Raw genomic sequence first — 116,775 nt, 5'->3', positions numbered from 1 at the left:
GATCGCACCACTGCTGTCCAGCCTGGGCAACAGAGCGAGACTCTATCTCAGAAAAAACAAGAAACAAACAAACAAATTTTTATTTTTCATTTCGGTTTTATCCAAGTATTTGTGTGCATAGTTTGAAAAGTCATGGCTGGGCACTATGGCTTATGCTTGTAATTACAGCACTTTGGAAGGCTGAGGCAAGTGGATCACTTAAGGTCAGGAGTTCGAGACCAGCCTGGCTAACACAGTGAAACTCATCTCTACTAAAAATACAAAAATTAGCTGGGCATGGTGGTGGACTCCCGAGACTGAAGCGCAAAAATCGCTTGAACCCAGGAGGCAGAGGTTGCAGGGAGCCAAGATGGTGCCATTGCACTCCAGCCTGGGGGACAGGGTGAGACTCTGTCTCAAAAAAAAAAAAAGTCAAATAGTTCTTAAAATTTGTTAGGAAAACTCCTCCCACCATTTCCCCTCCTCAGGGAAAGCCAGTTTCACCTCTCCCAGCGTATTATATTGATATTTACCTCCCTGTCTCTAAATAATGTGCTTATATCACCCCTTCTTGCTTTTTCATTTTAGGCGTTTTATGAGGACTTCACTCTTCCTTCCCCCACCCCCGTCTCCCCACCCCCATCCTTCCCCGCAATGACTTAGCTCTTCCTTCCCCTCCCCGCCCTCCTTTCCCCTCTTTCTCCCACAGTACTTAATTACAGCTGATTAGTTACAGTATTATTTAGCATTTACAGTATTATGAACATGGAAATATCACAGGCAAGACATTACACTTATTTTCTAGCACCACTTACTGTTTTCCTAGAGCCAGTTCTGGGTTTTTCATTTATTTAGTTTGTTGTGGTTGTGTGTGTGTGTGTGTGTGTGTGTGTGTTTTGTTGTTTTTGTTTTTTCTTTGAGATGGAGTTTTACTGTGTCTCCCAGGCTGGAGCCCATGGCTCGATCTGGGCTCACTGTAACCTCTGCCTTCCAGATTGAAGCGATTCTCCCACCTCAGCCTCCCGAGTAGCTGGGACTACAGGCACCCGCCATCATGCCTGGCCCTGTTGTGTTCTCATCACTAACCACCCTCGCTGGTGCGGTGGCTCACGCTCGTAATCCCAGCAGTTGTGAGGCCTAGATAGGCAGAGCGCTGGAGCTGAGGAGTTGGATATCAGCCTAGGCAATATGGTGAGACCCTGTCTCCACCAAAAATACAAAAACTGTTAACTGGGCATGGTGGTGGGCGCGCCTGTAGTCCCAGCTACTTGGGAGGCTGAGGCGAGAGAATCGCTTGAACCTGGGAGGTTGCAGTGAGCCTAGACTGTGCCATTGCACTCCAGCTGTAAGGCTAGTTGCCTTGCCAGGAGCTGGGACACCCTCCTCCCTCACTGGGAGTTCGGACACCCCCCTCCCTCCCCGGGAGCTCAGACACATCCCTCCCTATCTGGGAGCTCGGACACGCCCACCCCCCCTCACACAGCCTAGCCCTCCCTTAAAGAACCCCACCAAAATGCAAAAGAAGTCTTGTAAATCTACCCAATAGCATTCAAACCCTGCCTACCTGCCAATAGCAAGCTTGCCTGCTCCCTATAAAACCCCACGTCTGAGAGGTGTCCGTGCGACTTCTCCGGTCCCTCCTGTCTTACCGCAGAACCTCACCCGGGAGCTGAACAAATTTGCATTGGATCTTCTTGTGCTGGCCTCAGTTTCTTCATTTTAAACTCGGCAAGAACCCAAGGACCCTTACACCAGCCCTGGGCGACAAAGCTCCGTCTCAAAACAAACGAAACCAACCAACCAACCAACCAAACCAAACCACTCACCCTCTCTGGCAATTGGGATCTCTCTGCTGCTGCAGCAGGTATGGTAACATTTTACTTCCCGAGGGTCTGGGCAGACGGTGCTGCACTGGGTCCTGAGACCTCCCTCTCCAGCCGCCTGGGATCTCTTCAGGTCTGTTTTGTGTTCTCTGGGTCCCATGTCTTCCTCTTTCTTGGTTTATTTCCTCATTGAAATAAAGAAGAAAGGGCTCACCAGAGGCAGCTTTCTTGAGAGCCTTACCTGTGCTTCAGCGAAGTACAGAAATATCAGTTGGAAATAGTTTTTCTCTAGAATTTTGGCGGTCTGAAGATGTTCTGATTCCTGATCTTTTTTCAGCCCTCCAGCCCCCAACACTCTCTCTTTGCTTCTAGCATTGTTTCAATCTGTTGTGCTGCCGTTGGGTCCTGGTTTGTGAACTCAACGTCTTTCATTCTGGAGGATTCTCTTGGGTTATTTCATTTTGCCTCTTCCCTCTTTTGGTCTTTGTGTTATTCAGATATTCAGTCACCTGAACTTATCCTCTCATTTTCTCTTTTTGCCTCCCGTTTTTCAATTCTTTGTTTTCTTGCTACACTTTCTGGAAATTTCCCTCATCTTAACTTCCAAACCTGATATTGTTTTATTTATTTACTTATTTGTTTTTATTGTTATCTTTGAGATGAAGTCTCACTTATCGCCCAGGCTGGAGTGCAGTGGCGTGATTTGAGCTCACTGCAACCTCTGCTCCCAGGCTCAAGTGATTCTCCTGTCTCAGCCTCCGGAGTTGCTGGGATTACAGGCACGCCTGGCTAATTTTTGTGTTTCTAGTAGAGAGAAGGTTTCACCATGTTGGCCAGGCTGGTCTTGAACTCATGACTTCAAGTATCCACCTGCCTCGGCCTCCCAAACTGCTGGGATTACAGGTGTGAGCCACTGCCTCTGGCCTGATATTGAGTTTTAAATTTCTGTTTTCTTATTTTTGATACTGGAGACCTATTTTCTGAGTGTTGGCTCTTTGTTCTTATTTTACAGGTATGATATCTTCCCTCTCTAAGAATGGGAGTGATTTTTGTTAATATTTTTTTTCTTCCTGAATAGTGTCTCCTCCAAGTTGCTTTTTCCTGTTAATTACCTCTCCTTCATGACTGAGGCTTTCCTTGGGCTGTTGGTTGTTGGTTCTTATTAAGAAACTTGGACTGGGCTGGGTGAGGTGGCTCACGCCTGTAATCCCAGCACTTTGGGAGGCCGAGGCGGGCGGATTATAAGGTCAGGAGTTCAAGATCAGACTGGTCAACATGGTAAAACCCCGTCTCTACTAAAAAATACAAAAATTAGCTGGGCATGGTGGCTCATGCCTGTAATCCCAGTTACTTGGGAGGCTAAGGTAGGAGAATTGCATGAACTGGGACCCAGGAGGCGGAGGTTGCAGTGAGCCGAGATCACACCACTGCACTCCAGCCTGGGTTACAGAACAGGACTCCATCTCTGAACAAACAAACAAAAACTCGGACTAGGGGTTCTGAGCGTGTGAGCAGCTGGCGATGATTCTCACTGGAGGGTAGGCCGGCTGGCTGTTACACAGACCTTCAGCTGGTTCTTATTCTATCCCTTCTCTTCACCTCACGTGGTGCCTTGCTTATCCTGAGCCATTTGGGCATTCCACTGGGTAAACCGGATTGGTTCTTAACTGTCCCCACTACTGGCTAGGAATTCAGTTTTTTCTTTCCTTTAAGCCATTTGCCATTTTCACCATCTACTTTCCAGCTTCCAAAAATGATTCCCATTTCTTTCCTTTCTCCTTGATGGTATGGGGTTTGCCTTTCACTTCGCCTTCTTTGCTGTCAAGTGTGGTTTCAGGAGGTAACCCCTGGCATCTTTACCTAGGTCCTCACTTTTTTTAATTCACTGACTTCGTTGAGATATAATCAAAGTACAGTAAGCTGCACAGACTTAAAATGCACAACCTAATACATTTTATTTAAATTCACTAAGCAAATTTAAATGCACAACCTAAGAAATTCTGACCTGTGATATACCTGTGACAATAATCGCAATGAAGATAATGAACATTTCATCACCCACAAAAGTTCCCTTGTGCCCTTTGCAGTTATGCCCCTGCCCCTGCCTGAGCATACCACCATAGAATATTCTTCATTTTATAGAATTTTATACAAATGGAATCTTACAGTATGTGCTATAGTGTGGTTCTTGAATTCAGCATAATGATTCTGTGATCGTTCACATTGTGTTTATCAGTTCACCCCTCATCATTGCTGAGTATTCCACTGAATGGATGGACTACAATTTATTTCCTCATGCACGTGTGGAGGGACATTTGAGTTGTTACCAGTATGGGGTGACTATACGCAGAGCTGCTATAAATATTTGTGTACAAGTCTTTGTGTAAATATGTGTTTTAGGTTTTTTTTTTTTTAAGGTAAATACTGAGGAATGAAATGGCTGGGTCATGGTAAAAGTATGTTCAAATATTTTTTCTTTCTTTCTTTCTTTCTTTTTTTGAGACAAAGTCTTGCTCTGTCGATCAGGCTGGGAGTGCAATGGCATGATCTTGGCTCACTGCAATCTCCACCTCCTGGGTTCAAGTGATTCTCCTGCCTCAACCTCCCAAGTAGCTGGGATTACAGGCGTGTACCAACATGCCCCACTAATGTTTGGTTTTTTTTTAGTAGAGACAGGTTTCGCCATGTTGGCCAGGCTGGTCTTGAACTCTTGACCTCAAGTGATCCACCTGCCTTGACCTCCCAAAGTGCTGGGATTACAGGCATGAGCCACCCGTGCCCAGCCTCAAATATTTTTAAGTGACTGCCAAACTGTTTTCCAAAGTGATTGCTCCATTTTATATTCCCAAGAGCAGTGTATGAGAGTTTCAGTTGCCCCATCTCCTTGCCAAAATGTTTTGTGATCTATCTTCTCATTATGACTTTAATTTGCATCTCCCCAGTGACTAATGATATTTAGCATCTTTTTATGTGCTTTTTGGTGGTCATAAATCTTCTTCCTGTAAAGTGTCATTTGAAATCTTTTGCTCATTTTGTATTGGGTTGTTTGTCTTGACACAAGAGTATTTCTATTTTTCTCATTTTAAAAATGAAGATATATACAATTAAGTGGTTTTAAAGCACATTTATGGTTATAAAACCATCACCATGACCTAATTTCAAAACATTTTCATTATCCCTTCAGAAAAATTCCAGATTCATTAGCAACCACTCCCTTTACTCTTCGCTCCCCAGCCCCTGGCAACCACTAATCTACTGTCTGTCTCTATGAATTTGCCTGTTCTGGACATTTCATATGAAAGAGTCATATACTTGTGACTGGATTCTTTCATTTAGTGTCAGATTTTCAGGGTTCATCCATATTGTAGCATGTATCAGTACTTCATTCCCTTTTATGGCTGAATAATTTTTTTTCGAGAGAGTCTCACTCTGTCATCCAGGCTGGAGTACAGTGGCATGGTCTCGGCTCACTCAACCTCCGCCTCCCAGGTTCAAGCGATTCTCATCCCTCAGCCTCCTGGGTAGCTGGGATTGGCATGCACCACCATACCTGGCTAAGTTTTGTGTTTTTAGTAGAGACGGGTTTTCACCATATTGGTCAGGCTAGTCTTGAATTCCTGGCCTCAAGTAATCTGCCTGCTTTAGCCTCCCAAATATTGGAATTATAGGTGTGACCCACTGCGCCAAATAATACTTTACCGTGCAGTTGTACCACATTTGTCTATCCATTCATTCACTGCTAGGCATTTGTGTTTTTTCCACTTTTTGGCTATTATGAGTAATACCGTTATGAACGCTCATGTATACACTTTTGTATAGACATATGCTTATAATTCTTTTGGGTATAAGTAGGAGTGGATTGCTGGGTCATATGATTATTACTAGTGGAAGGTATCTGAGTTGCTGGCGAATCCCTATGGGTCTGCAGCAACCTCAATTCTTGCCTCCTCAGAAGAAATAATTCAACTGAGAGCAGAAAAAGACATCAAGGCAAGTTTTCAGAGCAGGAGTGGAAGTTTACTTGAAAAGGCTTTAGAACAGGAAAGGAAGGAAAGTACACTTGGAAGAGGCCCAAGCTGACAACTGGAACAAGTGTGATGTTTTACCTTGATCCTAAGACTTTATAGGCTGGCTCACTGATGGCGTCTTGTGCCCGTTTCCCATGATTCTTCCCTGAGGGTGGGCTTCCTGCATGTGCAGTGCTCTCCTTAGCCTTGGGAGGTGAGCGTGTGCAGTGCGTTTAGGAAGTTGAGCTCATGCCCGTCTGAGGCTTTTTTCCCTTTTCTTGTGGGGTGTCCCCAGAAGGTCCACTGTTTTGTCTCTTAATGCATATACCTGGGAAATTGCTTCTCCCTAGCATCTGGATTTAATTAATACTTTAGTGCAATAGGTGTGGACCATCAGGAAATGCCCTCTCCCTGGCACCAGCTGCCAATTTATCACTGTTATAGAGGCAATATGATAACTGCCAAACCACCCCCGGCATTCCTAGTGGGTTGAGGGAGAGCCCTCTCTTCCTCGCTCACACCTGTCTAACTACCTGTAACATGGTTACTGGATGTTTAACTTTTTGAGGGATCAGCAAACTGTTTTCCAAAGCAGTTGGACCATTTTACATTCACACCAGCAATTTATGAGGGTTTCACTTTCTCCACATCTTCAACACTTGTTATTGTTCTTTATTCTAGCCATCCCTGTGTGTGTGAAATGTTATCTCATTGTGGATTTGAATTACATTTATTGAATGATTAATGATGTTGAGCATCTTTTCATGGCTTGTTGGCCATTTGAATATCTTCTCTGAGGGAATGGTTATTCAAAACCTTCACTCAGTTAAAATTAGATTATTTGTGATTTTATAGTTGAGTCGTGTATTTATATATTTTAGATGTGTAGATGTGTGTCCTTTGTATACGTGTTGGTAATATTTTCTTCCCTGTCTGTAGCTTGCCTTTTGTTCTTTTTTATGGTTCCCTTCCTCCTTTTTCTTTTCTTTTCTCTTTTCTTTTCTTTTTTCTCTTTCCTTCTTCATGGAGTCTCGCTCTGTCACCCAGGCTGGAGTGCAGTGGTGCGATCTCGGCTCACTGTGTGAGATCGCACCACTGCAACCTCCGCCTCCTGAGTTCAAGTGATTCTCCTACCTCAGCTTCCTGAGTAGCTGGCATTACAGGTGCATGCCACCACGCCCAGCTAATTTTTTGTATTTTTAGTAGAGATGGGGTTTCACCGTGTTAGCTAGCATGGTCTTAATCTTCTGACCTTGTGATCTGCCTGCCTCAGTCTCCCAAAGTGTCGGGATTACAAGCGTGAGCCACTGCATCTGGCCTATGGTATCTTTCAAAGAGCAAAAGGTTTTAATTTTGATAGAGTTCAACTTAACAATTTTTTATGTTTTTTTTTTTTTTTTCAGGCGGAGTCCTGCTCTGTCGCCAGGCTGGAGTGCAGTGGTGCAATCTTGGCTCGCTGCAACCTCCACCTCCTAGGTTCAAGTGATTCCCTCAGCCTCCTGAGTAGCTGAGATTACATGCACGAGCCACCACACCCAGCTAATAATTTTTGTATTTTTAGTAGAAATGGGGTTTCATCATATTGGCCAGGATCATCTCAATCTCCTGAACTCGTGATCTGCCCACCTTGGCCTCCCAAAGTGCTGAGATTACAGGCATGAGTCACTGCACCTGGCGTGTGCTTTTTTGTGTTATAAGAAAACTTTGTCCAGTTATCGTTTCCAGAAAATATATAAATATTTTCTCCTATGTTTTTCTTCTATACATTGTATAATTTTAGACTTTACATTTATGTCTTTGATCTGTTCCAGTTAATTTTTATATATGGTATGAGGTAAGGGTCTTAGATGACATTTAGGATGTTTCCAACATTATTTCTTATTTTGTATGAGGCAGAATAGGAGTCTCACTCCCCTATTTTTTTTCTCCCTTGCCTTATCTCATATACCTTGTAGGAAATGTGTTTTTGTTTTTTTTCACCTTTTTGTTTTTTTGAGACAGAGTCTCGCTCCTTTGCCAGGTGCCAGGCTGGAGTGCAGTGGCGCAATCTTGGCTCACTGCAACCTCCGCCTCCCGGCTTCAAGCAATTCTCCTGCCTCAGCCTCCTGAGTAGCTGGGACTACAGGTGTGTGCCACCATGCCCAGCTAATTTTTGCATTTTTAGTAGAGACGGGATTTCACCATGTTGGCCAAGATGGTCTCAATCTCTTGACCTCGTGATCTGGCCCACCTTGACCTCCTAATCACCTTTTTTTTAAAAGAATAAAGTGACAGAAAGATTTGCTAACATGGGGGTAGCCAGTATACTCCCTTTTTATTCAATACTGTCATGTTGCTTTCCCTACATGACTTTTTAAAATTTATTTTTTAGATAGAGTCTTGTTCTGTCACCCAGGCTGGAGTGCAGTGGCATGATCTTGTCTCACTGCAATCTCCGCCTCCCAGGCTCAAGCATTTCTCCTGTGTCAGTCTCCCAAGTAGTGGGATTAAAGGCATGTGCCACCACTCTCAGCTAGTTTTTGTATTTTTAGTAGAGATGGGGTTTTGCCATGTTGGCCAGGCTAGTCTCGAACTCCTGGCCTCAAGTGATCTACCTGCCTTGGCCTTCTTAAAGTGCTGGGAATACAGGAGTGAGCCACCATGCCTCGTCAATATTATCTGACTTTTATTTTTTATTTTTATTTGGTTTTTCCAATCTGGATGGTATAAAAGGGATATCTCATAATTTTGATTAATTACTAGGGAGTTTATTTCTTGTCATACTTGTTAACCATTGGGATTTCCCTTATATGAATTATCTATTATAATCCTTTTTTTTTCCTTAGAGACAGTCTCGCTCTGTCACCCAGGCTGGAGTACAGTGGCCCCATCTCAGCTCACTGCAATCTCCACCTCCTGAGTTCAAGCAGTTCTCCTGCCTCAGCCTCCTAAGTAGCTGGGAGGGGACTACAGGCACCCGCCACCATGACTGGCTAATTTTTTTTTTTTTTTGAGACGGAGTTTCGCTCTTGTTACCCAGGCTGGAGTGCAATGGCGCGATCTCGGCTCACCGCAACCTCCGCCTCCTGGGTTCAGGCAATTCTCCTGCCTCAGCCTCCTGAGTAGCTGGGATTACAGGCACGTGCCACCATGCCCAGCTAATTTTTTTGTATTTTTAGTAGAGACGGGGTTTCACCATGTTGACCAGGGTGGTCTCGATCTCTTGACCTCATGATCCACCCACCTCGGCCTCCCAAAGTGCTGGGATTACAGGCGTGAGCCACTGTGCTCAGTTGACTATATCCATTTTTATGTTGATATTTTTCCTTTAATTCCCCTGGTTTTCTTCTTGATTTGTAAAAATTCCTTGTGTATGCCAAAATATAATTTCGTAAGAGTTAATTTTATTTATGAAATTGTAAATAGGATCCACAGGAATAGAGTGAACAACCTACATGTCACTGTCTGAAGGTTGAGGAGAAGCTCAGGACCTAGGTGATGGTGGGGTGGCCACCACCATTTAATAGACTGAAAATTAGGATGGAAGTTGGGGGTGTGGTGGAATAGGGCCACAGGGAGTGGGTTTTCACCAGTGGAAAAGTTCGTAGAGCCCTTCAGGTGAAGCCGACTGGCTATCATGCAGCTGCGGTGCCTGGAATACACAAGGTCTTCTCCATCAACATGGCGGAGGATGGGCAAGCGGGAACATCGCACAGGGCTTTTTATTGACTGAGTCTGGAGGTAGTGTTTCATTGTCTGGAGTAAATCACGTGGCTCTGCCAGGTGTGAGAGGGCCGAGGAGGGCAGGTCCCTGCGTCTGGTAGGGAGGAGGTTGGGACCAGCAGCTACCAGTCATATTCACCGCAGCATATGTGCTGTTGTTCCCTGGGGGGCAGGCCTGGCCTTACAGCCCACCCCTGGACCCGCCTTGGGAGGGGAAAGACTGCAGGACTCTGGGAGTCCTACTGCCAGGGAGGGGCTGCTGGGATCAGCTGGGAAAGAGTGAGGGAAGTGGGAGAGGGGCTCCGGTCCCTCCATGTTGCCTGAGGAGCTCCCTCGCAGGCCCTGTTGGGCAACAGGAGGCTTTTGTTTTCAGTTAGGGACCTCCCCTCCTACCTTTGGTTCTGAGTGCATTGCAAAGGGCTCAGGGAAGGGCAACTCCAAATAGGAACTGTGATGGGTTATGGGCAATGCATTACTACTGTCTTCTCCCTTCTTTTCTGTGTGTTCCAGGTTTCCTAATGTGGAGGGATTTCTGGGATAATGAGGGAAAATAACAAATGTGTGCAGGGTGATGTGGTGGATGAGGCTTCTGTCCAGGTGAGGGCTCCTTCCCCTGACATGGATGTCTCCAGGGCCTCCCTGCCTGTCCCATGGGCATCATTATTCCTGGCTCACACCAGTGGGGTTCCCACTTGGTAGCTGAGGAAAGTGGGGCGCAGCTGACTTGTGGGCCCTGCCCGAGGCCACACCATGTGCCAGTGGTGAAACGGGCTTGGAGCCTCCGGATGCTGGGCCAGCCGTCTCACTCCTTCCCCTCTGCCTTAGCACTGGCCTAGGCTGAGGCTGCCTGGGAGACCACATTAGACACATTTGAGACCGTCTATCCCTTCAAGAGAGCAGACTCAGATGTAAATTCTGTCAGTGCCCAAGGAGCTAAAAATAAGAGGCCTGTACCCCTAGAGCAACCCAGGAAAGGCCATGTGAAAACCCAGCAGCTGGGGGCGGAGGCCCGGGGCACAGGCCCAGCAGTGTCGAAGAAGTGGAAACAGGATGTGAGCAGAGAGGGGGCTGTGAGAAGCAAGGTGACTCCCAGCAGAGGCGGCCACCCGGTACAGCGCGTTCTGAGCCACGGAAAAAGAACCTGGGCTGCGTGGGAGCCTTACATCCTGCTTGAGGACAGGCCTCCCTGGCTTGGCCTGGCTGTTGGCCAGGGCAGAATGTGACCGCTGTGCTGGGGTGGTGGGGAGCAAAGGACAGGATGTTGCCTTTCAGAAAGATGAGGATTAAACCTTAACAAGGGCTCCTGGCTCACCCAGGGAGACCTGGTACCTACCCAAGGCCACCAATGGAGGAACAGGACAACTAGCTCACCAGCTGTCCATCAGCCAATGTTGCCGGTCAGGCCTGAGCCAGGTGCGGGGAAAGCAGACTCTCCGAGGCCCACTCCATGACTTCAGGGAGGCACCAGTATTGGGTGGGTGCCTTGATGAGACCTGTGAAGGGCAGAGTGAGCCAAAGCTCTGGGAGGTTCTGGGAGAGGCCCTTGATTCAATCTGGGGATCTGGGAAGGCTTCCTGGAGGAAGTGAGGCCTGAGGAGTCTCAAGGATGGGCAGAGGAGGGGTGGGTGAAGGCATTCCGGGCAGGTCAGCCGGCACAGGGTGCAGAGGGAACTCCCAGCCTGAGTGGTGTGGTCAATGTCACTGGGACCTTTGTGCCCACCTAACCTGAGCCCACCCTCCTTGGCCTGCTAAGGGCCTTTCCTGAGATCCCTCCTCTCTGGCTTCTGCAGCCTCCCCTCTGGCCTGTCAGAAGCCAACAGATTCAGCCAGCCTCGGGGTCCTCCTTCACAGTCCAGACCACAGTCCAGTCCCACTTAGTGGAAGGCTTGTCCCTCCCTTCCCCAGCAGCCCCAACTGAGGGTTGCCCCGAGGCTCAGTGCAATGGTGTGACCTCTGCCTCCTGGGTTCAAGCAATTCTCCTGCCTCAGGCACTGGAGTAGCTAGGATTACAGGTATGTGTCACCGTGGCTAATTTTGTATTTTTAGTAGAGACGGAGTTTCTCCGTGTTGGTCAGGCCGGTCTTGAACTCTGACCTCAGGTGAACCACCTGCCTTGGCCTCCCAAAGTGCTGGGATTACAGGCATGAGCCATCATGCCTGGCCGGTTCAACACTTTTTCCGTGGTTTGTAACCAGACTTTTTCTCCTAGTGCTCTTTATATACATTTATGTTCATGTAGAATGTAGGCTGGGTGCAGTAGCTCACGCCTGTAATACCAGCACTTGGAGAGGTCGTGACAGATTGCTTGAGCCCAGGAGAACCAGCCTGGGAACCTCTACCAAAAATACAAAAAATTAGCCGGGTATAGTGAAGTGCACCTGTAGTCCCAGTTACCCAGGAGGTTGAGGAGGGAGGACGGCTTGTGCTACAGAGGTTGAGGCTGCAGTGAGCTGTGATCACACCACTGCACTCCAGCCAGGGTGACAGAGCTGTCTAAAAAAAAAACCAAAACAAAAAAACCAAGAATGTAGAGTTTCTCTTTTGTTTTTATCAGTATGGTATCATACTACACAACCTTATTTTGCAACTCAGTTTTCTTCACTTTATCTTGGAGCTTGTTCTAGATCAGCATCTGTAGGTTTACCTCATTATTTGTTTTTACAGATTCTTGATAGAAGTGTAAAAACTTTGTATTCCAGTTTTCCTCCCAATACAGATAATGCTGCCTTGGAAGTCTCTGGACAAGTTTCTTAACCCAGAAGAGAGGTTGCATGGTCAAAGAGCATGTGCTTTAACCATCTGGATAGGTTCTGTCAAATTGCTTTCTTTAAAAAAAATATTATCCATTTACACTCCCACCAAAAGGGCACAAGTTCACTCACTCACCACCCTCCCCAGGACTTGAATATCTGCCAACCCGATGGGCGGATCATCGCTTCGCTTTGTTTTAGTGGGTAGAGCATGGCTTTTGTGGATTACTGGATATTTGCATTTCTTGGCCTGTGAAGTCTGTGTTGTTATTCTTTGCCCCTTTTCCTGTTGTGATGTTTGACTTTTTCTTATTTGTTTTTGGAGGCCTCACGTCTTCACTCACTTTGTTCACACTCTCTGTCCTCCTTTCCTGTCGGGTTTTCTCCATAACCACCATCTGATGTACGATGCGTTTGTTTCTTCATTGCTTGTCCTCACCACCACATTAGAATGTAAGACCCAAGAGGGCAGGGACTTTGTCATTTGTCCATGTGAAGGTTTCCAGCACCTGAAACTGCCTGGTGCCTCATAGGCCCCCTCCAATTAACTGCTGGATAGATGAATGGATGAATGAATAATATTTTATCTGTCACTCGTTTTCAAATATTTTCTTTTCTTTTCTTTTTTTCTTTTTTTTTTGAGATGGAGTTTCACTTTTGTTGCCCAGGCTAGAATGTAATGGTGAGATCTCGGCTCACCGCAACCTCCGCCTCCTGGGTTCAAGCATTTCTCCTGCCTCTGCCTCCTGAGTAGCTGGGATTACAGGTGTGCGCCATCACGTCTGGCTAATTTTTTTATTTCTTTCTCTACTAAGAGATGAGGGTTCACTATGTTGGTCAAGCTGGTCTTGAACTCCTGACCTCAGGTGATCCACCTGCCTTGCCCTCCCAAAGTGCTGGGATTACAGGCGTGAACCACCGTGCCCAGGCTGTTTTCAAATATTTTCTCCAGGTTTGTCACTCACCCTTTACTTTTCTTTGTGGTGAGTTAGAGCATACAGAAACTTTAAAAAAAATTTAAGTTTATTTTGTTTCGTTCTCTCCAACTTTTATTTTAGGTTCAGAGGGTAAGTGTGCAAGCTTGTGACATGGGTAAATTGCATGTCATGGGGGTTTGGCCAGGCCGTTCTTCAACCCCTGACCTCAAGTGATTCGCCTGCCTTGGCCTCTAAAAGTGCTGGGATTACAGGCATGAGCCACCACACCCAGCCCTTTGCCCATTTTTTAAACGGGGTTGTTTTTTGCTTGTTAATTTAAGTTCCCTATAGATTCATGTTACTGCACGTGAAATTACTATCTCTATCTTCAGCTCTATTGTGTCCTTTAGTCAGATTTTACTGCTGTCTTTATGTAGGTCTGCACATTCCTTTTAGGCATATTTCTTGGTGTCTTATAGCTTCTGTTGCTATTGTGAATGATACATTTTTTTTTTTTTTTTGAGACTGAGTTTCGCTCTTGTTACCCAGGCTGGAGTGCAATGGCGTGATCTCGGCTCACCGCAACCTCCGCCTCCTGGGTTCAGGCAATTCTCCTGCCTCAGCCTCCTGAGTAGCTGGGATTACAGGCACGCGCCACCACACCCAGCTAATTTTTTGTATTTTTAGTAGAGACGGGGTTTCACCATGTTGACCAGGATGGTCTCGATCTCTTGACCTCGTGATCCACCCGCCTCGGCCTCCCAAAGTGCTGGGATTACAGGCTTGAGCCACTGCGCCCGGCCTACATTTTTTTTTCCTATGATAATTTCTCATTGGTTTTTCTGGTTTGCATGAAAGCAATGATTTTTGTATGATCTGGTATCTGGTTACCTTGCTGACTTTTGCTTATTAGTTCTAATATTAGTGAGATGATTTGCTTAGATTTTTTTTGACAGGCAGTTATATTTTCTGCAAATAATGATGGTTATTTTTTTCTCCTCCCTCCCTTCTTGTTCTGTGAAAGGCCAGCACGCCCAGAACACGGGCAACAACCATCCTCGGGGGCTTGCCAGCCTTACTCCTCCTTCAGGGAGAATGTTCCCGGAGCTTCGTTATTCAGCGGGAAGTTCCCTGGAGTTCAGAAGCTTCTATTTTCCTATTTCTAGTTTCTATTTCTGCTCTTCTACAACCTCGCATGTTAAGTGCCATCAGTTTCCGACAAGCTTGCTTGTTATGGTACAGACTGTGGAATTGTAGCTGGGCACGTGGCTGCCCAGGATAACGGAAGCCTTTCTTGCACATAGGTGTGGCCAGGTGACTGCGTTCTGCCCATTGGGCTATAGCAGAAGTGACAGTGCCACTTCCTGGAAGTGCCCTTAAAGGAAGGAGGGAGCACATCCTTCTTTGCCCTTTCCTCTTTTCTGCTGGCTGGAATGTCAATGTGAAAGCAGGAGCTGGGGCAGCCAACTTGCTCTATAAGGTGACCTTGGAAATGTGGGCAACAGGATAGGAGCATTGGATGCCTGGGAGCGCTGGGGAGGATACCTACATACCAGCGAGCTCCTAGTCCCCACTTAAACCTGGGCCCCTGTCCTGTCAGCCAAATCAAACTGCTACTGACATACTTGGGTGCCACTGGAAGGTTTCCAGCAGAGCCATTTAGAAACTTAGAAAGTTCATTCTGGATTCTACAGGAGGTGGGTGAGGCTGGAACCAGGATGGAGGTGGGGTCTGCCAACCCCCTCCAGCCAAAGACCACGAGGAACACAGCTGCAGTTGAACACATTGGGAGTATTTGCAGAGAGGGCGAACACACAGTACTGGGAACTATGGGCGTCTAGGCAGGAGGTGTGAGAAAGCGCCTGTGCCATGGGCGAGGCTGTCCTGTGGCTTGCCTTGATGTGTTGTGGATAATTGGACTCCACCTCTTGACAGAAGAGCGTCAAAATGTGGTCATTTTTGCACTGTACCACAAGGTCCTTTCTCTTTTTTGGGCTGGGGGAACAAGGAGAGGGAAGATGTTGTCAGAGCCTGGGACAGCTAGGGCCATGCAGAGTGGCCGAGCTATGGGAGCGGGAGTCCCAGAGGGACCCAGCCCGGCCCACACCTTGGTGACAGGGCAGAGGGGGAACAGGGGCAGAAGTCCCCGTCCCCGCTTCACCTCCTGATGCCTTCTGGCTGAGCACTCGGGAAGCAGAGAGCAAGGGAGCCCACGTGACTGTCCACGCCTGGCAGCCTGTGGGCCCAGAGCAGGGAGGAGAACAGGTCTGGGAAGGGGAAGGGGAAGGGGACAGAGAGTAGCCAGCACAGCCATTGCATTTCCAGAGTCCAGAGTGGTGCCTGGCACATAAGAGCTGCTCCACAAATACGTGTTGAATGGCTGAATCTCAGGGAGGTCTTGGTTCTGCGCAGCGCCCCTCTAATGGGTGTGATCCTCCTGGGGAGATTCCAGGGTTGAGGAAGAGAAGTTACCGGAGGTGCAAGAAGGGGCAAAAACAAAGTGAGCAGCCCCCTCTCGTGACCTGGCTCCTGGCTCTCCCGTGGCCTGGCACCTGGCTCTCCCGTGACCTGTCTCCTGGCTCTCCCGTGACCTGTCTCCTGGCTCTCCCGTGGCCTGGCTCCTGGCTCTCCCGTGGCCTGGCTCCTGGCTCTCCCGTGGCTCTTCTTGCCCCTGACATGACTGGGCCGTACTAGTGCAGGCTCTCTGGACCTCACTGCCCAGGGTCTGAGGGCCTCCTGCCAAGCTAGGACAAGAAGGGTCTGTACAGGGGGCCAGGCCCCCTGGATCCATCTTGGACACCTGGATCCCCCGTGCCCTGAGCCGCTCAGCAGCCCTTGCCCGAGCACGTGCTGGGTAGCAGGCCTGAGACAATCCTCTTGGGAGCAGATGGCTGCAGCACACCAGCATGGATTTCTTCCGTCCCAGCACCTGCTGCACGGAGCCTACGGAAAGTGACGCTGATCAGGGAAAGAAAGTTTCTCTCAGCATAAGCCCCTGAGAGAGAAGCACAAGGAAGGGGCCAGCTAGACTGGGAGCACTGTCTGTAACGCTCCCCCGAATGGACAACCACAGGGCCTCTGCTCTCCCTGACTGCCTCCTCCTGCCCCACAGGGTCCAAAGTTGGGGAGTCAAGGGCCAGGAGGCTGTGAGGTACCTGAGGAGGAGGGTCCTGGGGAAAGGTTTATCCTCAGCTGTGAGAGGAGCTTACATGTGGGCAGAGGGGCCAGGAAGAGCTCTATGCCTGGGGAGGGGCTGGGGGACAGAAGAAAGGCTTCTTCTGGGGTCTCCCTATAGGTGAGGGCTGCCCCCTGTCCTGAGAGGCCAACCCACTTGCCTGCACTCATGAGTCTGTTGTTCCTATATTATTTCAATTATTTACATATGGAAGGCCCTTAACAGCTTCCAAAACATCTTCCCGGATGGTGGCTCATTCAGTTCCCACAACAGCAGGGTGAGGTGACGCTGCCTGGGCCCCTTCCCCAGTGAGGCGGCTGAGGCAGGGTGACATGATTCACCACTCCTGCCACCCACACAGAAGGGCCACCCCTCCTCGCACGCCAGGAGGGGAAGGCACCCATGTGCACCCTGCTGCTGGCGGATGAGCAGTTTCTGTTTTCCTTGGCTGACTGGGGCTGTGGAGCCTCCTCCCCGCTGGGGCCTGTCACTGCCCCAACTCAGGACCCAGCAGGGGACTTCCTCCACCCTCTATAGGGTGGGGTGTGGGTGAGCCCTGCCTGGCCTCAGCTCAGGGCTTTCGGGCTGCCCAACACTGCCCGGCCCTGTGGTCCCTGACCCATGTGGCCACCTGCTCACCAACTGTCTACTCCATGCCAAGGCCAAGATGCCTGTAAGTCCCTTCTTCCTCTGCTACTGACCTATGCTCAGGCCCCAAGGTCTCCTTGGGGAGGTGGGACATGGCTGAGGATAAGCCCAGTGGCTCCTCTGTGACCTGTTCCTTCCCTAGGAACCATGGCTGTGCATTGGTCCCGTCCACAGCCCCGCTTGCTTAGTGTGGCTCTGGGAGGGGCCGCCCCTGTGTTCGGGCATGGGGGTGTTCCTGGAGGGATTGTGGCTGACCTGGGGGCAGGCAGGCTCTGCTGAGGGTGGGAGAAGGCAGCACAGCTCTGGGCTGCCTGTACAGGACATGTCTTCTCCCCCTCCAGCCTCTTGCTTAGGATTCACCCAGTGTGACTCACTTTCCCTCTCTGGGCCTCAGTTTCTGTATCTGTAAAGAAGGGCTGATGACAATCCCTGGGGCGAGGACAGAGGGAGACATCCAAGACAGCAGCTCCCATGGGACAGCAAGTCCCTGAGGGCTTCACAGTGCTGTGGGGCACCCAAGAGGGAGACACCACGCTCCGTCAGGGTGATGGGGACGCTTCCTAGAGGAGGCAGCATTGGTGCTGGCCCCAGAGAGGCAGGCATGAGGGCATTCTGAGTCCACGAGAGGGGCACTGCAGACAGAGTGGCTGCCGTGAGCAAGGTGGTGTGGGGGCAGGGCACAGTGTGGTGAGAAGATCTAAGCTGGGCTTTGCCGAAGAACATGAACCAAAAAAGAGGAAGAAAGGATGGGGCCTTGACTCCCTGCTGAAAGGTGTGGCTGCATCGCAGAGGCAACGGCAGGGACCTGGGACTCGGTTAGATTTCCCTCGGGGAAGAAGGACTTGGACTGTGATGGGAGAGAGTGGACAGATGGGGCTGGGAGAGGAGGAGGCAGGTGCCCAGAACCTGGCGGGGTGGCTGTTATCATAGTCAGCTTAGGAGACAACAGGGCCTGGCTGATTCTGAAACCAGCCGGTTGGTTTAGGAAACCTCTCCTGCGACCTCACATTGGCCCCAAACTAGTGTGTCACACTGCTTGAAGTAGCCCCAACATGGAGTAACCCCAACATGGGCTCCGGTGTGGGCACGTGACATGCCGGGTCTCTGATCCTGTCACACCGTGGAGTTAACCACCTCTCTGCTTCTCTGGTTTAAAAAGCAGTTCTTGCCAGGCGCGGTGGCTTGCACCTGTAATCCCAGCACTTTGGGAGGCCGAGGCGGGTGGATCACGAGGTCAAGAGATCAAGACCATCCTGGTCAACATGGTGAATCCCCGTCTCTACTAAAAATATAAAAAAATAGCTGGGCATGGTGGCGTGTGCCTGTAATCCCAGCTACTCAGGAGGCTGAGGCAGGAGAATTGCCTGAACCCAGGAGGCGGAGGTTGCGGTGAGCCGAGATCACGCCATTGCACTCCAGCCTGGGTAACAAGAGGGAAACTCCGTCTCAAAAAAAAAAAAAAAAAAGCAGTGCTTATTTGTTTTTCTCATACTTTATGTCATCATTCCAAACAAATTTTGGAGAATCAGAAAAAGGGGAAAGTGTGTTTGAAGTGGGCTCATCTCTCAGCCAAGGTGGAGGGGGCTCCCCAGCCCCTGGAAGATGGTGAACCCATCTGGGGTTCTAGCTCACCTAATCTGTAGCCCATCTAATATGTAGCCACATGTGAGGCCCCATGCCCTGGGTCCTGGGCAGACACGCATTCCTGTTCTGTTTCCATTGAGTGAGGGTGGGGGGCTGCTGGGCTCCAACCAAGATCAGATGCTGCCAGGGGCATGGGTGGCAGGTGCGGGCATGGGCATGTCAGGCCTCCCCTTCCTTGGAGGACCTTACTGCCATCGGAGAGGTAGGACCAATGTGCAGAGCCCAGGGGAATAGAGCCCTGCGCATTAACGAGGAAAGGATGGGCTGGGGGAATAGCAAGTAATTCCTGTCAAATGAAGTGATGTGAAACTGATGAGAGGTGTGATTTAACGTAGCTAGCTCATGGTAGGTTCACAATAATTGGAAGTTATTGGAAAACATTGCCAAATAGTTCTTATTTTTAGCCAGAAGGAGACAACATCCAGGTGCCTGGTGCTGCTGGAATGGAGCTGAGGAAACCCTCTGGGTCTCAAGCCCCGGGAAGCTGCAGCCAGGCCCCTGGCTACTCTGGTCTCCAGGATCTGGGGAGTACAGACAGCTTCTGGGGGCTCACTGGCTGGGGCCGTTAGCAACTGGACATTCTGGGCTGGGGTCTGAGGCTGGGTAGAGAGACCTGGCGGTCGGAGAAGGGTAGAGGGAGGTGAAATTCTGGTGTATGTGGAAGCCACCAACAATCCTGTTGTACCTGGTGAGCAACTTGTGTCGAGGTGGTGTGGCCATTCCCCTGCCTCAAGGAGGGGCTTCAGTCCCCAGAGGGAGAAGTCTTACGCTCTGGGCGCCTTCCCTGGGGGGCTTGGGAAGCTCCCCTGCATTCTGACCTTGGGCCTTTATCACGTGGGTTTCTCTGGTCCAGCAGGCCTGGCCAGGGCAACGCTGGGCCTGTGCAGGCTCGACTACAGACCTAGTGCTCAGGAGCGGCTGCAGAGCACCTCCTCTGGCCTCCAGGAGTGCATCGCAGGCTGGAGAGCCAGGCTTGCCTGAGCCCAGAATGGAGGAGAAGCAGGGAGGGTTGGGGTGGGACACAGAAGGGTCCACAGGAGAGGCGGCTTCAGCCATCCAGGGGCAGACCACAGCAAGATCGGAGGTGTGGAAGTAGGGATTTCAGGGTGAATGGAGGTCGTGGTGAGTCCTCTAAGCCAAGCTCATGAGTGGGGGATTGGGCTGTCACCACCGCGGTCTCTGAGCAGGGAGAGGCAGGCTGTATACTAGTTTGTCTCGGACTGCCTCAGTCCTTCAAGTCCACACAAGGGGCAGGAGTCCTGGGAGAGGCTTGCTGGGCATCCCCTGAGCCTGGGCAGGGTGGGCCAGGACCAGCGTCCCTGCCTCGGCCATGGCTCAGCTCCCCTTTCTTGGCCTCCTGTGGCTGAAGGGGATATCTACTGAGGGTAGGGAGGTGGCCTGAAGATGGGGGAGCAGTGAGGGGTTGGGGAGGAGGAGAACAAAGTGACAGTGGGTAGAGGGACTGGAGAGAGAAGGGAGGAGGGCAGGTGGCCCTCCAGCTGCAGGCCTTCCCTGCTGCCACACAGGGTGCCTCCCTGGGCACCGCCCTCCTGCCCTTCTCCAGGATCCTCCCACAGGGTCTGGGTAAGGGCAGCACACCCTCCAGGCCATCCTATGTCCCTCGTACCTCTCCCTCACCCTCAGCACCCAGGCCAGCAGAAAGGAGCCTCCTGGCTCGGGGGTTCTAGCCTAGTGACTGCTGTCTTTGGGGCTGTACCCTGGGGCCCTCACTCCGCCCTTCTCCTGGGTGATCTCGCAGCCCCAGCTGGGCAGCCTAATGTTGGCAAAGCACCAGGTGTGTCTGACCCCTGCAAACTCCAGGAAGCTGGACTAGGTCACTACTGCCCCTGCCAGGCCCAGCCTAAGAGGCCATTGGTGGCCACTGGGAGAGGCTCCTCCAGGGCCTTTCCTCTCTCAGACTAAACCTGAGTCCTGCCTCTGCCCCTGGGGAAACTGAGGCAGGCACTCCTTGCCCAGGCCCTGCTGTGGGTGAGTCAAGCTGGGGATAGGGCCACACACCTCTGGCCAGCAGCTACACCCCTGAAGGAAGCAGGGGACATCAGAGGTGACCTCTTCTGGGTTGCAACACTCAAATGCGAGATTCATTCATAGTCACAAATGTGTGTTGTGTGTGTTCTGGGGTGTGCATGTGTGTGGCAGGTGTGTGGTCATCCTGTGTATGTGTGAGAGGAGAGGGCTGAGGTCAGGGCCCCAGAAATGGCCCTGCTTGAATGCCCCCACAGTCCAGGAACCTGCTTCCTTCCAGGTGGTGCTGGCCAGGTAGGGAACAGGCCATTTACCTGCGCTGTCTGAGAAGTGGATGCGGGTCTTGTATCAGGCAGGGCTGTGTCCATGTGAAATGTGGGCAGGGCGCTGGTGGGTGGCTGTTGGTCTCAGGGCTGGTGGTCAGAAGCGCAGGTTCATGGGCTGTGGAGGGGGAGCTGAGGCAGGTGAGCCAGGGGTGGGCTCCCATGGATCTGGGGGCTGGCTCCTGGGGCCACTGGGGCCATGGCAGGACTAATCACGGAGGGCTCTGTGGGCTGTCCTGGGCCTAGGGAGGCCACATCACCATGGGTGTGTCCAGGCGTCCAAGGGTAATGGAGAGGATGTTTAGGCTTGACTGCAGCACCGTGCACATGAGGACAGGTGTGGGAGTGTGGCTATGTAATTGCAGGGTGTGTGGGTATATGAGTCTGTGTGCACATAACACATGTATGCGTGTGTGTGCGCACATGACCCTCTCTGGGTGTCTGGGCGGCTCCATGAGCAGTGACGACCTCAGCTTTTCCAGGCACTTTCATTCTCGAGGAAGCATCATCGGATTTGGGCCCTGATCCTCCCTGATCCTCTGGAGTCTCTTCCTGTCTGGCGTCACCCCAGCCATCTGTGCTCTAAACCTGAGCCTCAGCCCCCCATGCCCCTTGCCCTCCCCCACCTCCTGCAGCTCCCCAGTTCTCTCTGTGGGGCTGTGGAGGGGACAACCTCCCTTCTCTGGCCTTCACCCTATGTCGAGTCAATACTCCTCTTCCAGATGATAGAACTGGGCAGCAGCTGGCATTCCTCAGCTGCTCCCTGTCCCCATCTCAGGGAGGAGGAACCCTGACAGGGCCTAGGGTGACAGGGGAGAGGAGGGAACCTCGTCTTTCCTTAGGAATCTGTGTTCGCCACCTGCTCAGCCCAGACCTGGGAGCTGCCTCTGCTCCTCTTTCTCACTGTCCACCTCATCCCATCTGCCCACAATTCCTGCTAGCCCTGCCCCTGCTGATCCTGGAGCCTCCTTCATTTTCATTGCCACTCAGGGTCCAGTCAGTCCCCTGTCTCCTGAATCACTGCATCAGCTCCTGACCTCTCCCCAGGGCCACTCCTGTTCCCACAGTCCACTCGCCACTCACAGGCTCCCTCCCCCAGCCCACCCCCAGTCAGGACCTTCCAGCAGTTCCCATTATCCTTTTAAGGAACTCCGAACCCGACCAGTGCCCCGGGCCCAACCAGAGCTCCTGCTGCAAGGCCTTTGTCCCTGTGGTTCTGCCTCTTGGCTTCTCTTCCTGGCCCCAGCCCTGGCAGGCTCCTTGCCATCCCTGGAGTTGGAGCGGAAAACTGTCTCCTCCCAGAGCCCTCCCTTGGTACCCCCTCCCCTGCTCCATCTCACCCCCCTCTGCGGTGTCATTCATAGCACCTCCCAGTGTCTGCCGTGGTCTCATTCATTTACTACTCCACTGGTCTCTGACCCTGCATCGGAAGACGAGCCCCAGAAGCCAGGAACCTTGTGTGTCTTGTTCTCAGCTGCATCCCTAACACCCTGAAAACAGCTTGGCACTCAGTAAACACTGGTGAGTGAATGAGTGCTGGGACCCGCAGGAAGGAAGCTCACAGCTGTACGTCACAGAGCTTGCCCTTGAACCCAGGACATCCAGTGGTTTGCAACAGTGGACTTTTTTTTTTTTTGAGACAGAGTCTCGGACTCTCACTCTGCTGCCCAGGCTGGAGTGCAGTAGTGCAATCTCAGCTCACTGCAACCTCCTCTTCCCAGGATCAAGTGATTCTTGTGCTTTGGCCTCCTGAGTAGCTGAGGCTACAGGTACGCGGCACCACTTTGGACTAACTTGTATTTTTAGTGGAGATGGGGTTTTGCCATATTGGCCAAGCTGGTCTGGAATTCCTGGCTTCAAGTGACCCACCTGACTTGGCCTTCCAAAGTGCTAGGATTACAGGCATGAGCTACCATGCCCAGCTTCACAGTGGGCTCTTTTACTGACATGCCTGGGACATCTGCTCTTGGGAATCATCTGCTGCTCTGGGCACCTGAGGACACCTCTTTTTCTCTGGAGCTTGAGGCATGGTGGGGGATGAGGGCCTAGGCTGATGATGACTTCCAACCCACACTGTTGATTTCAGCCTCCTGTGGAATCAGCTTCCTGTCAAGGGCTACCTGGGGGCACAGGGGCAAGTCCTTACGCCTGCAGAGATGCATCAAGCCCCACTCAGGGCTGGGCACTGTGCTTCCCAGTGGACTCAGAGGGGCAGTGCCCTGGGCACTGTGCAGCCTTAAGAAGTTTGCAGCAGAGCTGGGGAGGTGGCACTAATGCCCTGAAGGTCTTCCAAGATGGCAGCCGAGAGAAAGGAGGGCTGTGGGCAAGGGTGGGAGGCAGATGGAAAGGGCCTGGAGGACAGGGACCTGGATTCTGGGGACAGTCATGAGGGGATACAAAACTGAATTTCAGCCTTGGCTCTGAGAGCTTGGGCAAGCTCCTTAATCTCTCTGAGCCATGGCTCCCCCATTTGTATTTGGGGCTCTTCAAGGTTTAAAAGAATTATTTCTGTTAAGGTCTTGGGACAAGTCAGGGCACATGGCAAGCACACAATCAGTGTCAGCTGTGGTTGTTCCAAGAAGCAAGAGACTCAGGCTTGGAAGTGTATGCTGGGGAAAGGGGTGGATGAAGGATACCCTGCAGTCGGACCCATGTGGACCCTGCCCAGGGGCAGGGCAGCCCAGTGGTTAAGCCCAGGTTTCAATCCCAGTCCTTCATTTGCATATGGACTGTGTGGACTTGGTTCTGCCCCCTAACACCTTTGAGCCTCAGTTTCCCTATCTGCAGAGCAGCGTAATGAGGCAGCCCTCCAGGGTGTGAGGCTAGATGCAGTGATGCTCCCAAGGCACCCAGCATAGTGCTGGTCATTACATTTTTAATGAGGAAATAGACCAAGACCACACTGTGGAGAGGCAGCCCAGTTGTGTCTGACCAAGGCAATGTGGCTTCAGAACCCCCACAGCTAACTGATGCCCAGAGCTGCCCCTGCCGCCGCTGCTGCTGTGCTGCTATTGCTGGTCTTTAGAGGTGGCAGAGAGCCTGGCTTAGTCTTTGATGGTAATAAAGGTGTCAGCACTGGTGAGGTGGGAAGGAGGGCCCTTTGTCACCACCACCCCCCACAGTGCACCCAGCTCTGGTCACAGGGGAGCCCCAGGAGGCCTCTTGTCACAGAGCCACTTGCCCAGTGCCCATAGTGCGATCACACTTTTGAGACTCCCTCATTTCTTGCTCAACTCTTACCACCGGCCACAGCTCTTCCTTAGCAACCTCCTCTTCCCTCCTTAGATACCTGGGCCTAAGGCACAACGCCTCTGGCTAGCAGGGTGGGAATCAGTTTCACTACTGGCACCCCAGTGGGTTGGGGGCCACAGGTATGCTGGTGGTGGGTGCCCAGGGAAAAGCCCAGAGGGGGGTCCCCTCCACCCCCAGGCCCAGGCCCATCTGGGAGCACAGCCAAATGCAGTTGCTTTGGTGGATAAGCCCACAGGCAAGTGGGCTCTGGCCTTGGCAATGGAACTGGTTCTCCCACAATCCCTTCCTCAGGCTGTGGCCTCCTCTCTCTATTGGAAATCATGGCAGAAGGGGGAACCAGATTCCACAGCACTGCACCTCCTGAAGTTGGAAGGGGCCATAGGATCCTTTCCTGGACAACAAGGCCTGACTCTGGCATCTCCTGCTGGCACCGCACTTTGTTTTTTCAAGATGCAGTTTTGCTCTGTTGCCCAGGCTGGAGTGCAGTGGCACGATCTCGGCTCACTGCAACCTCCACCTCCCATGTTCAAGTGATTCTCCTGCCTCAGCCTCCTGAGTAGCTGGGATTACAGGCACCTGCCACCACGCCTGGCTAATTTTTTGTATTTTTAGTAGAGATGGGGTTTCATCATGTTGCCCAGGCTGGTCTTGAACTCCTGACCTCAAGCGATCCACCCGCCTTAGCCTCCCAAAGTGCAGGAATTACAGGCGTGAGCCACTGTGCCTGGCCATGCACTGCACTTTTTAAGATGTTCCCAATAGTCTTCCTTAAGTCAACTCAGTTTTTACAAACCTAAAATTTACTTTCAAAGGAAAAGATATCATTACTCTAGGTGGATAATTAGTATCATTTACCATGAACACAACATAAATCACAAAAATAAATATTATCGAAGCAATTAGGTCAGCTCCTTGAGGGCAGTGGTTTGGGATTTACTGCTGTATCCCCAGCACGTAGAACAGTACCTGGCACATAATAAGTTCTTGAAATGTATTTCTGAATGAAGAGTTGAGCAGGCGATAAATGCAAAGGGATGGGTAACCTACACAGGGGCACTTGGGGAGGGCGCTTAGCCTGTTTGTTGAAATGAGGAAAGGCAGGTGTTAGGGGTTAAAGCCATGCCAGCCCCACGTGGAGACTTTCTTCTTGATGTACTCAGAAGGACTGATTGACTTGAGAAAGGCAGAATGTCCACTGAGCATGGCTGGGGACTCCTCAGTGCCAGTCTAGATGCAGCCTCGAGGTGTCTGAGCACCCGAGCATCCTCCTGGGGGGTGCACGCCAGGGGACCCGAAGCTCAGGGTAGCACCTGGGTGAGAGGTAGGGCCAGGGTCGGGGCGTGTCATGGGCCCCCTGAGGAGGCCCCACTGTGCCCAGGAGAGCTTCCCCGGCAGCACTGCTCCCGGGTTCCTGCTCACACACATGCATGAGACATGGCACATGACAAAGTGTGGGAACAGACACCAGGCCTTTCAGCTACAGGCTTCACTTCACCTTGGCCAGGAGGAGGCTTTGCTGAGTGCTGGCTGCCCAGGTGAACCCCCGCCCCCACCCTGCACTGTGTTGGGTGCGCCTTCACCTTGGCCAGGAGGAGGCTTTGCTGAGCGCTGAGTGCCCAGGTGAACCCCCTGCCCCCACCCTGCACTGTGCTGGGTGCGCCTTCCTCACAGAGGGGCTGTCCCTGGAGCCTGGTGCGTGGGGTCTGGGTCTGCACCTGGCAGGAGCCTGTGGGAGTGGCCGCCACATCGCCACATCGGCGTGTTCGTCAGAGGCCTGGCACAGGAAACGCGACGTCATCTCTGACTCACCCCTCGGCGGGGCTTGGGGTGGCCCGTGACTCTCACCTTCATCTATACTCTGGCCCAAGCACTGTAGCCAAGCCACTCATCCCTGGGCCCCTGTGGGGCATCTGCTTGGGGGTGGGGGCTGGAAGGAGGAAGAAAGGCTCTACAGCATCAGTGCGGAGCTGAACGAGGCGGCTGTGGGAGGGAGACCCGCTGTTCAGAGGGCTGGGCGGATGTGCTGCTGGGGCTGGGAAAGACCCGGAATCCCGAAGGCAGGAGCCAGTGACGCTTAAACAGCCGTCAAAATAGATGGTCATAAAAAGAATAACACACAGAATCATCATTTGTTCCCGGTTAGTCTCACAGGTTTTCAATTAAAAAAAAAAATGCTGAGCCCAAACTTACTTGATACTGTCTGCTCTCTAACAGCCAGGCAGAGAAAAACACAAACACAAAGAGAGAGCTCTGAACAGGCACCCCCAGCCTGGGTCAGCCCCTTCCCATCTAGTGGCAAGGACTGCGTCCTGCTTCCAGAGCCTTCAGGCTGCTGAGCATCTGTCTAGCAGAGACCCCTCCTCATCGCATTCTCCACCCCTACACCCAATGCCCTGCCTCCTCTCTGCTGCCATTCCCAAGGCTGGGCTCTGGTGATCTGGGACTGGGGAGACTCTCAGGGGTGACAGAGCAGAGCAGGCGTCCCGCACCATGATAACCAGTGGCAGCACCTAAGGCTTGCGGGGCTTTTGTCAGAGCAAAATTGGGAGAGAGGCATGGGTTTGTGTGTCTCCCCCTTCTTACCCAGCCCCGGGCTTTCACCCAGTAATCGGGGGTGGGGCTTTCCCCAGTTTGGGACTAGGGAAAGAAGGCAAAGGGAATCCCTGCCTTCATAGCTAAGCTGGGCCTCTGTGAGCCCATGTTCCAGAGCTGAAAAGGGGACAGCCCCAAGGCAAATGGCCTCAAGGGGGTGACATATGTGGAGCCACTTTAGGTCCTGAGTCAGGTGGTGGCATATGCCTGTAGTCCCAGCTACTCTGGAGGCTGAGGCAGGAGGATCACTTGAGCTCAGGAGTTTGAGGCCAGTGTGGGCAACATAACAAGATCCTGTCACTTAAAAAGAAGAACAAAAGAAACCACTGGTTGGGGCCAAGAGTGCCAGGCCCCAGGGACCGTGACATCAGTGCAAACCTTCAGCAATGCTCTCCCCCAGTGCAGAACTCCCCGGCAAGGTATACCAGTTTCTCCAGAAGGGAAGCGGCCCAGCCTAGCATGGGATTTGGGGACTGGAGCCCCTTACAAGGCTGAGCTTTCTCCTGAATCAGGGATCACACCTGGCTGGGGTTCTCCCACGGAGCTGGAAGGCTGTGGCTCCCAGCCCAGCAGCAAGACTAGATCTCACTGTCCTTCTGCACACTCTGTAATTTCCCCTAGGAATCAGCATTAAGTCATTTGGAGGCTGATGCCAAAGATAAGAGCTCATATCAGCCTCTGGGATCTCTGGCCCAGACTCCCTGGCTCTGTTGTGGGCTTTGCTGCCTCAGCCTCCAGACTGGCCTGCGAGGGAGGGCGGGGCCTCAGCTGAGTTGCCCAGACAGTGGCACAGCCTTGGAGCCTTGGAGCCTTGAAGCCAGTGTGCATGGGCGCTGCTCCATGATGTGCTCCCCCTTACAGATGGGGACACTGAGAGGGTGACGTGGCCCCAGGGATCTTTGGAGTCCTCGGGGCTTTTCTCCTCTGCATCTGCTCTGACCCCAGCACACACAAGCTCCAGTTCCTTCTCACACGAAGTGGAACTGCACGGGTACCATGCTCCCGTGAACACAACCAGGCATACAGCACACTGCTGTGAGGAGCTCAGAGCTGACAAGTCCAGAAGGGCTGCGGGCTCTACACAGGTCCCAGCTGTCACTCTCCAAGACTGGACATAGAGGTCTGCGGGGGAGCTGGAAGGGTCTTTCAAAGGGCACAGAGGAGGGCCTCAGGAGACTGGGGGCTGGGAGGGTGGGTTCTGAAATCCCACGCAGCTGGGGGCAGGGCAGGGGCAGCTGCAGCTCAGTGACACTGTCCCCACCCACTTGAACTTCTCTGCTTGAGTTTGGGAGTTCATTGCCAACAATTCTTGTGTCTCAGACCCCCCACGCACACCTGGGCCTCACCACATCCGGCAGCAGGGCTGGGGGAGGCCAGGATGGAGAGGATACCCAGGCCCCAGTCCTAGGGCTGCAGTGCTAGTCCTGGACTTTGCTCCCCAGGGGGGCTGGACAGGGAGGGCTAGGGTGGGGGAGGCCAGTTCTATTCTGCTTTTCCCTCTTCCCCTTGCCAAGGTCTTGAAATCCCTGCTAGTCTGGGGAGGGCTCAGAGCGTCAGTGGACTTCCCTCCAGGGCAGGCTTGTGGCAGGGGAAGTGCTTCTCTCCAGGCCCTGGGGGCTTTCCCTGGGCCCAGGAGGAAGAAACTTGGCCCCACTTATAACTGGAAACCGGTCACAGACCCCTGCTTTTCCCCTGAAAGGCCCCAGGACCCGCCTCATTTCCCTTTCGCCCAAGCCCAGGGACCTGGGCCTCCAGGGACTGTGTTCTGGCCTAGCTTGGCCACCGACCTACTGCAAGACTCTGTGTGCTGGTCTCATTTGGGCAATGAGGGCCAGGGAGGGGGAGGAGAGAGTCCCTCTGGTCCAAGGTCTCCAAATAGATGAGAAAAAGGACAGTGTAAAAATCACCCGTGGCAGCAGGCATTTGTCAATATGGTGACAGATTCCTAGGAGGGAAATTCTGGGAGGTAAAGGGAAAAGGCAGAGGGAGAACGGGACTGGGGGGTGGGGGGGTACGCCCGGAGACATCTCTGGCCCTGAGGGAGGACTTGCTTCTGAGAAGCTGGGTTCCCGACGACTGAGTGGCTTGGGACAGGTCAAAAGGTGGGCGCAAAGACACCCTTTGGAGGGGGTGCTGGTCCCTCCAAATACAGACAACACCTTCCCCTCCCTTAGTCGCTGGTCCCTGCCTCCTCCCTGTGTGTTGTCCCACGCCCCGCCTTCCCCCGGAGTCCCCGGGTCCGCCCTGCCAGCGCCCCACGTGAGGGGCGGGGGCGGGCTCCAGCGCCTTCCTGCTCTGCCCTTTTATGGTGCCCCGGAGGCCGGCCCACGGGTACTTAACCCAGGCTGCTGCAGAGGGTGCCTGGAGCTGACCGACCGCTCGGGCAGCGCTACCGCCACGAGAGCTCGGGACGCGGGGAAGAGCAGCAGGAAGAGGAAGAGGCACCGGCGGTCATGGGGCTGGAGGCGGCGCGCGAGCTTGAGTGCGCGGCGCTGGGCGCGCTGCTTCGAGAGCCGCGGGAGGCGGAGCGCACGCTGCTGCTGGACTGCCGCCCCTTCCTGGCCTTCTGCCGGCGCCACGTGCGCGCAGCGCAACCCGTGCCCTGGAATGCGCTGCTGCGGCGCCGCGCCCGCGGCTCTCCTGCCGCTGCCCTCTCCTGCCTGCTGCCCGACCGCGCGCTGCGGGCGCGCCTGGACCGCGGGGAGCTGGCGCGGGCCGTGGTGCTGGACGAGGGCAGCCCCTCGGTGGCGGAGCTCCGGCCCGACGGCCCGGCCCACGTGCTGCTAACCGCGCTGCTGCATGAGACCCGCGCGGGGCCCACTGCCGTGTGCTTCCTGCGAGGTGAGCGCGCCGACCGCCCTTGGCCGCCGCATCCGACCCGGGTCGGGCCTTCCCCGCTGACTGTGCCCTTCCCCTCCCTGCAGGAGGCTTCGACGGCTTCCAGGCCTGCTGTCCGGATCTGTGTTCAGAGGCCCCCGCTCCTGCGCAGCCGCCAGTAGGGGACGAAACCAGCCGCTCAAACCCCAGGGCTCCCTTCTACGACCAAGTGAGTGGAGATAAGAGGTTCTTGTCACTGCCCTCCGCCCTTCCCTCCCTCCCTCCCCACTGCAGGCTGGAAGCCTTTAGGGAAAGAGCCTGCCATTTAGGGATGTGAGCAGTTTGCCCATATACACACCTTTATACGTGTGTGTGTGCGCGTGGGAGTGGGGGGGGCGGATACTGCTGCTCGCGCGTGCCTGTGTGGGTCTATGTATGTCTGCATGTGTATGTTGGGGGCATGAGGGGCCTGTGTGTCCCCGTGTGTCCCCATGTGTCCTCCGCACATTCCTGAGTCCTGTCTCGGGTCAGGAGGACTGGCTGAGGACTCCTCTTGTCTTGGCCAGCCCATGGGGTCTCCACCCGCTGCTGCTCCAGCCTTCTGGGGCTGGGCTGAGAAGGCCTCACCACCCCTCTGCCCCCTCCAGGGTGGCCCTGTGGAGATCTTGCCTTATCTATACCTGGGCAGCTGCAGCCACTCGTCAGACCTGCAGGGGCTGCAGGCCTGTGGCATCACAGCCGTCCTCAACGTGTCCGCCAGCTGCCCCAACCACTTTGAGGGCCTTTTCCGCTACAAGAGTATCCCTGTGGAGGACAACCACATGGTAGAGATCAGCGCCTGGTTCCAGGAGGCCATAGGTTTCATTGGTAAGGGGGCGCCTCTGCCCAGAGATCCCGAGGGGCTCCAGGGGAGAGGGGTGGGGGCACCTATCTCCTGGCACATTTCTGTCTGACATCACTCCCCCGTCTTCCTTGCAGACTGGGTGAAGAACAGCGGAGGCCGGGTGTTGGTGCACTGCCAGGCGGGCATCTCACGCTCCGCCACCATCTGCCTGGCATACCTCATGCAGAGTCGCCGTGTGCGGCTAGATGAGGCCTTTGACTTCGTTAAGCAGCGCCGGGGGGTCATCTCCCCCAACTTTAGTTTCATGGGGCAGCTGCTGCAGTTTGAGACCCAGGTGTTGTGTCACTGAGGTGGCACCCCTCTGCCTGCCTGCCTTGCTGCTCTGGCTCTCCCTGGTTCCTGGGGGAGCTGACTGCGGACTGGTGGGCTCCCCTCTGGGCCAGCACAGACCCCTCACCTCTGGGAAGGCTGCTGCCTCCTCAGAGTTTGAGGAGCCCCCACATGGGGGCTTTAGGAATGCCGGCGTGCTGGCCTTTCCAACCTGGTGCTCTTCTGCTGGGGGAATGAGGCTGGCCCTCATTCGGGGGACCGGAACTGAGGTTGTGTCTGCTCTCTCCCACCCCATCTTCTGGCAGAAAACAACTGAACTCTACGCTGTGGACTCTCCCTAGTCCACCACCATGTTGAAGCCCTTGGCAGCCTGAGAGCTCCAAGGAACAAGCTGTGACAACCAGGAGCCCTGTCTGGGTGGTGGTCCGCCCGGGGCCTGGAGCCTAAGCCCTGTGTTCCTGGGGGAGCTGGGGTCTTGGGAAGTGATGAGTGTGTCATGTTGCATGTGTCCTCTGTGAGCCTTCCACACCTGTGCTGGTGCTGGAAAGTTATTTGTGCTCTGCTAACATTTAACACTCCCTCCCCCGCTTCCTCCTAGCTCTGTGGGCAGGGGTTGGAAACTTAGCACTTTATACAGAACATTGAGGATGTGGCAATAAAATATTGTTTTGTTTAAAAAAACAACAGTCCCCCAAGCGTCTGGTCTCATCTGATGCCCGGGAGCCTTCTTGGACTTCACCTTTCCTTGCGCCTGCGCGGTTTGGGAAGTGGATGGGCAGAAGGGCCAGTGACCGGAAGGGGTAGGTCTGACCCTCCCGCACAGGCTGCCCTGCTGGCCCTGGTTCTTCTACCCTGGGCTGGTGTCCTTTCCCAGACAGGGTCCTCGCTCTGGAGCTGAACAGGGTCATTTCTGAGAGGCTGGCTCCTGTCTGTGACTCAAAGCTGGGCCCAGTGCTGCCCTGATCAGACCCCGCTTCCTTTTCAGAACGTGGAAGGATGTGAATGTGTGCCTGAGGGTGTGGTCCTGTGAGGGTGGGTGGTCTTGGCCTGTGCACTTGTGTGTTGTGCGTGGTGTTCCTGTGGAAGCGTGTGTGCACTCCCACACAAGAGGCACTTCCCAGGCCGTGTGGGCCTCTGCTTCCTCACAGCAGGGCCCCTCGGTCTCCCTATTCTTCTCCCACACCCCGGGCGGCGGGGGGCTCACAGTGGCCCCTGTTCCAGGCATGTCGCCCCATGTCTGGTACAGGACCTGTCACCAGGGATGGGATTCATTGCTCTGCACACCCACTTAACTAGCACATCTTGGTTGAACTTCCAGTTACGGGGCCAGCATAGGACTAAGGTGTCTGTGGAGACCTGAGATGAGGGCTCCACCCATGCCAGAAGCCAAGGGGTGCATGCTGAGGCTGCCGGAAGGGGGTGCTGTGATCTGCCTGACAGCAGGGGTGCTGACGCCTTTGGGGATGGTTGTGCGGGAGCCAGTCCTGCTTCAGGCTCACTGGGACACTCTCGGCCACTCGGGGTGTCATCCAGACAAGGGTTGCCTCTGAACAGTCTACCTCTATGGCAGAGGTCCCCAGGCCATGGGCAGATCCCCGTTAGGAATTGGGCTGCACAGCAGGAGGTGAGCAGCTGCATCAGTATTACAGCTGCTCCCCACGCGCCCTATCGCTTGCATTACTGCCGGAGTTCCACCTCCTGTCAGATCAGCGGCGGCATTAGATTCTCATAGGAGCTCGAACCTGTTGTGAACTGCATTTGAGGGATCTAAGATGCATGCTCCTTATGAAACTAACTGATAATCTGTCACTGTCTCCCATCACTCCCAGAAGGGACCGTCTAGTTGCACGAAAACAAGCTCTGGGCTCCCACTGATTCTACATTATGATGAGTTATATAATTATTTCGTTATAGATTACAATGTAATAATAGAAATGAAGTGCACAATAATGTAATGCACTTGAATTATCTAGAAACCAACCCCCTCACCCCTGGTCCATGGAAAAATTGTCTTCCACAAAACTGGTCCCTGGGCCAGGCACGGTGACTCTTGCCTGTAATCCCAGCACTTTAGGAGGCCTTGGGTGGGTGGATTACCTGAGGTCAGGAGTTCGAGACCAGCCTGGCCAACATGTCGAAACCCTGTCTCTACTAAAAACACAAAAATTAGCCGTGCATGGTGGTGGGCGTCCTGTAATCCCAGCTACTCGGGAGTCTGAGGCAGGAGAATTGCTTGAACCCAGGAGGTGGAGGTTGCAGTGAGCCTAGATCACACCATTGCACTCCAACCTGGGCGCCCTGAGTGAAACTCAGTCTCAAACAAAAGAAAACTGGTTCCTGGTGCCACAAAGGTTGGGAACTGCTGTCTTGATGGCATTCTGTATGCCTGGAAGGGCATACACGTGGGGCAGTGGGCAGCACAGTATGGCGGCTGGTTTTGCTTAACCTTGCTGTATACAGTTTTCTTGTCTGTAAAATGGAGTTTCGTCATTAGCCCCACCTCTCAGCTTGTAGACTTACACAAGTCAATCCGTGTATTGCTTGCACATAGTAGGTGGTCAGAAAATGTTAACTAACTATGGCCCTAGGAGTGAAGTTGATCTGATATGCAGGTGTGCAGGTTTGAGGTGTGCATCTGGACCAGGATGGACACTTACGACGGCTGGGCCTGGGGTCCCCTTAGACCTGTGCCTGGAGCCCGGCACGGGTGGGCACTCACTCTGTGAGGCCGAATGAAGGGTGATCTTTCTTCCCTCTGCTCTCTGAGGGTGGGGTGAGCCACTCCGGTGTAAACTGGGCAGAGCCGGAGCTGCTATCCCGATTTCCTTAGGACCTGAGTGGGTGTCTGTTGGGACCAACTTATACCCCCATGCCCAGCTTGGGGCTCTAAGTCATAGGGGACTTCACACCACACAGCCTCATCTCACCAGCTGGACTGGTGGCCTCTGCTCACCCCACCCTTGGCCCTACCCTATCCCACCCCACCCAATAGCTTGTCATCCAGCAAACTGTCCTCTTTCTTTCTCTTTCCCTCCTTTTTTTCCTATTATTAAATTTTTAAACTTTTAATTGTGGTAAAAAATGCAACATAAAATTGATCATCTTTACCATAATCAAGTGTGTAGCAGTAGAAAGTGTATTCACATCATTGTGCAACAGATATCCAGAGCTTTTTCATCTTGTGAACCCGAAATGTTATACCTATTAAACGATAACTCCCCCTCACCACTCCCCAGTCCCTGGTAAGCTGTGCTCCACTTTCCGACTCTGTGCATTGGGATATTCTAGACACCTCTTGGAGGTAGAATCATGCAGGGTTTGTCTTTTTGTGACTGGTTTGTTTCGCTCAGCAAAATGTCCTCAGACCAACTGCATGTCCTAATAAAGACCCTGTTTCTCTCCCAAAGCAGGGTGATTATTTCTTACCATTATTTTAATTTTTTTTTTTTTTTTTGAGTTGGAGTCTCACTCTGTTGCCCAGGCTGGAGTGTAGTGGCACGATCTCGGCTCACTGCAACCGCTGCCTCCTGGGTTCATGGGATTTCTGACTAATTTTTGTATTTTTAGTAGAGACAGGGTTTCACCATGTTGGACAGGCTGGTCTCAAACTCTAGACCTCAAGTGATCTGCCTGCCTCGGCATCCCAAAGTGCTGGGATTAGAGACAAGAGCCACCACGCCTGGCCTACTTTAATTTTTTTACTGAACACTCATCTTAAGTGGTCAGCCTCATGCACTTCTTGGTTTTTTGAGGGGACCTATTCTTTATTTTACTTATTTTTTCTAGCCTTATTGAGCATAATTGACAAATAAAAGTAGCATATGTTTAAGAGTACAATGTGATGTTTTGACATACACATACCTTGTGAAATGATGACCACAACAGGCTAATTAGCATATCCATCACGTGCATCCTGACATCTGTCAATACCCTGCCCTGGCAGCAGGGTGTCTGCCTCCATCACAGTCTCCCTGTGGTTCCAATTCCTATCTTTTGAGAAGCTCTGGATTGCTGAGAGGTCTTTATGGACAATAGCTGCTGTTCTTGGCTCTGTGGTTTCCCTTCACTGGGTACGGGTGGCTGTGAGGATGTCCCCAAATGCTGCCCAGTGCTGACATGCTCCACCTCTGGGATTTCAGTCCAGGTGGGCCTTGAGTGACCTGGCTCTGAGGCAGGGGTACGGAGGTGGGAGGATATAGGTAAGGAGTTGAAATTTCCAAATCTGTGAAATGGGGATAAATACTGACTGATCATGCCAGCTGCTGTGGGATTAGGGAGGTGGACTTCCTGCGAGGCTCTGAGCATCTGGAGGTTCCACCTTTCCCACGTGGCAGGCTTTTTGGGGTGCAGGTTGCACTGTTCAGTTTGTGAAATTTCCTGGAGCCCTGCGCTTATGATAGTGCGCTTTTCTATGTGTGTACTAAAATAAAAGCTTGTGAAAGTGCAGTGACCTTTCCCTCCTTCCAGAGATACACCGGGAGTGCCTCAGGGGCTCAGGCAGCTTTCCCCGTGTCTAAGCACAGGCAGGGGCAGGAAAGGGTGTCTCCCTAGCTGGAGGGATAGGTCTGTCCCGGGGCTGGGGCCTCAGCTGGGCCTGGAGCAACTTTCTGCGATGTTTCTCTGCCCTCTGGTGGCGGGAAGGAACCTCAGAAGAGCCACACTCCCAAGTGGGCCCCTGTCTTACCCACTGCAGCCAGGAAGGGGACTGGACTGGGGTGGGAACCATAGGTAGGTGTCGCAGGGGCTGCAGGTAGAGGTGTTTGGGGCGGGGCTGCAGGTGGAGGTGGTTGGGGCAGGGCTGCAGGTAGAGGTGTTTGGGGCGGGGCTGCAGGTGGAGGTGGTTGGGGCGGGGCTGCAGGTGGAGGTGGTTGGATCGGGGCTGCAGGTAGAGGTGTTTGGGGCGGGGCTGCAGGTAGAGGTGGTTGGGGCAGGGCTGCAGGTGGAGGTGGTTGGGGCGGGGCTGCAGGTAGAGGTGGTTGGGGCGGGGCTGCAGGTAGAGCTGATTGGGGTGGGGCTGCAGGTGGAGGTGGTTGGTGGGAGCCAGGTGGGAGCTGGAGCAGCTGCTATTTTAGAGGGGGTGGTGGTGCTGGTTCTGTAATTAGGCTTCTGTGTCCTGCTGGGGTTTGGTCTTGCTTGCTGAAGGGGCGGCAGGGCTCTACCATGGAGGGTGTAGGGGGTCTCTGGCCTTGGGTGTTAGGTCTGCTCTCCTTGGCAGGTAAGCTGGCTACCTGGTCCTCCTGCTGCTGGCTTCAGCCTGGAGAAAGCTGGGGAGAGGCCAGAAGGTTGTGGCTGGAGCCTGCATGGATTGTAGCTGAGCTCAGTGGCTCAGAGCACGGAGCTCTCCAGGATTGTTCTAGAAGTCAGCTTCTGGGGGCCAAAGGACAGGCCTCCTGTCCTGGAAGTAGAGGGCCTGCCTGGCAGAAGATGGCAGGTGTTGTACCCCAGACCTACTTGTCTTGTGGTGGGGGTAGACTGAAAGTCCCCATTCCAGCCTGGTCAGGCCAGGAGTCATCCAGGCTGAGCCCATTGTCCAAGAGTCTGGGCTGAGAGTCATGGAGTGGGGTCTGAGGCTGGCCCTGCCTCTGCCATGGGTGTCAGAACCGAGGTCTGTCCTGCCTCTTTCCTTTCTGTCCCTCCTTTACCTCATAGGCGGGACATGTGCCCTTTTGGTCCCACTAAGGGAGCTCCTTCCCTGAGGTCATCTAGACTTTGGCACCAGTTGGGGTTGAGCAAGGAAGCCAGGAAGGCTTCTCGGCTCTGTGCTGGAGCCTACTAGGGGCTGAGTCTTGCAGTCTGATCCCCTACAACCACCCCATATCCTGCTGTCTGGTCTCACCGGTGGGTGCTCCAGGATGTATGTGCCTGTCTGTCTGGACCAGGTATGATCCTAGGAGTGCCCCTGGCCTCCAGCTGCCCAGGAGCCTGTGGTACCAGCTTCCAAGATGGCCTCATCCCTGAGGGAACCCAGGCATCCTGGGACAAGGACATTCCTTCAATTAACCAAGGTGAGGCCACTGCATCTTCTCAGTGCCTGGGGAGGTATGATGTTGTCTATGTAGTGTGAAAACCACACTGAACACTCAGAAATGCAGAACGTGGGAGGAAATGGACCAGCTTACTTTGGGCTCTAAGTGGTTTTTAAGAGATCAGGTAGTCTTGCTATGTTGCCCAGGCTGGTCTTGAACACCTGGCCTTAAGGGATTCTCCTGCCTCAACCTCCCGAGCAGCTGGGACTACAGGTGTGAGTAGGTGGAAATTCTGTGGGCAATAGCTTAAGTCTACTTTTTCTTTTTGTATCTTTCCTAGTGGATTGTTACTTTTATAAGAAAAACTAAGTTCTTAAATGGCCCGATAAAAGTAGAGGTCGTTGGCTCTCTGAGCCTGGGTGTGGAGCTAAGTGGTTAGTTGACATTTGAGAACACCAGCCACCCTGTGCAGGACTGTTTGCAGTTGTGATTAAGAAGTCTGAGGCAGCCGGGGGCAGTGGCTCACACCTGTAATCCCAGCATTTTGGGAGGCCACCTTGGGCGGATCACGAGGTCAGGATCTGCTGGTCAATATGGTGAAACCTTGTCTCTGCTAAAAATACAAAAATTAACCGGGCGCGGTGGTGTACGTCTGTAGTCCCAGTTACTCGGGAGGCTGAGGCTTGAACCCTGGGGGCAGAGGTTGCAGTAAGCTGAGATTGTGCCACTGTACTCCAGCCTGGGTGACAGAGTGAGACTTCATCTTAATAAAAAAATTTGGGGTCTTGCTGTCTGGGAATGTGGGGATGTCAGCTGAGGAATGAGGGTGTATAAATAGCCTGAACAAAGCCAGTCAAAATGGAGACTGGAGTTCAGATGTTACAGCCATGAGGGCTGAAGCATTGGGGAAACAGGGGCAACCCTGCCCTAAGGGTGGGTGAGATCCTACCAGATGTAGCCACTGTAAGATCTGCCTCCCTCTTCCTCCATGAGCTGACACGGCCCCGAACTAGCTAAGCCTTGAGCCCCAGGCACTGCCCCACCCTTAGGTCACCATGAGTGGTCTGGAGGTAACCAGAACCGATGACTCTTCCCTGGCATTGACTGTCAGATGCCATGGAGAAAATTCCCAAATGCTAGTGACTCCAACACCTATCCTATCACCTATGGTGAGGCTCTCATAACAGCTGTCAGTGCCTTGCCAAATGCTCTTGCCTGGGAAGCAACTACCCATCTGTAGCCGCTGTGAATATGGCTAATGCCACACAGCTGTATCTATCCCCCCAAGACTGGCCCTCAGCCAAAGGGTGCTGCCTCAGCCAGAGATGCCTGGGGGCTTCTCCTTCACCTGCCCCGGGTGGCCCACTGTGACTCCTCAGGGACAGGAGTCTGGCCCCTGCCTCAAGGTGGTACAAGTCAGAGGTGCCATTTGTGGTCCGGAGCACCCACGGGATCTGGCTGAGGCTGCGCCTGGGTTCTTCCCTGCCTTCTCTTCTCTCTTGCTTCCCTCACTCCCTCTGAGTCGCTTGTGGGAGACCCAGCTCAGGGAGATGAGAAGCAGATGCAGGCTAAGAGTGGACAGGAGCTTGCAAGAGTCAGTACTTGCCTGCCTCTGATGGTGCAACAAATTTGAATTTGCCACCTCAAGGGGCCTGAATATAACAGATGGGTGGGGAGCAGATGGGGGATGAGGTGAATGGAGAGCCCAGCGCCTGTTCTGAGGAATGTGGCTCAGGCTGGAAGAGGCTGCTGCTTCCTGACAGCAGGGACTGGATTGCATAGGTTGTGGGAGCCATGGGCTGTGTTTGAGCAGGGGAAGGATGCAGCCTGGCTGAGAAGCCTCGCACACTCAGGCTGTGCCACTTCCCTGAGGCCACACGGGCTCAGTGCTCAGGGAACCTCTAGCTCCACAGTCAGGGGAAGGACAGACTCCAGCCTCAGATGCCTTTGTCTCCCGGCCCCCACACACCTGCAGACAGCCCTGCACAGGCTGACATTCTCAAACATCCAGGCTCGGAGAGCCAACGACGTATAATTTCATCAGGCCATTTAAGAACTTACAAAAGTGGCCGGGCGTGGTGGCTCAAGCCTGTAATCCCAGCACTTTGGGAGGCCGAAGTGGGTGGATCACGAGGTCAAGAGATCAAGACCATCCTGGTCAACACGGTGAAACCCCGTCTCTACTAAAAATACAAAAAATTAGCTGGGCATGGTGGTGCGTGCCTGTAGTCCCAGCTACTTGGGAGGCTGAGACAGGAGAATTGCCTGAACCCAGGAGGCGGAGGTTGCGGTGAGCCGAGATCGCACCATTGCACTCCAGCCTGGGTAACAAGAGCGAAACTCCGTCTGAAAGAAAAAACTTACAAAAGTAACAATCCACCAGGAAAGACACAAGAATAGACTTAAGTAGGGACTTGCTTGGCCTGTCCCTTGAGTCAGTGTTCTGGAAGACATGGACCAACAAATGTCCTTCCTTCCCTTTCCCTTCCCAGGGCTCATCCCGGAAGAAACCCCAGAGAGCAGCTTTCTCATCGAGGGGGACATTGTCCGGCCAGTGAGTGCACACGCGGACACGTGTGGGTGCGGATGAGCCCACGGCTGGCCACAGAGGCCCTCTGTGCCCACCTCAGGTGTCATGGGGCCTGATGTGTAAGGGGCATACATAGCTTGATGAAGACCCCTTTTTGTCAAAGTCAGCGACTCTTCTGTTAGGAATAAACTAGCCTGAATGCTAAGGGAGACTGGTATCTGAAGTGCTGGCACAGTTGGCCTGAGAGGGCTTCCTGAAGGAGGAGGTTCGAACAGTTGACCCAGCTTGGTACCCTGCCTGGGGGAGGTGCTTGGACCAAGGAGGAGATGAGCAAGGGTTGGCAGAGTGGCTGGTGGGGGATGAAGGGCCTGGTGGCAGTTGTGACCTGGGGACGGTGGAACAAGGAGGGGTGTGGAATCTGACCGTCTTGGCTGGGGTCGAGGGCCCATGTCTGAAGAGAGAAGGCTGCTGGGGATTGGATTGAGGTGCCTTGCTGGTGGAAAAGGGAACACTGTGCCCAGGGCAGCAGTGCCATATTTTAGGTGACTGGGAATGGTAGAAGGTTCCCGAGTAGGACAGTGACCCAGAGGAAGGCAAGACTGTCCTGTTGGAGGCTGCCACTGATGGCACAGAAACTGGCCCAAGCCTGCCCGGGAACTCCGGGGACAGGGCAGGCCCCTCTGTGGGTTATCCAGCGAGTGCACGGGGAGGTGGTGTGGGACCACCTGGAGAAGAATCAAAAAACTCCTCCAGCTGATGGTGCAGGCACACCGGGGTGCTCTGGAGCCTGGGCTCTGGTTGCTGGAGAGCAGAGAAGAGCGGGCCCGGGTGCTGCCTTGCCTTCACTCCAAATAGGATCTGTCCCTATCATCATCCCATATTCAGGGAAGCTTGCTGGCTGTTCCCCTCTGGAAGGGGCACTGCTCACATGCTGGGGTGGGGCTGCCAGCCCAAGCCCTTCTGATCCAGGCCACCCTGGGCTGCTGGGCCTCCTAGCCAACATCCTCAGGTACTAATCTCTTTGCTTGAGATTGAAATTCTTCCATCATAGGCCAAGGGACTGTCTTGTGCATCAAGGTTCACATAGCTGGCCCCCTTGCCTTTCACACCTCTGTCCCAACTCGAATGGTCCCCCATCCCCATGCACACAGGTCCTGACTCCCACATCTTTGGGTTCTGGTGCCCTGGGGTGTGGTACCCTTGGGGCACAAAGCTTGTGTGGCCTCTGTTCCCAGAGGTTGAGCTGCTGCTCTCTCCTCAGAGTCCCTTCCAACTGCTGTCAGCAACCAGCAACAAGTGGCCCAAGGGTGGTGGCGGTGTCGTGGAGGTCCCCTTCCTGCTCTCCAGCAAGTACAGTGAGTGAGCGCGGCGGGCTCCCTCCTCGCTGCAGCCCCTTCTTCCTAATGCAGCTGTGGCTCTTCTCTTCCCTTTTCTGCTTACACCACCACATCCCCTCCACCTCCACGGAAGCCCTTTTGTTCCCAAAGGTCTCCTGAGTCGGGAGGGCTAAAATCCTGGAAAAGCTGATGGGACAGTATATCTAGGGGGATCTGGTTCTCCTTCAGACCATGCTGTGCAGAGGACAGTGACCCACCCAAGGCCGCACAGCCAGGGTCTGTCTGGGGCCCAGCTTCTTCCCAGCACGACTAGGCTGCCCTTTATTTTTTATTTTATTTTTTTTTGGGACGGAGTCTCGCCCTGTTGCCCAGGCTGGAGTGCAATGGCGTGATCTAGGCTGACTACAGCCTCTGCCTCCCAGGTTCAAGCGATTCTCCTCCCTCAGCCTCCCAAGTAGCTGGGATTACAGGCTCGTGCCACCATGCCTGGTTAAGTTTTTGTATCTTTAGTGGAGATGGAGTTTTACCATGTAGGCCAGGCTGGTCTCGAACTCCTGACCTTGTGATCTGCCCGCCTCACCTCCTAAAGTGCTGGGATTACAGATGTGAGCCGCTGTGCCGTGCCGGCTGCCCTTTCTTGATGCTATTTTGGGAGAGTTCAGAGCTCTGCTTCCAGACCCCCATGTAGAGCTCAAAGAACACCAGGGCTCTGGGGGTTCAGCCAGGCGGTGTCTTTCAGATGAGCCCAGCCGCCAGGTCATCCTGGAGGCGCTTGCGGAGTTCGAACGTTCCACGTGCATCAGGTTTGTTACCTACCAGGGCCAGAGAGACTTCATTTCCATCATCCCCATGTATGGGTAAGTGCTGGGGCCGGGACACGTATCTCAGCTTGCTTCTGTGTTACAGCCCGGAATTAACTTGTCCATTGCCTAAAATCTACTTCTGGGCCATCCTCCAGGGCTCACAGTCCCCCTGCCCACCCTGAGGGGTCTGCCCAATGCAAGCTGGACCTCTAGGGCGGAAAGTGGGAAAGGGATGGGAATGGTGCCAGACCCTCATTTACAAAGCCCTCCTCTCCCAGGGGACTCCATGGGTGGTGAGGAAGGCAGGTTTTGTGGGACAGACAGTGCGTGAGTCATTGAGTCCTGGCAAGTCCCCTAATTTCTGAGCCTTTTCTGACCTCTCTGGGAATGGGAGTGGTAGCAATATCTGTTTCCTAGCTTGTCAGGGGCCTGAGGCAATGTGTGTGAAAGCCTTGGCTCAGGGCTGACCAGGAGGGTGTGCTCACATAGTGAGCTGTTCCAAGTTTATATCAGTTCCTGCCACCTTCCTGCAGCCAGGCTGGTGAATGGGGTCCAGTATGCCCGTTTCACAGAAGTCCAGGCAGTAAAGGGGCTTGGAGGATGCTGGACCTGAGACTAGAGCACAGAGTGGGGCCTGCCTGTTGGGTGTTTGTCTACCTTGTGGTGTTGGGGGATGGAGAGCCCAGGTCTGTGTGTCTGGGGGGATCTGGGCTGGCACTCACCCCTTGCTCTCATTGCCCTGCAGGTGTTTCTCAAGTGTGGGGCGCAGTGGAGGGATGCAGGTGGTCTCTCTGGCACCTGCCTGTCTCCAGAAGGGCCGGGGCATTGTCCTTCATGAGATCATGCATGTGCTGGGCTTCTGGCATGAGCATGCGAGGGCTGACCGGGACCACTATATCCATGTCAACTGGAATGAGATCCTCCCAGGTAAGCCAGGCCATGTGCAGGACAGGCTGGTGCCGGGGAGGGGACAGCTCCTGTGGATGAGGCCATCCATCCTCCCCACCACCTGCCTGCTTCCTGTGGGGAAGGTGGAGGTCCCGCTTCCGTCTGGGATCTGGAGGTGGTCCGGTTGCTGCTCTGGGCCCCAGGCCTTCCTCCACCCACCTGTAGTTATGCCTGAGCTGGGGCGTCACCACCTACTTTGTCTTGATTTTCATCCCTGAACCTGTCCTCTCCCTAGGGATAGGGCAGGCAGTGCCCGTGATACCTGCTTGTTGAGTACTCTAGCAGCGGTCTCATGTGCCAGATGCCACCACCATGGGCCAGGGCTGTGTGACAGCTGGGGGAAGTTGAGCCAAGGCTACACAGGCCAGGTGCTGGGCCACGGGCTGAGGGCAGCACTGTGGGGCTGGGACATGAGCCAGTGGTGCCAGTGTGCAGGAAGAGGAAACACAGACTGTGGCCATGGGACAGTGGAGGCTGGAGGGAGGCAGGTGGACTGTGGTCTGTGCTGGGAGCAGCAGCTGTGTGGCACTGGGGATCAGATCCTGGTGATGGTGGGGTCCCTCCCACTGTGGGCTAGATGGCCTGGTTCAGGAGACAGGAAGAACCCCATGAGGGAGGGGCAGAGGAGGTGTGGGCAGGAGTCTGGCTTGGGGGTTAGAGCCGGAAGCCCTTCTGCAGGTGGAGGGCATCCAGCAAGAGACTTTTCACTGCTGTTAGCCAGGTGAGGCGGCCAGGGAAGCTGCCTGGGCCCAGGGAACTTCCTGGCCCCAAACACTGCTTTCTCAGTGGCTCCCAGCACACACACAGCCACAGAGAAAGGGGTATCTGGGGCACATGGGTAGCACCTCACCAAGGGAAGGGGATGGATACTGAATCATACCAGACTGGGGAGGTAGTAGCAGGGGTGGTGACAAGTGACTCTGCCCCCCAGACTGTGATCTTTCTCAGTGCTCGTGGAACAGTCGTGAAAGTTTACCCTGATAATTTCATGATATGTCATGAAATACCATGAAAAACTCCAACTCTGAAAGTAGACTAATGTAAACACTCTGATCATGATGTAAAGTAGAAACCAGCACATCAAAATCAAAAGCTGTTCCTACTTAGAAATTAAAAAAAAAAAAACAACAAACCTTTCTTTCAGCTCTGGAGTTAAAGAAATTACAGCAATTCTAAAACAAAAATCATGAAAGACTATAGAAAAACCAATGATTTGCAGCTAAAGCAATGCTCAGGGAAAATGTGGAGACTTACGTATCAGTAAAAAGAACAAATTAAGCATTAAGTCAACCCAAGTTCAATGAAAGCAGGAGGGAATTAAAGGTAAAAGGAGAACCTGAGTTGGAAAACAGCACTAATAATTATTCCCAATGATAAAACAGGCTAAAACACCCGGTTCCCCTCATGGGAAAAATAACATATATTTGTATATTAGGTTAATATGTACAGAAACTCTGCTAGGACAGACACATTAATAACAGTAATTAACTGTTGTGGGGTGGGGAGGTGGGAACTGTGGGGGATGGAGTAGGAAACTTCTATTACATCTCAATGTTTGAATTTTGAGCCAAATGAATATATTACTTATTTAAAATTATTTTTAATGAGTTTTTAAAAGGAAGAAATAAGAGCTCGAGAGGCAGCTATGCCAGGCAGGTGGTGGGGTATGCAGGTGCTGGAGCGCTGATCTCCGTGGAGAGAGAGAGCTGCTGTGACGAGGTGGGGTGTACGGGTGGCTGGCTGGGTTTGGGGGAATTGGGGGAGCAAAGACGGAGGGTGAAGCTTCTTTCAGGGTCTCCCTCTGAAGGCAGGAGAGAACCCTGCCCTTCCCAGGCCTGGGGGACCGGAGCAAGGGGGGATGGGCTCCAAATCTGGCGAAGTGTTGTGGCCTGAGGCAGGAAGAACAGCGGACCTGAGGCTGCGGACTAGGGTGTCACCACTGCAGTTGACAGTGTGGCGGATTTTTAAAGCTAGGTCAAGGAACAGACACTTCATCTGGGGCGGGAGGGGCATCTGAGACCCGGAGCAGTGTGTGACCCGTGGTAGCTGTGCGTTACGCGCAGACCAGCCCCGTACAGGGTGAATATGCAAGGAGGAAGGATGGGGGACAGAACTGCTGGGAGGTCATGGTTGGCCAGCCACGGGGTCTCTGTGCCTCCACCTCACCACTGGTACAGGTGGGGGCTCCTCCGAGGACTGGGGAGAGCCGGGCCAAGCCGGGCCGGTACCAGAAGCAGCATGGTAGCTGAGGGCTCACACCCTTAGCTTGGTGAGTTATGAACTCCCAGAAGACACTCTCAGCCCTTGCCTGCCCTTTCTTGCTCGTTATCTTTATATGCCACTAAATCATTTTTGTGTTATGAGGCTTTGAAATCAACTTCATCAAGTCTCGGAGCAGCAACATGCTGACGCCTTATGACTACTCCTCTGTGATGCACTACGGGAGGTGAGGACCCTGCCCTCCTCTCCCTCTGCTTCCCCCAGCCTCTGTCGTGGTCTGGACTCAGGGGTCTCCTGCTGGGTTCCAGGCTCGCCTTTAGCCGGCGTGGGCTGCCCACCATCACACCGCTTTGGGCCCCCAGCGTCCAGATCGGCCAGCGATGGAACCTGAGTGCCTCGGACATCACACGGATCCTCAAGCTCTATGGCTGCAGCCCGAGTGGCCCTGGCCCCCATGGGAGAGGTGAGTGGGGTGGCAGGAGGGTGACTTGAACCTGGAGAAGGCTCCTGTGCTCTAAGGCTGTCAGAGAGGGTGACATGGAGGGAGATGAGGTTGCAGGGGGAGCAGAATGAGATGACGGGGGCTCGCCACGATGACGCAGAACAAGCACTTGAGGAAAGTTAATGCTCACGACTCAACTCTAACCAAAGAGGAATAGGGCTCGCTTGCTTAACCCAGATCAGATAAGAATTAGAAAAGTTAGATACAATTAATTAAAAGTTAGATACAATTAAAAAATCTGTACACCCAGTTAGAAAACACAATTGTTAAGAAGCATACCATTATAATAGCAATAATAAAGGTCCCGAGGAATAAATCTGATAGCTATATCAAACATCTGTGAGGAAAAATAAACCTTTATTAAAATCATCAAAGAATACTTAAATACGGAGAAATACATCCGTTATTGAAAGGAGGGCAATGTTATAAAAATTCAGCCTTCCTAAAAAACCTATAAATTCCCACTCAAAATATCAATTTTGATCTTGATAGTGATTTTTTTTTTTTTTTTTTTGAGACAGAGTCTCACTCTGTCACCCAGGCTGGAGTGCAGTGGCACGATCTTGGCTCACTGCAATCTCCGCCTCCCGGTTCAACCAACTCTCCTCCCTCAGCCTCCCGAGTAGTTGGGACTACAGGTGCCTACCACCATGCCCAGCTAATTTTTTGTATTTTTAGTAGAGATGGGGTTTCACCGTATTGGTCAGGCCGGTCTCGAACTCCTGACCTTGTGATCCACCCACCTGGGCCTCCCAATTGACAGGATGATTCTAAAGTTTTTATAGGAAAACATGAAAGGTCAATAATAGCCAAGACATCCCTGAAGAAAAAACAGGGACTTGGCCTAGCAGATATTAGTCGTATAGTTCACTAACTGTCTTTACATAAATGTATAGCACTGGAGCAAGGCTAGACAGTTGCCCCTTAGAACAGAATCAGATTCAGAAACAGATCCCATTCAGAAGCAGAGTCCTGATAAAGGGCCGTTGATGGTCACTAGGGAAGGACAGTTAAGTTACTTAGTTGTTTGTCTCAGAGGCATTTAGCATCTATTTAAAACTTTCTAACTTCTGTCATGTGCAAATAACTCTGGATGCATAAAAGACACACATGTAAGTGGAAAAACTAACACTTTTTTTTTTTTTTTTTTGAGACGGAGTTTCGCTCGTTACCCAGGCTGGAGTGCAATGGCGCAATCTCAGCTCACCGCAACCTCCGCCTCCTGGGTTCAGGCAATTCTCCTGCCTCAGCCTTCTGAGTAGCTGGGATTACAGGCACGCGCCACCATGCCCAGCTAATTTTTGTATTTTTAGTAGAGACGGGGTTTCACCATGTTGACCAGGATGGTCTCGATCTCTTGACCTCGTGATCCACCCACCTCGGCCTCCCAAAGTGCTGGGATTACAGGCTTGAGCCACCGCGCCCGGCCAACTAACACTTTTAGAAAAAAAATAGTAAGATATCTTCATGACCTTGGGATAGGGAAGGATCCCTTAAATGAGATACAACACTAGTTGTAAAACTAGAAGGTTCATAAATTAAACTATATTAACTATAACTTTGTCCAAAGGCACCAAAAAGAAAATGAATGTACAGGTTACAAATGCAGATTTATTTTATTTTTGAGACAGTTTCATTTTTTCCTCAGGCTGGAGTGCAATGGTGTGATCTTGGCTCACTGCAACCTCCGCCTCCTGGGTTCAAATGATTCTCCTGTCTCAGCCTCACATGTAGCTGGGATTACAGGAGTGTGCCACCATGCCCAGCTAATTTTGTGTTTTTAGTAGAGACAGGGTTTCACCATGTTGGCCAGGAGGGTCTTGAACTCATGACCTCAGATGATCCACCCGCCTCAGCCTCCCAAAGTGCTGGGATTACAGGTGTGAGCCACTGCACCTGGCCCCGAATATTTTTTTTTTCACAACACATAATTTGTATACAAAATACATAGAGCTAAACATTAATAAAAGAACAAACCAGCTGAGTGTGATGGCTCATGCCTGTAATTCCAGCACTTTGGGAGGCTGAGGTGGGTGGATTGCTTGAGCTTGGGAGTTCAAGACCAGCCTGGGCAACATAGTGAGACACCCCATCTCTACAAAAAACAATACAAAAATTAGTGGGGTGTAGTATAAGCACAGGTGTAATGCACCTGTGGTCCCACCTACTCAGGAGGGAGGCTGAGGCATGAGAATCACTTGAACCTGGGAGGCAGAGATTGCAGTGAGCCAAGATTACGCCACTGCACACCAGTCTGGGTGACAGAGCCAGACGCTTAAAAAAAAAAAAAAAAAAAAAAAAGACAAACCACCAAATAGAAAAATGGCAAGAGACTTCACAGACATCTCAGAGACCAAATGGGAAACACACTAACGATGCTCAACCCCAGTAACTGAGGAAATGCAAATGAAGACTACAGTACCATTCTATAGCCACTAAATTGGACATTTAAAAGCCCAATAATACCAAATACTGGTAAGGATGTGGAGTGATGAATGGAAATGCTAGACCCTATTGACAGGAATATAAATGGCTACAACCACTTTGGAAAACAATTTGACATCCTGGAAGGCTGAAGTATATATAACCTCTCACCCAGCTTCTACTCCTAGGTCGTCTTGTGTGCGAGTGCCTCCCGCTCCCCTCACTACCTGCTTTTGCCCCCAGCCCCAGGTAATCACTAACCTACTTTGCCTCTCTGGATTTGTCTATCCTAGACATTTCCCATAAGTGGAATCATAACACAGCCTCTTGTGTCTGGCTTAATGTTTTCAAGGTTCATCCATGTTGTAGCAGGTATCAATAACATTGCTGAATATTCCGTTGGATGGATATGCCATATTCACCAATTGAGGGACACTTGGGTTTTTACTTTGCAGCTATTATGAATAGAGTTACTATGAGCATTTGCATACAAGATTTTGTGTCAACATGTCATTTCTTTTGAGTATACAGCTAGGAATGGAATGGCTAGGTTCTACAATAACTCCATGTTTAACTGCTAAAATATTTTCCAAAGCAGATGCACCATTTTTATTTCCACCAGCAGTATTTGAGGGTTCTCGAGGGTTCCGACTTCTATCCTTGCTATCTATCATTTTGATGAGAACCATCCTAGTGAGTGTGAAGTAGGATCTCATTGTAGTTCTGAGTTGCATTTCCCTAATGACTAGTGACGTTGAACATCTTTTAATGTGCATGTTGGTCTTCTGTGTATCTTCTTTGGAGAATGTTCATATCCTCCACCTGTTTTTTCAATTGGGTTGTCTCTTCTGAGTTATAAAAGTTCTTTATCTCATACCTGTAATCCCAGGACTTTGGGAGGCCGAGGCCGGCGGATCACGAGGTCAGGAGATCGAGACCATCCCGGCCAACATGGTGAAACCCCATCTCTACTGAAAAATGCAAAAATTAGCTGGGCGTGGCGGCGCGCACCTGTAGTCCCAGCTACTTGGGAGGCTGAGGCAGGAGAATTGCTTGAACCCAGGAGGTGGAGGTTGTAGTGAGCCGACATCACGCCACTGCACTCCAGCCTGGCGCCTGGCAACAGAGAGAGACTCTGTCTCAAAAAAAAAAGAAAAGGAAAAAAAAAAGCTCTTTATATATTCTAGACACATGTCCCTCATCAGATGTAGCCCTTAAATGCTTCTCACATCCTGTGTTTTTTTCCCCCACTTTTAAATGATGTTCTTTGAACACCAACATCTTAAATTTGGAAGTCCAGCTGACCTATTTTGTCACTCCTTTTTGGTATCTATGACACCTTTGCCTAACCCAAGGTCATGGAGATTTGCTTCCGTTTTCATCTAAGTCTTAGTTTCAGGTTTTACATTTAGGTGTATGGCCCATCTGGAGTCAACCCTTGAGCATGGTGTAAGGAAGGGGTCCAATTTCATTCTTCATGCAACTAACCAGTTGTTCCAGCACCATGAGACTATTTTTCCCCTACATTTTTTTATTGCACTATTTACAGCTTCTACAAAACCCCTTAAAGAGGAGATGTAGTGAGAAATTTGTGTGTAATTTCTTTTTTTGAGATGGGGTCTTGCGTGCCTCAGCCTCCCAAGTAGCTAGGATTATAGGCAAGCGCCACCATGCCAGCTACGTTTTGTAATTTTAGTAGAGACAGGGTTTTACCATGTTGGCCAGGCTGGTCTTGAACTCCGTCCCTAGTGATATGTCTGCCTCAGTCTCCCTAAGTGCTGGGATTACAGATGTGAGCCACCATGCCTGGCCTTGTGTGTAATTTGTCTAGATGTTTGACTACCATGACCAGGGAATTGGGAGATGGTGGAAAGGCCTGTGGTCAAGGAATGGGTTTCTCAAGATGGTGAGCATGGGAGTGCATTCAGATGCTGGAACCATGACCCGCTGGAGGAGAGGGGTGGATACGGTGGGGAGAAAGGACACCCAGAATGTTTGGAAAAAGGCTGCTGGGGTGGGGGCTGAGGTACTTTCTTGGATCTAGTGGGATGGAAGAAGACAGTAGACCCAAGTCTGCAGGAGGATCTTGAGGTACAGTGATGATCATGTACAGAGATGGGGACCTCTGTTACATAGAGTGAGGTGAGGCTACCAGAGATAGAAAAGGGATGGAAAGAAAGGAAAAGATATGCATCTGCTTACTGGAAAGTGGGAGACAACCTGGTAGACGGGCAGGCCTGCAGGAGGGTGTGCCATCGTTCCAGGGCAGGGAAAGGTGGCTGGGGCTGCCTCCGAGGGCGTGGCTGCAGTGGGGGCCGAGGAGCCTGTGTAAATGGGAGTGGTCTGAAGTGAGGAGGAGCTAGTGTAGGAAGATGTTGGGGCCTGTTCCTGGGCTGGGGAGTGCCTGCAGAGCTGCTACCTCAGTGTGCGCAGGTGGAGGGGGTGCTGCGGGAGGGTGGGGCCAGGGTCCCAGTCACAGGGCTGCCCCGAGGGAGAGGTAGGGACACCATTAGTCCATGCTGGGGGAAAGACCTCTGGCAATGGGCAGCAGTGGTGGTAGCTCCTGGTGCTGGCCAGGTCCGGAGGGAGGCGCAGGCTGTGAGGCTAACAGGACCTGGTCGAAGAGTCACCGGTTGAAGTGTGTTGAGGAGGATTTTGTCAGGGTGGGCTGAGGGAAGAGGCTCCGGGAGAAGCCCTCGCTGCATGAGCAGGAGGATCTGGGATGGGAGGCAGTGCTGGGAGGCTGGGGCCAGCCAGGGAATGTGGGCCTGAATGAGGAAGAGTGTCCGCAAAGAGGTAGGGGGCAGTCGTGATCTGGCATGACAGCAAAGCACGAGGAGGCCCCAACCTACCTCCTGGCGCGGTGCAGTTTGGATGCGGCCATAAGTGCAGGAACATTCTTGGGGAGGTCTTGGGTTTGGGGCAAGCAGTTGGGGGTATGGCTGCGGGCACAGTGGCCTGGGTGGGGGGCCTGGAGGCAGGGCTTTGATGCTGGGTCAGGCGATTTAACTTCCATAGCAGTCTCAGGTATGAATGAGGCAGTGGTGGAGCCTGAGTGGCCTGACATTCTGATGGTGACGTCAGGGGCCAGGCAGGGAGGAGATGGGATGGCTTCATTGTCCTGGTCTCTGATAGTGTAGAAATCTGGGTCTTGGTGGCATTAGGCAGTGGCTTAGCAGTGGCGTGGGTGGGCACCACTCCCATGAGCTGGGCTCTTTGTCCCCATGACTAACAATAAAGTCAGCTCTGGCTCTGCACGGCTGAGTCATGTGTCATCCCATGGTTGTGGACTTGACCTCCTGGCTTTCCTGTTTCAGGGTCTCATGCTCATAGCATTGGTAGAAGCCCCGCTCCAGCCTCCCTACCCCTACCCCTGCAGCGGCTTTTGGAGGCACTGTCAGCGGAACCCAGGAGACCTGACCCCAGTGGTTCCAGCGCGGGAGACCAGCCTGTTCCTGCAGGGCCTGGGGACAACCCACGTGGGTGGGAGTCCCCTGCCCTGAAGAAGCTCAGTGTGGAGGCCTCGGCAAGGCAGCCTCAGACCCTGGCTTCCTCCCTAAGGTCGAGGCCTGGAGCAGGAGCCTCCGGTATTGCTCAGGAGCAGTCTTGGCTGGCTGGAGTGTCCACCGAGCCCACAGCCCCATCTTCAGTAGCAGGAGGCCAGCCAGACCCCGTCCAGGGAAGACCAGCTCTGCCAGAAGCCTGTGTACCTAGAAATCATTTCAGGGGGAGGCCCGGATATTAAGCCTGTGGCTTCTGTCCCCTGGTGGGGAGGACATCCTCTGCCTGGAGGAGCTGGGTGGTCTACCCCTTGCTCCTCTAGGCTACGCCCCTGTTTTCCAACCCCAAACTGCCACCCCATCTCAGAGGGCTGGGCCTTTTCCCCTCTCTTCTCATCATGTTCCCCTAAGGGCTCCTAGGGCCAGGGGGCCTTCTAGCTCTGCTGTGGGGGAAGGGCAGACCTGGCTCTGCCTGCTCTTGAGTTTTTCCCCAGCACTGCAGGATACTGGGGATGGACGGTGACATTCTCCAGGGACAGGTCCTGGAAGGGGTGGGGAAGAAGTAGGTTGCAGCCTGGCAGCACCCTGGAATCCCTCCTGTGGCTGAGGCCTTTCCCCCAGCATGGACTAATGGTGTCCCTACCTCTCCCTCGGGGCAGCCCTGTGACTGGGACCCTGGGAACAGCCTCCCATCCCACTCTACGTGCCCAAGTGTGGGGGATGTTGTTCTGCAGTGGTGTACCCTCCAGCCTGGGTCTCCAGGAGGCTTTGAGAGCCCAACGCACTCCCCTGCAGAGCAGGAAGGTACTGGGCCAAGGGTTGCCACGGTCCAGGAGCAGAAAAAGAAGTGGGGCCCTACCAGACTATACAGTGGCAACCTCAGCTGGCCCCTGAGGCCCTTGAAGACAGGACTTGGTCATCTCTACCCTAGCCTGCTATTCCCTGGAGCTCAGCCAGGTGCAGCCTTGGAAGGAGAAACGGCTGGGATTACCTGGCCTGTCCTCCTTCAGGCAGGCCCCCCTCCTCCTCTGCCCCAGCTCCTGGCTTTCCCCATGAGGTTTGTCCCAGACATGAAGAAAGCATCCAGGGTGCCAGTAAGTGGGACTGGGCCAGAGGCCCCTCAGTCCCCGAGTATGATTTTGGTGGCCTTTCAGAAAGTCAAGGAAGCCCTACTTGGGGTGGAAGAGGGTAGGAGTCCCATGTGTTGGGGGAGGAAATAAAGCCGAGTGTGCTATGCAGAGCTTCCTGCCTCCTGTGTGCCTTTAATGCCCCTTACCCTGTGGGCCCCAGGGTGGCTATCCCACCTTCCAGGGAAGACAGACTTCAGTGAGTGCTCCAGGGGTCCTGGCTGGGAAGCAGCAGGGCAGGGCTGAAGCTTGGCGTTCCCAGGTTCTGGGGAGAGGCTATTTGCCAGCCTTCTGGAGGGTCATGTGCTGGGGCCACACTAGGGACATGAGGATGCACTCAGGGGACGCTGTGGCCACTGCCTTCAGTCTGCCTCAGGTTTCAGCCTTCATTCTGCCTCGGATTTCAGTCTTGAGTCATGAACCCTGAGACTGAACAGCGGCCCAGTCCCATGCATTAGAATGAGGGAAGGCCTGCTCCTGGCTCAGGGAGTGGGTAGGGGCTCTGGCCATGCCCCTAGGATGGGGGGAGTGGGGGAGACAGCGCCCCCTGGAGGCTCTCAGGCAGAGACCTTGAGGCAGCCATAGACAGAGGCAGTACATGCAATGCCCGCTTTATCAAGGACGGAGGAGGCAGGCACTCCTGTCAGCCTCTGCTGCTAGGCTGGGGTTTCTTGGTGGCCACGCTGGGCTGAAGGAGGTACTGTGCTTCGTGCCCTGGGAGGCCCCTGGCTCTCAGGCTGCCCATCACCAGCCTCTGTTAGGATTTGGCTCTTGGTCTCCAATTCTGGGTTCTCTCAAAGCCACGGAACCCGGTGGCTCAAGGGCAGGGTAGGGACAAGGTTCAATCCTTTGAGCCTTGGTGGTGTGAGGGGTACAGGCCCCTGGGGTGTTAACTAGAGCCCAGGTGGCTAGCCAACCCCCTGCAGTCTGTGGTCTGTTCACCTCCCCAGTCAAAGACCATGTAGCTCTGTGGGCTCAGTTTGTTCACTCATCCAACATACTTATGGCATGGCTGTTTGGTGCCAGGCAAGCTCTGTTCTGCTGGGAATAGCATAGTGAGCAAGGCAGGCTCCTCTTCTCATGGAACTTATTCAGGGCGGGGAGGACTAGACAATAAGTTATCAAACCAGAAAACATCTGGCATTGGCAAATGATGGGAGAGGGGAGCGCCCCCTTAGGCTGCTGGTTAGGAAGGGCCCCTCTGAGGATGTGACATTTCAGCTGAGCCCTAAATGGCAGGAGGCTGCCTGTAAAAATTCAGGTACCGAGTAGCCAGTGCAAAGGCCCTGAGGCAGGGGAAAGAGGCGGGTCGGGTCTGTGTAACTGGCAGGGGGAGGGGGCTGCAGCCAAGTCAGGCAGAGACGGGGTGGGTTTTATTTCACAAGCAGCAGGCAGCAGCCACTGGAGGTTTTGAAGGAAGATGGTGCCAAATCTGACTTCAGGTTTAAAAAGTCCTTGACGCCTTCTGGAGAATGGGCTGGAAGCAGAATAGCTGGGAAGTCACTGCGGTTGTGCAAGGGAAAGGGGCTATAGAGATGGACAGGAGCAGGTGCTTTTGGAGTGCTTAGGGGTTACGGTGGCCCCACTTATGATTGCAGGCATGGGGTGAGGGCACCAGCTCTCGGGTGGGGAGCTGCACCATTCACTGAGAATCCAGCACTGAGGACCGCGGGGCTAGGCAGGGCTGGGGGAAATGGTATGCCAGGTCTGAGTGTCCATGTGACATCAAAGGGGTCGGTTGGTGGGCTGAAGGAGCCTGGGGTTGGGCGGGGAGAGCAGGGCAGGAGGTGGCTGGGGGAGCGCCGTTGCATCTGGAGGGGAGCCATGGGTGTAGAGGAAGAGGAAGGATCCTCAGACTGAGCTGGGGGTGCTGCAGCATTTAGAGCAACATTTCTTAATCTCAGCGTTTCAGCCTTTTGTACCCGGTAATTCTTTGTTGCGGGGGTGGCCCTGCACCTTGCAGGAAGTGTGGCAGCATCTTCGGCTTCTACCCACCAGATGCCAGTAGCAGCCCCCTCCCTGTATTCCAGACATTGCCAAACGTCCTTTGGCGGGGAGAGAATCACTCTTAGCAAGAACCTCTGACTTAGAGTTTGGGAGAAGAAAAGGCTGCGGAGGAGTGGCTTTCAAGGAGGGTGCAGACCCTGTGGGTGTTCCAGGGGAAGGGCTGCTGTGCCAAATGCTGCTGAGAAAGAGGGCAGAATAAGCCTGGTGCTTGGTGATGTGCAGCAGGGCATGACCCACCGGGGTAGACTCTAGTGGAGGGTCTGCAGACTCCCTGCTGGGGGTTAAGGAGAGAATGTGAGGGGTTGGCGACAGTGCCTGGACACAGACACGTGAGGAAGGTGGCTATGGGAGGCAGTGGAAAGGGGAGAGAGGGTGCTTTCTAAGGGGTGGGGATGGCTTTATAGAGTGGGGGCAGTGACCATGAAAGGGGGACAACTGAAGTGGGGGCACCCTGGCGTGAGGTGAGAAGGGTTGGGCTCCAGGGCACAGGCTGAGGACTTGCCCTTCAATCAGCAAAGAGAGTTTGAGCTCAAATGCCAACGGCGGGTGTGGGGGGATGAGTTTCTGCCTGGACTTCCATTTTCCCCTAAGTACCAGGCAGAGTCACAGCATGGGTGGGGGGCAGAGGAGCGAATGGGAGGTTGGAGAGGGAGGAGGGATGCTGATTTTAACAAGTGGGAAAGTGAATGTACTAGGGAAGTTTGGAGATTTGTGGTCATGAATTTAGAGCGAGGCCAGTCGATGCAGACAGTGTTTTGCTCCGGAAAGAGCAGCTGCTTGGTCGAAAGCAGGCAGTGGGTGGATGATTTAGGTTTGACCAGGGCTGGGGTTTTTTCAAGATCTTTATGCTGAGAGGATGACCGACTTCTACTATAGAGGACATGACTCAAGGATCTGGGAAGTGGGGAGGTTGGGGCATATATGCTGGTCTGGGATAAGAGTCCCAGGGATGAGAAAGGCTGTTGCAGGGAGGCATCTGGAGAAAGGTGGGGTACGTGGCCCAATGGGGGTCAGTCCCAGTGGGCCCTTAGGGGAACGAAGGCACAGTTGTGAGCTGCTGGAGCGCCAGCCCAGGAGATCTGATGGCACCGTCTCACCTCTCAGGCCTTGAGAAGTGGCCCCACAGCTTCTAAGGTCTTACAGCCAGAGATAGAACACTGGTCTTGCCCTTCTTTGGAAAAGATGGAACGCTTCCATGGCTCGGTTGCCTTTCCCCATGGCCTCTCTTCCTCAGGACATCCTTCCAAGGCACCCTTATTTGGGCTGTCTTAGAACCCCCATGTGTATGTGTGCACTGCTGCCACTGTCCCTCACGGTCAATGACCTCGTGCCAGGTACCAGGGACAGAGAAGGCATGCCCACTCTGATGGGCAGGAGTGATAAAGAAAACCCATCAGACACCATCTTAGAAGTGTACTGAGTGTGAAAGTGGTGCCGCCTGGCATTGCAGAACCTGGAGAATGGAGGTCCTCCCTCTGCCTGAGAGCGTGATGACTGGTGAGTGGGCCCTGAAGTGTGAGTAGGGGCCCACCAAGCACAGAAGGAAAGGTGAGAGGGCATCTCTATCATAGTAAACAGCCCGGGGGAAAGTCTGGAGAGTGGAGACTCAGGGCACATCCAGGGTCCAACACTGGCCTGGCAGGGTAGGAATGGAGGGCTGGGATCCAGGGTGTGTCCTGCTGCCCACTCCCCAGCTATGCGGCTGGGAACATTCCGGCAGCTCTTGCTGCTGGCTGCTGTTGCAGGTCTGGGACTGAACTCTGCCCATCCCTATGGAACGGGATGACAGTGGAAGGTCAGGTCTAGTTTAGGAAGAGCTGAAGGAAGCCTTGCTATGGCCAGTAGGCTCCAATTTCTGCACCTGGCAGCCTCATGGGGTTGGGTGGAGCAGGCAAGGCCTGAAGGTGTGTGGGTTGGGGGAAGATGGTGAGCTTTGGAGAGGAGGGGGAGCTGAGTTACCTTACTGCCCAAACGGCCCTGGAGAGCCGGCACACCCACGCTGCACTCGTCCATCCTGGGGAGGAGCCGGGAGGAGACGGTTGCAGTGGAAGGCGACAGCCTGGGGGCAGCGGTATGGATGGCAAGGCAGCTCTGCCGCCCGGAGGGCACACATCTCCCAGGTCTGCCAGCTGTAGACTCTCTCCCTGCTGTTCCTGCAGTGCCCCTTGAAGGAAGATGGGCCAGAAGACAAAGGCTGATGCTGGCTGCAGAGTCTGGGGAGCTGCTCACTGACCCCCAGCCCGAATGTGGTTGGAGATGGTGGAAAGGCCATTCCTCCCATTGCCCACATGGGCCTCTAGCAGACCCAGACCATGCAGGCCTCGGGAGCCCCGGGGACGGGCAGGCACTTGCCTAAGTAGCTGCTCCCCAGGCTCCTGTAGCCACCCACTGTCCTTCCTCAGGGAAGGGGCTACTGACATCTCTCCATCCCGGGTGATGTACGCCCAGGTGGTGCCCAGGCCCTGCCCAGCCTGGAGGGTGGGAAAGACACATCTAGGAAACTGGTTGGTTTTAAGCTGAGGCCTGGGGTTGGGGGTGAGGAGGAGGCTGATTACCATGTCCTAACCCAGCCCTGGCAGCATCCACCCCATGGGCTGTGGACACTTGCACCTCACCAGAAGCCGGGGAGTCTGGCAGAATGACAGGGACGGTGGGATCAAGGAGGTACCTACTCCCAGCACTCCCCTGTGGCTGGGGTTGTTGGTCTGGGTACCTGAGACAGGGCACCTCCCACCTGAGCCTGGGGAGGGGCGAGACACTGTCCCTGGGCACTGAGAGGCCATGGAGGCGCTGCTCCCATGGAGGGGGCAGGGAGGAGGGGAGATCCAGCAGGCTGGAGGGGACCTGGGAGGAGCCCCACTATCAGAGGTGGATTGGTGCTTATTTATACAGAGGATGCCTTGCAGAGCCGTGTGCTGTGAATCAGAGGCCTGGCTTGAGGTGGGGCCTATGGCATTAGGGGCTCCAGAATGGGGTGGGGGGCAGGGAATGCCCTCAGGGCTGCTTAGGCTGGTGCTGGTGTGGCAGGGAGAGTGAGCGGGGGCCCTGGGGGAGAGCAGTTGCTCACAGCTCTTTGAAGGCGAGTAGGGGGCCTGAGTCTGAAGTTTCTTTTAACCCCAACCTCTCTTTCCACTCTCACCCCCAGAAGGGCTTCAGTGTGTATGCAGGGGAGCCAGGTAGGACCGCAGCAGGGAGGGAGGGTCAACCCCTTCTCCCGGGGTCACTACAGAAGCGCGGGAGGGACGCTCCTCCCTTCACGGCTGCCCCTGAGACTTGCTTTTTCTCGGTGCTGTGTGAAAAAGGTCCCACCTTTTACTCCCCAACCTCACGGTCTCCTTGCTCTACTCCCAGGCAGGGACCTCCCTTCGCATTAGTCAAGGGACGGCAGCTCACCCCGTGCGGCGTACAAACCCTTCGCTGAGTCGCAGTTGACGCTGTGATTTGAGTCCAAGACAGTTTCCCTCTTACCTCCTTTGCCCTTAATGGAAGAAACTGAGGTAGCTGCGGAAGCACAAGAAGCCGAAGTCCTAAGTCCCAGGTTGCGAGCGGTGGCTCTGGGGCCTAGGCGGCCGCGGACGGGCAGAGCGCGTGGACCGCAGCAGGGGGCGCTCGCAGGCTGGGACGCGCACTCCAGGCGCGGCGCTGGCCCGACGGAGCCCGTCCACCAGGGCAGGTGCCCGTGAAGGGGTCGGGACCCGCTCCCCGCTCCCCCACCTCTTCGCGGGGCGTCTCCACTGCCCGGCCGGGCGGGCTTGTGGTGTATTAAGACCCGGCGCTCCTGCCCCACGCCAGTCCGCTCTCTCCGGGGCTCCCGGGAGGCGGAAGGGAGAGCAGCGCACACCTGCCCTGCCCAGCCCGGCACCCCGGGAGGAGGGTCCTGCCCTGGTACCCGCCAGCGCGCCAGCTCCGCGTGCCGGCTTCCGGCACCAACCTACTCCACCGCTGCGCGCGTCCTGCCCGGGGACCGAAGACCCCGGCCGCCAGGCCCCTCCGCCCTCCCGAGGCGCGGCCGCCGGGAGGAAGGCTGGCAGGAGCGCAGGAAGTCCGGGCGCAGGGCCGGGCGCGAGAAGTCCAGGGCTGGCGCCTCCCGCGAAGAGTACCTTCCACCCACCTCGGTCCGCCCGCCGCCCCGCCTCCCGCCCGCTCCCGCGCCCGCCTCCAGTCTCCGCCCTCCTCCAGCCGCGCGCCCCACTCCCCGCTCCCCTGCAGGCGCTGCTGGGGCGACAGCCTGCAAGCTGAGCGGACATAGGGGCCTCCGCGTCTCCTCCGAGAACCGGCCCCGCCCGGCCCGCGCCCCCGGTGCGTCCGGCATCCGCGTGGCGGGAGGGCGCGACTTTCTCCGGTCCCGGGCGGGACGCGGACGGTGGCGGGACAAACTCGAAAAACTTCTCTGGGGCTGACGGCTGGGATCCCGGGCGCCGGTGGAGGAGGATGTACGAGGGCGGTGGCTGGTCCTGGGTGTTTCCGACCTCCTAAGCCCCGCTCGCCCAGGCCATGGGGCTCCAGCGCCTTCGGTGCCGCCGGGGGGGCGACGCTCTCGTCTAGCCGAGCCGGGCAGCGCTGTCGCCCATGGTGTGCACCGGGCTGGCAGCGCTCCCTCTGCCCACGTCCCGCCCAGCCATGGACCACCAGGAACCCTACTCAGTGCAGGCCACGGCGGCCATCGCGGCGGCCATCACCTTCCTCATCCTCTTCACCATCTTCGGCAACGCGCTGGTCATCCTGGCTGTGTTGACTAGCCGCTCGCTGCGCGCCCCGCAGAACCTGTTCCTGGTGTCGCTGGCTGCCGCCGACATCCTAGTGGCCACGCTCATCATCCCTTTCTCGCTGGCCAACGAGCTGCTGGGCTACTGGTACTTCCGGCGCACGTGGTGTGAGGTGTACCTGGCCCTCGACGTGCTCTTCTGCACCTCGTCCATCGTGCATCTGTGCGCCATCAGCCTGGACCGCTACTGGGCGGTGAGCCGCGCGCTGGAGTACAACTCCAAGCGCACCCCGCGCCGCATCAAGTGCATCATCCTCACAGTGTGGCTCATCGCTGCCATCATCTCGCTGCCGCCCCTCATCTACAAGGGCGACCAGGGCCCCCAGCCGCGCGGGCGCCCCCAGTGCAAGCTCAACCAGGAGGCCTGGTACATTCTGGCCTCCAGCATCGGATCTTTCTTTGCTCCTTGCCTCATCATGATCCTGGTCTATCTGCGCATCTACCTGATTGCCAAACGCAGTAACCGCAGAGGTCCCAGGGCCAAGCAGGGGCCTGGGCAGGGTGAGTCCAAGCAGCCCCAACCTGACCGTGGGGGGACTTTGGCCTCAGCCAAGCTGCCAGCCCTGGCCTCTCTGGCTTCTGCCAGAGAGGCCAACGTACAGTTGAAGTCCACTGGGGAGAAGGAGGAGGGGGAGACCCCTGAAGATACTGGGAACCAGGCCTTGCCGCCCAGTTGGGCTGCCCTTCCCAAATCAGGCCAGGGCCAGAAGGAGGGTGTCTGTGGGGCATCTCCAGAGGATGAAGCTGAAGAAGAGGAAGAGGAGGAGGAGGAGGAGGAGGAAGAGTGTGAACCCCAGGCAGTGCCAGCATCTCCAGCCTCAGCTTGCAGCCCCCCTCTGCAGCAGCCGCAGGGCTCCCGGGTGCTGGCCACCCTACGTGGCCAGGTGCTCCTGGGCAGGGGTGTGGGTGCTATGGGTGGGCAGTGGTGGCGTCGACGGGCACAGCTGACCCGGGAGAAGCGCTTCACCTTCGTGCTGGCCGTGGTCATCGGCGTCTTTGTGCTCTGCTGGTTCCCCTTCTTCTTCAGCTACAGCCTGGGCGCTATCTGCCCGAAGCACTGCAAGGTGCCCCATGGCCTCTTCCAGTTCTTCTTCTGGATTGGCTACTGCAACAGCTCGCTAAACCCTGTTATCTACACCATCTTCAACCAGGACTTCCGCCGTGCCTTCCGGAGGATCCTGTGCCGCCCGTGGACCCAGACGGCCTGGTGAGCCCGACTGCACTGCCCTTGTGGGGTTGGTGCGGTGGCGTCGGGGCCGCCTTGCTTCTTGCCTTGCTGTGTGTGGCTGCCTCCCTGGGGCTTTCTGCTCCCTGCCCAGATCCTGCAGGCCTCATCTTAGGAGCCCCTTGGAAGGGGTGTGCGGGGGTGTGTGTGTGGGGGGTGCTGTTCGCAAGGGTCCCAGTGAAGCCTCCCCTTGCTGGCTCAGCTTGGTGGGGACCCATTCTCCACCCTCTGCCTGAGCACAGGCTGATGGAGGTGGTTCAGACCCTCCAGAACATAGCCAAGTCCAGAAGAGAGAGCACTTCCTTCCCAGAGCCCCATGCTCTCCAGGCCAATGTCAGGGCTTCCCTTTCTTGAGGACCCTGTGTTCCTGGTAGGTCACTTGCTTATGGTGTTTTTTTTTTTTTTTTTCATCTCCTTCCACCCACCAAGAGCACGAAGCCAGCTTCCGCTTCTCCCAGTGGGGCCTGCTGCTGCTGAGGAGGAAGAAACGAAGACTGATCACCCATGCTGGGCACTCTTGGTCCCTGGCAGATGCTGGGATGGGGGCTTTGGGGTGGCACCATTGCCCTTCTTTTCCCCTTTTGCCTGTTTTTGGATCTGTGGTTCCTTTAAAGGCCAGAACTGTGGATCGGTTTTCTCACCCAGCACCCCTCCGGCAGGTGGGTGGCCACGTGGATGCCTTGCTGGGGTGATCTTAGAGGCCTGGTCTCTGCCTCGACGGGAGATCCCCGATCACTGGCATTCACCCCCTGCAAAAATCGGGGCGACAATAGCTTGCCGCCTACTTGCTGCAGGGAGATGAAAGGCTTTGCAGAAAGCTTTGAGCTCCGTGGGGGAATGCACTGGAGAACCAAAAATGTGATTATCCGGTGATATAAAAATCCCTTTCTTCTGTGTTTACCACCACCTGTCTTCCTGTAGACTTTTGTTCTGTGCCTGGGGTGTGTGAATTCCTACCCCAAACTGGAAGCAGGGAGTGGCAGACAGAATCACTATTTCAAGTTAAAGGATCTCTTTGAGAATGTGTTCTTGTGGCTGCAAAGGTCTGGGTTATTATGCTGCGTGACAACTTCTTAACATTTCGAGTGTAACACCAAGAGGGTTTTTAGTGGCTTGGGCGTCCCCAGTGGGGGGCAGGTCTTTTGTCATCAAGAGCGCAAATTGATTCCCCAAGACAGCCCAAAATATCCACACCGTGGGAACAGTCTAAGATGAGAGCCTCTGACAGGTGGCAGAGCCCTCAGGTGGGGTGCTGGCATGAAAGCCCGGTGGACCCCTAGGGGAGCCTCCCACTGGAGTGCCCAGCCAGGTCTCCAAGCCCCAAATGAGTCCTTGTGAAACACAACTGATCCCCCAGGTGGGTGTTTGTGGACTGCCTTAGACCCAGCCACGCTGCTCCCCCTACGCTGATGGGACTGTGAATTCAGGAGACTCTCCTTTCTGATTATTGGTCCCACCCCCAAACCTGGCACCCAGAATGTTGGAAGTGTGGAAAGGAGGTTTCAGGGCCTTCCCTTGGGGAGGGCGTGGCTTCAGCATTGGGCCAACAGGTATCTTAGCTTGGCGGGTATGGGGGGAATGGGCTGAGCGGTGCAGACACTGTTGGCACCAGATGGACCCGTGAGATTTGGAAGGGCACTGAGGGAGTTTTTGGGGTGTAGAGAGAATGGAGGGGACCAAAAAGAGTCCCTCCTGGGGTGTGGGAGGCTGCCCAGTCCGGGCTTCAGTGGGTTGTCATTGTGAGGCCAGAGCATCGCCCTGGGGTGTGGTGGGGAGCTGGGCCAGGGGAGGGACTGACTGTGACCCTCTGCCGGCCAGTCTTGTGTGCACCCCATGGGACCCCCAAGTGTTCTTGCCTGTGATCTCTTATTGTGACATGCAGGTGTTTTTTTTTTTTTTTTTGTTTTTTTAAGTCTGAGCTATTTTATCAATAAAGGATATTTTGTAATAAGCAAGCGGTGTCCTCGTTGCTCAAGGGCTGTCTGGAGCAGTTATTCTCAGCCGCTGGCATAGCAGACTCTGGGTGTTGGCCCAATGAGCTGGGGCTCGCTCCTGGGGCCAATAGTCCTCTCCTCCCCTAGATGTGGCTGGCTGGTCTCCCCAGGCCCCTGCCCTACCTGCCTGCCTTCATTCACACAGGATCCTTACTCATCATCACAAGCCAGTGGGTGAGGGTGGCTGAGGATCCTGAGACTGGCTACCTGGGAAGGGAGAGAAGGGAGGGCTTCCTGGAGGAGGTGGCCTTTGGGTTGGGTCTTGGAGGAAGAGCAGGAGTATACCTAGAGGCAAGATGGGAGCATGTTTTGGGTAGGGGGAAAGGCATGTGTAAAGGATGTTGTGATTGGTAGATTTGTGACTGATTTTAAAAACAGCCCCAAGCTAGCCCTGCTGGGTGGTCTGGTGCCACAGCCTTCCTGCCCTACTTAGTCACCCCCAAGTGGGCAGTCCTGGGGACCTGAACCAGGTTGGTCTGGTCCCTTGGGTAAGGGATAGCACCAGTGGCCTGCCCAGGGAGGAGAGGGAGAAGGGAGGAGCAGTGAAGCCCCAGGGCCCTCAGTGTGAGGCTACCCTCTACTTCCACATTGGCCCAGAATCTTCAGTCTCACCACCTCCGTACTGTTGTGGGGCATGCTTCTGCTAAGGACAACCAGTGGGACCTCCAGTGTACCCACCATCACTGATGACATGGGGACATGGGCTTCACTGAAGAATTAACAAGAAAGACATGCCCTGCCCTACTTTCAATTCCCCGCACCTGCTGAGGTGCCCACTGCTGACACCCAGAGGCCTGATATGGGTAGATGAGGATAGTTCATTGACTCCCTTTTACTCATCCGGGCTCTTTGGGCTTTGTCTGATGACCTCATTTAATCCTTATGCCTGCCTGTAAGGTAAGTATCAGCCCATTTTATACTAGCGAAATGCAGGCTGAGAAAGCTGTAATCATCTGCTTGAGGTCATCCTGGCCCAGGTTCTTTCTGCTGGACCACACTGTTCCCTGGTGCTTAAGCATCTGCAAGGGGCAGGCCTGGAGCCTGTGAGTAGAGCACCCTGTCCCGTCTCTGGAAATGGTGGTAGAAAGGTACCACTGCTGGAATGGGACTGTTTGCTAGCTTATTTTGAATACGTTATCTCATTAATCCTCACAACCTTGCTGAGAGTGATCATTTAACAAAAAACAAAATTCAGACTTAAGGTGACCTCTCTAGGTCCTGAAATCACAAAACTGTGAAATTCAAGTGACGAAGAATTGTGATTCCATCTCTTGGGCCAGCTCACTCAGTGGCGCTGGGTATCTGAGATACTGAAACTGCATGAGGATAGATTCAGTAGGTGACGGTGCTGTGATTGATTGTTCATGTCTGTCACTGCCACAGAATATGTAATTGATGGCAGATATGTCCCAGATTTTCCATTCCTGACAGCTCACTTCAACCCCTGAATTGTATGAAGGAAGAGAGGGGGGCCCACAGAGAGGAGATGACTTGCCTCAGGGTACCTCACACAGACGTAGCTGGCTCGGCTGGATCTAGATCTAGACCCAGGATGCCCATCACGCCACACTTCCACACTGAAAGAATTGCATCCACACTCAAGGAATAACAGGTCTGCATTCAGGAAACATCCGCTGACAGTCAGCTGTGTGGCAGGGCCTGTGCTTGGCTTGTCTTTGCTATCTTGTTCAGTTCTCAGGCAAGGAACTGCAGGGGGCGTGGAGTCTCAGGCCCCTGGCCAGGCCATTCGGCTAACAGTGCAGCCGGAGCTGGGCCCAGGATCTGGCTCCTGATCAGGCCTTCTCTCTTACACTCTATTCCTGCAGCTCTCTCTGAGTAGGACCTGCTTTGGATTTCTCTCTGAGCCCATCTGAGGGCTACAGGTTGATGAGGCTGGCTGAGAAAAGCAGAGGTGGGAGTGGGGTGGGTGCAGCCCTCTGCCTCCAGGAATAATTCAGGCAAGTCGCCTGGAGGTGAGGGTCAGGGGTGTGAGGCCAGCAGGGGTGCTTTGCCTGGCAGTTCAGGTGGACGGGAGCTGTCTCGGCTGGTCACATCATCCTTCCGGACACCCCTTTCTTAGGACATCCCTGCTGGAATGGAGGTGCTTCTGCAGAACGCAGTTAAAGGGGAGCTGGGCAGAGCAGGATGAGAAAGACCCAAGAGCTGCACCTCCTCTGTGAGATCCTGGGTTCTTAGATGGCAGGAATACCCTTGAGAGGGTCTTATGAGCCGGCTCTACCTGGGGATAATTGCTGAGAACTTTCCTCCTTGAAGCACTGTGGCTGAAGGGACTCCTGGCCCTTGTTCAAGAAGGGACCTGTGGCAGGAGGGCCCAGCTGATCTGCTGCTAGTATTCAAGGGGGAGGCTCATGGGCTCACTAGGCCCTGGTGACAGTGGTGTGATTGTGCTCTCCTTGTCCTCTGCACGGTCCCCACCCTGTGTGTGGGGGGCTACTGGCAAGGAGTATGAGACCGTGCCCAGCTCCCACCTGCAAATGGGGTTGCCTATGGCTGGGGAGGAGGCATCTGCCCGGCTGGAGTTGGACCTGGGCAGCCTTTGGCTTCTCTGGTACTGGCAGGGCTTTCTGCTCCCAGGTCCTGGTTGCTGTGGGTGGCAGGGCAGGGGGAGGTGGGGAGCTCAGGGTTCATGTCCTCACCCTGCCACCACCTGTCAGTCTGTCCTTAGGCAGGAGTCAGTCCCCCTCTGGGCCTTGGTGTCCTTGTCTGCCCATGCAGGATTGCCCCTGTGGTCCCCAGGGTTCCCCAGCTTGGGGCTTCATCTCTGCCTTCCCCCCACTGCACTCCCTGCCCCAGCTCCCTGGGAGGCCCAGACCTGAAGGTTCCTGGAGTTAATCAGTTGTTCTTGGCATCAGGCTTGTGCGCAGGATGGCGGTGGTGTTTTCCTCACCTTTGTACCTCAGTGCAAAGTTAAGCACCAGGTCTGGAGTAACAGATCAGTTTGGGGACCTCTGAGACGTGCCGTGGTGAAAGGAATCATGACAGTCCTGAGCTGTTAGGGTCCAGGGCCAGATGTGCATCATCTGAAATTGATGTGATTACTATGGCTATTTTGCAGGCAAGGAAATTGATGACCTCAATCAATTGGCTGAGGTCATCCAGAACCAGGACATAAACGTACCCAATCTCATCTCAGTGGTGTCACCCACTGGCCTCAACCTCTGCCTCCTCATCAGCCCTGCCTCCAGCACCAGCGCTCAGACTTTGGGTCCCTCCCAGTCCAGCAAAGCCCCTGCCCTGTGTGAGCTTGGGAGCCTCACCTGCAGACCCCAGCCACTCTTGGCGGCTCTCCCTGCCAGCTGGTGCTTCCATAAGAACAGGAGCCCTGGCAGGGGGTGCAAGGCTCCCACCCTCCCAGGCTCTGCTCACTGTCAGCAGGGGAGGCGGGGAGCACTGGGCTAAAATTAGATTCTGGAATTCTTCATGCTCCCGCATCCGTCCTCTCTTCCGTTCGGGTTTGGGGAGGCTGTTGTCAGAAGGCCAGCGCTGGAAGGGCCTGGATGTCAGCTTGCACCCTCCCCCGGGCTTGTCTGCTCTGATCTTCTCACACCCTGGACTGGCCCTGGCCAAAGGCTCCTGCCCTTTGTGTGACCTTGAGACCAACGATTGATCAGCAGTGATTTCAGAGATGAGACGCCCATTTACCTCCCACCCACTGCCCCCTGGGATTCTCTGTCCCCTCCTTCCTCTGCTCTCCCTTCTCCTCCCTTCTTCTATCCTGGCCCTTCCCACTTCCGGGTCCTCAGTGACTCCCCCTCCTCTGAGCCTCCCACTCCCTCCAGCTGACTGCCTGACCCCTGCCTCGCCCAGGGGAATGGTCCTGACTCTTCATGAGCCTATGGGCTCCATGGAGCAGTGGTGCCTGCGAGGGGACCGAATAGACTGGAGACCAAAAAAGAGCCTCCCTCCTGGAAAGTCAGGGCTATTTCTGTCCCTGCAGCCCATGGGGCTCCCTTCTCTCCGGCAGGGCAGGCGGGGGAGGTGCTGAGGGTCCTGACCTTTGATTTCCCCGGGGAGGGGGCAGGCCCCTCTGGAGCTGCAGGTGGACCCCTCCAATCTCAGAGCAGCTGGGGCTCAGATGGAATTTCCTCCCCACCTGTGGGGACTGGAGCTGCTTCAGGAGGGAAGAGGGCTGGGCTGTGGTGTGGGGGACCCAGGTGTCCTGGTGTCACAGCCCAGACCAGCCCAACCACAGCCATGAAGGGAGGTTGAGAGGCTACCTGATTCCGCCGCTTGGATTCCCCAGGCACTCGTCGGGGAGGCAAGGGTTAAATGCAGCCTTCCTCCTCCCAGTGCAGAAAGGGCAGCAGCAGGCTCCACTGGTCCCTGTTTGTCAGGTGCAGTTTTGATGCAGCTGAAACAGCTGCAAATCTCCAAAGTCTGCGGTCCCTCTGTCCCTGCTGGCCTGGCAGCTGGATTCGGGTGGGCACCTAGCTGGCAGCTCATTGAGGGATTCCTCAGCTGTTTCCGGGGTCCAGAGACTCAGGGCATGATCCTAGGAGGACCACCAAATTGTTGGGTGGCCCCGGGCAAATCTGCTCACCTCTCTGGGTTTCAGATGCCTTCTTGTCAAGTGAGGGGGTTGGACAGGAGCATGGTTCTAATGATGTCCTGGGTGCTGCCCCAGGAACCCCTGGGCAGGGGAGACACGAGGGAAACCGAGGTCTCCTGCCCCTTACTCTCCACCTTTCTGCTTGTTGACTGCTCAGAAAGCAGCTCCCCTCCCTGCTCACCAGGCTTCCTCCTCTGCCCTCTCACCTGCACCCACATGGCCTCCATCCCCCAACCCCACCAGGGCTCAAGTTACACCCCTCAGTCACCTCCTCATCCTGCCCATGATACCTGTGTCTTGGGAAAATCTAGGTGGCTGAGCCCCAGAAGGGTCATCTCGAAAGACATTCCCCAGGGCAAGTGGAAGTGGACAGGAGAGGGGAGTGGCCAGCTGCCTGGGCTGGACTTGGTGTCTACGGGGCTGAGAGGGGTACTGGAGTTGGGGGGCAACAGAGGGGGAAGCGGGTGAGATCCTCTGGGAGGGGCAAGTGGGGAGGTGGGCTCTGGGAAACCCGGCTCCCATGGGGTCATGGCTCAGGATGACGTAGGAGAAGATACAGCTCTTAACAACAGACATGCTTTCACCCCAGCAGGGCTGGGCCGGTGCCCAGGGACCTCCCCCGAGAGGACAGCCCAGGAGGGCAGGGACTCGACTGCCTCGTCTGTCCCCGTGCTTCTTGCCCTGTGGCAGAGCCTGGCCCGGAGCAGGTGCCCAGTAACTATTTGTTGGAGAAGTGAGTTTTCCTAGCAAAGTGGGGCAGCCTTGGCTATCTAAGGCTGGGGACGCTGGGCTGTGGGACTGCGTCTCTGATTTGGGGTTTTCATTTTCTGTTTTGTTTTGTTTTCCCCATAGTTTCCTAGAGAAATTCTGTTGGAAGATTCCATCCCGGTCTTGGCTGAGCTAGAGGCGGAAGAACTGTCCTCATAGCACCGGGGACATGCCAGGGCCTCTGGAGATGTGGTGTCACGGACAAGACCCAGAGAATAGAGGCTGAGACAGGGCCGGACAGAGAGGGGATGGGCAGAGAGATGGCATGGTTGGGGCCATTCCTGGAGCAGCATGCAAAGAGCACTGGCTTTGGAGTCAAAACTGGTTCTACTGCTTACCAGATATATGGTCTCAGACCACTAAACCTCTCTGAGCCTTGACTTGTTCACATTTAAAATGGGCCAGGTGTGGTGGCTCATGCCTGTAATCTCAGCACTTTGGGAGGGCGAGGCAGAAGGATCACTTGAGCCTAGGAGTTGGAAACCAGCCTGGGAAACACAGTGAAATCCCGTCTCTACAAAATTTTTAAAAAATTAACCAGGTGTGGTGGTGTGTGCCTGGGGTCCCAGCCATTTGAGAGGCTGAGGTGGGAGGATAGCTTGAGCCCGGAAGTTCAAGGCCACGATGAGCTGTGCTTGCACCACTGCAATCCAGCCTGGCAATGGAGCAAGACTGTGCATCAAAAAGAAAAAAAAAGGAGGGAGAAAATAATTAAAATAAATAAATAAATAAATAAATAAAATGAGGTACCATCAACCACTTTCCGACTGGGCAGCGTGTTGAGAGGTAGAGATGACATGTAAGGTGCTCCTGTAGAGTGTGAGGGTGCAAAGCGGGCACTGCAAATGGCAGAGCCGTTACATTTAATCCTCTGGACCCTCAGGTTCTCTTCAAGGTGAGTGGGCAGAACTCCTTGTCCCAGGTGTCCTCTGACTCCTCAGAGGCCTGATGGAAGGAGGGTGGACCCTGCCCTGTGTCCTGCCTGCTCTCACCCCTTGCTTCCACGGGCTCCAGGCCTCTCCTGTGGAGAGCTTCAGCAGGACCTCTCCAGTGTGGAGCTAGTAAAGGAATATTCTCAGGCAGCTGTGTCAAATGTGCCACATGGGAGCCTATGCCCTTCCTGCTGTGCCCATTCCAGACGTCGGTAATGGGCCCCAGAGCTCTCTCCATGATTAGAGAAAAAGTTGTGGGGAGTCCCAGGTGGCAAACGATTGTTGGTGTGAAAGATGAAATCGTTTGCCCCTCAAATCTGTGGAGAACCCCAGCCTCGTCCTTGGTGGGTGTAGGGGAAAGGGCTGCTAACCACGATGTGAAGGGCGTCATCCAGGGCGGTGAAGAGGACCATCTCCAGAGACCTCTAGGATTCCTGTACTGCTGCTGCATTAGAGGCATCCAGGGGTCCAATGTCAGCACCCAGGAGGACCCTGATATTTAGAGAAGACTGCATCTGGAAACACAGCCAGTGAGCAGAGGGAAGGGTAGTTTGGTGAGGGTGGGAGCTTCTTGAGCCAGCATACTTGACTTACGCTGGAGATAGGCAGGAAGGGTGGTGAAGGGATGCAGGGGCATTGGGAGGTCCTATTCTCTCAAGGGTGTGGAAAGCAAGGCAAGGATGGTTCAAGCACTGCCTGGGCCCACACAGTTGAATGGCCTCTGGTGCTGCCTGCGAGTCTGATTTCCTGGTTGCAGGGGGGGCATAATTTCTCCCCATGCTCCAGGAGTGGAATTTGAGCCCCAATTTCCTCCACCAGCACAGTGCTCCACAGCAATGAGGCCAACCCTGAAGTTCCCATCCTGACAACGTGGGGAGCCCCCATCCATGTGTGTCAAAATATTTCTATCTTGTTCCCTGCGTATCCCAGAACCAGATGTGACAATGCTCAGCAAATAGTGAAAATGGAAAGGCTGGCCTGGCTCGTCAGTGGCTCCTGACACCAGTCTCTCAGGGGTGCTAAAATATCCCTGGAAAATTGGTGAGGTAGAGAAAATTGTATTTATGAGATCTCCTCCCGGAGACGGAGGAATAGTTGAAGCCTCCAGACACAGGCTTGAACAATAACATATGTTGGTTGGTTGTTAAGTGGCCCTTGTGGAGGGTGGCTGGGCTGAGTGCCCTTACAGCACAGCATTGGTATTGCTGAGTAGGGTGAGCAAGTTTGGGGTTGGAAGGGAATCGCTGGGGACCTTGGAGGTGGGCAAGCGCCCTCTGCCCCTGCACCCATCTCAGCTGCAGTCATAGGATGGACCACCGGTCCAGGATACACAATTTAGAGCACCCTGTGTGGAACCTGCCCGGATTCTAGTCTCCTGTGTGCTAAGCTCTGTGCCAGGCTCAAAGGCCACAGAGAGCCAACACCACCTTGCACCCTGGGTGTGAGGTGGGGTTAAGCTACCAGTGCCAAGGGTACAGAGCACTGAGGGATGGCATGAGTGACCCTTGCGGAAGGCGAGGCTCAGCGGGCACCTGAGTGGGTGGGCCTTGGTCGGGGGCAGGCAGGAGGGTCTGTGGGAGGTTGGCGCCCTCTGTGTGGATGGGAGGGCCGGGGGCAGGTGGGCCCTGGCTGTCCCATAAGCTATTGAATTCACACGACAGCGTCCCAGGCAGGAGATGGGAGCAGAGGCATGCTGTCCAGACTGTGGCTTGGGTTTGGGCTTGCTCATGTTCTGAGGTGACTTCTGGCCCCAGGCTGCCCCCTCAGGGGCAGGGGACAGGGAAGTGAGGCCCCAGGCCAGCAGCCAGGCTCCAGGAGGCAGCTGACTAAAATAAGCTGGGATGTCAGAGTCTCCTGTCTCCAGGAAGTGGAGAAGAGTGATGAGTGTCAGGAGCTAGCCTCGAGTGCAGAGGAGCAGGGGAACAGACGGAGAGAGGGGAGGGAGGAGGGGAACGAGGGAGGAAGAGGGGGAGGAGGGGTAAGGAGGGGGGAGGAGGGGTAAGGAGGGGAGAGGAGGGGTAAGGAGGGGAGAGGAGGGGTAAGGAGGGGAGAGGAGGGGTAAGGAGGGGAAAGGAGGGGAGAGGAGGTGGGGAGGAGGGGGAGAGGAGGAAGGGAAGGAAAAGGAGGAGGAGGAGGAGGAAGGGGGAGGGGGAGAGGAAGGGGAGCCAGAGATGGAGGGGGAAGAGGAGGAGGGGGACAAGAAGAGGAGGAGGAAATGGGGAGGAGACAGCGGTCACAGCTGAAGGCGTCCAACAAACTTGTTTTCTTCTCCCTGGACTGAAGTCTCAGGCTATTGCCCCCTGGGTCCAGTGAGGGCAATGGTTTTCCAGGCTTGCTGCACACCCAGCATCCCCATGTCCTGAGAATGTCTAGAAACCCAGTCAGTGGAGGGCAGGAGACAGGACCCGGAGAGTTTAGGCAAAAGGAACCGGGTTTCCAAGAGCCGGTTTGGAGGAAGAGAATAACTTGGTGCTTTGAATTTGATTTCTAGCCCTTCCATTCTGCAGATGAAGAAACCTGGCCCAGGTGGTTTAGGGATATATCCCAGGTCCTGTGTCTGAGGATGCTTGGAGCCACCCTGGAGCCCAGGTCTCCACACCCCAGGGCACAGCGCTCTGTGTGAGGCTTCAGCCCACATCAGTGTGGGAGCGGGGGCAGGGGGCAGGGCTGGCCTGCAGTTGTGAGAACAGGCCTCTGGGTGTGGATGGGAGGGCCGGGGCAGGTGGGCCCTAGCTGTCCCACAAGCTCCTGGGTTCACACGACAGCCATCTCAGCCTACCTGCCAGGCTTCCAGATACCACTGAGAAGTAAACATGTGGGGGCCCCAAGCCCTCTGCCTTTCATGGCTAGTGGGGAGCCCCCTTCTTGTCCTGGCTGCAGAGTTTGCCAGGGTGGCTTGGACACAGCCTCTCGTGTCCACACTGTGGCCTGGGTGAGGCAGCAGAAGATGCATACTGCACTCGCTCTGCCCAGGCCTCTCGCCTCCCCTGGGCACACCAGGCCTGGCCTGGGACCACCTGTGACCAGTGCACCCCCTTTCCCTCCACCTCCCTCTGTTGGGGTGAACCTTGACCACCCCAGGTGGCAGTTCACTGGCTGCCCTGGAGCCTCAGTGCAGGGCTGCGGATTCACCTGTGCCCCTCTGATCACAGCTGACTGTGAGCTCTGTGGAGATGTTCAGCCCCCGTCAATACAGGACCCACTGCTGCAGGGACAGCATCCAGGGGCATGTAAGGGAGTCCAAAGCAGGAGGGCAGCTTGCATGAAGGGCTGCCCTGCAGGACCTCAGCACCCTGCACTCCCTCTCCTCAGTTCCTCCCCTTCTCTGTTTAAATCAAATCTTCTGTTGATTCAGTCTCTAGAAGGGCTCAAAATCCTCAGCTCGGCCAGGTGCAGTGGCTCACGCTTGTAATCCCAGCACTTTGGGAGGCCAAGGTGGGCGGATCACCTGAGGTCAGGAGTTGGAGACCAGCCTGACCAGCATGGTGAAACCCGTCTCTATTAAAAATACAAAAATTAGCCGGGCGTGGTGGTGCACTGTAATCCTAGCTACTTGGGAGGCTGAGCCAGGAGAATCACTTGAACCTGGGAGGCAGAGGTTGCGGTGAGCTGAGATCGCACCACTGCACTCCAGCCTGGGTGACAGAGGGAGACTCCAGCTCAAGAAAAAAAAAATCCTCAGCTCTGCCTCACCGACTGCTCTCTCTCTCTCTCTCTCTCTCTCTCTCTCTCTCTCTCTCTCTCTACCTCTCCGCTCCCCCCCCCCACACACCCCTTCCCTCTCAACAGCCCCACCTTTAAAGGGCAGTCAGCTTGGGGTCCCCGGAAGCCCCCAGCCCCTGGGCTCTCTCCTCTCCCAGCTGGATCATGCCCCACCCCTGGCCAGCCTTTCCAGGTCCGGGGTCTTATTTCAGGGAGGTGCTGGGGTCTGGGTTCTGTCCTTGAGGAAGCTCCTTTGCGGTGAGCCTGGAGGCTAAGAGAACCCTCTGTCACCCCAGTGATGCCAACCAGGCAGAGGTCTGGGCTTGGGGCAGGAGCCCAGAGGCATGTGGAAGGCCAGGGCCTTATCGTCTCAGAGCCTGGGATCCACAACAAGCAGGCCCCCCGCAGAGGCTGGAGCTCTTGACTGCCTGGGCCAGGCCGCTCCTCTCCCTGCCCTCTGAGCTCCCCAGGGCTGGGATGTGCCCCCTCCCGTGGACCTGGCAGCCCTGCGGTGGACTTCCAGGAGGCCCTGTGGGTGTGAGGCCAATGGCCCAGAGGACAGAGGCAGACAGGGCAGCTGTGGACGCTGCAGGCTTCAGGGCTGGGACTCCCCTAGGCTGGAGGCAGCTGGATAGGAGCCTTGGTTTTCAGGGTCCCCCAGACTTGAGAGTCTACCAAACAGAGCCCAGGCCCCACAGTTACCCTGCAGTGTTTCCCAAATACTTGGAGTGTCCAGTGTCCGGCGAGGCAGTGTCCACCCGTGGGGCCTGGGTTTGCTGTCAGCCTTGGGCAGGATGGGCGAGGAGGCAGGACCTGGGATTGTGGGTGTGGCTCAGAAGGTCTGCCCTGGGGTGGCCTGGCCTCAGGGACTAGGAAGGTCCTGGTTAGGCTCAGGTGCAGGGAAGGGTCTGGGATGAGGCAGGGGCTAATGGGGCCGGGGGCTGCCTCTGAGACCCCATTTTTGGGCTGCAGCACCCACCAGAGCTGCCACCTCTTCTCTCTGCTATTCACCAGTAATTACCCTAAATGCTACATCTGTTGTCATGACAACATCTTACCCATCCTTAGATAAAAGCCCTGTTTGCAGGGGAGTCAGGCTGTCTCCAGCTCCCCAAGCTCCATCACTGTCCCTCACAGCCCCCGCTGGGGCTCCCCAGCTGGTCTTCCTCCCTCCCATTTGAGTCTTTTAGAGAGGTCACTCCTCTAAATTTCTTCTCTGTCTCCCTTTGTGTCCCTGGGTCTCTCTCCACCCTCTTTCCCTCGCTTTCTCCTTGCTCCTTCTTCCTGGACCCTCTCTCCATTTCCCTTGGTCCCTTCTCACTCTCTCTCCTTCTGCCCACACCCCTGCATGCAGTGGGGTTGCAGGAAGGTGGCTGGTGGAGACAGGAGGGGCCTGCTGCCTTGGATGTGTCTGCTCTGCAGGAGCCTCAGGAAGCCCCTCGGGCTCTCCAGCCCGGGGCAAGGTGAGCCCAGGGTGAGCACGCTGCCTCATACCCCACGCCCACGAACCTCCAGCCTCTGTGGTGTGTGTGTCCAGGAAGGCTTAACTTCTCCTGCAGAAGCATGGCCAAGGAAGCTGCCCTTCCCCCATCCTGCCCTGCCTTCAGCTTAACGGTCTCTAGGGCTCCAGCTCTCCCACTGTCCTGAATGGGGCCTCGCATACTTGTCCAGTGCTGACTTCTGCTCAGCCCCATCCTGAGGACACCCACACAGAGGCTGTGCAATGGCTTCAGGAGGGTCATCATTCCATTTTACAACCCAGGAAATTAGGGACCAGAAAGGTCAAGCAACTGGCTCAAGGCCACACAGCTGGTCAGTAGAGGAGGGGGTACGTGAAATTCCACTCCAAACAATGCTCTTAACCAGGATGCTGGATGGATGACTTCTTCTTCTCCCCCTTCCCCTCCTTTTCTCCTTCTCCTCCTCCCCCTCCCTCCCCTCCTCCCCCTCCCTCCCCTCCTCCCCTCTCCCCTCCTCCCCCTTCCCCCTCCTCCTCCTTCCCCTTCTTTCCCCCTCCTCCTCCCCCTCCCCTTCTCCCCTCCCCCCTCCTCCCCCTACTCCCCTTCCTCCTCCTCCCTTCTTTTCCCCCTCCTCCTCCCCCTCTCCCCTCCTCCCCCTCCCCCCTCCTCCCCCTTCCCCCCTTCCTCCTCCTCCCCCCTTCTTTTCCCCCTCCTCCTCCCCTTCCTCCTCTTCCTCCTCCTCCTCCTTCTTCCTTAGTATGTGTTGGGCACTGCATTTCAGAACACTGGGAACTCATCTAGCTTCACGGCAACCCTACAAGGTTGGAGCCATAAATATCTGTTTTACCAATGAGGGAATCAGGGCACAGAGAGATTAAGTAACTTTCTCAAGTCACACTGCAGTTAGGGCTGTGTTGGGATTTGAACCCAGGTGTTTCTGCCTCCAGAGCCTGGGCTCTTAGTCCTGAGTGATATGCAGAGGGGATGGCAGCAGAGAGGGGACTGCATCTGCAGGATAAGGACATGAGCTTTACACACACCCAAGTCCCTCCTTCTCCTTGATTCCTGTCAAGTCCCCTGTGGTCCCAGCCAGAGGCATTTTTGGGAATCAGAGAAGGAAGCCACGTGGCACAGTGTCCTGTTTGCTGCATACTATGTAAGGGGGAAGCGAGTTCCAGGTCACTGGGAGAGGCCCATGGATCCCGTAGCGACATGAGCCTCTGGGGTAACTGCAGCACCTCTGGAACCCAGAGGCCCCTGTCACTGGACTTGACACCCAGGGTCTTGGGAGGTGGGCGGACTCACATGTGGCTGGGATGCCTGGACTGAGATGCGGGGCTGTGGGCATCCCAGCCTGGGCTGGCCTGGAGAAGCCACAGCCCTTCCTGCCCCACCGCTCCTGTCCCTGGAGAGCAGCCTGGCCTTGGAACGCACTGTCCCGGAGCGCGGCTGTCGGGATGATGGAGAGGTGGGTTATTTTTAACAGCCAGGATTCGTCAACAGAAGCCTCTTCTAGGCCAGGGTAAAGGATATCAGGGAGGTGGGGACCATAGACTCCAGGTCCTCTCACCCTCTCCCCACTCTCCCTTCTCCATCCTCCTTGCTCCTGAGAGCCCTGAGGGCTTGGTGGCAGTCCCTGAGGTTGATGGAATCTTTAGGCTGAGGATGGCTGCCACCTAGCTATCAACTCGGAGGGAGGGCCTGGCAGTGGTGGTGGCCTCAGAAGTGAGCCCTGTCCCTTGTGTGGAAGCTGCATATCTTGGGGCTGATCAGGAAATGGAAGTGCTGGCTCCTGTGGGCCTGCTCTGCCCAGCAGCCGCCAATCCTGGACCCCCTGTCCTGTGGGGCCTTTCTGCTTTCTCTGAGGGAAGTAGCTCATTCTCCAAGTTCCCCAGACTCTTTTCAATTTGAGCCGGAACCCACTGGATCCTGGGTGGAGTGTGGCCCTGCCAGGGCCCTAATTTCTTCAGACCCCTCAGAGCTGGCTCCTGCTGGTCTTATGATGCTGTTCCTTCCCTGCTCTGCTGAGGAGGGGTGGAAATGCCTTATCCACCCTCGTCGGGTCCCATAATGACCCTCTCCACCCTCCTGTGCCCTACCCGGAAAGATCCTTTTAGGACTTTCAAAGGATACACGGTCACCTTCTCCAGAGCATCTTTATGAGAACAGCCTGTTGCTGGGAGGGACACCTGGGCTGGGAGGCAGGCACCAGGCTTCTGTCCGCTCTGCCGCCCCGCACTGTGGGGTGGACGCTCCTCGTTTCTGGGCCTGGGTCTTGCCATCAAGCCCAGGGTGGTGGGGCAGGAAAGAGCCCAGGACCTCTTTTTGCTTGGGGTTCACACTGGGTCTGCTCCTGGGGTTCAGGCCAGACCAGCCAGGTTTGGGGGCTAGGGGATGCTTGCTGCTGAATGTGCCAGTTTTACAGGGCCCCGCATTTCTTACTGAGACCTCTACAAACCCCTGTCTACCCTGCACTCAGAGGAACCTTTACAAATGATTATCCAGATCAGACCACGAAGGGCACAGACTTTATGGTACAGCTCGGAGACAGTTTACAGATGCATACAGCACCCCGAGCAAGGGGCAGGGTGGTTTCTTCACCCCAGCAAGTCCCCTGTGCCCCTTCTCAGTTGATACCACCCAGAAAGAGCACTGTTCTGATTTCTACCACGTGGATTAATTTTGCGTGTTCTAGAACTTCCATGTAAATGTAATCAAAACAGTCTTTGCGTCTGGCTTCTTTTGCTTAGTATAACATAGAAGAGTCATCCAGGCTGTTTCAGTATTAGTTTGTTCCTTTTCATTGCTGAATAATGTTCCAGTGTATGGATGTATCACTGTTTATCCATTCCCTGCTGATGAACATTAGGTCATTTCCAGTTTGGGGCAACTGTAAGTAAAGCCAATAGGAGTGTTCATGCACATGTGTTTTGGTTTACAGAAGCATTCATTTCTTTTGGGTAAGTATCTAGAAGTGGAGTGACTAGGTCACACGATAAGCAAATAGTTAGCTTTCGTGAATACTCAATCTTCCAAAGTGAGTCTACCAATGAACACTTCCACTGCCAGTGTTTGAGAGTTCCGGTTGCTCCACACCCTCGCCAGCATTTGGTGTTATTAGTTTTCTTGCTTTTAGTCATTCTGGTGAGTGTGTAGTATCTCCTTGTGGGTATATTTTTAGAAAAGAAGGGAGTATTTTCTTGCCCCAGTTTTCTTAGTTGTGGTCAAATACACATAACAAAATTTACCGTCTTAACTATCTTTAAGTGCACAGTTCAGTGATATTAACTGCACTCACAATATGGGCACTCATCGCCTCCATCCATCCCTAGGAATCTTTTCATCATGTAAAACTGCATCTCTGTCCCCATTATACAATAACTCCCATTTCCCCTCCCCCAAGCCCCTGGGAGCCTACCATTCCACTCCCTGTCTCTGTGATTTTGACTACTGTAGATACGTCATGTAAGCAGAATCATGCAGTATTTATCTTTTGATGACTGGCTTCTTTCATCTAGCATAATGTCTTTGTGTTTCATCCATGTTCTAGCCTATGTCAGAATTTCCTTACTTTTTTAATGCCTAATCATCTTCCATGGTATGTACAAACCACATTTGGTTCATCTGTTCATCTGTACATAGACACTTGGGTTGCTTCTACCATTTGGCTGTTGTGAATCCTGATTCTATGAACATGGGTATACAAACAGCTCTTCAAGATCCTGCTTTTGGCTGGGCGTGGTGGCTCATGCCTGTAATCCCAGCAGTTTGGTAGGCTGAGGCAGGTGGAACATTTGAGGTCAGGAGTTTGAGACCAGCCTGACCATCATGGTAAAACTGTGTTTCTACTAAAAATACAAAAATTATCTAAGCATAGTGGAGGGAGCCTGTAATCCCAGCTACTGGGGAGGCTGAGGCAGGAGAATCATTTGAACCCAGGAGGCGGAGGTTGCATTGAACCGAGATCATGTCACTGCACTCTAGCCTGGGCAACAGAATGAGACAATGTCTTAAAAAAAAAGGAACTGCAATGCTGTTTTTCTCAGTGGTTGCACTATTTCACATTTCCACCAACAGAACAAAAGGGTCTCAGTCTCTCCACATCCTCACCAATACTTGTTATTTTATTTTCTTTCTGTTTTTTTTTTTTTTAAATAATTGCTATCCTATTTAATTTTTAATTTGCATTTTCCTGGTAACTAGTGATGTTGAACATATTTTCACATGCTTATTCGCTGTTTGGATATCCTCTCTGATGAAGTGCCTGTTCAAGCCTTTAACCCATTAAAAAATTGTTTTCTTTGCTCTTTTTCTTACTGGCTTATACAAATTCTTTATGCAGTCTGAATGTTAGTAGTTTGTCATATATGTATATATATATATATATATATATATATATATTTATTTATTTTAAGACAGGGTCTCACTCTGTTGCCCAGGCTGGAGTGCAGTGGTGCTATCATGGCTCACTGCAGCCTCTGCCTCCTGGGCTTAAGGGATCCTCCTGCTTCAGCCTCCCAAGTAGCTGGGACTACAGGTTTGCATCACCACTCCTGGCTAACCTTTGTATTTTTTGTAGAGATGAGGTTTCACCATGTCTCCCAGGCTGGTCTTGAGCTCTGGGCTCAAGCAATCTGCCCCCCTGCCCCCGGCCTCCTGAAGTAGAAAACGTATTTTTTAATTGAGGTAAAATTACCAATACATGAAATTAACTGTTAAAAATGTACAATTCAGTGGCATTTAGTATGTCCACAGTGTTGTACAATCATCACCTGTATCTCAATCCAGAATATTTTCATCACCCTAAAAGAAAACCTCATTCCCATTAAACCATCACTTCTTATTTCTCCCTTTTAACAGCTCCTGGCGACCATTAATCTACTTTCTGTCTCTATGGATTTACCGAGTCTGCATATTTCATACATATGAAATGGCATGATCTGAGGCCTTTCGTGTCTGGCTTTTTTCACTTAGCATATTTTCCCCAGGTTCATCTACGTTGCAGCAGATATCTGTACTTCATTCCTTTTGATAGTGGAATGTGGATAGACTACATTTTGTTTATCTATTCAGCCCGTGAGGGACATTTGGCTTACATCCAACTTTGGCTATGGTGAACAGGACTGTTATGAACATTAGTGTCCTTGTTTTCAGATCTCGTGGGTGTGTACCTAGGAGTGGAAATTCTGGGTCCTATGAGAATTCTTTTTTTTTTTTTTTTTTTTTTTGAGACGAGTTTAGCTCTGTTGCCCAAGCTGGAGTGCAGTGTCGCAATCTTGGCTCACTGCAACTTCTGCCCCCTGGGTTCAGGTAATTCTCCTGTCTCAGGCTCCTGAGTAGCTGCGATTACAGGCATCCGACACCACACCCGTGTGGGCCGCATCAGAGCCCCCCTGCCCAGGCTTGGGGTTCTCCTGGAGGCTGCCTGGGAGCCTTTCTCCTGGTGACACCCTCATCTCCCCGTGCATGCTACTGCATTCAGAGCTTGAGTCACCTGGACACCAAATGCAGTGGCAAGAGCTATCCCATCTGCCCTCATCTGGAGCGTCGCCGCCCAGCCAGACGAGATGGCAAACAGTGCGCAGATGGCTGCAAAGCTTTCCCCAGCTCCTTCTGCAAGGGGCCTGCAGATGAAACGGAAGCCCTCATCCTCACTTCCTCCCCCTTCCAGAAAACCCAGGCAACAGCCACCTCTGAATGCTGCTGTAAGGCCGATTGCCTCGCAGGGAGCTCGGACGTACACCCCCGCACCTTTTTTCCCCCTGAAAGCTCGGACAAGCTCGGGCATGTTCCCTTCTCTCCTTCTCGAACAGCCTGGCCTTCCCTTAAAGAACCCAGTATGCAAGTGGGGTCTTGTGATTCTAGCCAATAGCAGCCGAGTCTTTCTAGTCTATAGCAGCCGAGTCTTTCTAGCCAATAGCAGCCGAGTCTTTCTAGCCAATAGCAGCCGAGTAATTCTAACCAATAGCAGCCAAGTCCTGTATGCAAACAAAGGCTTGTAACCTTACCCAATAGTAGTCCTGCTCTCCCACAACCAATCGAGCTCTTCCACTCCCTATAAAACCCTACGTCTGAGAGGAGTCTGTGCGACTTCTCTGGCCCCTCCTGCTGGGCCGCAGAACTTCGCCTGGGAGCCTGAATAAATTCCTTCATATCAGATCTTCTTGTGTTGGCCTCAGTTCTTCCTTTTAAACTCGGCAAGAACCCAAGAACAAACCTTACAGCTGCTTTAGAAGCTACTCCCTGCTGGTGATGAAACCACCCCAAACAAATAAAGCACTGCATTTGCACCATAAAAAAAAAATAAAAAAAAAAATAAAATCTTTGCATTTTTAGTAGAGACGGGGTTTTATCATGTTGGCCAGCCTGCTCTTGAATTCCTGACCTCAGGTGATCCACCTGCCTTGGCCTCCCAAAGTGCTGGGGTTACAGGTGTGAGCCACTATGCCTGGCCACTACAGTAATTCTATGTTGAGTTTTTTAGGAACTGCCAAACTGTTTTCCAAAGTGGCCACACCATTTTACACTCTTAACAGCAATATATGAGGGTTTCAATTTCTCCACATCTGTAATATCATTTTTTATTGTTTGCTTTTAAAAATTATGATCATTCTAGTGAGTGTGAAATAGTATCTCACTGTGATTTTAATCTGCATTTCCTTAATGAACAGTGATGTTAAACATCTTTTCATGTGCTGTTTGGCCATTCACATATCGTCTTTGGAGAAATGTCTATTCAAATCCTTTACCCAGTTTTTCAGTTGGGTTCTCTGTCTTTTTGTTATTGAGTTGTAAGAGTTCTTTATATATTCTGGATGCTAGATCCTTTCAAGTGTGTAAGTAATTGATTTTCAAATACTTTCTTCCATTCTGTAGGTTGTCTTTTCACTTTCTTGATGGTATTCTTTGAGGAACAAGTTTTTAATTTTGATTAATTCTAATTTATCTATTTTTTCTTTTGTTGTTTATTTTGGTGTCATAGCTGAGAATTCATCACCAAATCCAAGGTCATGAATATTTACCCCTATATTTTCTTCCAAGGATTTTATAGTTTAAGCACTTACTAGATGTAACATATTTGATCCATTCTGAGTTAATTTTTGTAGATGGTGTGAGGTTGGGGTTCATTTTCATTATTTAGCATGCAGATATCCAGTTTTCCCAGCACCATTTATCAAAAAGACTATTCTTTTTTCATTGAATGTTTAGACCACTCTTGTTGAATATCAATGGACTACAGACATATTTGTTTTATTTCTGGACTCTCAATTGTACTCCACTAGGCTATGTGTCTACATGCTAATATCACATCGTTTGGATTGTAAAGTGTATTTTTTTTCTCCTAAAGAAGCCAGGCATGTCTTTTTTGCGCTTGCCGTTCCCTTTGCCTGGAATGTTCCTTCCTTCAGTCTCACGGGGCTCCTTTCTATCACTGAGATTTTCTGGAAATATCTCATTAGAGAGGCCTCCCATTGTCACTCTCCACCACATGACCTTTGAATTTTCATTTTTGATGAATTCTAATTTATCTATTTTTTCTTTTCCCCATAATTCGAATTGTGTTTGAATTCATATACCCTCTGAGAGCAGAGTCTTCTGTCCTAGTTACTGGGCGTAAGGCTCCTGCACATAACAGGCATTTAAATATCATCGAATGAACAGTCACTGTTCCTGAGCCTGGAACACACTTCTCCACCTTCTGCATGGCACCAGCCAAAGGCCCCCTCCTCCCTGCGACCTTCCCATTCTCTCTTGGCTGGCAGTGCTGTTGGCCACTCACCTCTATCATGGTGAAGATTGGGCAAGTTGTCCTCCTGCATTTGATTGGAAGCTCCCGAAGGGCAGGACCCCCACTCTGCGTCCCCACCTCATATGATGTCCCCATGTGATGTAGCTCATGCAGAATGGGCTCTTGCCGTGGACAGCCTCTGATCCTGACCCTGGTCTGATTATGGAGTGAAGGGTGGAGGAGTGAAAGCAAATTTGAGTGATGGACTTAACTAAAGTATGGTGGCCACTTAAGCCAAGAGACAAAGTTAACGATTATTTCATAGCTTTTAGCCTCAGCATTAGGGAATGTCATTCTCGGGCCAGAAATGTGGAAGTGGAGGATCTGGAGTGAAGACCAAGACAGGGAGTTCAGTTTTCCAGAAGCTGACTTACAGGCTATGGCACAGTGGATGGACGAAACACCCCAAGGTGGCCGGGACTCTGGTAAGTCATAGTGGGAGCTCCCGGTTGCTGAGTGCCGGTGTGGTGTGAACTGTATGGCATGGGATCCTCAGAACCACCCTGCAAGTTCGGCTGCACTAGGTCATTTGCACAAGAGGAAACTGAATCCCCGAGAGGCAAAGCCACTTGCCCAGGGTCACACAGCCCTTAAATGAGAGGCTGGACATGCAGACCCAGGCCTCAGACTCCAAAGGTTCCCTCTCCTTTCCTGTGTGACCCCTAGCAAGGCTAGTGCTACAGGAGTTATTCCTGCCAGGGGGCTGCCCCAGACTTCTGCCCACAGGATGGCACCCTGGCAGTGAGAGAGGTGGGGCAAGGCCCAAATATGGAGAAGGTGAAGCCACAGCTTTGGGCACCTGCAGAAGGTGTTTGTGAAGGAATTACAATATCAACAGCTTTCACTTAGGCACTGGCTTGGGGCTGATATCTCATTAGATTACGTGGCTGAGTGAGTAAAGATCCTTAAGTAGGATCCTAAGTACCATGAGTCAGTCTCCTTAGCCTTTCCCTCCTCTCCTGTCTTCTTCTAAGCCTGTCCCAGCTGCCACCTTCCCCAGGCCACCACAGAGCACCTCTAATACTGACCTGCAGGTGAGCCTCCCAGCTGCCAGCTTCCCTCTTGCCCTTTGGGGATCCTTTCTGGCTACTTTTGTCAGTAAAAGCGGGCATTGGTTTCTCACCATTCCTGGGTCACCAGGGAGGGAGAGTGTATATGTGAGGCACAGTTATAATGTCCTTGGCTTCAGGGACCCTGTGGTGGGAGGGTAGGGTGGGGCCCCTGTGGGTCTGAAGATAGAGAGGAGGGGCTGGTGCAGGAGGGAAGTGGTAACAATTCCCGAGGGACACGCCTGTGAGTTCATGGACTGACTCTACCCCATGTTACTGTGTGACCTCAGGCAAGTTCCCTCCCCTCTCTGGGGAGCCGGCCATCCTCCATGCATTGGGGAGAGCACAGGGCTCACACCGTTCAAGAGATGAAGTGGGGTAGTGCAAGCCAAGCCTGAGAACAGGCCTGTCCTGGGGACCCACACTGGGTGGGGAGGTGATTGTTGCCGGAGACCTGTGATGGGAGGGAGGACGAGGACAGGGAGGAGCCAGCAGCGGCCATCAGGGTTGGGCAATGCGGAAATCCCACAGGGGCCCCACCCATCTCCTTTTGCAAAGCCTGGAAGGGGCTGGAGGGGACAGAGGAGGCAGCATTGAGTAGGAATGGGTTCGAGGAGGTTTACAGAAGCCAGCATGTACCTGCACACCAGGTGTTCCTATACATCGGGAAACACCTCTCCGCTCCAGCTAAGGAAGCCAAGATCCAGGGCCTGACTCCTGCCTGCCTCCCCAAGCTTCCCCCTGGGGAGGGCACCACCCTCACCAGCCAGCTCCTTTCACACTGCCCTGTGCACCCACCACATGGCCCCAGGAGACGGGGTGTAGAGTCAGGGACCAGCTCCTGGCAGTGGTTCTCAGAAGCTGCCAGCCTCCCACCTTCTCGAATGGCCCTGCCGAGGTCTGCCCTTGGTCTTCTGCTCAAGCCCCTGCCCTAACGAGGCTGCTGGAAGATGGTTTCCCTGCAGGGTACATGCAGTCTGGGTGACTGGCTCCTTACTGGGCCTGAGTGATGTCCCCAGAGCCTGCAATGAACCAAATGTGGTTATCGGTTCCTCTGCCCCTGCTGGCTCCCAGACGCTGGCAATAGAATTAGTCTCACGTCCGCTTTCCTGCTGCCTCTCACAGTCAGGGCAGCCTTCCCCTCAGCTGCACTCTGGGGCGGGGCTGGGTGTCCTGCCTGTTGTCCCTGTCAGGAAGGCATCACCAAAGCTTGGATGGCTAGGATTTCATGATGGGCTGGGAAGGAGGATTGAGCGCTGGATCAGGGGTCCAGAGACTCAGCCTGTAGTCCCCAAGGGCTCTGGGCTGCTCACACGACCTGCAGCCCTGCTCACCTCGCTTCTGCCTTCCTGATGCTCTCTCCTCAACAGTCTTATCTCTCTGCAACCCAGGCTTGCCCAGGGCACTTCCCTTTTGAAAGCCTGACAGTGGCTCCTGGCAGCCCTCAGGACAAAGTCCTGGCGCCACCCCAGTCACTTATCATTCCCCAGGATGCCCAGTTCCTCCCTGATGTGTGGGAGGCAGTAGCCTCTGGCTAGGGACACAGGCCCAGGATTAGCTGCTCAGGGATGAGCTGTCCAGAGGTCCCTGACATCCTTGCTGTCCCCCTCTTCCTGGTGTCTTTCTCTTCCTGACCACCCTGAAACCACATTGCCCAGCCCCCTTGATCAGGCATGAATAGAGCCGATGGAAAGGGGGCAGAAGAGAGACGCACGCCACATCCACCGGGCCCATAAAAGCCTCCCAAGTAGGATTCTCCATCAGTTTCCCTTTTGTTGCAAGTGTGAAGGCCACAAGTTAAAGATGGTAGCGCTAGAGAACAAATAGAGCCTGGGTCCCTGAGTTACCACTTGGATTCACCCTAGACTGTGACGTGAGCAAGGAATCAACCTGCGCTCAGCTGCAGAGATTTGGGATTCTTTATTCTAGCAGTTCGCTTACCCTGACTTACAAAAATCTTAGGAGTAACTAGGAGCAAGTGGTGTAACATGAGATCAGTTTTCTCATCTGTGAAATGAGATAATGATATGTACGTTGTAGAATGATGGGAAAGATGGATCTCCAGAGACCTGGCCCTTAGTAAGCCCTCAGTACTCAAAGTTATTTGCAATTTCTAGGCCTGTTCTTCTTCCCAGCTGGCTCCATTCCGGGCCTCCTTCTAGGCTCACTACTCTAGGAGGCCTTTCTGAGCCCCCAGATTCCACGCTCCTGCGCCTGGGGACCTGCAGCCTGGGGATGCAGCTGGAGGACTTTCCTTGCAGCACCATTCTCAGTTGTCTGTCTGTCTGTCTCTCCCTGGACTGAGTCCCACTGGCAGCCAGCGCAAAGCCTGAGACAAAACAGGGCCCATAAGTGGCTCTTTCATTTGCTAGAGAGGCTGGAGCTGCCTGTCTCAGGCCGGAGCTGGTGCTGTGAGGTGGACTGAGGGCCTGAATGTGAAACTACGTTGGAAAATGGAAAAGACTCTCCCAGACTCTCAGGAGCAGGTTCCCTGGCCTAGAGCACACTTCAGCCCCTGCCCTGTCACAGCCCCTCTCTCAGGAGCCCCTTCTGCCGCAGTTTCCTTTTCTGCATGTTTTTCTGTCTTGGAGACTCAAAGTCAGCGGTTGTCAAGGCAAATGGCACCAAGTAGGACTCAGGTGAGACCTGGAATCCAGACCAGGGCCCTTCGCCATTCACCTGCTGTGCTGCAGCCCCTGCTAGCTGCTGGCCAGATGTCTGGCCAGAGGCTGCCAGATAGCAAGGGACTCTCACAGCCAGTGCTGGACACAAGCCAGCCTGGGGGCGGTGCGGACAACAGCCCTGCTTGGTTCTCCCTCCTGCTCCCCCTCCACCCTCTTTCCTTTCTCCCAGGTGGAGGGGAGCTGGGCATGGGATCAAGCCTGGCATAGCTGGGGAAGAGGACCCAGCCAGCCGCTCAAGGCCACTGCCAGTGCCCAGATAAGTCTGGGAAGAGGAACCCTGGTCTGGACCATGAGGCCACATTTCCCTCCCACGTTCCCTCCTTGCTCCCTCGAAGATGCTCTGGATCACAGGTAGTGCCGGCGTGGAGGGACAAGGATGGATTACGGTCACAAACAACAGTCTTTGTCCAGGAGACGTTTGCAGTTTGGAATGGGACAGTGATTCCCTATAGACGGAGCCCCTGTTCCTCTTGGTGAGTTCTAATCCATGTTGGCCTCATTCCAGCTGGGTGAGGATGCTTTACAGGGTGTACTGACAGGACTCCTCGCCGGAGCTCACTGGGGTCCATGGCAGCTGCCCTGGGGCAGCTCTGCCCATTGGGCCATGTCAGAGGCAGCCTGAGGAATGGCTTTCTTGCTCCGAGTCTTCCTGCCCCTTTGGCTGGTGCAGCCCACCTACAGGCAGGCTGTACATGCAGATCACACATCAGGGACCCAATTCCAGCCTGCAGGTGGACAGACACCATGAAGACGACAGTGATGGGCTTCTGAGTAGAAGAGGATGACATGCACACAGTCCCGCCACTGCCACCTGCCCGCCAGCTCCAGGCTGTCCCGGCCACGGGGTTTCACGTCCTGCCTTCAGCAAACCTCACAGCAGCGGCACTTCCCCGCATCACCAGCGTTTGCAGACCCTGCTTAGAACAGCACAGCTGCAGCTTCTCATTTATGTAACTCTTCTCTTGTTATCAGAAACTGAGGTGGCTTCTGGTTTTTCACCATTACAGAAAAAGCTGTGCGGAACATTTTTTGAGCACAGAGCTTTGTCCTTCATGAGGACGGCTCCTCAGTCTAGATTTCCAGAACTGGGGCTGCCGGCTCAAAGAGCCCAAAAGCCCTCAGAAATGATCAGAGATGAGACTGAGGTCAGAGAGGGGTGGAGACCTGGCTAAGGTGACCCAGCAGGTCTGTGGTGCTGCTGGGCTCTGGCCCCGGGGCTGGTGATCCTTCCTCTCCTTGAAGCTTTGCGGCCTGAAAAAGAGGGCAGAGCTGCCAATGCCTCTCCAAAGAGGATTTTTAAATAAACATCTTTATTCAGATACAGTCCACGTACCATGTAATCATCCACTTAAAGCACATACTTCAATGGCTTTCAGTATATTCACAGAGTGTGCAATCGTCACCACAATCAATATGAACCCATTTCCATCACTTAAACAAGCAAACAAACCCCATACTCTTTAGCCACCACCTGCCCCCTGCCTCCCCTGCACCCTCATCCCAGCCCTGGACAATCACAAATCTTCATTCTGCCTCTGCAGAGCGATTTACTCTGGACATTTCTTAAAAATGGAATAAGGCCATGTGCGGGCTTTTGTGACTGATACCTTTCACAGAGCAGAATGTTTTCCAGGTCTGACCATGCCAGAGCACACATCACTACTTCATTCCGTTTTATTGCTGAACGATACACTGTGGCATGGCTAGGCATTTATTTTATCTGTCCGCTTATCAGCTGAGGGACATTTGGGTTATTTTCACTTTGGGGCTATTATGAATGATGCTGCTATAAACATTTGTATACCAGTTTCTGTGGGGACATGTGTTTTCATTACTTTTGGGTATAAACCTAGAAATGGAGGTGCTGACTCCTGTGGGAACTCTATGTTTAACATTTTGAGGAGCTGCCAGACTGTTTTTCAAAGTGGCTACACCATTTTATATTTCCACCAGTGGCATGTGATGGTTCTAATTTCTCCACATCTTCATCAACACTTGTTATTGCCGGGCACGGTGGCTCACACCTATAATCCCAGCACTTTGGGAGGCCAAGGCGGGTGGATCACGAGGTCAAGAGATCGAGACCATCCTGGTCAACAAGGTGAAACCCCGTCTCTACTAAAAAATAACAAAAATTAGCTGGGGATGGCGGCGCACGTCTGTAGTCCCAGCTACTCGGGAGGCTGAGGCAGGAGAATTGCTTGAACCCAGGAGGCGGAGGTTGCGGTGAGCCGAGATTGTGCCATTGCACTCCAGCCTGGATAACAAGAGCGAAACTCTGTCTCAAAAAAAAAAAAAACAAAAAAACTTGTTATTGTCTTTTATTTTTTATTATTAGAGATGGGGTCTTGCTATGGTGGCAGGATGGACTTGAACTCCTAGGCTCAAGCGATCCTCTCGCCTCAGTCTCCCAAGCAGCTGAGATTACAGGCACACACCATAGTGCCTGGCTTGTTTATTGTAGCTATTCTAGTGGGTGTGAAATCGTACCTCATTGTGGTTTTGATTTGCATTTCCCTGATAACTAATCATGTCTAACACCTTTCTGTGTGCTTGCTGACCATTTGTATATCTTCTTTGGAGAAATGTCTTTTCAGATACTTTGCCCATTTTTAAACTGAACCGTTTGTCTTTTTATTATTGAGTTGTAGGAGTTCTTTATATATTCTAGATATGAGTCCCTTATCAGATATACGATTTGCAAATACTTTATCTCATACAGTAGGTTACTGTTCACTTTCTTTGAAGCACAGAAGTTTTAATTTTGAAGTCCAATTCATCTTTTTTTGGTTGTTTGTGCTTTTAATACCACAGTTAAGAAACCATTGCCTAATCCAATATCATGAAGATTTATGTTATGCTTTCTTGAAGAGTTTTATAGTTTTAGCTCTTACATTTAAATCTGTGATTCATTTTGAGTTTTGTATATGGTGAGAGGCAGGAAACCAAATTCATTCTTTTGCATGTGCATATCCAGTGGCCCCATGCCATTGCTTCAGAAGACCAGTCTTCCCTTCATTGAACTGTCTTGGCACCTTTGCTGAAAATTAATTTGACCATAAATACAAGAGTTGGTTTCTGGATTCTCAGTTCTGTTCTGTTGACTGGAATGTATATCCTTATGTCAATGCCACAGTCTTAATCAATGCAGGTTAGCAGTACATTTTGAAATTGGAAATCCTCCAACTTTTTCTTCAATATTGTTTTGGCTACTCTGGGTTCCTTAGATTTCTGTATGAATTTTGTGATCAGCTTGTCAATGTTTTGGAAGAAGCTGGATTGAATTTTGTTAGCGATGGCATTAAAACTGTAGAACAATTTGGGAACATTTTTCATCTTCATAATATTAAGTCTTCTAATTGATGAACACAGGATACCTTTTCATTTATTTAGATCTTGAATTTCTTTCAACAGTGTTTTGTAGTTGTCAGGGTTTGAGTTTTTCACTTTTCTTATGACATTTATTCCTAAATATTTTATTATCTGATGTAGTTTATAAATAAAATTGTTCTCTAAATTTCACTTTTGGGCGTTGCAAGAGCATAGCTCTCCAAAGAAGTTCCAGTACCTCGTCCTCTCCTGGCAGATGGTCTGCCTGCTCTGCCCTGAGCCATCCTGGGTTCCTGCAGCATCACCCTCTGTGGCCAGGATTTGGTTACAGGCCTATGTGTCCACCAGACTGTGGCTCCTCAGAGGCCTCATCCCAGCATAGGGCCGAGTGCACATAGGGCGGACTGAGCTGGGAAATGACGAGTGAATGAGTCAGTGAGTGAATGAGTGAACAGACTGACCACAGGATCCGAGCTCACACTGGGTTCTGCATGCCCTGGGGCAGTGGCTCTGGAGCTTGGGCCTGGGGCCCTGCAGCTTGTCCCAGGCCTGATCTTGTACCTTCCCTCAGGCGACTTCTGCCTGGGCCCCCCACCTACTTGCAGGGGCAGTGTCCAGGCACTCCCCTGCAGCTGTGGAAGGCATGGATCCCTGGAAGTGGAGCTGGGTGAGGGAAAAGGGGAGAGGGCCCAGCTGCCCAGCAGCCCGGTGCCTGGGCACGTCCCTCCGTCCTCTGGCTCTGGCCCTCAGGCTTCACCGTGAACTGTCCTTGGTCCCTCCTGCCTCCCTGCCTCCCTGCCTCCCTGACGCCTCACTCCTCATCTCAAACAGATCTGTCCTCTTTGATCCAGGCAGGCAAACAGAGCCCTTCCCTTTCCTCTGCCCCCTTGTCCATCCTAACAGAGAGGCACATGGCTGTGTGTGCCCTGTCTGCGACATCAGCTGCCCCCGCTGCCCACAGTGACCTCCAATCTCCAAACTCCAGGGCCTCTCAGCAGCTCCATGGAAACACGGCCCCTTCTGCCTCCAGGAACCACTCGGCATCCCTGCCTCTTTCTTTGGCCTCCCAATTACATCTTTGTCTCTCCCACCTCCTGCCCCTTGCATGATGGGTTCCCAGGGTCTCTCTTTGGCTGCTTTTCCACCTCCACTTGATTCTCTCCAAGGGCAGTCAGACCCTCTTCTGGGGCCTCTGCGATCACCACCCCCATCCCCACCCCTCAGACCCAGCCCGCCCTCTGCAGCCCAGGCCTGCATTGCTGGTGGTCAGCAACACCTCCTATCCTGAGAAAGTGCCTGGCTCTGCTCTCTTTCTGGCCGCTCAGGGGTGAAACTTGGCCTCATACTGAAAGGAGAGTCTGGGTTGCCCAGCCTAGCTGGGGGCCTGGCACTGTTCCCTGGGGCTCTTCTGCCTTTGCAGCCTCAGCACCTGTGCCTCCTCTTCTCACATCTGGATACCCCAAAATAGACTCAGGGCCACTCCCTGGTGGCACGAGCTTCCCCTGTGCTAGGCCTGATGTTACTGGAAGCTTCTCCCCTTTCTCCTCCACTCCACACGTCCACTGTCTACACCCCACCTACACCCTAAGGCCCGCCTCAGTCCCTCATTCTTCATGAAGCCCCTGACGACCACACCTCTGGGCTTGTACTCCTTGCCTCCTCCAGCCTGGCTGCTGCTGGCTGGTGGCAGGCAGCGGCAAACCAGAGGAGCTCCTCTGGGCAGGCCGCTCTGGTCACTGCTCCACCTCCAGGCCTCCCTTAGGGTTTACTGGATTAGCTAAAGCAGTACAGGTGGCCTCGGCTGCCAGGGAGGGAGGCCCTGGGCCTGGAGGAGGTGCCCACTCTCCAAGACTGCTGGGAGGGACCTGCTGACCAGAGGCCGCCCCCACCACTTTTCAGGCTCACACCATGGTCTGTTCATTTGTTCAGACACGGTGGACGCCCCCTGGCATGTTCAGGCTGGTGGAAAGGGTGCTACCGCGACAGTGCAAAGCATTAGGCTTGCTGAGAGGATCTATCAAACCCAGCTGGAGGGCGCCCAGGGTGGTCTACAAAACCCACAGCATGGGACAGACAGACACACATACACACATGGTGAGAACCCTCACAAGCAAGAAGCAAGGGCAGGATGATGGAGAGATGGTTGCTTGAGGGTGGCTACGGGGAACCCAGTCAGGGACGTGATGTGTGATTCATGTGTTCAAGCCAGAGCTGGACTGAGAAACAGCGCAGACAACCTGGGGCGGAGGGCATTTCTCCCTTAGCCTGCGGCTGGGACTTGGTGAGCAACGTCACAACAGCACCTGCACCTGCTGCAGCATTCCTGGGTATTGGGGCACCTTCCTGTCCTGGGGTCTGGATACGATGGCCACGAGCCCCAAATCCCATGGCTCCTGGGAGCAAGGCCCTCCTGAGGTCTTTGAGACTGCTGGGGTAGAACTCATGGTTGTCCATTCTTCCCAGTTTTGGCTACTAGACAGTTTTGAGGATGCATGCGTGTTCAAGGACATCCATGGGAATGAAGATGAAGAGAAAATGAACATAAATCATGCGAGTGGCCCCTCATGGGGCATGCGGGTCAGTGTGGGTGGTGACAGGCATGTGCCTAACTCAGGCACTAAGGAAGAAAGAGGCAGGGAGTGGGGAATGGCTCTGAGGCTGGAGAGGGAGGGTAAGCCTCTTTCCCTAGGGTCCTGGAGGGATTGGGGGTAGCAGGAGCCCAGATGGGGCAGCAGTGTCCAGGGGTCAGGATTTGAACATGCATGCTTTCTAACTATGCACGCCTGGGGCAGGGCAGGGCAGGGTCGGGGAGGGCTTAGCAGACTTGGCCTTCTGCATGCCTCTCTGCTGAGGTCGGGGCATAAGGCTAAGCCAGCCAGAATTCTTGGGCCACCTCTGGCTGAGCACAGAAGGCGGCTGTCCCCAGTGGAGGGGTTGGGGCCTTGGCTCTTGGAAGCAGGTCACGGGATGTGGCTGCTTAGAAATGTGCGGACGTGAGCAGCTCTGCGGTCCTTGGCCCCTGGCTGGCCAGCCCCGGCGCCAAGCCTGATTTCCCCTCCTCCCCACACTGCCAGCCTGGAGGCCAATGGCCAACTGGCCAAGCTCTGACTTGGGTTGAGCTGGAACAGGGAGGAGCTGCAGAACAGAAAGGAGGGGCCACTGCTGAAGCGCCGGCAGCCTCCATCTCATCTGCCTCTTAATTAAAGCGGCATGGCACAGTGCCTGCAAAATTCGAGTGTCGACCCCAGGATGTGGTGGCCCTGACAGGACTATGGGAAGAGGCAGGTGGGCTTCCTGGCCACCTAAGGCAGCCTGAGAACTGCCCACGAGTGGGGTGGAGGGAGGGCAGCTGTGTAAGCTACACTGGGCTCCAAGAGACAGGAGATGTGAGTCCCTGTCCCTGCCTGTTCCTTACCGTGGTGTGGCCTTGGACAAGCAGCTTCCCTCCTCTCTAAGGAAGTTATGAGGTCAGTTACACTCCTGGGAGTGGAGAAGCTTCCTTTGTAAACTGTGAAGTGCTGCCAGAATGGGAGGTGGAGAGGAGAGCTGGCCTTCCAGGCGGCAATTCAATGACCTCAGCTGGCCTAGCAAAGAGGTCCCGGGGGACAGGCAGGTGTCCTGGTCCTCTCTCCATTTTGTCCCCTTGCAGACTAACCATGGGCTGGGGTGAGTATGAGTCCAAGACTGGACCCCGCCCTGGCCAGGACACAGGCTTGGAGCCTTTGCATGTTGCAGGCTGAAAGGATGACCTTGAGAGAAGAACTATTACCGCAGCAGGATGCATCTGATAGCTTTGTTAAGTGATCAGCAAGGAGTGAGCAGCCAGGATCTCCAAACTTCAGGCCCTGGAAGAAGTGTGGCACTCCCAGAACTGCCTGCTCAAGGCAAGGCCCCAATGTAAGGCCTTGTGTGGGTCACGGGAGCTGCACAAGCCAACACTCTTACCTTTTGCCTGGAGAGGCCTGGAGATGCAGGCCTGCCTGGGCCACCTGATTTACTCACATGTGTGCTGGTTCAGCACCTCCTCCCCTGCAGGTAGGCCTCTTGCCCAAGATCACAGGAATGGTCAGTAACAGCCTGAACCAGGACTCCAGGGCTTAGGGCCTGGGCAGCTGCTCGAGGAGGGGGGTTGTCTGCCTTGTGTTCCCTCCCAGAAAACATGCTTGTATTAGGAACTGGTGTGCAGCCACCCAACTGGCAGCTTGAGAGGGGCACCTGTTCGTGAGAAGGAGCATGGCATCCTCTGGCTTGCTCTGGTCTGGCCTCACCCTGTGATGCGGGGGATCCATCCACAGCCCTCTGTGAAGAAGAAATACAGGCTTTCTCAGACAAACAAAAATTGAGAGACTTTATTGTCAGTACATGTGCCTCGTAAGAAATATCGAAAGAAGTTCTTCAGAGAGAAAGAAAAACATATGTCAGAAACTTGGATCTATGTAAAGAAGCAGAGCGCACTGAAGAAGGAATGAGTGAAGATAGAATAGAAACTTTTCTTTTTCTTTTTTTTTTTTTTGAGACGGAGTTTCGCTCCTCTTACCCAGGCTGGAGTGCAATGGCACGATCTCGGCTCACAGCAACCTCCGCCTCCTGGGTTCAGGCAATTCTCCTGCCTCAGTCTCCTGAGTAGCTGGGATTACAGGCACGCGCCACCATGCCCAGCTAATTTTTTGTATTTTTAGTAGAGACGGGGTTTCACCATGTTGACCAGGATGGTCTCGATCTCTTGACCTCGTGATCCACTCGCCTCGGCCTCCCAGTGTTGGGATTACAGGCGTGAGCCACTGCGCCCGGCCTATTTTTCTTACATGTATTCATGTATGTATGTATATATCCACAGAAATATATATACTTAAGTATGCTTATGTATAAGTAAAATGAATGACAGCAGTGATATAAGAGGCAGAAGGCAGGAATTAGGATTATTTTGTTATTATAAGGTACTTGATACAACCCATGAAGTAGTATATAGTATAGAATACCCATGATAAAAAACTCTCAGTGGCTGCCTGTAATTCCAGCACTTTGGGAGGCTGAGGATGGATCACAAGGTCAGAAGTTCGAGACCAACCTGGCCAATATGGTGAAACCCGGTTACTACTAAAAATACAAAAATTTGCCAGGTGTGGTGGCACAAGCCTGTAGTCCCAGCTACTTGGGAGGCTGAGACAGAAGAATTGCTTGAACCTGGGAGGCAGGGGTTTCGGTCAACTGAGATTTTGCCACTGTACTCCAGCCTGGGCAACAGAGCGAGACTCCATCTCAAACAAAACAAAACAAAACAAAAAAAAACAACAACAAAAAGTAAACTAGGACTAGAGGGGAACTTCCTCAACTTGATTAAGAGTATCTGCAAAAAACCTACAGCTAGCATTATACTTAATGGTGAGAAACAGCTTTTCTGCTAAGATCAGGAACAATGCAAGGATGTCTCCTCTCACCACTCTTTTCCAACATTGTGCCAGAGTCTTAGCTAATGTGATAACACAAGAAAGAGAAATAAAAGGTATACTAATTTGAAAGGAAGAAAAAATATACTCTCTGTTTGCAGGTGACATGTTTATGTAGAAAATCTGAAAAGAATAAACAATAAAAATTATAGGCTGAGCGTGGTGGCTCATGCCTGTAATCCCAGCACTTTGGGATGCCAAGGTGGGTGGATCGCTTGAGCCCAGGAGGTCGGAGACCAGCCTGGGCAACATGACAAAACCTTGTATCTACCAAAAATACAAAAATTAGCTGGACATGGTGATGCATGCCTGTAATCCCAGCTACTTAGGAGGCTGAGATGGGAGAATCACTTGAGCCTGGGAGGTGGAGGTTGCAGTGAGCCCAGCTCACACCACTGCACTGTGGCCTAGGTTGCAGAGCAAGGCTCTGTCTCAAAATGAATAAATAAATAACTCAAAAATTAATAAGTAATTATACCAAGGTTTCAGGATACAAGGTTAATATACAAAAGTCAGTAACTTTCCTAAATATCTACAATAAACAAGTGGAGCTTGAAATTAAAACACAATACCAGGCTGGGCACGGTGACTCACCCGTGTAATCCCAACACTTTGGGAGGCCAAGGTGGGTAGATCACCTGAGGTCAGGAGTTCGAGATCAGCCTGACCAACATGATGAAACCCTGTCTCTACTAAAAATACAAATATTAGCCGGGTGTGGGGGCGGGTGCCTGTAATCCCAGCTACTCGGGAGGCTGAAGCAGGAGAATCACTTGAACCCGGGAGGTGGAGATTACAGTGAGCCGAGACTGCACCACTGCACTCCAGCCTGGGTAATAAGAGCAAAACTCTGACTCAAAAAACCAAACAAACAAAAACAAAAACCCAAAACAAAAAAACCCACAATACCATTCAGCTGGTATCATACTGAATGGGGAAGAACTTAAAGCCTTCCTTCTAAAAACCAGAATACAGCAAGAATGCCCACTTCACCATTGTTACTCAACATAATACTGGAAGTCCTAACTAGAGTAATAAGACAAGAGAAAGAAATAAAGGGCATCCAAATTGGAAAGGAAGAAGTCAAATTATCCTTGTCCACAGATAATATGATCTTTTTTTCCCCCATATCCAATCCCTGCAGAAATATGATCTTTTATTTGGAAAAACCTAAAGATTTCACAAAAATCTATTAGAACTGATAAGCAAAGTCAGTAAAGTTTCAGGACACAAAATCAACATAGAAAAATGAGTAGTATTTCTATATCCCAACAGTGAACAATATGAAAAAGAAAGTAAAAGAGTTATCCCATTTACAATAGTCACAAATAAAATCAAATACCTAAGAATTAACTTAACCAAAGAAGTGAAAGATCACTATAATGAAAACCAGGAAACACTGATGAAAGAAATTGAAGAAGATATCAAAAAAATGGAATGATATTTCAGGTTCATGGATTATAAGAATCAATATTGTTAAAATGTCTATAATACTGAAAGCAATCTACAAATTCAATGCAATTCCCATCAAAATACCAGTGACATTCTTCACATTTAGAGAAAAAACAATCCTAAAATTTATATGGAACCCCAAAAGACCTAGTATAGTCAAAGCTATCCTAAGCAAAAAGAACAGAACTGGAGAAATCACATTTCTTAACTTCAAATTATACTACAGAGCCATAGTAACCAAAACAGCATGGTACTGGCATAATAACAGACACATAGACCAGTGGAACAGAATAGAGAATCCAGAAACAAATCCACAGGAACTTGTTTTTAACAAAGGTGCCAAGAACATACACTGGGGAAAAGACAGTCTCTTCAATATATGGTGCTGAGAAAAATAGATATTCATATGGAGAAGAGTGAAACCAGCTCCTAGACCTCTATCTCTTGCCATACATAAAATCAAATCAAAAGTAATTAAAGACTCAAATCTAAAACCTCAAACTATGAAACTACTACAAGAAATCATTGGGGAAAATCTCTAGGACATTAGTCTGGGCAAACCTACCTTTCTTTCTCTTTCTTTCTTTCTCTCTTTCTTTCTTTCATTCTTTCTTTCTTTTCTTTCTTTCTTTTTCTCTTTCTCCCTCCTTCCTTCCTTCCTTCCTTCTTTCCTTCCTTCCATCTCTCTCTCTCTCTCTCTCTCTCTCTCTCTCTCTGTCTCTCTCTCTCGAGAGACTTCCTCTGTTGCCCAGGCTGGAGTACAGTAGTGCATTGTCTGCCCACTGCCACCTCCACCTCCCAGGTTCGGGTGATTCTCATGTCTCAGCCTCCCGAGCAGCTGGGATTACAGAAGTGCCCCACCACACTCTCTAACTCCTGGCCTCAAGCAATCCATCTGCCTCGGCATCCCAAAGTGCTGGGATTACAGGTGTGACCACCACCAAAGAATATTATTTAACACTAGAAAGAAAAGAATTCAGCACTAAATGACTTTAGTGTTAAAGTCTCTGTAGCACTAAAAAGAAAGCACATGAGGTTTTAAGCCATGAAAAGACAAGAAGGAACCTTAAATGCCTATTATTCAATGAAAGAAGCCAATCTGAAAAGGCTACATTCTGTACGATTACAACTGTACAATCTTCTGGAAAAGACAAAACTGTGGAGATAGTAAACAGTTCAGGGGTTGACAGATGTTAGGAGGGAGGGAGAGATAAACAGATGGAGCATCCTGAATTTTTAGGGCAGTGAAACTAGTCTGTGTGACACTATAATGGTGGCTACATGTCATTATACTTCTGTCGCACCACCGAGAGTGAACCTTAATGTCAAATATTGACTTTGGTTGATAATGATATGAACGTGACTTAGTTGTAAGAAAAGTGCCACTCTGGTGGGCGATGTTGATTGTAGGGGAGGTTGTGGGACAGGAAGTGTAGGGGAACTCTCTGCACTTTCTGCTCAATTTTGCTGTGAACCTAAAATGGCTCTAAAAAATAAAATCTATTAATAAAGAAATAAACTAAAAAATGAATAACATCTATTAAAAAATAAACAAATGTAAGCTCTAGATCTGAAAATATAATCTAAAATGAAGTCTTCACTTAACAGGCTTGACAACAGATTGGGCACAACCAGAAGAAAGGGTCGGAAACTCAAAGGCAGGTCAAAGTAAGTTCTCCAAGCTGAAGCACAGAAAGAAACCAACAGTGACAGAGTGGAGGAAGGGTCAGCAAACTGTGGGCCCATGGACCAAATACAACCCGCTGCCTGCTATTGTAAATAAAGTTTTATGGGAACCCAGACGTACAAGACATTGTTTATAGAATAGCCGAGTAGTTGTGACAGAGATCATATGGCATGCAAAGCCTAAAATATTAAATCTTGCCCTTTAGAGAAAACTTTGTCAAACCCTTGTAATAACGCATCAGCATCTACGAAACAATATATTAAATGGGATGTTATATGTATAACTGGAGTCCCAGAAGGAGAGGGAAATGAGAATGAGGCTTCAATAAATATTTGAAGAGAGAATGACTGAACGTATCTTCACAAAAATCATGAAAGACGTCAACACACAGATTTAGGAATAAAAATAACCCTAAGGAATATAAATACAAGAAAGACTATACCTAGAGATGTCATCATCAAGCTAGAAAACAAAGGTAAGGAGAAGATCTTAAAATTATCCAGAAAATAGAATTAGATTACATTGAGGGGAAACACAATAAGAATTGCAGCTGGTTTTCACTAGAAACAAAGTCAGCAGAAATACAACTGAAGGACCACTTTAAAGGGTCTCAAGGTAAAAATTCTGTGAGCTTAGAAGTCTATTTCCAATAAAAATGTCATTCAAAAATAAAGGCTAAATTAAGGCATTTTCAGACAAATGAAAGGAGACAAAATTAAGGAGTTCATTGCTACACTATAAATGGTACTAAAGGAATTTCTGAGGCCAAAGGGAGAGAATCTCAGATGGGAGCCCAGACTACCCAAAAGAAATAGAAAGGACCAGGAATTACACGGAAAATATAAGAGATTATCTTTTGTTTTTTACTTTAAAAAACACTTTTGGCCATTTAAAGCAAAAATAGCAGCATGTAGAAGTAAAATGTATAATAACACTAGTGCAACAGGCAGAGAGGGATCAATACAGTTACACCCTTGCAAGCTCCTTTTATTATCTGGATGCGAGTGATGGTTATGGTGTATGATTTGTGGATATGTATCAAGCCGTGGCTTAGGATTTGTGTACTTCACTACGTGTTAACTATCCTGCACTTTAGTAAAATACCGTTACCAAAGAGAGAGAATGGGCCTGACAGAGCTCTGCAGCCAAGGCAGACTCACGGATGGAGCAGATATTTACATTTGTCAGGGGAGAGACAGGGCCTTCTCCTTGGCAGAGGTTGCTGGGAGCTGAAGATGGGGTTGGCTGGGACTCAGCCCACTTCCTGCGCTGCTGAGGAGGCAGCAGTTTCCTCTGTGACCCACTCCTGCTGGAGCCTTGGCTTTGTGGAGATTGCAACAGGATGTGGCCCATGAGGTGAAGAGCCTAGAGGCCTGGCCTTCTTGTCCTGGGCCTGGTCTCATGTCTGGGGACCCTCTCCTATGGCGGAGAAAACCATAATGTCAGCCGGGAAGGGACTTCTGATTTAGCCACTTGATGGCTGCCATGTTATAGAGAAGGGCTCTGGGGTTCAGAGTGAATCCATTCTAGAAACGGGACTGGAAACCAGGTCTCCTCTTTGTACTATAGCAACTGTCTTGGACCCATTCAAGCCTGTCCTTTCTAGGTCCACAAGTATTCCACTCTCTTCTCTTTTCTTTAAAATCCTCATGCCACCAATGCTAAATAACTGCTGATACTAAAATGTGAATGACTGATACAAAGTTAAAGTCTTCCCAAGAAGGGCATGCATAGTAACCACCTCCAAGAAACCACTGTAATGGTGTGACCCCATTCAGCACGCAGGCTGAGGAGAAATGTTCTGGGATGTAGCAGGCAGAGGTGAGAAAAGGGTTGTTAGTCTGGAGGTGGCATGGTGCAGGAGAAAAGGCAGGGCTCCGTCTTTGGCCAAGCTCACCGGATCATCTTGGACACATTCTCTGACCTCCTCGGGTCTGTTTCTTCTGCTGTTAAATGAAGGCTGGATCCCAGCACTTTGGGAGGCCGAGGCGGGTGGATCATGTGGTCAAGAGATGGAGACCATCCTGGTCAACATGGTGAAACCCCGTCTCTACTAAAAATACAAAAAAATTAGCTGGGCATGGTGGCGCATGCCTGTAATCCCAGCTACTCAGGAGGCTGAGGCAGAAGAATTGCCTGAACCCAGGAGGCAGAGGTTGCGGTGAGCCGAGATCGCGCCATTGCACTCCAGTCTGGGTAACAAGAGCGAAAAACTCTGTCTCAAAAAAAAAAAAAAAAAAAAAATGAAGGTTGGACACTCAAACAGCCCAGGGCCCTTAAGCTCTGGTGTCCCAGCCCTGTTCACTTACAGCCTTCTGGAGCTTTTGCTTTACAATAAGCAGTCCCTTGATCGTCAGTGTCTCTCACAATGTTCTTAGAAGTTCAGAGGCTTGGGTGTGTGGGTCTCTGTGTCACAGGTGAGGGAACGGGGCAGAGTGGTCGGGTCAGTGGCCCAGGGCCACTGTGTGGGATGACGCTTATTCCTCCCCCTCCCCCAGGCTGCCTCATAGCGGACTAAAGGAGCCTTCCCTTCCTGACAGAACCAGCTGCTTCTCTGGTCAGCCCAGCACAGCGGAGCCCTCCCTGGGCAGGGTGGGGGTGCAGAGCCAGCCATACTCAAGTCCTTAGGGGCAAGTACGGGGCCCCTGACAGAGGGGCCCTTCCCTCTCATTCTTCCCCAGGGGAAGCCGCCCCCAATGCCTTCACCAGCTCCCAAATGCCTCCCACCTCTGCATCTCGAAGCCTTTGCCCAGGCATCCCCTCTGCCTGGATGCCCTTCTCTTCTTCTCTGGCGAGCATACTCCCAGCAAAGCAGCCCCCCAAGGCAGCACACAGCTCCTGCTGCCAGTGGTGGACACTGTTTCCAGCTTACTTCAGTTTCCCTTGCTGCCTGCAGACTCCTAGGGGGGAAGGAGCATGTCTCGTGTCTCCTGTCCACCCACTTCCTAATGCATGAACCTGGCATGCAGTGGGGTCGGGACACACGTTCTGAGAACTTCAGCGGGCTGGAGTGGCACAGTGTCCCCGAATGCCCGCAGAATCTGGGTCTGGCCCAGGCACGTTCTTTAGGATGGGAAGCTGGAGACTTGGAAATATCTGGGCTGAAAGCCCAGCTGGTCACAGAGGAGCTGGTGAACTGGGCACTTCACCTAATGTGTCTGATCCTCACCTTAACACAGGAGCCCAGCTCCTCCTCTGCAGCCTGTGGTAGTGAGCAGGTGAGGTTGCATATGTGAAGACTTAGAGCAGACGTGCCTGGGACATAGGACATGCTCAGCCTCTTCTTCCTGTGAATCCTCCTCTTACACCCGAGGGACCCTGGCCAGGCCACCGAGCCTCCTCTGTTTTCTGGTGGTCAAGGGGAATAAGGGCCCGAGCACTGCCCAGCCCCAAAGGTGTGGTGATGGGTGCAGGTGGTTCATGATGACAGTTTCTAGGAGCTACAGGAGAAGCGAGGAGGGCCGGTTGGCCCTGCGGCAACTTCCCGAAGCTCACACGAGTGCTGGAGCTGACCTGGCCACTCTGCTCTGCTGCAGAAACACCAGCTGCGCTCCCTGGGCTCTGGGCTGTGTCTGCAGGAGCTGGGGACACCAGAGCCCCAACCCAGTGGAGCCCCTACCCAGTGGAGCCCCTGTCCTGCGGTTCTGTGTTCTCCAGTGCCGACTCACAACTGCTGTGCACCTCTCTTGCTTTAGGGATTTAAAACTGTTTTATTTCCAAAACAAAGAGAACAAAGCCTCCTTGTGGCAATAATTATGCAGTCATAAGAGGGGGCTTAATGGGGCTTCATTAAGAGGTATGCTCAGGGAATGGCAGCTCTGACAGCTGCCAGTACTGACTGTCTAGAGTCAGGGCGTGGTTCCCTGAGGGAGCATCACCCCTTCCCCTGGGCTGCAGCTGCTCCTCTAGGGAATGGTGTGCATGGGAAAAAAGTCTCAAGAGCAGACCTCTGGAGCTGCCAGAGCCTGGTCCGGTCTCTGGAGTAACCTCGGATGGTGGGTGGCTGCATTTGTGGCACTTTCTGCCTGATCAGAGAAGCAGTGACCATATGCCAGGCAGGGATGTCAGAGGCATCAAGGCTGGTCTGACAAATCCTCAGTCACATCTGACTGCCTCTGTGCCCGTCATGCTGCGCTTGTTCCTATTGAGCCGAGGTTGCATCGGGATTCTTCTTCAAACGGCCCTCCAGACGGCCAGGCTAGGGTGGCCAGGGAGTGGTGACTGGCTCTATATTTCCCGTAGAGTCCATTTCCCCTCATCCCCGGACGGATGTCACCCTGGGACCCAGAAAGGAACAGCCTGAGGAACAGCCACTGCCAGATCCCGGTGCCCTCACACCCCTGGCGTGTTTGGGTGTTTCCACATCTCACTTGTCCCCAGGGAGAAAGCAGTGACTCAGGCCTGGCTGAGGGACCTGGACAGACACTCAGCATCTTCCTCCTGAGCCCTGTTTCCCCTTGCTCAGGAGAGGAGTTTGGATTGGTCCCTCATTCCTCCAAAAGTCCATGTAATCCCATGCCAGTGCCAGCTGGAGCTCCAGGCTCGTGACTCAGGAAAGCCAGAGCATCAGATGCCCCTTCACTCCGGTCCCAGCTGTGTCTCTCCTGGTTGATCTGTGCCTCGAAAGCGTAAGGATTCATCCACTTTAGTCCCATGGATGGAAGCTGGCCCCTCTGCACAGAGTTGCCCAGGGGCAGGAGTTTGGACACCCCTAGGAGTATGGCACAGCTCACATGTGGGTGAAGGCGTATGTGTGTTTGGGAGTGGGTGAGTGGCGGGGAGCTGCAGGATTTGGCTGAGCCAAAGACAGGGTGGGTTTGTTCATCTTAGGGTTGTTGGCTTTCAGCTCAAATGCTCTGTGATGGAGGAAGGTGACTCTGGAGCTCTCAGAGGCACAGGGAGGGGCAGAGGAACAGAGAGAAGAAAGGGACGCAGGAAAGACAACACACAACTCCTCCCATGAGGCTTGCTGGATCTTCAGTTGTGTGGTTGGAACTCCGGGAGATGCTCCCTGAGCCTGGGAAGCAGGATCGGTCAGGAGAAGGCCCTAAGGAAGGGCTTTGGAATCTACCTGTGGCCACACTGTCCTTCAGGCCAAGAAGAGACAGACAGGAGGGGCTCTGGGCAGACAGTGGCACCGAGCTCTCAGTGTCAAGGGCTGGGCCCACATCGGGCTACACTTTCATTCCATAATGGCAACATAACAGAGTGCAGAGTGCTGGCTAAACACTGGGTATCTTCCCTGGTTCAAGGCCAACCTCTGGGGGCTGCCACATTTTTTTAGTTGAGCAGTGGCCAACCTGCACAACAGGCCCCTTACCACATGCCAACACTGGGTAAAGCCTGTGTTGTAGGGGTCTTGGGAACCTGAATCTTGAATGCACCCTCATGCTCTTTGTCTCGCTGAGGACCCTTCACTGGGCTGTCTTGGTTTGTGCCCCATTCACTGGGCCAGCTCCTCCCTGTACCCCCAGCCCGGCCTTGGCACTGCATCTGGAGCGCAGATGGGGGACAGTAGTAGCTTTCAGGAAACTGCCCAGTGACAGGACTGCACATCGTGCAGGGGATGACTCATGTTGTAATCTGTTGTTTAGAGAAAATGCTTCTAAAAACCTCCAGAGAAAAGGTGCAGTAGAAGACAGGACGTCTGCAAATGTCATTAACGCATCCCCACGTTTAGCCGATAGAGCGGCTGGCGTATTCAGCGAGGTGCTGAGCTGCAGACAGTGTCTCCAGCAGGGATGGCGGGTTGACTCCTTTGGCTTCCAGCTGCTAGGCAGCTCCCCTGACTGTGGATACGGCCCTGCGCACCACCTCCACTGCAACACCCTGTCACTCAGAAACTCCAGCAATCCAACCCCATCCCCCTAAAAACAAAAAATCAGCTGGGAGTGTGGTGGATGCCTGTAATCCCAGCTACCTGGGAGGCTAAGTCAGCAGAGTTGCCTGAACCCCAGAGGCGGAGATTGCAGTGAGGCAAGATAGTGCCACTGCACTCCAGCCTGGGCAGCACTGTCTGAAAAAAGAAAGAAAGAAAGAAAGAAAGAAAGAGAGAAAGAGAGAAAGAGAGAAAGAGAGAAAGAGAGAAAGAGAGAAAGAAAGAAAGAAAGAAAGAAAGAAAGAAAGAAAGAAAGAAAGAAGGAAAGAAACCACAGTAATCCTCAGAAACAAACAAGGCAAGGAGGCAAAGGACAAACTAATAAACTGCAGCTTTGATGACCAGGAAAGCACATGGCACTGTCATTCCAGGAGTGTATTTTAATTAGAGGTGCCTCCTTGGGAAGAAAAGAAACTCCTAGTAATAAAAACAGCCCGGCCCTGCTTCTGCCAAGCTCAACTCTGGCAGCAGCTGCTCCTGTTTGGGAAGACCTATATCCCAGGAATATGAAATTTTTTACTGTGATTTTATTTGTTGATGCAGAGGGTGTTTATTTTATCTTTTGAACCAGCAGCCCCAGCGGGTAAAGGGGAAATGGGGGAGCCGAAACTACCTAAGGGTGTTCCCCCTCCTCTGCTGGGGATGGGAGACGGCACCGAAGCCCCTTCGCTGGGCACGCTGGCCACACAGGCTCCTGTGTCTGCTGTGGTGTGGGGACTTGTGATATTGGGATGGAAAGAAGAAGTAAAGAGAGGGTGGGGGCAGAAGAGCAGGGGTGTGTGGCGGGGGTGGGGGAGGTGGCGCAGAGGAAATCCAGCTGGTGCTCCCACACTCAGGGTCCTGGTCATCTGCTAGAACAGGCACAGAGGAAGGGGTGTGGTCCCTGCCCATCCTTGGGGAGGTTGGAATGGACTAGATCGGGTCTAACCCCCCAGCTCCAGTGGAGGAAGCAGAGGCCAAGTCCCTGCAGAGACTGCCCAGGACCCCTGAGCGGCTACCTCAGGGGCAGACACCCTATGTGCACCCAGGACTGAGGGTCTGCGTGCTTCTCCTGTGTTGCCTGGAAACAAACAGGAAAGACCACAGGCGTCCACCCCTACGTGGAATACCACGCAGCCGCAAAAAAACGAGTTTGTGTCCTTTGTAGGGACTGGGATGAATCTGGAAACCATCATTCTCAGCAAACCGACCCAGGAACAGAAAGCCAAGCGCCGTATGCTCTCACTCATATGTGTTTGTTGAACAACGAGAACACGTGGACTCAGGGAGAGGAGCATCACACACTGGGGGCAGTTGACGGGGGTAGGGAGAGACAGCGGGGGTGGGATGGGAGGGGAGGGTGGGGAGGGATAACCTGGGGAGAAATGCCAGATAAAGTATGCACCTAAAGTAAATAAATAAATTAAAAAAAAAAAAAGAAAGCGTGGGGCCCTGGCAGGGAGAAGCCAGAGCATTGCAGGAACCCAGGAGGCAGGGGTGGGGGATGCAGAGGACGGACTATTGTTACTCTTATTAAGTAGCCATTCTTCTTTATGAGAAAACAACAACTATCTGGTGCCTGAATATGATCATGAATTTTAAAAGATCCGGAGGAGTACCCGAGAAAATGTTAATGATTATTGAGGAAAGGGAAACATTTTAACTTAGACATTTGGTATCGCTTAAAGTGTATGTTTTTGGAGGGTGACGTATTATTTTATTAAGCAGTACGGGCTGAAGTGGTTACCTCTAGAAACAGAAATTTGCTTTGTGGGAGGGTTAGGTGGTTAAGAGACATATTAGCACTGTCTGTAATACTTCAGTGTTTTTCTAACAAAAAGAGATGATCTTGGACAATTTTAAAAATCCTTAAACTCTAATAAATAAACAAAAACAAAACAACTCCTGTCTGCAGCCTCTGGCCTTCCTTCCCCTGCTCACCCTGCCTGGGAGCTCAGGTTTTAGAAGACAAGCCCCTGCCTGCAGCTCACCTTCCTAAGAGGCCTCGCCGACTTCCAAGAGAGGCTGTGCGCTGCGGACAGGGCGGCTCAGCACCTGCCCAGCTCCATGGGGCTCCAGGAAGGCTCAGAGGGCACAGAACAGAATTCAGCTGTCAGAGGGGCAGGTTGGGAGCCCAGGAGCCTGGCCCAGTTCCCCAGCAATGCATGATGCTCCCGGCACTAGTCCAGGCCCCCCAGACAGACAAAGCACCATCCCAGTCTCCAAAGTCCTCTAAGCCCCTGTCCTTGTTTTCTTCCCAAAGGAGGCCTGGTGGACCCTGAGCCAGCAGTCCACACCTTTGCCTAGGGTGAGCACTGATTCAGCTCTCTTGCTCCTTCCCCTCACCCATGGCCTCTGGTTCCTGAGGCTGAGGGACAAGGGCTGGAGGGGGGAGGGTTCTCGGGGAGGCATCCCAGGCCCCAACCTCCCCTCTCCCTCCCTGCACTCCCCCCACCCTCTCTGCTCCTCAGTGGCTGGCAGCTGGCATTGTTCAGCACCTGACAGCTCCCTCCACTCCCACAGCTCCTGCCTCCTGCACCATTGTGTCAATTTGGACAGCTGTCATGCCAGCTCTGAAACACACCCAATGTTCCCTACCCAATTCTGGAGGACCCGCTCTGCTCCAAGCAGCCTGGTGACCTTGGGTGTCCTTTTTTCTGTCTGGGCCAGGGATCCACCTGGGTCAAAGAGACCAGGGGCAGTGTGGTGCAGCAGGAGTCTATTCCCATATTGTGTGCTCGCTGAGAGCTCGCTTCCCCTGGGGCATGAGAGATGTACCACCTTCCTGCCCAGCTGGGCAAAAACATTAGGAGAGCTGAGGGTTGCAGGAAGCCCAGAGAAAGCAGTGCTTTCAGTAACACAATATGCAGCATTCACCAGCACCTGCAGCATACGGGTGCAATGCTAGGACATAACAGATCACGGAGAAAGGGCTCCAGCACTGAAGAGCCCACAGTGCAGTGGAGTGGCGAGCTGACAAGTGGATGGAGGATGATGTGAGAAATTCCACAGTGAAGACATTTCAGGGTAGCAAGATAGGCTTTGAGTTCTGCCTAGGGAAACTCAGAAGCCTTTGCAGAAATGGGGGCATTTGAGTTGGGCTTTGAAGGATGGCTAGGAGTTCACCAATTTGAAGAGACTAGAGGGACCTTGTAGTTAGCAGCCAAAGCAAAGAGAAAGCAACACTTTTCACCCAGAGAGTCATCAGAAGGGCAGTGGTGGAAAATGAGGCTGGAAAGACTCCACAGATAGTGTTGAGCCTTTGCATCTGTTAGGGTACTTTTGGCTGTCAGTAAATAATTTGTCCAACAAAGCATATAAACACACATCATGTCTTACTATCTGGTATAGTTTGGATGGTCCCTCCAAATCTCAGGTTGAGATGTAATCCCCATGACTGCCAGAGCCTTGAATGCCAACACACTTAGGCCACAGTGGGAGGGAGAACCATTAGGGCTCAGAGCCCAGGGCATCTGGTTGAGAAGGAGGCACTGATGCCCCTGGTTGCTCCCAGCACCTCCCCTTCGAGTCCTCACTCTGCTTCTAGGAAGCCAAGGCAGAATTCTTTGGAGCTGCAGCCCCTGAGGTTCAGGCTGAGGATGGATCAGTGACGTGGGCAGCAGGGCCAGAGCAACAGCCTCATGGTTTCTGGCCTTTCCCGAGTCCCCAGGGAGAGGCCCTGCACCGGCAGCCCTTTGCAGCGGCCTGGAGAAGTAGAGCTGTCCTTGCGATCTGTGGGGCGCCACATGCAGGCCCTGAGCAGGTGTGCTGCACAGACGACCTCATCGAATCCTCAAAGTGACCACCTCCTAGAGCGAACACTATCACTACACCCACTTCACAGATGAGGCGACTGAGGCCCAGTGAGGCTCACACAGCTGAAAAGTGCAAGAAGAGGGAGGAAAGGTAGGACTTCTGCACGTGCCTGTCCCCACCCTATGCTGCCTGGGAGACTGAGGCTGTGGGGTGGAGCCCCCTCCACCTCTGAGACCCTTTCCTTTGCAGGACTTAGCCAGTAAGTGCTCTGATCTTCCCACAGACAGATAGGAGAGAGAAATCAACTTCCATGGGATTCAGGTGCCGTTACTCACAGCAGAAATGGATCCCAACAGACCTGAGCCCCTTACCCTTTGGAGTCCTGTAGTTATGGCCAAGGGCTGTCACCACACCATCTCCCACAGGACCTGCCAACACCCACAGGATTCCCTGGCATCCTCATTGAGCATGTAAGAGGACCAAGGCTGGGCAGTATTCAGGAGGTCTGTCCAGAGCCAGATGCCGCAGGGTGGCTTCAGCCATGGGGCCCTCAGCCCTCATTCAGCCTGTCTCCTTGAATGCTTGAGTTGCAGCATTTGTAAACTGCTTATTTATGAGATCTCTGCAGACATGGTGAACCAGAATCTCTAGGGACAGGCTCAATTACATGCATTTTCCGCGGTCCTGAGTGAGGCTGAAGAGCAGAGCTTGCCTGAGGCAGAGAGAAGTGAACTGCCCAAGGCCACACAGCCAGACAGGGGCAGAACTGATGTCAGAGCATAGATCAGCCTGGATTCCAGGCCACGACGGCTGAGGGTGAAGTGAGCATTGGCTCCTGGGGCCCCCAGAGCTGGAGGTGGAGGGGCATAAAGGCCTAGGGGTGGTGGCTGTTCATCCTGCCCTGGGGTTGGGATTGCAAGCCAGCAGAGCACTTGCTGCTTCTCTGGGCAGCTGGGACAGCTTTGCCACCCAGCACACACTCTTCCTCCTCCTAGGAATATCCAAACCCAGCTCAGGAAGGTTCTTGCTCCCAGAGGCTCCCAGTCTCGACTCCTGACTCTGGCCACTGGCTCTTCCCCTGGGCTCTAGGCTGCTGCTCCTCCCAGGGACTGCCAGCACAGGAGGCTCTGAGTAGTTAGTGGGGAAAACACTAATCCGGGAGAAGAATCCCTGGGCCAGACACGTGGCCCTGTTCTTACCTTGCCTAGCGGCCTTGGGCAAGTCATGCCCTTCCCTGGACTTGGGGCTCTACCTCTGGATGTTCTGGGACTCAGCCTGGATCATCCAGAGTTGAAGATGTGGGTTGGTGGGCTCTATTCCTCTTCTCCAGGTGAAGATTCTATTCATTCATTCAGTCATTTGACATTCAACAAATATGCATTAAACACCGACTTTGTGCCAACTCCAAGGCAGTAGGATACCACAGAGAGCAAACTCAGCAGTAATCCTTGCCCCTTTCGAGCTGATGTTTTAGGAGACCCAAGGGCACAGGGTGACATCATTAAGCACTCTGAGATTAGATGGATGGATGTGTGGATAGATGAACAGATGAGTGGATAGATGGACGAATGGGTGGATGGAAGGATGGATGATGGATAGGTGGATAGATGGGTGGATAGGTGAATAGATGGACTAACAGATGAATGGATGGATGATAGATGAATGGATGGATGGTAAATGAATAGATGGATGGACAGATGAACGAATGGATGAAGGAATGGATAGATAGAATGCATAGATGGATAGGCATACAAATAAATGAATGGAAGAATGGATGGATGGTAGGCAGATGGATGAATGGGTAGATAGATGAGTGAATGAATGGATCAATGGATGGATGGATAGATAATTGGATGGCAAGTTGAATGAATGGATGGAGGAATGGAAGGTAGATGGGTGAGTGAACGCATAGATGGATACACAGATGAATGGATGGATGGGTCGATAGATGAGTGGATGGAAGGATGGATGATAGATGGGTGGATAGGTGGACTGACTGATGAATGGATGGATGGATGAATGGATGGATGGTAGATGGATGGATGGATGAATGAATGGATAGATGGACAGACAGTTGAGTGAATGAATGAATCAATGGATGGATGGATAGACAGATGGATAAATGGACAGATGAAAGAATGGATGGAGGAATGGATAGATGCATGGATGAATGCATAGATGGATAGACAGATGAATGGATGGATGGGTGGATAGATGGATGGATGGATAGATGGACAGACAGATGACCCAATCGATGGATGGGTGGATGAGGAGGGGAAGAAGCCTGAGCCCCTGCTCTCCTCCCTGTGGCTGCATTTCCATCTCAGGACAGAGCTGACTGGCTGGCTGGGTCTCCCGGATAGAAAGTGAAGGGGGCAGCGGCATGGCTGAGGCAGGGCTGGGGATGACAGTAGTTGGGCTCTGGGGAGACTCTGGTGATGGATGGGCTGGATGTCAGGGAAGGTGGCCTGGGAGGAGGCAGTAGGGGACGGGCTGAGTGTTATGGGGACAGGGGACACAGTGCAACCATGTGAGCCTCCCTGTCCTCTGCCTGCATCCAGGTGGGAGACTCTCCTTGGGTGTGAGGATGCCCAGTCTGCGATGTGCTGTTTCCCCTGTGTCCCACCAGCGCCCAGCGTATAGCATTCTGGGGACACCAGGTGTTGGGGAGAATGAATCAGGGAGCCATAGTCGGGGGGCCAGTGCAGGGCAGGGATGAAAGGAGCACCGGAAGCAAGCAGGCTCGGGAGTAGGGCATGTATTTGCTATTTGTGGGGGCCATCTCACAGGGGGTGCCCAGCAGGCTGTGGTGGCCTGCCACAGTGCTTTAGTCTTTTCAGCAAGTCTGCAGCAAGAACCTGCTGGAAGCTGCGACATTCACAGCTGCAGGATGGGCAATCGGCTCTACGAGTCGGGCTCTGCTCCCATCCACAGGCCTACATGTGAGGTCAGAGGAGCACTCAGCCCGCAGATCTGCACAGCTGGGTGGCACTGGGCAAGGATGGAATTCACTCACCATGCTGCCACTAGGGGCCTGGCCACTGCTGGGAAGCAAGCTGAGGGCAAAGACTGCCCCACCGGGGCAAGAGTGGGAACCACAGCAGGAGGTCACCCCCCAGGCACCCGGGACACAGAGCTGGGTGCAGATTACCGTGACTTCAAGGAACGAGCTCTCTCCACACGCACCCCTCCCCAGCTGTCCCTGAGTCACCGGCACCCTTCCTTTCCACTGTCAGGGAGGCTCTGGAGCTGCTTCCTATCCCCCACTGTCCTGTGAGTCACCGCCCCACCCTCCTCGTCCCTCCCACATGGTGCAATCAGCATCCTCCCTCTCTGCCCACAAAAGTGCTTTCAAAAGGCAGAGGCAACAGGCGGTGGGTGGTCAGGTGGGCAATGCTTATCACCTCCCGGTCCATCTCTATTCTGTCAAGTGGGGCAGCGGCAGGGCCGGGAAGACCAAGTTCAAAGGATCCTGGAAGGCCTTGGGTTGTCAAGTTCTCCGAGCAGCGCATGAGGCTTTGAGGGGTGCCCCTGCCTTGCACCTGGGCAGGCTCCTTCCCTGCTCTGGGCTTCCCATCTTGAGCAGACTCCGGAACCCACCTTTCCACCATTAGAGTGGCAGATGGGCTGGATGTCAGGAAAGGTGGAGTGTGTTCCTCCAGTCCGTAGCCCTGGGCCTCTCTGAGAACCCCTTTGAAATGAAGCAACCCAGGTGGGGAGTCTGTGGGGTGGGGGGCCCATCTTCAGTGCTCTGGCATGGCCTCAATTTTCAGCCTGCTCCTGTAGCCACCCCCAGCTGAGGACCAGGCCCAGATCCACGGTGGCCTGGGAAGTGCGCCCAGCAGAGCAAGCAGAGCTGGACTCCAGTGCTGTCTGCCCCCGTCCTGCTCCAAGGCCAATCACCTCCCATTTCTGGGCCTTATATCCCTTTTACAGCGTGGGGGTTGGATGGAATTTGAGCTTCCTCCTGGCTCCGATCCTGAAAACCGACACCTGCTTCTGTTTGCAGTTGTGTGACTTGGTCAAATCGTGTAAACTCTTAAGCCTCAATTTCATTGTGTGTGAATGAAACAGATAGTGAAAGCCCCTGAAGATTAGTTTTTTGATAGAGGAATTGTAACAGCAGTGACCGCATAACCTTTAGCATTTGCAAGGTGCTTTCAGACACAACATCTCACTGGTCCCTCCCAACAATTCCGCCACCAAAGGTGGTGTTACTTTCATCCCCAGCACACAGTTTGAGGAACGAAGACTCAGCTTTTGGGGGCAGGTGCAGAGGTGGGCCTGGCTCCCAGGTCTCAGCCTCTGGATGAAGGGCAAGATCCCTGCAGCTAAGGACCCGGGAATGGTGGCAGAGAAGGCCAGGCCTGTTTGCCTTTCTTTCCCAGCTTGGGGCATCTCTGTGAAGGCCGATGAGTGGCGGCCCCTCCCCAGGTGTTGGTGTGAGGCGGCGGGAAGCTGCTTCTGACAGCTGTGCAGATAATCATCACTTCTCCATCACTGCTAATAGCATGTTTAGCTTGCCGACTCCTCTGTTTGCCTGGTGCTTCCCACGGGCCCAGAGCTTGGAGTCTCTTCATTGGCTTGGGTGGGGCATGGTGTTAGAGGGGCATCTCTGACACCCTGGCCCTGGCTGCAGCCAGTGGCTCCACCCAGGGCCCTGCATCTAGGAGGTGGCCTACAATGCCATGCTTTGGCTTCCACACCCCAGGGAAGTCTGTCTGGGCTCTGGGACAGCAAAAACGGCCTCCGGCAAATCTCCTACCTGACACTGGACTAAGTGTGGGAAGGTTCTGGCCCAAGGGGCTTGCTCCAGCTCTGGACTACAGGGAGCTGGAGGAGCAGAGGCCAGTGCACCTTCCGATTATACCTCTACCCCGTCTCAGACTCCTTTGCCTCCCAGGCTGCTATACGATGTCTCCTACTCGCAGATCTGGTCATGATGGGGGCAGGATGGACCCCAGCCCATCAGCCCCTCATTTGTGACCCTTCCTGAGCCCCTACTGGTTAGGTTATTAGAAAACTCAACTCACATTGTCGGGGACTGCTCCTCCCCCAGTCCACTCACAAACCTGTAAGCTTCCTGGGCTTTCTAATAGCAGTGTGACAAATTTCCCTCCTGTGGGGAGAAGACCCTGTGGTCTGGCAGGACCCACTGCCCTTGGTTAGGTGCCCTGGCTTTGATCCTGGGCCTGGCTCCTGCCTTAGCAGCCTGCGGACCTCTGTGGGACCACTCCCTGGTTACCCACCCAGCCCCGGCAGGATGGACCCCGCGGTGGGCAACACTCGGTTCTGTCCATCTCCCTGCCTTGGGGAAGTACTTACCTGTGGTTTTGATTCACTTTTGACCCTGTGGCTCACTTCTGGAATGTTCCCTCCATGAGGGCAGGGACTTGGTCCTGTTCACGGGGATCTGTCTGGCACCTGGAGCCGCTGCGTAGCCCAGACGGGCGCTCAGTCAGCATCTGCTGCCTGCGGAAATCTGTGCAAGTTTGTCCTCTCACTGCCCTTAACATTATTTATCAGTAATTTCCCAAGTTTACCATTTTTCTTGGATGTATAATAAATACCCCGCCTTATTGACCCGCAGTTCCCTCCCACAACCTGCAAAGTATTTTGGCTGACTTGACTTGTTTACTATTATAAATAATGTTGCTATAAACAGCTGTGCACATAGAGCTATTTTTCCCTTTGCAATTATGTTTTTGGGAGAAATTCCAAACAGTGGGATTAGTGGGTCAAAGAGCATGGCATATTTATGGTCCCGGATATGCTGGGACTGCCTAATTCTCAGCCCCCAGGCCACCCATGTTTTCCCTGAGGTCTAGCTCTGGGTGAACACCCACAAAAGTGTCTTTCCTTTGGTGCCTGAGGCTAGCCCAGCCACCCAGAAATGCTCCCTCTCTGGCTCCTGTGGGCGTGGAGCGGACCTCATAGCGCGGGAGCTTGAGGTGGCTGCGGGAGTTTGCGGAGTGGCAGGAGGAGGCAGCTGTGGCAGCCATGGAGATGGCTTCACAGGCCAGGAGCCCTGTTCCAGGAGGGCGGTAGGACCCCCTCTTCTCCCAGAGCCCTTGCCTTCTCTTGCATGGCTCTCCTGTCCTGGAGCCGCCGGGCCCCCTGCAGCTAAGCCTCTAGTCCCAGTCTCTGAGAAGGGGCCGTGGCCCCTGTAGGCAGGTGTGTTTGGAAGAAGGAAGGGGACCCAGTGCCTCAGCCTACTCCTGACTTTCTCCTGTGGGCCCTGGGACAGCGCCAGCCCGGGGAGAGGTGCCCGTGGAAGCTAGCTGCTGAGCAAAAGGTCTTCATCACTGTGGAAAATGCGCCCAAGATCCGCCCGTCTTCCGCCTCCACCGGCTGGCTCTGCCGCTCCTTACTCAGGTCCTTCAGCCCCCTCTCCCCATCATTAGCCCCAGACCTGCAGCCTGGATCGTGGAAGGGGACGGGTGCACATCAGCCCTTCCGGGAATCTTCCTGAACCTGGCTCCTACTGGAGGGCAGGGTATCCAGGGTGGCCCCTCCCTAAGCAAGTCTTCCCATCCTGGGGAGACCAATTCTCTGTCTGGGGATGCCTGCATTTTATGTGGACCCTGAGGCTTTCCCCTGCCATGGGGTAGTGCCTGGGAGGTGGGGCCTGCTGTTCCTAAGGGCTGGTAATCCCAGCCCAAGCAGGGCTAGGCAACGCCCTGTGGCTGGTCCTCAGAGGCATGGGCGTGGCCGGTGCTGGTTGGGAGGAATGAGGCCCCTTTTGTCCCTAGGCTCTCTCTGAGAGCAGGATCTCTGTACATCCTGCCCTGTCCCTTCTGGCTTGCAGGTCCCTAGTGGCGGGAAGTTTTGGGAAGCAGTGCAGAAACAGCACAGGATTTGGGCATTCTCATCCAGTCTCTGCCCCCAGTGGGCAGTGGGATCCAGCCCCTACCTCGGTCCTCATCCGGACACCCACCTGTGGCCTTGTCCAGCTCCTGCGGCCTCGGCAGGGTGGCTGAGGGTGGCTGAAACCCAGGTTGTCGGGGGATCTGGAAGGAGCCTGGCTCCTGCCTCCCCATGTGGATGTCAGCCCTTGGCCTGATGCTAGGAGCCCCTCAGGGTTGGGGATGTTGCCCTCCTTCCTGCTGCCTCCCAGTCCTCCTCCCATGCCCCCACTCTGCTTTTCTGCTGGCTGGTGCAGGAGGCAATGGCTGTGGGGCATGTGGGTGCAGGTGCGGGGTGCCCGCGTGGGTCGTGTGATTTACCCGGACAGGCAGGTGTGAGAGGGAGAGGAAATTATTCTGTCTAAAATCTCAGAGATGAGTCCTCGAGAGCTGGCAGAGTGATGGCTTCATGTCTGGGTGGGGAGGCAGGAGACAGGGTGGGCCGTTTGCAGGGGCAGGAGCAAGGCAGGGCAGGGCCGGTCCTCAGGGAGAATCCCAGGAAGCCCACAGCAGCACAAAGATAAGCCCTCAGATTTCCCACGTGTCACCTGGACAAAGAGCTGTGATGCCCCCCATAACTGCCTGTCCTCACAAGGATCCAGAGAGCTCACTGGAAGGGCAGACATTATGATAACCCAGTTTACAGATGAGGAAACGGAGCCTCTGGAGGGGTTCACTGACCTGCCTAGGTCACAGAGCCAGCTCATTAATGACTGAGCCAGGGCTTGAACCCAGGTCTCTGGATCCTGAGTCCACATCTTCCTCCTAAATGACCACAGGGAGGTGAGGTCTCTCAAAGCGAAGTCAGGGAGGGCTGCCAAGGCAGACAGGTGCGGCAGTTTTGTTCAGGCAGAAAATGCCAAAGGTCCCACATTCCCACCTCATCCCACTCAGCCATCGACTTGAAAAGTGCATCTTTCATGCTACAGCGGGGAAGGGTTGAACTGGGAAGACACCTTCCCTATTGGGACCCTGAGGCCCAGAGGCTGGGCTGGGCAGCTCTCTGGGATTCACAGGGAGCCTCCTACGGGACTCCTAGATCTCTGCCATGATTATTTTTATTTATTTATAGCCACAGAAAAGGAGCCAGATAGCAATAGCTAGAAACTGAACCCTCTATGGAATGTCTCCCTCCTTCCCTGGCAACATTCACTTGCGTAGTGGGAATTCCTATAGTGATGGGCCAGGTGAAACAGAGAGGGCAGCGGCTCTTGGTGAGGTGTCATTACGGTAGTCATTGGGGCTGTTGACAGATGTTCAAGCCTCCTTTACGCCAGGCCCAAGGTAGGAGCTGACTTCTCCATCCACCTCAATTCAAGCATGGCCATGTGAGTTACCCTGACCAGAAAAATGTGGGTGGAAATGGATGGAATGTCACCTTCAGGCAGAAGCCTTCAGAGCCCATGTTCTCTTTCCGTCTCTGAGATCCAGGACACACCTGTTGAGATGAAGCCTCTGTCAGACTGGGTCACCCAGTGACTGTGAGGCCCAGAGCCCTCCTGCCGACTCGGTGGACATACTGCATATGTCAGAAAGAAACTTCACTGTTTTCAGCCACTGAGATCAGGGGCGGCTTATTACCAACATAACCCAGCCTGTCAGCCTCAATATAGTCACCAAGCTGACCAGTAAGATCCCTGCCCAGGACTTCAGAAATAGGACCTACAACTCTCTAGAGGGCTGGGCCCATAAGATGTAAACCTGGCTGCTGTGTTTTGCACTGTGGGATTGTGGAAGCAGAGAGATCATTTTTCAAAGACAGTGAAGGAAGCAGGCACACAGTAAGGAGAGGTGCACAGCCCTCCTCAGGATTCTCTCTGCTGCCTGAGATCAGGATGCCTAAAAATCCCCATGTCCCGGGAAACCCTTCCCCTTTTCCTGTACAAGCTTGGGTTGGTTTAGGTTGTGTTCAACCACGAGCCCTAATAAAGTAAAGGGGGACGTGGGAGAAGCCTCCATCTTTCAGATGAGACACTGAGGCGAGCGCTTGTCCTGGATCATAGGGCCATTGAGGACTAATGCTGACCTCCTCCCTGTCTAGTGAAATAACCCAAACAGGAAAATCCACCGTGAGTCCTCCCTCTCCCTCTCCTATCCCACTCTCCAGAAGTGGCCACTCTAATAAGAGTTTTGTGGGCATTGTATCAGACCTTTTAAAACATGTATTTATAAACATATATGTATACATATTCACAGAGTTATACTGGCAAAATGGAATATTGAACTCATTTTTTTCCGAAATTCACTTTTTTCACTCTTCAGATTGTCAGTATTGCTGAATTCTCTCTGTGCCTGGCGAATCCGGTGATGTGTCCGGGAGGGAAGTGGTAAATAAGGTCAGGGCCACCTTGAGCCCTTGTGTGTCCAGACTAAAAGGACTGAGGTCAGAAAATTCTCCAGGCACGGCTGAGACTTTGACACGGGTAGAATCTTCCAGGAACTGGTGCAGCCCCTCCTGAGGCTCCCAGCAGTCCCTCCAGGCAGCTGGCCCCTTTGGCTAGCTCTGGCCTGGAAAAGTTCAGTCTTTGGTTTCAGTGAAATCTGCTTCCCTGTGGAATCCTCCCGCAGGCAGGCCCCATACCTCCCCCTTAATTCCTGGGGCAAATGCCTTAGAAGTCTTCCTTCCTCCCACAGTGGGCCAGGCAGGAGAGAGGCTGTTAGCTGTGGGGTAGGGGGTGCAGCTCTGGATTTTTACCCGGTAGCCCCAGTAACGGGCACTGCAGAGGCAGCCACAGACACCCTTATTGACCAGAAAGAAGTCAGGAAACCAAAGGCAGAGAACTAAGGGCTGGGGGCCTGGAGAGAACTCAGGGAAGCCTAGACAGCCAGAGGCAGGCAGGCAATTAAAGAAGCGGGTGGAGTTTTCAATTAACAGGTCCTCTGCCAGAAGCAGATAATTAACCGATTAGTGAGGCTGTTAGCAAGGCTGCTTGCAGCCAGTGAGGAACCTGGCAGGTGCTGTCTTGGAGGAGGAGGACCAGGCTCCAGATTCCACAGGATAAAAAGGACTCTTTGGACTGGGGAACCTGAGGGCAGCTGAGGATTGTGAGACTCAGCAGGGACACAGTGAGCAGGCTGGAAGGGCGGGAGGCAGGCCAGAGTGGATGGGGCAGTATAATCCCACTGTCCCCTGGCCTCACAGAGCCCCTGGTTTGCAGAGCCCTGTTTGCCTGCGATGGGCTAAGGAGGCAGTTTATGAGAATATCTGGGGGTCATGGTGCTGACACCGCTGAAATCTTCATATCACCAC

At 53.2% G+C, this 116,775-nt stretch overlaps 3 protein-coding genes and 1 long non-coding RNA gene across 5 annotated transcripts; 3 read left to right on the top strand and 1 right to left on the bottom strand.

Annotated features, from left to right (window-relative positions):
* The first annotated feature begins 29,170 nt into the window (after positions 1-29,170).
* DUSP2 (dual specificity phosphatase 2) lies at positions 29,171-31,469 on the top strand. The gene is made up of 4 exons (XM_012444798.2): positions 29,171-29,639; positions 29,723-29,844; positions 30,263-30,482; positions 30,594-31,469. The coding sequence occupies exons 1-4, from the start codon at positions 29,252-29,254 to the stop codon at positions 30,806-30,808; spliced, it is 945 nt and encodes a 314-aa protein (XP_012300221.1). The 5' UTR covers positions 29,171-29,251; the 3' UTR covers positions 30,809-31,469.
* A 4,413-nt stretch (positions 31,470-35,882) lies between these two features.
* Positions 35,883-52,249, top strand: ASTL (astacin like metalloendopeptidase). Its single transcript, XM_012444799.2, has 9 exons — positions 35,883-36,004; positions 36,669-36,794; positions 39,248-39,309; positions 40,547-40,640; positions 41,362-41,479; positions 42,171-42,352; positions 44,738-44,819; positions 44,902-45,056; positions 50,837-52,249. Exons 1-9 carry the CDS (start codon positions 35,950-35,952, stop codon positions 51,262-51,264), a joined length of 1,302 nt encoding a protein of 433 aa, XP_012300222.2. The 5' UTR covers positions 35,883-35,949; the 3' UTR covers positions 51,265-52,249.
* Positions 52,250-53,487: 1,238 nt separating this feature from the next.
* LOC105711880 (uncharacterized) lies at positions 53,488-57,691 on the bottom strand. The gene is made up of 3 exons (XR_001106185.2): positions 57,622-57,691; positions 56,113-56,317; positions 53,488-53,623 (listed from the first exon to the last, which is right to left on the bottom strand). It is a non-coding gene; the product is annotated as an uncharacterized LOC105711880 (long non-coding RNA).
* A 660-nt stretch (positions 57,692-58,351) lies between these two features.
* ADRA2B (adrenoceptor alpha 2B) lies at positions 58,352-61,169 on the top strand. 2 transcript variants are annotated; one of them, XM_064382933.1, is made up of 3 exons: positions 58,352-59,802; positions 59,946-60,125; positions 60,573-61,169. In XM_064382933.1, exons 1-3 carry the CDS (start codon positions 58,723-58,725, stop codon positions 60,618-60,620), a joined length of 1,308 nt encoding a protein of 435 aa, XP_064239003.1. In that variant the 5' UTR covers positions 58,352-58,722; the 3' UTR covers positions 60,621-61,169. The 2 variants fall into 2 exon arrangements, with proteins under 2 accessions (XP_064239003.1, XP_021527410.2); XM_021671735.2 differs by lacking the exon at positions 60,573-61,169 and having other exon boundaries at positions 58,352-60,129.
* The last annotated feature ends 55,606 nt before the right edge of the window (positions 61,170-116,775 follow it).

This window comes from Aotus nancymaae, unplaced genomic scaffold, assembly GCF_030222135.1.
Source record: "Aotus nancymaae isolate 86718 unplaced genomic scaffold, 86718_ANA_hifiasm-v0.15.2.pri h1tg000030l, whole genome shotgun sequence".
Lineage (NCBI taxonomy): Eukaryota > Metazoa > Chordata > Mammalia > Primates > Aotidae > Aotus > Aotus nancymaae.
Note: the sequence above shows the minus strand (reverse complement) of the source record. Positions and strands in the feature narration are given on the sequence as shown.

Coding starts and splice junctions, on each gene's coding strand:
- DUSP2 (XM_012444798.2), top strand. CDS start 29,252: ATGGGGCTGGAGGCGGCGCGCGAGCTTGAGTGCGCGGCGCTGGGCGCG. Junction 29,640..29,722: donor TGCCGTGTGCTTCCTGCGAG/GTGAGCGCGCCG, acceptor CCCTCCCTGCAG/GAGGCTTCGACGGCTTCCAG. Junction 30,483..30,593: donor GGAGGCCATAGGTTTCATTG/GTAAGGGGGCGC, acceptor TCTTCCTTGCAG/ACTGGGTGAAGAACAGCGGA.
- ASTL (XM_012444799.2), top strand. CDS start 35,950: ATGGAGGGTGTAGGGGGTCTCTGGCCTTGGGTGTTAGGTCTGCTCTCC. Junction 42,353..44,737: donor CTGGAATGAGATCCTCCCAG/GTAAGCCAGGCC, acceptor TTGTGTTATGAG/GCTTTGAAATCAACTTCATC. Junction 45,057..50,836: donor CCCTGGCCCCCATGGGAGAG/GTGAGTGGGGTG, acceptor TTCCTGTTTCAG/GGTCTCATGCTCATAGCATT.
- ADRA2B (XM_021671735.2), top strand. CDS start 58,723: ATGGTGTGCACCGGGCTGGCAGCGCTCCCTCTGCCCACGTCCCGCCCA.